At 44.4% G+C, this 144,179-nt stretch overlaps 1 protein-coding gene and 1 long non-coding RNA gene across 5 annotated transcripts in view; both read left to right on the top strand.

The window, feature by feature from the left end:
- LOC115460482 overlaps positions 1-8,717 on the top strand; it is a 9,578-nt gene extending 861 nt beyond the window's left edge. The window contains exons 2-3 of the long non-coding RNA XR_003940507.1: positions 1,837-1,950; positions 8,490-8,717. This is a non-coding gene — a long non-coding RNA (uncharacterized LOC115460482). The remainder of the gene's footprint in view (positions 1-1,836; positions 1,951-8,489) is intronic.
- A 38,166-nt stretch (positions 8,718-46,883) lies between these two features.
- Positions 46,884-142,993, top strand: MFSD3 (major facilitator superfamily domain containing 3). Of its 4 annotated transcripts, XM_030220260.1 has the most exons (8): positions 46,884-47,371; positions 56,289-56,348; positions 68,774-69,516; positions 83,317-83,464; positions 83,790-83,896; positions 103,142-103,251; positions 122,201-122,400; positions 142,744-142,993. In XM_030220260.1, exons 3-7 carry the CDS (start codon positions 68,835-68,837, stop codon positions 122,360-122,362), a joined length of 1,209 nt encoding a protein of 402 aa, XP_030076120.1. In that variant the 5' UTR covers positions 46,884-47,371; positions 56,289-56,348; positions 68,774-68,834; the 3' UTR covers positions 122,363-122,400; positions 142,744-142,993. The 4 variants fall into 4 exon arrangements, with proteins under 4 accessions (XP_030076120.1, XP_030076091.1, XP_030076101.1 ...); XM_030220231.1 differs by lacking the exon at positions 142,744-142,993 and having other exon boundaries at positions 122,201-122,663; XM_030220250.1 differs by lacking the exons at positions 46,884-47,371; positions 142,744-142,993 and adding an exon at positions 47,590-47,626 and having other exon boundaries at positions 122,201-122,663.
- The last annotated feature ends 1,186 nt before the right edge of the window (positions 142,994-144,179 follow it).

The raw sequence follows: 144,179 nt of genomic DNA, 5'->3' as shown, positions 1-144,179 counted from the left end.
TGGTCAGGTTAAACTTCTTGTATTTTCTATTCAGCACTCCTTGCTGGCTCTAGGCCTCTCTTAATCCTGGATTAACCTACAACCAGGATTTACAAAGAGGGTGAACTTTCTAACCTGAACTTTAGCCGAAGTCTCTGAAATGTGCTTTCTCTGCCTGGATACTGCATGCGTGGGGTCACTGGAGGGCAGGTTTCGCAGCTCAGGTGAAGGGAAAAGTGGGGGGGAGAGGCTGACTTCTTGCCATTTCATTCTCACATGATGAAGTGTTAACTTAGGTGGGATAAACTACCAAGTCATTACACCACAGCACTGAAATCAAACGAGCTCCTTGGGGAAGGACAAAATTTCCCAGAATCCAATAGGCAGTGCAAAAACCTCAAGTCTTTCCCATGCAACCCCACCCAACTGAAAAGAAACCACAAGCTAGTATTGCCTGGATATCAGTCCTCCCACCCCCTTCCTTCCTGTGCAATCTGAAATCATATGAGGGATAAAAAAATACTACAGATCCCACAATGCACTGTCAAAGAAACCCAAAACCCTAACTGGATAAGAGTCAGATAACTTTATTAGCATGACAATTTTTTCCAATGTGTTGTCAAAGTAATGCACAAAGTAGTTAAAAAGAAAATAATCCATTGTGAAGAAAGAACATTAACAAGGGCAGTTTCAAAGTTCTGCTGCTGGCCCATATCTCACTGGTGAGGTTTAATTTCTTGCCTGGTGGTAGGATACAATAGGCTGTGCTGCTCGAGATGCTGTTTGTGCTGTTTCCTCCAGCATTATAAACAGGTTTTCCTGCTCATTCTTTTGTTAGTTCTGTGAAATTTCCATAATCCAATTGTTTCTATTTCTCTAGTATTGCTTTGTATGCAGAATCTGGCCCAACATCTGGTTAAAGATAACTGAAGAAATAAGTGGCAGCATAGCCATCAGGCAAGACTATGTGGTTGCCTAGGGTGGCAGCTTCTTGGGAGGAGGGCACAAAGAGCAGCAGAGTTTAATATTTATGAGGGACATTATCCATGTGAGCTACTGTTAAGGCAGGTTATTTTACCACAACTTGTGCTATTTTAAGACAAGTCTCATTGTATGAGATGACACTGAAACCTGGGTTACCAGCAAAATAGCCCATCTTAACAGTAGGCCATGTTGATAACTTCCCCTCTTTTTCTATTAGGTCTAACTAGATATTTAAAGGGTATATCTTGGATAAGGAGGTAATTTAGAAACCTTGTGGGGGGGGGGGGGGGCATTTGCACTTTTAAATAATGAATATAGATATACAACAGGTAATTTCAGAAAAGGTGCTACTTATTGGTTTACATGGAATAGTCAAGGTTTTAAGGGGCCCAATTACTAAGGGACTCCCATGCGGTAACCCAGAACTACCACCAGCCCGACAGTAGTTCCACCCCCAGCAAGCGCCAATTCCGGCGCTAGCAGAAATATTTTTTTTCTGCAGGGGGTTACCGCTGGGTTAGTGCAAGAACCCTTACAGCCATCTCAATGGGTGGTGGTAAATGCTCCCCCCCTGAAATGGCTGTACGGCAAGTGTGAACTTACTGCAAGGCCATTTAATTTTTGGTTATTTTCACCCGCGGCGATAAAAGGGGCCCTGGCATGCAGCAAAAACGACCGCTGTCATTAGCGCAGGGCCCCTTTTAGCATAGCTTAGTAAAAGGGCCACTAAATGTTTATGTCTATTTAAAACTTAATGAATCACCACTCCTGGCCCAGGCCACTTAGGGGTGAAAGACATGGTTAAAATTCAAAAGTCATGAAAAGAACGCCAATTTGTCTGAATGTTTTTATTTCTAATCTGTGGTCCCTTAGGCTGTATATCCTGAATGTGTAACAGAGAGGAGGCATTCCAGATGTCATTTCTGTATAAGGATCAGCAGTCCAGCATGTTCTTTCCAATCTGATGTCCTGCGTTGCTGTTCTTTCGTAAGCTGGGCTGTTGGGAATTTATAAGATTTTAAAGTTTTTGAATGCTTTACTTGCTGTCTCCCCCTCACTCCTTATTCTTTTCAAATTGGGAAGCACTGAAGTTGCCAGTCATCCTGATTTCAGTAAGTAGGGCAGCTGGTAGGCAGGATTCTTAAACCAGCAGATCACCAGCCTGCTCAACTCTGCTCCTTTCTTCCGCACCTGGCTCTACTGGCTCCTGAAGTGCAGGTCTGGTAGCTGACCTGGTCACACACTCTCCACTGCACCTCATCTCCCTCTTCACTTCCTGTGAGTGAGAGAAACTTGGAAGGAGGCAAGAGGGAACTGGGACATCTTGGGGACAGTGAGCACATAGTTCATTAAACATTTACTATACTGCTAAACTTTAAGCAATTCAGGTCATATTCCACACATCTGGTGACTATGTGGTAAATTGAACCTAAGGTTATCAAAGGCAGGCCCAGCTGAAGTTGGGTCTCCCCTAAGAGAAGATAACAGCACCCTGAGACATCCAGAAGATGAATACAGCACAAAAAGCTGGAGTGCAGTCTCAGGGTGGTGATGGTATTGGGGGGTGGTAGAAAGAGCAGCACCTTCAGACACCCAAAGAGGGGATACAGCCTGAGCAACTGAAGAGACACAGCACTGACAGACAACTGGAGAGAAACCTCAGGGGAGAAAACCCAGAGCACTGCAATCCTTTCTTCACCCTCACAGATCCTTTGTTGGATTTAGTTACTGTCCTTGACACCATTCTAATACTGAGTTTCACACAGCAATATTTAACAGTTGGTTAAACAAGTCCAACATCCAGACCAGTCTTCGTAGAGGAGACAATGAGGTTCATTTTCAAAGCACATAGACTTGCAAAGTTACATAGGTTACTATGAGGGGCATTTTTGATAAGACGTCTAAATCCAACTTTGGACGTTTTGTTGAAAATGTCCAAAAATCAAGTGTTGAACATGGCCATTTTTGAACCTGAAAAACTTCTTTTTGTTTCGAAAGCCATTTTCTAGATGTTTTCTGTATAGTGTGTCTATCATTTTCGACCATTTAAAATTAAAAAAAAAAGTCCAAGTGAAAAACGCACAAAACCAAGCCATTGGAATGTATTGGGAGCCAGCATCCTTTGTAGAGCAGTGGGGCACCCTAGGGGGCACTGCAGTGGACTTCACATAAAAGGTCCCAGGTACAAATCTCACCATTATCCCCTTATATTGTACGGTGAGCCCTCCAAAACTCACCAAAAACTTACTGTACCCAAGTGTACACCACTACAATAGCCCTTATGGCTGCAGGTGTCACCTATATGTGGGTACAGTAGGTTTCTGTGGGGGTTGGGAGGGCTTACACTTTCCACCACAAGTAAAACAGAGCAGATAATGGGCCTGGGTCCCCTTCTTTATAGTGCACTGCACTGATCACTAGGCTACTCCAGGGACATGTCTGCTGCTTTAATAGGGCTGTCCATAACATCTGGAGCAGTCATCGAGGCTGGTATATACTTTTTCATTCACATCTATAGGGGGTGGGAGGGGGTCAGTGACCACTGGGGAAGTAAGGGGGTGTTCACTGACCCCTCCCACTAAGGGAGTTACGGCACTTGTTGTGGCTTACTCATTATTAAAACAGGTCTAGACCAAAACGTCCACCTTTTAGCCCTGGATATTTCTGTTTTGTTCCATTATGGCACAAAAATGTTGAAGTAATAGGAATGCCCAAATGCTGCTGTTCTGTTTACTTAGGAGATTAGCGTGCAGTTAACCAGAGTATAGAACACCACTGGAAAGACTCAGAACACTTGAACCAAAATCTTCTTTAATACCAATTAAAACAAAAGGAAATAATTTACAGTTAGATATGCTGGACAAGAGTCTCTGCCTTGCAGAACTGGGAGTCTGTTCTCTACCAGCTCACCCTATATATAAGTGGAGCTGGGAGGTCTCAGCACCCAGTTGAGAGTAGATGTTGTCAATACTTTTAAACAGGTAAAACCTTGATTATTTTACAGTAGCTTGAAGGGGGAGTATGCAACAAGGTACAGCAAGTCAGTTTACAGTTCTTAGAAAAGCATGCTGCAGACACTCTTAACCCCACTGGAGACTGAAAGGGGCAGGCTAGAGGCTACTAGCCCACTATACACAGGGACAAGGACCAACCCATAGGAAAAGTCCCATGAGACATAGGGAACAGCAACATGTGCTCAGGAAGAACAAATCACAGAGAACTACCATGACATACATCTGTAGTCCTACCCTGCTTAAAGACACAGGGACTAAATCTGTCTATAAGAAAATACATATAAACAACATGTACCCTGCCTCCATGCAAATGGGGGCAGAATACTCACCCTCAATATGCCACTGACCATAGGAGCCAACTTTTCAAAATTATTGGGGGTGCTAAGCCCAATGGAAATAACCCCTCCCTGGACACATACAAGTAATTTTCTCAATATTGGGGTGCTCAAACACCCACAGAGTCGGCTCCAATGCCACTGACATTCCCCCATGTGATTTGGACACACTGCAGACGAACAGCAGGGAAAAACGTCTACAAAATTAGTTTCAAAAATGGGAATTTGAACATTTTTGTGAGAAAAACATCTGTCTGCTGGTTTATGCCACATTTTGGATGTTTTTCTATTTTGAAAATGAGCCCTTATATAATTTAAATCTATGTGCTTTGAAAATTAGCACCTCAATCTCTTAGTTTCTAACTTGAAACAATAGAATAGTAGGTAGACTCTGAATTGTTTCTTCTGATAATTACACAAGTTCCATGGGAGTGAATGCAGGTAGATGCTGAAGTGATGAGTATCAGATGGTTGAATATACTGTATATAACCCAGGTCTCACCCATGCGCCAGCTCCAGCTCCAGCCCCAGGCCACAAAAAAATATCTCAGATCAGTCTTGCACTTAGGGCCAATCTCCCCTCACTCATCAGTTCCAGCACACGTGGAGGGGCATTTTCGAAAGAAACGTCCAAGTTGCAATTTGGATGTCTTTGCAAAATTCAAAATCCAGGGGTGGGGAAACCCATATTTTCGAAAAAAGATGAACATCTATCTTTCATTTCGAAAATACCATCAAAGACGTCCAAATCCTTAAATTTGGACGTACCTAGATTTGGACGTCCTTGGATCTGGATGTTTCTGACTTTCGGCGATTTTCGAAATCAAAGACGTCCATGTCAAAAACGTCAAAATGCAAGCCATTTGGACGTGGGAGGAGCCAGCATTTGTAGTGCACTGGTCCCCCTCACATGCCAGGACACCAACCGAGCACCCTAGGGGGCACTGCAGTGGACTTCAAAAATTGCTCCCAGGAACATAGCTCCCTTACCTTGTGTGCTGAGCCCCCCTGAACCCACTACCCACAACTGTACACCACTACCATAGCCCTAAGGGGTGAAGGGGGCACCTACATGTGGGTACAGTGGGTTTCTGATGGGTTTTGGAGAGCTCGCTGTTTCCTCCACAAATGTAACAGGTAGGGGGGGTATGGGCCTGGGTCCGCCTGTCTGAAGTGTACTGCAGTACCCACTAAAACTGCTCCAGGGACCTGCATGCGCTGTCATGGACCTGAGTATGACATCTGAGGCTGGCACGAAATATTTTTAAAGATGTTTTTTGAGGTTGGGAGGGGGTTAGTGACCACTAGGGGAGTAACAGGAGGTCATCCCCGATTCCCTCCGCTGGTCATCTGGTCATTTTGGGCACCTTTTTGTGCCTTATTCATAATAAAAACACGTCCAGGTGAAAACGTCCAAGTGTTCATCAGGGACATCCTTGGTTTTTTTTGATTATGGGTCAAAGACATCCAAGTGTTAGGCACACCCAAGTCCCGCCTTCACTACACCTCCAACACGCCCCCTTGAGATTTGGACGTCCTTGCGACGGACTGCAGTTGGAGATGTCCAAAATCAGGTTTCAATTATACCGATTTGGACGTCTCTGTGAGGACGTCCATCTTCCGTTTTTTGTCGAAAGATGGACGTCCTTCTCCTTCGAAAATGAGCTCGATAGTCACTTCTGTCTGCTACTTATTTGTTAAATTAGAGAGATACACATCGAAGAGTAAATGATTGAATATATGGAGACTCAAGGTTGAGGGCTTGAAATGGGGTGGCCCATAAGGGGGTCTGTTTTGACATGAATGTTCTGATACTCTTCAAGTGTGAATACTCACATTGTTAGATGTAAGGGTTAGGAGTAAGTGTATATTTAGGCTATCTACCCAATAGATTTGTGTATGTTGGATATATTGGGTACAGGTGGTATTTTTACCTCTTGTTTTGTGTTATTTTGAAAGACAACAATATTGGAGACAGGAACATTTGGGCACTACCCTGCCTTTATAGGTCAGGGGTAGGGGTTATAAGAGTCCAACAGGCTTATTTTCAAAAGAGAAGGACACCCATCTTTCGACACAAATCAGAAGATGGGCGTCCTTCTCACAGGGTCGCCCAAATCGGCATAATCGAAAGCTGATCTTGGGCGACCCCAACTGCTTTCCGTCGCGGGGACGACCAAAGTTCACGGGGGCGTGTTGGAGGCATCCTCGACCCATAATGGAAAAAAAGGGCGTCCCTGACGAGCACTTGGATGACTTTACCTGGTCCTGTTTTTCTTATGACCAAGGCATAAAAATGTGCCAGAACTGACTAGATGACCACCGAAAAGAATTGGAGATGACCTCCCCTTACTCCCCCAGTGGTCACTAACCCCCTCCCACCCTCAAAAAACAACTTTAAAAATATTTTCTACTAGCCTCAAATGTCATACTCAGGGCCATTGCAGCAGTATGAAGGTCCCTGGAGCAGTTGTAGAGGGTGCAGTGCACTTCAGGCAGGTGGACCCACGCCCATCCCCCCTAACTGTTACACTTGTGGTGGTAAATGTGAGCCCTCCAAAACCCACCAGAAACCCACTGTACCCACATCTAGGTGCCACCCTTCACCCGTAAGGGCTATGGTAGTGGTGTACAGTTGTAGGGAGTGGGTTTTTTTTTTTGGGGGGGGGGGGGGCTCAGCACACAAGGTAAGGGAGCTATGTACCTGGGAGCAATTTCTGAAGTCCACTGCAGTGCCACCTAGGGTGTCCGGTTGGTGTCTTGGCATGTGAGGGGGACCAGTGCACTACAAATGCTGGCTCCTCCCACAAACAAATGGCTTGGATTTGCTAGTTTCTGAGATGGGCATCCTCGGTTTCCATTAGCGCCAAAAATCAAAAACGACCAAGTCTAGGGACGAACTAAATGTCATGATTTGGGCGTCCCCGACCGTATTATCAAAACAAAAGATGGACGCCCATCTTGTTTCCATATCACAGGTTTCCCCGCCCCTTCACTGGGACGTTTTGCAAGGATGTCCTCAGCAAAACTTGGGCGTCCCTTTCGATTATGCCCCTCCAAGGGGATCAGCAGTATCTGAGGGAATCAACAGGGGCTGCTCTAGAGTTCCTTGGGGGTGGCCAGTGGCTTGTGAATCAAATAATTAATAACATTCTGTTTGCTTTTTTGGCTGCTGCCAGACACTGCACAGAATACATCAACATATTGTCAACAAAGACACCTAACTACTTTTCCTCAATGGTGACTTCTCATGTGCAACTGAGTGCATGTAGCCATAATTTGGGTTATTCCCAATGTGCATCACTTTGCACCAGTAGAATACCAGACCTCAATTTTTGGGTGGGCCTGGGGGTGGACTGGGTGGGCACAACCCATGCCTTTCCTCTCTGCTGATGAGTCCTCTCTAGAGTACCACCGAGCACTCTTATCCCTGAAGCAGTCAGCCATGCATTTCCAGCTGCCAATGCCAGCACCCCCCCTCACATGCTCAGTTCAGTTGGCACCACCATGCATTTGTGCATATGTGTGTGTGTGGGGGGGGGGGGGGGCAGTGCTGGTACCTGGAAATGAGCTGCTGATTGCTGCAGGGATGAGACTGCTCATGGGGGCTACAGAAAGAACTATTCAGCTGGTGAGGCCTTGGGATCCCCACCAGCCAAGATATTAATTTTTACTGCTTTGTGGCAAAAGGGAAGGGGGGAGTAGTAGGCAGAGAGGAAAGGCATGGGTTGTGCCCACCCAGTCCACCACCAGGCCCACCCAAAAATTGAGGTCTGGTATGCTGGTTAAACGTGCACTGCCATTGGATAGGCCTGAAGCAAAACTTGGCTCTGCCACTGCTTTACACTTGTCCACATTAAATTTCATCTGCCATTTCGATGCCCAGACTTCCACCTCACAAGCTCCTTCTGCAATTGCATGTGATTTAACAACTTTGAATAATTTTGTGTCATCTGCAAATGTGATCAATTCACCCATCATTCCTATTTCTGGGTCATTTATAAAATATGTTAAAAATCACTGGTCCCAGTACTGATCCCTGTGTCACTCCATTATTCACCTTTCTCCCTTCAGAGAACTGGCCATTTAACCCTACTCTCTGTTTTCTATCTTTAACCAGTCCCAATATACATCAGAACATTATCTCCTATCCCATGGCTTTTTAATTTTCTCAAAGGGTTCTACAGAGCTCCGCTTCAGAAGCCACTCCTTCGTCAGGAACCCCTGAATTGGACACTCAAAGCATCTGCACATGGCACATGCTGCTCCTCAAAATGGCGTTTTTGGACTTATTCAGTGGTCAAGATAAGTGTTATATAATGTTTGATTGACAAATTGATAACTATCATGTACTGGCATGATCACAGAGTGACTTGTTAAATTTGGTTTATCACAGTTTATTTCACTTTTGGTGCACATTACACAATAAAATGCACACAGTTGTGTTCAACGATGGTGTGATATTTCAACTGCGGTAATGAGAATTATCTCACCCGGCTGTTTATCTGAGAAGAGCATTGTCTCTTTATCTCTGTTTGAATCTTACACTGAGGACTCAACAATAGAAATATTGATTTTCATTAGTTTTGTATCTCTCTGACATCGCTCTTCAATAAGAACAAACAGAGTATTTTTCTGTTTTGCACATTGATTTTTTTTTTGACATATAGTTCCCTGGAGTGTATTCAGTGTGCATAATAGCATCAGTAACAGAAAAGGGGGGGAGGGGGGAGAACAGATAGAAGGCAGCTGATATAGCTGCACCAGAGTGACACAGTGAAGGGATTCTTCTTTGCTGTGTTCCAAAGTGTCCCCACTGTCCCCTTTTATTTTATTTATTTAGATTTTGCTCATACCTTTTTCAGTAGTAGCTCAAGGTGAGTTACATTCAGGTACTCTGGATCTTTCTCTGTCCCAGGAGGGCTCACAATCTAAGTTTATACCTGAGGCAATGGAGGGTTAAGTGACTTGCCCAAGATCACAAGGAGCAGCAGTGGGATTTGAACCAGCCACCTCTGGATTGCAAGGCCAGTGCTCTAACCACTAGGCCACTCCTCCACTTGTTATTCTTTAGGGTTCTACATGGAATGTTGCTACTCTTTGAGATTCTGCATGGAATCTTGTCACTCTTTAGGATTCCAGAATCGTTGCTGATCTGCAAGCGCAGGCTTCTGTTTCTGTGAGTCTGACGTCCTGCACACACCTTTTTCAGTAGTAGCTCAAGGTGAGTTACATTCAGGTACTCTGGATATTTCTCTGTCCCAGGAGGGCTCACAATCTAAGTTTGTACCTGAGGCAATGGAGGGTTAAGTGACTTGCCCAAGATCACAAGGAGCAGCAGTGGGATTTGAACTGGCCACTTGAACTTGGATTCCAAGACTACTACTACTACTATAAATCATTGCTCTAACCACTAGGCCACTCCTCCACACCCTAACTGCTGACATAAATATAACCCTCCTCGCCATGCCCCATCCTGCTCCACTGAGCGCTTATGTAAAACAAATCAGAGAAAATATTTGTTTTCACTCTTCAAATATCCCCCTGTTTACTATGCCGCTGTGTCAACATTGCCGCGCAGCTCAGTAAATAGGGGGATAGTTAAGCATTATTTATTAGGATTTATTTACCATCTTTTTGAAGGAATTCACGCAAGGTGGTGTACAGCAAGAACAAGTCAAACATAAGCAGTAGACAATTATTGCAGTAAAAATATTCAAAGAACAATACAAAGTATGGTATAGTATGCTATATTACAACGCCAACACAATACACAATGAAACATTTTAATAGACAGCATAGGGTGTAAGCAAATATGGAACATAAGATAGAGTAACAGGCGTAAGAAAATAAGGATTAATGTAAAGAAAGTTGCACATGAGGTCAGAAAGGTGCTTGAACATGATCTTAGCTAGGGTAGGAGTGGATAAGCATGTCCTGCTACACTGTGCAGTTTTGGAATGTATTAACAGCATATTTATAAAATGTTCACTACTGCATCTCCTTTTTGATCCATTCAAACTTTCCACTAGCACAGAAAAAAGAAGCATTCAATAATTAACTTTTTTTTTATGGGCAATGCAACATACTGCATAATAAGGGATCAAGAGTGAGCCAAGGCCCGCTTGACTGTAATGGAACAGAAGCTGTTTGATTCTTTCTCCAACCATTACCCCAGCTGAACTGTGATTCTGGCTAGTTTGGGGGTGGAGGTCTGTGAGGATGCTTGGCGGAGTGCCCAAAAACACAAACACAGCAACATTTCCTTTAGAGATGCTGGCATGCCAAATCCTCCCCCTGCTGGGGCAGAGAAAGAATCCTAGTGCTGCAGGGGAAGTTTATCTACCCTCTCAAATAAATACTGCTCTGAGACTCCACCCTGCCCCCCTCCCCCCCCAGCACACTGAACAATGTCAACACAACAGACATTTTGAAAACTCACAAGCTTACCAAGGCCAACTGCGCTGATGTCATGAATTGTCATCTGGCACATGAATCTTGGAAATATGTACAGTGACGACAGTGCATGATGTGTTGGGTGAGTGTGGCATAAGGACATAAGTGTAGCCATACTGGGTCAGACCAATGGTCCATCTAGCACAGTATCCTGTTTTCCAAACAATGGCCAAGCCAGGTCACAAGTACCTGGCAGGAACCCAAATCATGGCAACACTCCATACTACAAATCCCAAGGCAAACAGTTGCTTCCCATGTCTCAATAGCAGACTATGGACTTTTACTCCAGGAATCTTTCCAAACCATTTTCAAACCCAGATATGCTAACCGCTGTTACCACATTCTCTGATAAAGAGGGGCATAATCGAACAGGGCACCCAAGTTTTCCTGGGGCCGTCCTCACAGGATGGCTCTGTGAAGTTGCGGGGAAACCCGTATTATCCAAACAAGATGGGCGGCCATCTTTCATTTCGATAATACGGTCGGGGATGCCCAAATCTCAACATTTAGGTCAACCTTAGAGATGGTCGTCCCCGATTTTCGGCGATAATGGAAACCGAGGACGCCCATCTCAGAAACAACCAAATCCAAGCCATTTGTTTATGGGAGGAGCCAGCATTTGTAGTGCACTGGTCCCCCTCACATGCCAGGACACCAACCGGGCACCCTAGGGGGCACTGCAGTGGACTTCAGAAAAAGCTCCCAAGTGCATAGCTCCCTTACCTTGTGTGCTGAGCCCCCAACCCCCCCCCCCCCCACAACTGTACACCACTACCGTAGCCCTTAGGGATGAAGGGGGCACCTAGATGTGGGTACAGTGGGTTTGTGGTGAGTTTTGGAGGGCTCACATTTACCACCACAAGTATAACAGGTAGGGGGGATGGGCCTGGGTCCGCCTGCCTGAAATGCACTGCAGTACTCACTAAAACTGCTCCAGGGACATGCATACTGCTGTCATGGAGCTGGGTATGATATTTGAGGCTGGCATAGAGGCTGGAAAAAATATTTAAAAATTTTTTTTTAGGATGGGAGGGGGTTAGTGACCACTGGGGGAGTAAGGGGAGGTCATCCCCGATTCCCTCCGGTGGTCATCTGGTCACTTAGGGCACATTTTTGTGGCTTGGTCGTAAAAAGAAAAAGGACCAAGTAAAGTCAGCCAAGTGTTTGTCAGGGACGCCCTTCTTTTTTCCATTATCGGCCGAGGATGCCCATGTGTTAAGCACGCCCCAGTCCCGCCTTCGCTATGCTTCTGACACGCCCCCGTAAACTTTGGTCGTCCCCGCGATGGAAAGCAGTTGAGGACACCCAAAATTGGCTTTCGATTATGCCGATTTGGGCGACCCTGGGAGAAGGACGCCCATCTCCCGATTTGTGTTGAAAGATGGGCGCCCTTCTCTTTCGAAAATAAGCCTGATAGTGGAAATAGAAAAGGTACAGAGAAGGGCAATGGAAATGATAAAATGGATAGGACGACTACCCTATGAGGAAAGGCTAAGGCAGCTAGGGCTCTTCAGCCTGGAGAAGAGACATCTGAGGGGAAATATGATAGAGGTCTATAGAATACTTAAAATACTGAGTGGAGTGGAACAGGTAGAAGTGAATAGCTTGTTTACTCTTTCCAAAAATACTAGGACTAGTGGGCATGCAAAGAAGCTACTAAGTAGTAAATTTAAAAGAAGTTGGAGAAAATATTTCTTCAGTCATCGAGTAATTAAACTCTGGAATTTGTTGCCAGAGAATGTGGTCAAAGCAGTTAGCTTAGCAGGGTTTAAAAAAGGTCTGGCTAATTTCCTAAAAGTCCATAAGCCATTATTAAGATGGACTTGAGAAAATCCACTGCATATTCTAGGATAAGCAGCATAAAATCTGTTTTACTGCTCTGGAATCTTGCCAGGTACTTGTGACCTGCATTGGCCACTGTTGGATACAGGATTCTGGGCTTAATGGACCTTTGGTCTGCCCCAGTATTGCAGTGCTTATGTTCGTATGGTATGCTAAAGGAAATTGTACTTTGGAAAATGTAATTCAAAGACAAAATTTTTGTTTGATTAACTTTCCTAAGATTCCTGGACTTTCAGCAAGAAATATTTAAGAAATATATGTAGAAGAAATTAAAGGTTCCCTTCTCAATCACTGCCTCCTCTTTAGAGTTTATCGTCTCCCTGCTTATAAGAAAAAAACATAGATATGGGATAGGCCTGTCACTTTCTCCCCTATTCAACAGAACAGTTTTGAGCTCATGGCTTTTTTTGAGTCTTCTAAGGAAGATGTTCCTATATCTTCTAAGCTCCTGGTGACTTTTACCTTGGATTATGATAGGCATTGGATATTAAAATTGTATTTCAGGTATCATAATTCTATATTCTGTTCCTTGAAAGTACAAATGTTTCCAGATAGAGCAAAAGCCACATAGAAGCGTTGTAAGCAATTCCTGGTAACGAGACCCAGGGATCTAGCCTTAGGAGATCTCTTTTTCCCTTAAATTCCCATGTAAATGCATGAGTAAATATCATTCACAAACACATGCTTTCTTTCATCCCCTCAATTAACCTTATCTATTAGTGATATCTAGATTGTAAGCTCTTTGAGCAGGGCTTGTCTTTTTCTGTATGGTGTACAGTGCTGCGTATGCCTTGTAGTGCTATAGAAATGATAAGTAGTAGTAGTAGTAGATATGATTGTGGAAACTGGCCAGGGCTCTGCTCCCCCTGTGGTAGAATCCCAGTCAAAGGATAGTGCTCATTATAAGTAAAATAGCTCAATGCTATTTTTGTAATCCTGAATAGGAATATTTTTCTTTATTTGACATTTGTTCTTTTGCCTCTCTCATTTAGGGGTCCTTTTACTAAGCTGCGGTAAAAGGGGACCTGCGCTAGTGTCAGAACGTGTTTTTGATGCACACTGAGGCCCCCTTTTACCACAGTGGGTAAAAGGCTGTCTTTTTTCTCGAAAAGAAATAGCCGTGCAGAAAGTGAAACACTTGCTGCGCGGCCATTTTGGGGGGAAGCACTTACCGCCACCCACTGAGGGTTCCCATGCTAACCGGGCAGCGCACGGTGGTTCTCGATTGCTGCTGGGTAAGCACTGGCACTACAAAATTAGAAAATATTTTTGTAGCACCAGAAATGGTGCCAGGTGGGGGATGGTACTATCACCGGGATCCTGTGGTAGCCCGGTGATAGTTCTGGATTGCCGTGCGCCAACCCTTTAGTAAAAGGGCCCATCATTCAGGACTTGAACAGATACCAATTGTGATTTTCCTAGGGTGCTATAATATTCATGGTGCATTATATCCTTTGGAATTCTGTTTTTCTACACGTGCAATTGCTTGGCTTTGTTAATTTGAAATTTCAATTAAGATAAAATATGCATTAAAAAGGAAATAACAAAGAAAATGATATATAGCTGAATAATTTAAAAAGCAATACATGACAGACAGAAATTATTTGTAATCCCAGTGTGTGTGTGTGGGGGGGAATAGCTGGGGCTGGTCAGGTACTTGTGGGGAGGGGGCAGCTTGTGAGGAACTGGACCAGTTATGGAATGTGATTTTTTGGGCTGGGAGTTGGGGCAGTGGGAAACTAAGAACAGGGAAAGGCAATCTGAAATGAAATTGCTGTTTCACTGTATGTAACTTTCTGTGCTACAGAAACTGGAACTCCTCCCACAGAAATGCAGGGGGACATTTTTTGGGTTTGGCTCATTTTCAAACTCAAGGTTTCTTTTTACTGATTTTTCCCAAATGCTAAGTTCCATGCCATTATATTTTCCGAGTTATTTTAACCCCACACAATCAGATATTCTCAAAATCTTTTGATTAATTCTTTCTAGCTTCTATTTGGTTGGAAATAATAAAAGTGTTTGGACAAATTCTAGGGGGAAAAGTCCATAAATGGTTTAGCCCTGAGGAAAGACACTGATTACTCCTGGGAATAAGTAGCATAGAAACTATTGGGTCTAATATTCAGACACAGAAATGCGGTATATGAAGCCCCATTCCCTTTCGTATGCTCCTAAGCTAGACTCACAAATTGGTGCCCTATTTTCAGCCAAACTTAGACACAGAATATGTCAGCTGAATATTCATCTTAATGTAGGAGCTTAAAAGTTATGCTCATAAATGTAGGCCTACCATTCGTTTTCCTAGGTTAATAGGGCTAATTTATGAGCCTTGCGCTGAAAATCAGTGCTAAGCTCCTAATTTATTTTACTTATTATTTTTTTATTTTATTTATTGCATTTGTATCCCACATTTTCCCACCTATTTGCAGGCTCAATGTGGCTTACATAGTACCGTAACGGCATTCGCCAATTCCAGTATAAGCAGTTACACAGTGATGATGTGGTAGAATAAGGTTCATGTGGGACAAACATATTAGGGAATCGTATAGAGGAAGAGTTTCGTTATGTCCATTACGTGCTTCGGTTTCGTAGTGTTGCAGGGTTCAGGTATTTAGGTAGGGTCGGTAGGGTATGCCTTTTTGAACATTCTTTTCCCTATCCCAAATCTGCCCCTGTTATCACCCAAATTTAGGAGTTTGGTGAAATTTTGAGTAAAACTAAGCACACTCCTAGTAAATGTTCAAAGAGGCCAATTTATGAGCATAACTCTCAAAATGAGGAGCATAGATCTTTTGAAGATAGGGCTCTTTTCATTTAACAATAGTATCCATAACAAAACGACAACACCACGGTAAACACTGTGACACCAAAGTACTCATTACAAATTACATAATTATCCAACAATTTCCACCTATCTTTGGCCAGTTTAACGTAACCGGTTAAGTGCCATCCATCCGAACATACCTCAGTATTCAATGCTGGTGCCTGAACACAGCCCACTACAAGGTACTGTTGCAACAAAGAGATACATTTATGGCAGATGTTGGGTGGGTTTCAGGGCTTCAGTTCTGAGGAACAGGGGTGTTCTGCTTCTGCCCCCCACCCCCTTCCAGGAAGCTTGCAGGAAAGAGGAGGGGAGGGAGGCGTGAGCCTGGAGCAGGGCAGAGTAGTAGATGACAGCAGAAAAAGACCTGCATGGTCCATCCAGTCTGCCCAACAAGATAAACTCATATGTGTATACCTTACCTTGATTTGTACCTGCCTTTTTCAGGGCACAGACCGTACAAGTCTGCCCAGCAGTATTTCCCGCCTCCCATCACTGGCTCTGGCACAGACCGTATAAGTCTGCCCTCCACTATCCTCGCCTCCCAACCACCAACCTCTCTTCCCCCACCTGCTCCGCCACCCAATTTTGGCTAAGCTTCTGAGGATCCATTCCTACTGCATGGATAATAGTACAAGTAGTACCTTCTTAACATAAATATCTGTAGCAATAAATATAGTTCCTTCTATTACACCATTCCTCTACTTCAGGATCTTTCTGTTTCATTGTGGTACTGCCCCCACTTTAGAAAGTTGATAACTCGAAGTATAGGAATCCATTATCTCCCAAGTCACATACCCACCTATAAAGAACCACCTGAAATGTTACAGCTGCCATCTCATATCTGTGCCTTAATAATACATCCAGCTTCCTATTCTGTATTCTGGGAGTCACTCAAAGTCAACTTTCCTTCAACTGGGATGATTATACAACTGGTGATACCTGCCACAAAAACATTTACCTTATGCACCTTCAGAAGCTTATCCTGCTCATCTTTAGGCAATGGGGATAGTTTCCCCATCGCCCAGGATTCACCCATTCTTTCTCCTCCACTTCTGTAATGGCTGAGTGGAAGGAAAAGCTCTGGCCATTTTCCCAATCCCCTTGAGAATAAATCAACAGATTACTATGGCTCCTTTTGAACGTCAGTAATTTTTAGGACTTTGAGGGTAACTTCTCTTTCCTCCTGGTCCTCACTACTGAGTAGGCCAGTCTGGTCCTTTACAGATTCCAGGCTAGATTCCCTAGAAGTTCTAGACATAAAGTCCCTAATCCTCTTTGATGCTGGTCCATAAACTCAAAGAAAAAAAAAAAGAACAATGCTCACTTCCGCCTGAGCCACCTCACTTCTGCCACTGCCAGGACTCCTGACTCCACAATGGACCTGGTTTACTTATGTCCATAGAAACTAGCATCTAGGACATGGGGCCTTCTCCCCATTACCCTCATGCTAGTTTCTCCTACCTGCTGCCCATCCTGAGCCAGATCTGAGTCCTACTCAGGCAAAAAGGGGGGGGGGGGGGGGAATCATACAAAAGGCAAAAACATCCCACTACTGAACTCTCTTTCCAGTCCAACCATGCTTAATGCTGTCCACCATCACTGCATATTGCTGAAATACTCTCATACCTACAACACACGATTTTGGGTATTTGTCCATATCTGGTTGGCCATGTCTGCAGAATGTAGGCATGGCAACTACTAGGACGGTTACTCTTCTCCCTAATCCAGCCTCTCTTCTCCTGTTATTCCTGCCCACCCGTCCTCCTCCTCCACAGTTCCACTTTGGGTCGATATTCAGCTGGCAACTAACAGTGTTTTGCAGACTGCTGCTGTCATTTAACCCAGAAATTCAGTGTCGGGCTGTGTCTGGGCACCAGCATTGAATATCTGGGTTTCTGGAGTCGGCTAACACATAGCCAGTAAAGTGTGATATTCAGCACTTAACCGGCTATGGGTTACTGCATGTATCCCAGGTCTCACCTGGCTCTAGCTCTGAACCCGGGCCACAAAAAAATGCTCACTACCTTTCTCACTTCAGATCTCACAGTCTTCGCTTTCACGAGGGCCACTCTTACCACACACCTCCTTTCCAGTCCACTTACAGTCGAGCTGGGATGGATCCACTCAGCACTTCAGTCCAGGAATCATGCTGCACTCCGGTGCTTAACAATTCAACTTTTATTGAACTTCTGCAACAAGCAGCTGGTAAATTAATATACTGGCAACACCATTGATTAAAGTACTCTTGAATACCTTTTGTTGTTCCATGGGGAACACCTATACTACTTACTTCACAGGTATATTTACAAGTATATGTCATGACTATTTATGTTTAAATTTGTTTATTGAGGTTTATATAACATTATACACAAAAGGAAATAGTCATTACATATTAAGACCTATAACACCATAACCAATTTAGTCAAAAGAGTACATCATAAACGGCAAAAGGGCCTTGTGTCAGATAGCCCCCTGCCTATACACTCTTCCTCCGTGCAATCCCTCATTAGCTGTACACAGTGCACCCATACCCATCCACCCCACCCAGATACATTGGACTACTGATCTCTCCTTAGGCACTTAAACTATCCCATAGTAAAATAATTGCCTCCCATCTTCTTTATACACCAATCTATGGTTCCCCCACTATGTAACCATGGCATAAAACAAACATAACTTGTAGTCCCCTCAAACTGATATATCAGCACTGTGCCCAGCGAGCTACTAATTACCCAACCTGATGTTCCCTATCCTCCCCTCCCTCCCCCTCCCTCAACTCAACCCCCCACCCTCCCTCCCGTATTCCAAAACTGGGCAGGTGTGTCAAACGAACCTCTAGGGCCTTTAACTGGAGTTAACAAGCAAGCTTCTCCCTCTCGGACTCAGCATTTGTAGATAAGGGGCCCAAACTTGAAGGAATTGCTTTCTGCGCTTGGGTGATGTTCTAGCATCACAGGACTCCCACGAGGCTAGAAGATGCACCTGGTTTCTCCAATGCCAATAAGTTGGAGCTTCCTCAGAAGTCCAGTATTGCATAATACACTTGCGAGCCACCAAGCACATCTTCCTGCACAGAAGAGCCGCCGGCGCCCTCAGAGGGGCAAAGGCTCTCGACTGATCCAGCAGAAATTGTCTGTCGGTTCCCTGGATTTTATTGCCCAGCTTTATCAGAAAGCTACGGACTCGTTGCCAAAATGTCCGCACTTTTGGACATTGCCAGAGAGCATGGTAGAATGTACCCGGGCCGCCACCACATTTACAGCAATTTGTACTCTCTGACCTCTGAATATGAGCCAGCTGTGTCTTGGTCATGTAACCCCGCAGGATCACTCGATAGCCACACTCTCTCAATCGTTCATCCTTAACTAACTGTCGGATTCCCTTCAACGAAGCCGCTATATCCCATGACGCCAAGGACGTCCCAAGATCCTGTTCCCATTTTAATTTAATAGCTTCATATTGTATTTTTATTCCCCCCCGGACCAGGGCTCCATATAAATCTGAAATCGTATGTCTCTCAACCGCCAGGTCTTCAAAAAACCCTCGAATCTTTTCTCCCAATTGTCCCCTTAAGGCAGCCTGATTCAATGTCTGCATATAATGTTTAAGTTGCATGTAGGCAAATCTGGCCCCCCAGCCCAATCCTATCTTGACTTGCAAAGCTTCATATGGCAATAGGTCCCCATTATCTTGCAGCAAGTGTTCCAATTTCGTAAGGCCTCTCTGTCCCCAGCCTCCAAATAGCGAGCCACCCATTCCAGCTACAAATGCTGCATTCCCTACAATCGGGATTTGATCAGAGACATTTGAATGACCCCCTAATTGCCCGACCCACCACTGCCATGTTGCTCGAAGAGGGTGAAGCAAGATGCTGCGTCTGAAGTGGGGAGGTATTTTATCCCACGAAAGATGAAATAGGGCTATCATATCATGCGGTGCGAAATAGGCTCTCTCAAACAATGTAGGTGTATAACAGTGCGTCTCAAGAAGCCAATCTCTGACGTGTCGTAGAAGACATGCTTGGTTATATAAGAATAGATCTGGGAAGCCAATGCCCCCTTGTTTCCAACCGCCTATTAACAGAGCCTGTCGTACTCTTGCCCTCTTCCCAGCCCAGCAAAATCGGCACCATAAGCTATTTATATCTTTCAAATCTTTTTTTGATAAGCGAACGGGCAGTGTCTGCAAAGCATATAGCCAGCGCGGGAAGATCACCATCTGAATCAAATGTATGCGTCCCATCAAAGACAACGGTAGTCCCTTCCAAGAGTCAAGTTTGTGTCTGGTGTAGTCTAAAAGGGCCTTGACATTTAGTTGCTGCAATTCTGCTGTATTCATTGTTAGTTTAATACCAAGATATTTAAAGGAGTGGTTAGCCCACCGTAAAGGGAAGTCATTCCCCCAAGTCTCTCTGCACTCATCCGAGGATGCTAAAGCTTCGGATTTATCTAAATTAATTTTAAAGCCCGCGTAATCTCCATACTCTTGAAAAGACTCTAACAACGTTTCGAGCGACTCTTTTGGGGATGTGAGGTGTACCAAAAGGTCATCTGCAAAGGCTGCAATTTTAAATGTCTGAGTGCCCAATCTTACTCCTTTGATCAAGGGATTCTCCAAAATGTCCCTAATAAGGGGGTCCAACACCAAAACAAAGAGGAGTGGGGATAAGGGGCAGCCCTGTCTGGTCCCTCTCTTAATGGGGAAACTCCTTGACTCTGCCCCATTAACCCATAGCGTGGCGCTAGGGTTATCATATAAAGTTTGAATCGCCTCTACGAATCTGCCCGAGAAACCATAGGTTGCCAATACATCAAAGAGAAAGGCCCAATGCACCTTGTCAAAGGCTTTTTCGGCGTCAAAACTAATTAGCAATGACGCCATACCCTTGCACATGCTATGTTCTACGGATGTCAGGATTGCCCTCAAATTTTTACTTACTGTCCGGCCTCTTACGAAGCCCACTTGACTGTCATGTATAAGGCGAGGCAACAGCCTCGCCAACCTATTGGCCAAGATTTTTGCCATCAACTTGGTATCGTAATTGAGCAGCGATATGGGGCGGTATGATGCCGGTTCTACCGGGTCCCTCCCTGGTTTAAGCAGCACTATTATTTGGGCCTTATTTAGATCAGGGGGCATTGCCTTTACGCTTATCATGTGGTTGAGAAATCTGGTTAGGTCTGATATGATATCCGCTCCCATCAATTTGTAGAATTCTGCGCGCAGACCATCCGGTCCGGGGGCCTTTAACAATGGGCTCTGTGCCACTACCAGAGACACCTCCTCCTCCGTGATTAATTGATTAAGGCCCTCTCGTTCTAATTGTGTAAGCTTAGGGAGATGGAGATTATTCAAGTACATCTGATTGTCAAGGCCCATATCCTCCGGGGGTGCGTATAGATCTTTATAGAATGACTGAAAAATATTGCTAATATCTTTATCGGAGGTTGTGAGGCCCCCTCTGTCATGACTATTTATATATAGACAAGTACTCCTGTCCATGCCTATCCCACAGAATATTGTCCCAAAGGCTGTGCTCCTCACTTTTACAGGTCCAGACCCTCCTTGCCTGACCTCCCTCTGAGGTGACCTTTGTGTTGACTCACCCTGATTCTGGGATGGGCACTCCCCCTAGCTCCAATTCCACATTCCTGGGCTGGCTTTCTCCAGTGCCCACCTGTAGCTCTCCTCTGTCACAGCTGTGGTTTTTCTGAGCCACAACCTATCTTTACGGCCAAAGGTTTACTTCTCCTAACTGCAACTCTCCTTAACTTCTCCAGGTCAGTGGTAAGGGACCATCAGGCAACTAAGGACACCTGCAGGCAACCAAAGATCCCTCTAAAGGGCAAAAACTTTATCCTCTCCCCCCCCCCCCCCCCCCCCCATCACTCAGCCCAGGGACCCTTTTCTCCCTGCACTTTCTTTCTATATTTTAGTCCAAAGCTACTCCCATGGGCTGAGTTTCCTCCCACCCAGGGGCCTCCCAGTCACTCCCCTCAGTGGCTCTTCACAGGGATTTACTATCTTCAGTAATCCCAATCTAACAGGGGATTACATGCATAAACATAGGACTGACTTTTGTGCGGTCCTATTTATACAGTTAATCTGTCCTGTTAAGTGCTGAATATCAACATTTAACCGGCTAAGTGCCGACTCGGCCCCAAAACGGTCCCTATAATGGCCGATTTTCAGCAGCATTAACTGGTTAAGTGTTGAAAAATTGCAGTTAGCCCCGAACCGGCGCAACCATTTCTGGCCACTTAAATCGCTCTGAATATCGACCCCTACCTTTTTGTGTATAAATTAAGCCCAGTATGAACTTGATCTGACCCTGGGAATATCTTGCACTGTAACAAATAGATCACACCATCCATTTATTTTAAATGACTGCCTACTCCTGTTCCAGACTACCTGCTTCAAACCCTGAGTTGACATAGCAAACTACTTAGCACATAAACTGGGCAGATTTGAGAACTGGTCTGCTCTAAATCAGTTCTGACTGAAAACACAGAGTAGAACCAGCCTGAGGAACATCCTGTTCCCAGTACAATAAGTTGAAGGGATCTCAAGTTAGGGGGACCATGTGAGATATGCTTTCTGCACGCATTTACCCTGATTGTCCAGTGTGATTGAAAAGGTCACAGATACAAGCTGGGACAACTCCCGTCTACATCAGTGCTAGCTTTAAATCACTAGCACAGATCACATTAGATAAGAACACTTTATCAGTAACTGAAGGCTGTTTTTATTAAACCATTTCAAGGTTACACAAACGTGTCTTATACAAGGGTAACTGAAAATTATTGGTCACAGTGGGTCGCTGAAGACTGCAAATCATCATCTGGTTTTTGTTATGAGCACTTCTGTACTATCCAAGCCCCTTCTTAAAAGAGCTTATTATCTACACAATAGTACCTGAGGTGACATGAGATAATGTGACTTCACCAAGGTCAGTGGATGAAGTGGGAGTTGAAACCTAACCTGGTCCACAGTCCAATATCCATTCTAACCCAGTGGTTCTTAACCTAGTCCTTGGGAGACATCTAGCCAGTCAGGATTTCAGGATATCCTCTTTGAATGTGCATGAGATAGATTTGCATGTCATGCACTGCTTTCATGATATGCAACTCTTAACTCATGCATATTTATTGTGGGTGTCCTGAAAACCTGACAGGCTAGGTGTGTCCAGAGGATTGGGTTGAGAACCCTGATCTAACCCTTAGGAAGTAGATATATGAGTAATAACTAAACAAAACAGATGGATATTTATGGACCTGCTTCCATAAAGTCTTTTATATCTTTCTAACCCAACAGAATGTTGGAAAGAAATTATGCATAAGAGGTTGACAATGTCTGTCTGTCTGTCTATAGGCAAAATAACTGTTTAAAAATTGAATAGAGAGGACCAAATTTGGCATGGTGGAAAAACTAGAGAAGAGACACCAAATTTGAAAAAGGGTCAGATTGCACTAGGGAATCTGCTTTTAAATTGCATTTTTATGTTGTTGTTATGTTATCAGGGATTTATCTCTCAACAACTCTGTAAATTTAGATTCAAGGCGAGTTACAACCAGTATAAATAAGAGGCTGACAACAGAACATCAGGAATTACACAAACACTGAGAAAAAAAACATAATCATTATATGCAGTAAGAAAATTAAGGCTCCCCGTGTCTAGTAAATAGGTTTTCAAAACTGTATGAAACAAAAAAAAATTCCTCAGTATGCGTAGTTCACACGGGAGATTATTCCAATAACGAGTAGCTAGGAAAAAACTGATTGAGCAAAAGTGGCCTTAAACCGTATGTTTTTAGTTGAAGGAAAAGCTAACAGTAAGTAATTACATCTTCTAGAAACTGTCCTGGATTTCAGCCCATTCACCAACTGAGATCCACTTTCAGGGCACAAACCATCCAAGTACTTAAACACTAAGGGACAACTTCTATAAATGGTGCCTTAAAAATCGGTGCCGATAAATCACACAGTTAGCATGATTCTATAAACTATGCCTAAAGTTAAGCGTAGTTTATAGAATACGCTCACGCACCTTTCTTGTGACTAAAATGTAGGCACAACCATTTAGGCCACCTGAAACCAGGCCTAAATATCTGCGCCTAAGTTAGGCACAGATCAGGTATATTCTATGCCCATGGCCACACCCCCTTTCCAACTGCACGCATTAGAATTTACGTGTACCGTGTTGTAGAACATGCCTAGAAATCTGTGTGCGTAAATTTGAATTGAACCCAATTAGTGTCACTAATCTGTTAAGTACCAATTATCTGTGCTGATTGGCTTGTTAATCAATTAAGTTGTGCATGCAATATGGCCATGTGGTCAACTTAGCGCACACAAGTTAAGGTGCCATATATAGAATTTGGGGGTAAACAAAGTACTTAAAAATGACCTGAGACTTCATGGGTAACCAATGCAGTACTCCTAATCAGGGCCACTGAGAGGAGGCTGAGAGGGAAAGATTCCTTGGGCCCGGCACCAGAAGGTTCTGCTCCTTCAATCTGTCTCTGTCCCACTCCTGTGTGTCAGGACCCGGGTCCTGGAATACAGGAGCAGGAGAGTGACAGACCGAAGAAGGAGCATACACAGGAAGGTAAGGAGATGAGGGGCAGCTGTGGTGGTCCTGCCCTGGGCCCGGCTCTGTCTCTTGGTGGCCCTGCTCCTAATAAAGGACTTATAAAGTCCAGCTGAGTTTTCTGGAATATTAACCTGGTGGCTGAGTTCTGAATCATCTGAATTCTAGAAAGTTGCTTAGACGAAAGACTCAACTATAATGAATTACCATAATCCAGCAGAGATAGAATTGATAACTGCACAATAATCTTAAAATGATCTTCTAAAACATAAGATCTTAGCAGCAGTAAATGTTTTAGTTTAAAGTAAGTTTTTCTAATCAAACTATTAATTTGTGGTTCCATCGTCATAATCAGTCCAGTACCATTCCCAGAACTTTAGAAGTCTTATCTACATTAGACTGAGATCCATCATCTCCCACAATTATCTGGGAGATTTTAGTTAAATCCATTGAAAACCATAATATCTTGGTTTTGTCGGCATTACGTTTCAATTTAGCCCTGACAGACCATTCTTTTATCCTTTTTATACAACCATTAATTTTAGAAGAAACAGAATCTACAGCCTGAGGTACGGGAAGCAGAAAAAAATTTTGTCTACATAGGACAGCAAAATCTCACCAGGTGTTAATAAAAGTTGACCAAGGGAGCTCATGTATATGTTAGACAGGAGTGGAGACATGGGAGAACCTTGGGGAATGCCACAAGGAGATTCCCAAGGGGATGAATAGCAGCCATCCTTTAGAACTAGACACTGCCTATTTTTCAAAAAAGACTCAAACCAGTTGAATCCTGAACTGCTGAAACCAAATTGAGATAACATGTTAATAATATATCATGACTGACGTATCAAAAGCAGCAGAGATGTTAAATTGTAATAAAACCATCTCTCCACTACTGTACAAAATATGTCTAACCTTAGATGTTAAAGACAACAACAGCGTCTCTGTACTGTGAACCAGAGGCGTAGCCAGACCTCACGGTGGGAGGGGCCAGAGCCCGAGGTTGGGGGCACATGAGTGCCACCCTGCTGCCCCCCCCCCACAATACGCCGAGCCAAGCCTCCTCGCCTCCCCACTGCCTCGCCTGAGCGTCAGCGTGCACAAGAGGAGCAAGAAGAAAGAAGAGCAGGGAGCAGGCCATGAACACGGCTGCGCTGGAGACCATGCTGAAGAAGGCTTCGGCTGGTGGGGGTTGTGGACCCCCGCCAGCCAAACCAGGGGCCTGGATGAAATTTGCAGGGTCACAGGCCCCCGTGGCCCCCCGTAGCTACGCCCGTGCTTTGAGCCGCTCAAAAACCATGCTGAGAACTATGCAAAAGGTTGTATTTTATCAATGTAATTTGATAATTGAGAGCCCACTACAAACTCGATCAACTTTGCAAGAAATTGAATATTTGCTATAGGCAGGGCCATTGCTAGACATGATGAGGCCTAGGGTACACATTATAGAGGAGGCCCCAAAGCTTGCTTGCAGATTGTTCCTCTTTCAGGCAAATTTGGGACCCAGGGCAATTGCCCAGTTTGCCCACCCCTAACACCAGCCCTGGCTATAGATCTAAAGTTAAGTCCCCATCAAGCTGTTTAGCTATGAGAGTAAGAACAATATTCCTAATATCTCGAGGGAACCAGCTCAATCTTAATGCAGTATTAACAAGCAAGCCATGTTAACAACTCAACAGGAGGATCTCTTAATAGATTAGAAGGAATAAGATCTAATGGACAACCCGATCTAGACAGCCTATTTACTAAAGGGCATATTCCGCCTACAGCAATTCTAGTTCAAAGCAGATTACATGATAAGAAAAAGCCAAACACAATTATCTGTGAAGTATAGAGCAAATAAAACACAATTTTAACCAATTCCAACGTGCAAAAATACCCAAGATACTAAATTAATATAATTAACTATTTATTTATTAGAATTTATTTACCGCCTTTTTGAAGGAATTCACTCAAGGCGGGGTACAGTAAGAATAAATCAAACATAAGCAATAGACAATTACAGAAGTAAAAATATTCAAATAATAATACAAAGTATGGCATAGTATACTACTTACAATGTCAACACAATACATAATAGAACATTTTAATAGGGTATAAGCAAGGATGAAACATATACATAGGTAAGAGAAGTTAGAAAGTAAGGTGACTGATTTTAAGAAAGTTACACATGAGGTCAGAGAGATGGTTAACATGTGGTAAGAGGAGTCAGAAAATAAGGTGACTAATTTAAAGAAAAGGTGCACATGAGGTAAAAGAGATGGTTAAATATTATCTCAGCTAGGGTAGGAGTTGGTAAACATGTCCTGCTGCAGTATGTGCAGCCCATGTCACTCCTTGTATGTGTGAGTGAGACTAACAAGTTAGTTACTTCTTCCATTAAAGGCCTGGTTGAAGACCCACGTTTCTAACCTGCTTACAGGGAGTGCATTCCAGAGTGTGGGAACTGCTCTGGAGAAGGCTTGCTTGTGGGTATCACATTGTGTAATGTCTTTTGGAGAAGGTGTGGTTAGTGATAGTCCTTAAGAGGACCTTAGTGTTCTTGGAAGTGTGAAGAGGATCATCCTATTCAGGTACTCGGGGTCATTTCCTTTAATGTCCTTGAAGATTAGACAGAGTTTTAAATTTAGCCCTGTATTGTACTGGTAGCCAGTGAAGTTTTTGCAACCTTCTATTATTCTTCCTGCAGCATTCTGAATCAATTGGAGCTGATGTAGGGTCTTTATAGTCAGACCGTTGTAGAGGGCATTACAGTAATCCAGTCGTGATGCTATCATGGCATGCACAACTGGGATAATATTTACCTTCTCGATGTAAAGAGAGAGGCAGCGTAACTGTCAAAAATAGTAAAAGCAGCTCTTGAAGGTTGCTTGGATTTGGAGAATCAGAGTAAGTGTTGAATCTAACTGTATTCCAAGGTTCCTGACTTGTGATTTGAGGGGGAGTTCGTGCTTCCCAAAAGAGATTTTGATGTCAGATATCACCTGTGTTAGAGACCCAGAGAAGCTCGATTTTACTTGGGTTCAGGCAACGTTTGTCGTGTTTAGCCCATTCTTGAATTGATGTTAGACAGGTAATCAGTTTATTCAAGGATGTAGGTAAGTCAGGTTCAATGGGTAGGAGTAGCTGCACATCATCCGTGTAGATGTAGAACTGAGTGTCCATTGACCAATTCAGCTCAGCTAGTGGTTTGAGGTAGATACTGAACAGAATCGGTGACAGTATTGATCCTTGTGGTACCCCACAGGTCAATGCCCATGGTGGCGATGAGTTGCTGCCAAACATTATGGATTGTTGCCTGTCTGATAGACAGGATCTGAACCAAGCAAGTACTGTTCCATTGATATCTGTTTCTGTCAGCGTGCTAGTATGATATCATAATCCACAGTGTCAAAAGTTGCTGAAAAATCTAGCAGTACTAACACTGAGGTGAATCCCCTGTCTCAGTTTCTGTGAAGATCATCTAGTAGGGATACAAGGACCATTTCTGTTCCATAACCGGGTCTGAATCCAGATTGAAATGGATCTAGCCAGTTTCTCTCTTCTAGCCAATCATCAAGTTGAACACAGACTGTTTGGTTCTATAAGTTTCAAGTTTGTCCTGGTCAAGGTTGTTCTTCTTAAGCAAAGGGTAAACCACTACCCTTTTTAATGTTGTTGGTAGTTGCCCATTAGAAAGAGAGGCATTCACAGTTTTTGTGGCACCTTCTATGAGGCCCATACTTGCCTGCTGCACTATCTTTGATGGGCAGGGCTTGAGGGAGCAGGTAGTTGGTCAAAGGTCTCTTAGGATTTTGTCAAGGCTCTGCTCTGTTAAAGGGTTAAAAGTGTCCCATCTGTCTCTGTCAGGAGGGGGTGAGTTTGTGCACTCCTAGTTAACTGATTGGAGACTGGGTGCAATTGCCTGTAAATCCTGGTGAAGACTCTTAATTTTGTTGGCAAAGTATGCAGCAAAATCATTGCAGTTCAGTTTAGACTGTGCAGGCTGGTTCTGCTGTGGGGGTTGCAGTAGGCTGTTTACTATACTGAAAAACTGCTTGTTTGAATTGGCAGCCTGTGCAATGCATTGAGAGAAATATTGTTTTTTGGTTGCTGTTAAGGCTTGGTGGTACTTTGTCGTGTGCTTCCTACGGTTTAGCCTGTCTTGCATCCAGGCGAGATTTACACCATCTCCTTTCCAGTTTCCATCCTTTATGTTTAAGGATACGAAGTTCTGGAGAAAACCAAGGTGAGGGTTTGTTAGTGGGGCATAACACATTTTTTAGTGGTGCAGTTTTCTCCAAGCTCTTGGCTAAGTGTGTATTCCAAATGTCAACCTGTTCTGACACTGTAGTTAGATTGTCCTAAAAGCATAACTTTGATACAGTCACAGTGAAACATAGCAGTTAGGGAACTGCTCCTTTCAAACTGCCTTGCCCAGTCACTAACATACACAAAACCAACACGCACACACCCATACCCACAGAGACACATAAACAAACAGAACACACACATATATACACAGAAGGATTACAAATCATTAAATGAGGAATGCTCCTCTACCCCCATCTGCTGCCACACCCCTCTCCCTGCTTTGGCTGAGTCTTAGTGATTCACGTGTATTATACATTTTTTTATTTATTTTATTTATTTATTGCACTTGTATCCCACATTTTCTCACCTATTTGCAGGCTCAATGTGGCTTACAAATACCTGTAATGGCAACACCATTTCAGGGTACAAAAATACAACTGGTGTTACAAAGATGACAAGAATAGTAAGCTTAACAAATCGATCTAATCAAACAGTTGTAGAAAAAAAGACATTCGTAATCAGGGAAGCGTGGTGGTGTGTTGTAGTTAGTTATGGGTTTTCGAGTTTTTCCAACCCAATGGATGTTGGAAAGAAATTATACATAATTAGTAAATGAGGCCCGTTTCGTAGAGGAATGAAACGGGCGCTAGCAAGGTTTCACGACCCCTCCCTACCTCCCTCTTTCCCTGTCTGTCGTCTGAGTTCCAGCCCCCCTCCCTCCATCTCCTCCGAGTTCCAGACCCTCCTCCCCTTCGAGTTGCAGGACCCCCTCCCCTGCCCATTGAGTTCCACGGCCCCCTCCCCTTCAAGCTGCAGGACGGTCCTCCCCTCCCCTTCAAGTTGCAGGATGCCCCCCTCCCTCCCTCCCTCCACTCCCCTCCGAGTTCCACACCCACCCTCTCCTCCGAGTTCAAGGCCCCCGTGCCTCCCTCCCTCCCTCGAAGTGCAAGCAGGACCTGTCCTCCGGCAGCCCCTTGCCTTCCTGTGTGCTGGCTGTAATTTAAAAATTGTTACCTCGGGGTCCGGTGTCAGCATTGAAGGCGAGTGGCGCTACAGATTGCCTTCCCATCTGTCTGAGCTCTGGCTCTGGTCCCGCCCTCATTTCCTGTTTCCGGAAGGGCGGGAGATGGAGATGGTGGTGTGAACTCATAGCGCCCGTGCTTGAGACACGTCGTGGATTCCCAGGCAACACGATGAAGTCACCGGAAGGCTTCAGACATTACGAACCGGGCTTCAACTTCCTGGCAGTCAGCTTCAGAACGTTGGAGATGCAAATTATTATAGTAGATGGGTTGAGAAGTTTGTCCATCTGGGCACCAAAAAAAGAATCAAATCTGGCATGGAGAAGAAACAATGTGGAGACAGTAAGGGCCAGATTCTATATCTGGAGCCAAAATAAATTAGTGTGAATGGAAAATGCACCTTTTTAGGAGCGGTTTATAGAATACACGAGGATGGCACTATGCATATTCTATAAATCACGCCTTTGGTGCAGTTTATAGAATATGCGTAGTACCATCCACATGACTATAATTTAGGTGCAGCTATTTACTTATTTATTGCATTTGCATCCCACATTTTCCCATCTATTTGCAGGCTCAATGAAAAGTCTAACTTTAGGCACAAACCCTTGGATTCTATATAGTATGCCTAGGGATCTGCGCCGAAATCAGTGTGGATTCAATAACAATGCACGTAACTTAACAAGCTTAACAAACTAATGAGCGCTGATAACAACACTTAACAAGCAATGAGCACTAATTGGCACTGATTAGAATTTAGGTGCACTAAGCGTATTCTGTAATGATGTGTGCTGAACTTCTAATGCATGCAGGCAAAAAGGGGCGTGGTTATGGGTGGGGAAATGGGTATTTCGTGGGTGTTCTCAAATGTAGGTGCCTAGTTATAGAATATGGCCTACTGCGCCTAAATCTATGCGTAGCGTAGGGAATTACACCAAGTTTTCGCTGGTGTAACTGGATGCTCATAGATTTAGATGCTGAAATATGAACTAAGTGTATTCTATAATTGCCGCCTAAATCTGGGCACAGATTATAGAATACGCTTAGTCCAGCGCCAATTTTTTAGGCACCATATACGGAATCTCCTTCATAATGGATTATTCTATAACACTGCGCATACATTTTAGGAACGCCCACGACCCACCCATGCAGTCCATGGCCACACCCCCTTTTGAAATCCATACGGTAGAATTTACATGGACTACTTTATAGAATGTTTAGTGAGTAGTGTGCATAAATTCTAATTAGTGCCAATTAGTGCAGATAATTGCTTATTAACATTCAATTATCAACGTTGTTTGCCCCCCCCCATCTCCCAACCAGAGTCTGCCCTTTCCTTCTAATGCCTATACCTTCTCTCTGACCCCTTCATTCAGAGCCTATTCCCTCTCCCCCTTCCATCCAGTGTCTGCCCCCTTCTCTCCCCTCTTCCTTTCAATGTTTGTCCCTTCCTGCACCTGTTCCCTCTCCCCACTCCCCTGCACTATCTGTCCCATCCCTCTCCCTCCCTTCCTTCTAGCACCTATCCTATCTCACCTCCTTCCCTCCCTCCCTCCAGCATCTGTCCCTTCTCTCTGACATTTTCTTCCAGTGTCTGAGCTCATCCCCCCCCCCCCCCCCCCACCGCCACTGCTACTGCTCCAGACCAGCAGCAGCAAAACAAAGAACAGTCACTGAAGGGCATCTGCGGATGCTGGCTCTGCTCTGGAGCAGGAAGTGACCTTGGACAGCAGGGACCAGCAGCCGTATGCACAGTGCGGCCCTGTAGTGACTGTCCTTTCTTTTGCCACTGGTTTGTAGCAGCAGCTGGAGGGAGATGGGGCAGGTTCTGGTACAACTGTTGTGCAGCAGGCCAGGACTAGTACATGGCTTCTACAGAGAAGGTATGCGGCTACGCAGCTTAGAGGGAACATTGACATCCACTTACACATGGCTTTTATTTTTAAAAAAAATGTGTGAATGTTTATGCATTTCCACATGTAGAATATGACTCACAAAAGAAAATTCTTTAAGAAATTATATTCAAAGTGGCTAAAAGGAAAAATCCTTTTTCAAAATGACAACAACAGTAAAATACAGCCACAGGTCAGAGAAAGATCCTGCATTTACATATTCTAACCCTTTGTGCGCATATGCCAGGCACCATCCTCCCCTTGTTTTTGGTTTGTTAGTGCCAATTAATGGCACATACAGTGAAACCTCGGTTTTCGTTGACTTCAGATTTCGTCGGTTTCGGTTATCGTCGATTTATTTTGCGAAATTTTCGTCTCGGTTTTCGTCGATCACCTCAGATTTCGTCGGCATGCCCACGCAGCTAATCTTGTGTTCTCACGTGTTGCTCTTCTGGGGCGTTGTTTCCGGTTGTGGGAATCACACTGCTGCTGTTTTATGACCAAAATTTCGTCGTTTTGCCACAATACTGCTGCTGCTGGTTGACTGCCTGTATAAAAGTCCCTGCTGGTTTTTGACCAAATGTTCGTTGTTTTGCCACACTACTACTACAGCTGGTTGAGTGCCTCTCATCATGGGACCCAAAAAAGTTTCTATAGGAAGTAGTCCTTCAAAGAAGAAGGACAGGAACACGACTGAGTTGAAGAAGGAAATCATTGAAAAATACGAGAGCGGCATTAAGATTGCTGAAATCGCCCGCATGTACGGGAAGTCACCATCCACAATAAGTCCAATTGTTGCAAAAAAGGAAGCAATAAAGGAGGCAAAAGTAGCAAAAGGTGTGAATGTGAGAACAAAACAGAGATCACAAACAATTGAAGATGTGGAACAGTTATTATTAATTTGGATCAATCAAAAACAGTTAGATGGCGATTCTGTTTCTGAGGCCATCATATGTAAAAAGGCCAGACTGCTATATGCCGATCTCATTAAGAAAATGCCCGGGACGAGTGCTACTCCACTAAGTGATTTTAAAGCCAGCAGAGGCTGGTTCGAAAAATTCAAGAGGCGCACTGGCATACACAGTGTTACTAGGCACGGAGAAGCTGCGAGTTCGGACAGGTCTGGTGCTGAAAACATTTTGTCTGAATTCAAAGATTACGTAGAGGCTGAAGGATTCATCCCCCAACAAGTCTTCAACTGTGATGAAACTGGCCTGTTCTGGAAGAAAATGCCAAAGAGAACGTTCATTACACAGGAGGAAACGGCACTGCCAGGATATAAGCCTATGAAAGATAGGCTTTTGTTGTGTGGTAATGCTAGTGGTGATTGTAAAGTGAAGCCCTTACTGGTGTACCATTCAGAAACTCCTAGAGTATTTAGCAGAAACAATGTGATCAAAAGTAAACTGTGTGTGATGTGGAGGGCAAACAAGAAAGCATGGCTCACGAGGGCAATTTTCATTGAGTGGATGAATGAAGTGTTTGGCCCGAGTGTGAAAAAATACCTCCAGGAAAATCATTTGCCCCTTAAGTGCCTCCTGTTAATGGACAATGCTCCTGCACATCCTCCAGGTTTGGAAGATGCACTGTTGGAGCAGTTCAGTTTTATCACTGTGAAGTTCTTGCCCCCTAATACCACACCACTCATTCAGCCCATGGACCAGAATGTCATTTCCAATTTCAAGAAGCTGTACACAAAAGCATTGTTTCAAAGGTGCTTTGAGGTGACATCAGATACAGAATTGTCCTTAAGAGAGTTCTGGAAAAACCATTTCAACATTCTCAACTGCATCAGCCTCATAGATAAGGCTTGGCAGGGAGTGACATCCAGGACGATAAACTGTGGCTGGAAGAAATTATGGCCAGGATGTCTGCATGAGAGAGATTTAGAAGGGTTAGATCCTTCACCTGATTACCCTACACATGTTGTGCAGTCAACTGTTTATTTAGGTAATTCCATGGGTTTGGAGGTGAGTGGTGAGGATGTGGAAGAGTTGGTGGATGACCACAGTGAAGAACTCACCACTGAAGAGCTGCAAGACCTTCAACTAGAAGTGCAACAGACGGCAGATGAAGAAGTTGCTTCGGATAAGGAGGAAGAAACAGTAGAGAATGTGCCTTCTTCAGAGATTAAGGACATCCTCTCCATGTGGAAGTAAAGTACAGGTGTTTGTGGAGAAAAATCACCCAGACAAAGCTGTTGCAAGCCGTGTCTGCAACTTGTTTAATGATAATGTCTTGCCCCATTTTAGGCAAATCTTAAAGAGGCGACAGAAACAAACCTCTTTGGACAGGTTTCTTGTGCGGCATGGGTCCACAGACTCTGAAGCTGGTCCTAGTGCCAAAAGAACAAGAAGGGAAGTGACTCCCCCAGATAGTGTCCTTATGGAGGGGAGTCCCCCTTCCAAACAATAATCTCTGCTCCTCTCTCTCCATCTTCCGGCGATCTATTTGGCTGGCAACGTTCGATTATGTCCCTCTATGTCACTTAGCCTTCCAAAGTTCCATAGAAACCTATGGAACTTTGGAAGGCTAAGTGCTTTGAAAATATGCCTCTGTATTTTTCACTACATCAAAATATAGAACTTTTTGCAAGGCAGATAATATTACTACTACTACTACTACTATTTATCATTTCTATAGCGCTACAAGGCATACGCAGCGCTGTACACCATACACAAAAAGACAGTCCCTGCTCAAAGAGCTTACAATCTAGATAAGACAGGTAAACAGACAGAACAATTAAGGGTAGGGGAATAAATAGGCGAGGTAAAGGACAGAGCAAGTGATCCATTTATGAATTATGTGGAGGTGTGGAGGAGTGGCCTAGTTGTTAGGGTGGTGGACTTTGGTCCTGGGGAACTGAGGAACTGAGTTCGATTCCCAGCACAGGCAGCTCCTTGTGACTCTGGGCAAGTCACTTAACCCTCCATTGCCTGCCACATTGAGCCTGCCATGAGTGGGAAAGTGTGGGGTACAAATGTAACAAAAAAAAAAAAAGTAGTGGCTAGCAGTCAAAAGCAGTGGTAAAGAGGTGGGCTTTAACTTTGGACTTGAAAACGGCCAAAGACGGGGCTAGACGCAAAGGCTCGGGAAGTCTATTCCAGGGGTGAGGTGCAGCAAGACAAAAGGGGCGGAGTCTAGAATTAGCAGTAGAGAAGAAGGGGACAGATAAGAGAGATTCATCTACAGAACGGAGTACCCGAGGGGGGGGCATAGGGAGAGATGAGAGTAGAGAGGTAATGGGGAGCGGCAGAGTGAATACACTTATAGGTCAATAAGAGAAGCTTGAACTGAATACGGAAACGGATAGGGAGCCAGTGAAGTGACTTAAGGAGGGAGCTAATGTGAGCATAGCGACTTTGGCGGAAAATGAGTCACGCAGCAGAGTTTTGGATTGATTGAAGAGGAGAGAGATGGCTAAGAGGGAGGCCGGTGAGAAGCAGGTTACAATAATCAAGACGAGAGGTGATAAGAGTGTGGATAAGGGTTCTGGTAGAGTGCTCAGAGATGAAGGGACGGATTTTGCTAATGTTATAGAGAAAGAAATGACAGGTTGGCAATCTGTTGAATATGAGCAGAGAAGGAGAGAGAGGAGTCAAAGATGACCCCAAGGTTCCGAGCTGATAATAATAATATATAAAATAATATATAATATATAAAAAGAAACAAAAATTAAAGAGAGAAAAGTGGGAGACAAATTCATTGCATAGTACAACTGCTTAAGGAGAACAAACCTGTATCAGAATGAACCACTGGAAAGCTAAAATCCTATAGGAACTGGAAGAACAGTAAGTAGCTATGCCAGTAATATATGTTGGATCCTGCCACCAGGCCAGAACTATAATCTGAGCAGGAACAATAACTACCACCAAAATAACCTGCAATGTCTGGGCACCCCAGGGGCACTGCAGTGGACTTCATAAATTGCTCCCAGGTACATAGCTCCCTTACCTTGTGTGCTGAGCCCCCCCAAATCCCCACAAAACCCACTACCCACAACTGTACACCATTACCATAGCCCTTATGGGTGAAGGGGAGCACTTAGATGTGGGTACAGTGGGTTTCTGGTGGGTTTTGGAGGGCTCGCTGTTTCCTCCACAAATGTAACAGGTGGGGAGGGGATGGGCCTGGTTCTGCCTGCCTGAAGTGCACTGGGGGGCATGCAATGAAGCTACAAAGTAGTAAATTTAAAACAAACCAGGTGCCCTCTTATAGAACTACCCTGATAGAGGCTAATTTCATAAAGGTTTTTCCATATGTAAAGTCTTTTTTAAGTACAAAAAAGGCTTTTTATAAAACCACTAGTAAAAAAGGCCCGTTTCTGACACAAATGAAACGGGCACTAGCAAGGTTTTCCTCGGAGTGTGTATGTTTGAGAGAGAGAGAGAGAGAGAGAGTGTGTGAGAGATGGAGTGTGTGTGTGAGTGACAGAATGAGTGAGAGAGAGAGAGACAGACAGACAGAGTGTATGTGTGTTTGTGTCTGAGAGTGACAGAGAGAATGAGTGAGAGAGAGAGTGTGTGACAGACAGTGTGTGTGAGAGAGAGAGACTGTGTGTGTGTGAGAGTGTGTGTGAGTGTATGTGAGAGACAGAGAGTTAGTGTGTGTGTGTGTGTGTGTGGGGGGGGGGGTTCCGAGTTCCATGACCCCCTCCTTCCTTCCCTCCCTCCCTCTCCTCCGAGGTCCAGGCCCCCCTCCCTCCCTCTCTCCCTTTCCTCTCCCTCTCTCTTTTGTCCCCTCCCCCCAGAAATGGGCCTTTTTTTACTAGTAATTTTATAAATTATTTCTTTCTGTTCCCTCTAGCTTTTATCTTTATGCTCATATTAAGTGGTTCCAGTCTATTAAATTGCCACACTCAATATACATGGATAAAGTGGCGCGATTGCCTGTTAGTCTATTTTAAAGCATAGAAACAGACGTTAATAAATAAAAACAAATAAACCAAAAGAATAAAGTGATAGTTCAATTTCAAAAAGTAACATAATTCATGTAAGCAGTAACTTTGTTCCCATTTATGCATATAAGGTAGACCTTTTATTTAGTTGGCTTAAGTTATATTCAGAGCAGCTTATTTATCTATTGGGGGTCAAATTTAATCGAGCTTAATTTCATGCTTTACCTATGCTGGCCCCCAGTCTGCCTTTACCTATACCTCCAAGTCTGTGAATACATTTTATGCATAAAAAAAAAAAAAACTACTGGTGCATTATTTAACACTTACCGCCTTGGTAGCGAACAAAACACTGTACACCAGTGGTTCCCAAACCTGGTCCTGGAGGCACCCCAACCAGTTAGGTTTTCAGGATATCCACAATGAATATTCATGAGAGAGATCTGCATGCAATTGAGGCAGTCAATGCAAATCTCTCTCATGAATATTCATGGTGGATATCCTGAACACCTGACTAGCTGGGGTGCTTCCAGGACCAGGTTTGGGAACCACTGCTGTACACCAAGGAGGTTTAATAAACAGGAGTGGAAGTGAGCCTACCTAGTCCACTGTAAGCAATTAGGCCAATCTAAGTTTCCCCTTCCAAGTACAGTCATCATCCCCGTTCACTCAAAACAAAGCAAGCAAACCTGTGAGCTGCTGCATCCACATTGTCGTTTTTTTAAATTGTTGATCCATCTGTAACAACTCTAAAGCTGTTTCAATTGGATAGGCAGTGCCTTAAGTGGTGGAGGACAAAAGCTTTTTATTTTTTTACTTATTGGACAGCTTTTTAATTTATTTGAGAGCTTCCCATACGTAGATATACATATCATGAAATAACAATTGAATATCACTAAAACAGCTTAAAAATTATTATAGTTGGTAGAAACAGCAATTTTAAACTCTGTATTTTGTGCTCATTTTTCTATACTAAAAACTAAATAAATACACTGTATACAATACAGATGGCCTAATTTTAGTGAGAATATCCTGTTTCCTGATGGGTTCATCTTAAATGCTGTTATAATCTGCCTTGGGAAGCGTGGGGTTATAAAGATGATGGAATATATTGAAATTAAATGGAAGTAGAATTAAACTCTCCTTTCACTAGGGCACTTGGAATCACATCTTCATCTGTTTTGTAGAAGTTTACCTTTTAGATAAACATATGGATTATTCTGTTGTTTGAGCATGTTTCAGGGACAAGTGGTTTATAAGTCAAAATAATAAAAATATTTTCTGTCAAACAGATCTCTCATTTTTTGAAATATAACTAAATGGGCAATAAGCCCCTAATGCAGTCCATTGGTTTTCTTATATTTTGTTCTTATGATGGCTTATACTGTGCCAAAACTGGAAATACAGTGAGACAGAATAATAGAAATCAGTAACATCCAAAACTTATTTTTTTATGTTTTAATCATCCTTATTAAAAACAAAACATGTTGGTTGATAAGCTTCATACAGAACAAGAAAAAACAGTAAACCATCCAATATGGCACAATAAAAACTTTTACAGAGAACATACCCCAGGAACCCTTCCCCTCCAGTACTCCCCTCCCTCCCTATTAGCCCACTTGACTGTTTCCAACCGCCAAAATAACACAACAGATGTACAGATCAGTAGGATTCAAAGCATTTCATAACAAGCACTGCCTCCACTGTATGCAAATCTCTTTCATGAATATTCATTGTCAATATTCTGACAAACCTGACTGCCTTGGGTAACTCCAGGACCAGCTTATCCTAACTACCATAAGAGGCAGACACGATCGTATAATTAACATTATCATTTTATTTGTATTTGGGTAATAACTGAGAAAATGCTATTAAAAATTATATTACAAATCATGAAGTTGACTTGGTTATCTTCTGCTGTCTATCAACCAGTAGTAAATAATAGTAATAAACAATTTTAACTGCATTTTTATAATATACCACTGCATTCTTCAAAACAGAAGGAGCAAGTTCCCACAAACCATCTTTATCTTTTGATCTAGGCACAGGAAAAAAAAAGCTTTCAAATGCTACCTGGTTTCAACCTAATACATGTTAAATGTGGGATATGAATGTCTGCTGCATTTCTTTGAAGGGGTAAACAAACATGTGGACAAAGGTGAGCCAGTTGATATTGTGTATCTAGATTTTAAGAAGGCGTTTTTTAAGGTCCCTCATGAAAACTTACAGAGGAAATTAGAGGGACATGGGATCGGAGGTAGTGTCTTACTGTGGATTAAAAACTGGTTGAAAGATAGGAAACAGAGAGTAGGACTAAGGTCAGTATTCGCAATGGAGAAGGGTAGTTAGTGGAGTCCCTCAGGGATCTGTGCTGAGACCTCTGCTTTTTAACATATTCATAAATGACCTAGAGATGGGGGTAACTAGTGAGGTAATCAAATTTGCAGATGACACAAAGTTATTCAAAGTAGTCAAATCGCGGGAAGATTGTGAAAAACTACAAGAGGACCTTACGAGACTGGGAGACTGGGCATCTAAATGGCAGATAACGTTTAATGTGAACAAGTGCAAAGTGATGCATGTGGGAAAGAGGAACCCAAACTATAACTACATCATGCAAGGTTCAGTGTTGGGAGTCACGGACTGAGAAAAGTTCTGCTCAATGTGCTGCTGCGGCTAGGAAAGCAAATAGAATGTTGGGTATCATTAGGAAAGGGATGGAAAACAAAAATAAGGATATTATTCTGCTGTTGTATCGCTCCATGGTGCGACCGCACCTTGAGTATTGTGTTCAATTCTGGTTGCCGCACCTCAAAAAAGACACAGTGGAATTGGAAAAGGTGCAGAGAAGGGCGACAAAGATGATACAGGGGATTGGACTGCTTCCCTATCAGGATAGGCTAAAGAGGCTGGGGCTCTTCAGCTTGGAGAAAAGGCGGCTGAGGGGAGACAGAGGTCTATAAGATAATGAGTGGAATGGAACAGGTCGATGTGGAGTGTCTGTTTACGCTTTCCAAAAATACTAGGACAAGGGGGCATGCGATGAAGCTGCAGTGTGGCAAATTTAAAATGAATCAGAGGAAATGTTTCTTCACTCAATGAGTAGTTAAACTCTGGAATTTGCTGCCCAAAGTACAAATTTCTACAAGTCCTTGTATTCTTTCTGGATTTATTTGCCTCTATCCTTCACTGATTAAATGTCCCAGATATTTCACCTCTTTTTCCCCATATACTGTAATTTTGTTTTGGTCACTCGCAGACCCCGGCTTTCCCAGAAAATTCAGCAAATTATCAGTGACTTCTTTCACCATATGTTTCTTTCTTTCCTGTAATCAATTAGTCCTCTACATACTACAGAACAGAGGATTCATGTTGCAACTGGAACCTTTCCAGAATCTGCTCCAAAACCTACCCTAACCTATATATTCCACCCGGTTTTAAAAACCAGGACTTATCCTTTATTAATTGTTCTAACACTGGTTGCAAACCCTGTCTTCCCTTAAAAGGAATAGGGTATTTCCTTTGGCATATCAATTGACTCTCCTGCTTCAGTTTAACTTCTAATGGAGGAATTTTTAATCCCTCTCCCTGATTCCCTTCTCTTTTTATGTTCTGCAGTAAGATGTTTCATTTCACTAGCTATTGGCCTATCTCTGACTCCCACTCCAAGACCTAATTGTGCTATTAAATCTCTGCTCTAACCCCTTTCACTTCCCTCACAGATGTCTGTGATTGCAATTTAACCCTTTAGGCAGTCATCACAGGCTACAGCTGGCTGGCTTTACTAGTTCAGCACATTCAGGTCCATCGGGAGGCCATCCACTGGGGATTTGCATCCCTAAGAATCCCCCTCACCCCTCCCTCTCTCTACTTCTCTGTTTCATTTATTCCTGCTATTATCAAGTTTCTAAGCTCTGTCAATTTAGCTTGTTCATTTTCTCCACTCACCCTAAATAGGGTATTCCTGCTCTGCCGGTATATATATTTCCTTGCGTCCACTCCCTTCTGGGGAACTGTCTAATTTTAAAGTGGCAGTTCTCATCACAGCTCCCTCCTCTCCCATAAAGAGGCCTTCTACTAGCTGTGCCCATATATAATCTTCTGTTTTGACCATTCAAAACAGCATTAGTGACTCATTTTCTTCTGTACAAGATTCATTCCCCCCCCCCCCCTCCTTACAGACTATTTTTTTTTGGGGGGGGTGGATATCTGAAGGCAAAAATTCCACCTTCCCTCCTTTATTCCTGGCTAGCCTATTTCCCTTGTAAGTAACCAAAAGTACTCCCAATACTTCAGCCACCTAGGTAAGCATTTTATTTATTTGTTACATTTGTATCCCACATTTTCCAACCTATTTGTAGGCTCAATGTGGCTTACATAGTACCAGAGAGGCGTTTGCAGACTCCGGTGTAAACAAATACAAAGTGATGTTGTGGTAAGATAAAGTTCATATGATACAGCCACATTAGGGAATTGTACAACTGAAGAGTTGTGTTATGTCCATTACGTACTTTAGTTTTGTTGTGTTGCAGAGATCAGGCATTTATGTAGGATTGGTAGGGTATGCCTTTTTAAACAGGTTAGTTTTTAGTTTTTTTCTGGAAGTTTAGGTGGTCGTACGTAGTTTTCAAGGCTTTTGGTAATGCGTTCCACAGTTATGTGCTTATGTAGGAGAAACTGGATGTGTAAATTGATTTGTATTTGAGTCCTTTGCAGCTTGGGTAGTGCAGATTTAGGTACGTTTGTGTTGATTCGGATGTGTTTCTATTTGGTAGGTCGATCAAGTCTGTCATGTATCCCGGGGCTTCACCGTAGATAATTTTGTGAACCAGAGTGCAGATTTTGAAAGCAATGCGTTCTTTGATTGGGAGCCAGTGTAGTTTTTTGTGGAGGGGTTTTGAGCTTTCGAATTGCGTTTTTCCAAAGATAAGCCTGGCTGCCGTGTTTTGAGCGGTCTGAAGTTTCTTTAATGTTTGTTCTTTGCATCCCGCATAAATTCCATTGCAGTAGTCTACATGGCTTAGTACCATTGATTGTATCAGGTTGCAAAATGTTTCCCTCGGGAAGAATTGTTTCATGCGTTTGAGTTTCCAAATTGAGTGGAACATTTTCTTTGTTGTGGATGTCACTTGGCTCTCTAGTGTTAGGTTGCGGTCCAATGTAATGCCGAGGATTTTCAGGCTGTCTGAGATAGGGAGGGTGTAATCTGGGGTGTTGATAATTGTGGGGTTGTCCGTGCTGTGTTGGGATGAGAGGATAAGACAGTGTGTTTTTTCTTTGTTGAATTTTAGTTGAAATGCATTTGCCCAAGAGTCAATGATGTTCAAGCTGATCTTGATTTCGTTGGTGATTTCTGTCAGTTTAGATTTGTAAGGAATGTATATTGTGACATTGTCTGCATAGATGAAGGGATTAAGGCCTTGGTTGGATAAGGACTTGGCTAGTGGGGTCATCATTAGGTTGAAGAGGATCGGTGATAGCGGTGATCCTTGTGGTACTCCGCAGTCTGCTTTTCATGGTGATGATATGTTTGAGTTTGATTTTACTTGATATGTTCTTGTGGTTAGGAAACCCTTGATCCAGCTAAGTATGTTTCCACTAATCCCAAACTTATCTAGTAATCTTATTAATATATTGTGGTTTAACAGGTCGAATGCACTAGACATGTTGAATTGGAGTAGGAGGATGTTTTTGCCTATTGCTATTTCCTGCTTGAATTTGGCTAGGAGAGTGAGTAGTACTGTTTCTGTGCCAAAACCTCACTGTGATTCATGTAATATTGAGAATTTGTTTATATAATCTGTAAGTTGTTTGGTAAGTTGTTTGGCTACCATGCTTTCCATCAATTTGGCTGACAACGGGATGGATGCTACTGGACGGTAGTTGGTGATTTCATTTTTTTTTTCTTGGTGTCTTTTGGTATCAAGGTGAGTAGGATATTGCCATTTTCCTTAGGGAAGAGACCTTGCTGTAGCATGTAATTTAGATGGGATGTGAGGTCTACTATGAATCGGTCAGGGGCGGATTTCATTAGGTAGTTGGGGCAGGTATCTAGTTTACAGTGAGTGTTGGAGAACCTGCTGATCGCTCGTACAACTGTATCAACGATGAGGAGGGCAAAAGTTAACCAGGTTCGGTCAGGCGGGTATTCTCCAGTGGTTGGGTCCAACTCATTAAGGAAGTTTTCGATGTCAGTGTTATCCTGAGGTAGCATGTTGTGTAGGTTTATACTTTTTTCATTGAAATACATAGCAAGTTTATCTGCAGATGGGATGTCTGTATTTGATCTAGGAGTTTGTTCACGAGTTGATATAATTTCTTCGTGTCTTTGTAATCTGTCCCTATTTTAGTTTTATAGTATGATCTTTTGGTCTGTCTTATAGCGTATTTGTACTTTCTTTGTGATTGTTTCCATGTGTTGAGTGTGTGTTCATCTTTTGTTTTTTTTCCATGCTTGTTCGAGTTCTCTGGATTGTGTTTTTAGCTTTTTCAGTTCATTGTTTGAACCATGGTATCGAGTTATGCTTACGTGAAGATCTTGTTCTTAAGGGTGCTATTTCATCTAGTATGCATTTGCACCTTTTATCCCATTCCATGAGGTAGTGTATGGAGTAGTGTATAGTCAAATTTCCTTACCTTAGTGTATGCATAGATTTTCATGGCTGATCGATCGATATGCTCCCAGATCCTTCTCTTGATTCATCAATGGGTTGTTATCAATCAGGATATGACGGCATTGGCTACTAACTCAGGGACTATTGAAAACTCAATAGGACGCGTCTTCCCTTAGTCAAACGCCAACACCGGCGTCTCTGATGATTTTATCCTGGAGCGAGCCACCATCTGTTATAAATAGCCCACAGATAACCTGAGAACCTATACAAAAATAGGACTCATAAAATCAGATTGATGAATCAGAAGCTTAATTAAGCAATTTATTATTCAAATCATCCTTGCAAGAATGGGTGTGTATTCCGTCAGCTCCAACTTGGAGCTTGCCTCTATACACACACAGATAAATGTAACTATAAAATCAGTGGAATCTTAAGTGTCTGCCCCTAAGTTTTTCTCATTGGCCGATGGTCCCCTGCCTGTCTGCTAGTGTTCTGTGTAACAGCAGCTGGAACTTCTCCCCCCTAACTGCTCCCTCCATTTTGCTTTCTTTGTTTCATTGTTATCTCAGGCCTAGTGTGGCCTTGAGCTGGTAAGCTTGTCTGCCTGCGTATGTGTGAACTTCTCACCCCCCTTTCCTCCACCTTCTCCTGCTTAGTACAGATTCCTTTGTGCAATGATTCAAACAGCTAAGATACAGTGAAATGTTTTCTTTTAGAGACCACTTAGCTAGGGCCTATTATATATATACTAGTAAGAAAGGCCTGTTTCTCAATCAAATGAAACAGGCGCTAGCAAGGGTTTTATCTATTTGTGTTTGTTTTGACCTGAACTGTTTTTATATATGTTTGTTTTTTTTTAATTGATAGTTTGTGTTTGAGTGGAGTTCCTAAGTGTTGTACATCATTGCTCTATTGACAGAGGAGGGGTAGTTGTTTGTATAGTTTTTGGCTTTTTCAGTGTGTGTGTATATGATTCAGACAGTAACTGTGTATGTGATAGTTAGATTGTGTGTGTGTGTTTCTGACAGTGACAGTGGTGGGGGTGGGTTTGATGAACTGCGATGGTGCATGAGTGTGTGTGAGTCAGTAATTGTGTGTGTGTGTGTGTGTGCGTGTGTGTGACAGTTACCTTGTGGGGGGGTGGTGGGGGGGTTGGGGAACTGTGTGTGTTGTATGTCAGAGAGAGATCGTGTGTTTATGTGTAAGTGAGACAGGGGAGGGGTTTTGAGAGGGTGGTACATTTTTTTTCTCTGTCAGAATGAGAGAGGGGGTGGGGTGATGGGTGTGGTGAAGTGGTCTGTGTCGGTGTTGGGCTTGTATTGGGGTTCTGAAGTGTTCATCATCTGTGTTGTATTCTCCAAGGAGGGGTCAGTGTGTGTTTCTATGAGACAGACAGTGATTGTGTATGTGACAGAGTTAGTGTGTGTGTGTGTGTCTGACAGTGCCAGAGGTGAGGGTTACATTTTTTTTCTCTGTCAGAATGACAGGGGGTGGGAGGTTTTAGATGTTGCATGAGTGTGGGTGTGTGTGTGGGGGGGGGGGGGGGTGAACTGTGTGTGTTGTGTGTCACAGAGAGAGATCGTGTGCATATGTGTGAGACAGGGGAGGTTTACTGACAGGGTGTTGCATTTTTTTTTCTCTGTCAGAATGACGGGGGGGAGGTTTTAGATGTTGCATGAGTGTGTGTGTGTGAGTCAGTAATTGTGTGTGTGTGTGTGGGGGGGTGAACTGTGTGTGTTGTGTGTCACAGAGAGTAGTACGTGTGAGACAGGGGAGGTTTTCTGTCAGGGTGTTACTTTTTTTTTCTCTGTCAGAATGCTGCTGTTGCTTGGGCTCTCTGGATGACGTCATCCGAGGCTTCAGTCCCAGGCACAGCCAATCAGAATGAAGGCACGGACCCAGGCAGCTTCATGGAATGTTCATGGTGCAAATTATTATATAGGATATATATATACTAGTAAAAAAGGCCCGTTTCTGGCACAAATGAAACGGGCATTAGCAAGGTTTTTCGCGGAGTGTGTATGTTTGATAAAGTGTCTGTGAGAGTGACTGTGTGAGAGAGAGAGAGTGAATGAGCAAGTGTGTGTGACAGAGTGAGATTGGTTGCGAGTGTGTCTGTGAGAGAGTGTGTGTATGTGAGAATGAGTGTGTGCGAAATAAAACGGGCACTAGCAAGGTTTTCCTTGGCATGTATGTTTCAGAAAGAGTGTGTGTGAGAGATGGTGTGTGTGTGTCAGAGAGAGAGAGACAGAGTGTGTGTGTGTTTGTGTGAGAGAGAGAGTGTGTGAGAGACAGAGTGTCTGTGTGAGACTGTGTGTGAGAGAGAGGGACAAAGAGATAGAGACTGTGTGTGTGTGTGTGACAGAGAGAGTGTGATAGACAGAGAGTGTGTCAGAAAGAGTGTATGTGAGAGACAGAGAGTGAGTGACAGGTCTGAGGACCCCCCTCACCCCCTCCCCTGCCCCCCTGCACCCACCCATGTGCAGCAACCCTCCTCTCCCCCTGTCCCCCCTGCAGCCACCCATGTCCAGCAACCCTCCTCTCCCCCTGCAGCCACGAATGTGCAGCATCCCTCCTCGCTCCCCTGCCCCCCTGTAGCCACCCATGTCCAGTGACCCTCCTCTTGCCTGCCCCTCCCTGCAGCCACCCATGTCCATCAACCCTCCTCTCCCCCTGCAGCATCCCTCCTGTCTCCCCTGCAGGCACCCATCTGGTCTCAGGACCCCCTACCCACTAACCCTCCTCTCCCCCTGCAGCCACGCATGTGCAGCGGCCCTCCTCTCTCCCCTGCCCACCCTGCAGCTACCCCTATCCAGCGACCCTCCTCTCCCCCTGCCCCCCCTGCAGCCACCCATGTCCTGCAACCCTCCTCTCCCCCTCGCCACCCGCAGCCGCCAATACTAACGCTGTCCAGCTGCTGCTGCTTCTCCTGTTGAGCAGCAGCGGCCGGTACAAAAAAGAAAAAAAAAAAGAAGATTTTAAACCTGAAATGCAGCTCCGTAGACAGCCATCTGGCATTGGCTGTCGTCTCTGCAGCCAATGCCAGATGGCTGTCTACGGAGCCGCGTTTCAGGTTTAAAATATTTTTTTAAATTTTTGTACCGGCCGCTGCTGCTCAACAGGAGAAGCAGCAGCAGCTGGACAGCGTTAGTATTGGTGGCTGTGGGAGGCGAGGGGGTTGATGTGGCGGGGGGGGGGGGGGGGTAGGAGCTTGGGTGATGCACTGGGGGGGAGGGGCTTGGATGATACACCGAGGGGTGGTAGGGGCTTGTGTGATGCGATTCGCTGAGTGTCAGTGCTCCGCCCTCGACGTCATCACGTTGTGACGCGAGGGTGGGGCAGACACTCATGGAGAAAAAGCGATCTACACAACTACAAATTTAGAACGTTGGGAGACTTGAGGCTTCATTAGAACGTTGGAGGTGCATTTTATATATATAACATGAAAATGCCATATCTTTATACATTTCTTACAATAAGTTAAACGATTAACTAGCTATCTTGAAAGGATTACATTACCTTTGGGTGCATGACTAGGGATACAAATTGATATAACAATTCCTTATGTGGAATTATTTATTTATTTAAATTTTGCTCACACCTTTTCAGTAGTAGCTCAAGGTGAGTTACATTCAGGTACACTGGATATTTCTCTGTCCCAGGAGGGCTCACAATCTAAGTTTGTACCTCAGGCAATGGAGGGTTAAATGACTATAATAACCTTTGGATGCATGACTAGGGGCACAAACATACACTTATTTATTCAGTATCACAATTCCTCATGTACAGCCAAAACAACTTTTTAGGGTGGGTAATATTCACAATGAGCTCCTTTTCTTACCAACCAAATAGATGAGATAAGGAACAAAGAAACCTCAATTGACAGAATTAGGGGCTTATAGCCCATTTAGTTATGTTTAAACTTATAAAACCACTTGTCCCTGAATCATGCCTAAAATCAGAATAATCCATTTGTGTATCTAAAATGTAAATTTATTGTCTTTTTAGTGTATGGTGTACAGCGCTTCATATGCCTTGTAGCGCTATAGAAATGATAAATAGTAGTAGTACAAAACAGGTGAATATGTACTAGATGACGGCTGCGCAGGGAAGGGGAAACATAGACTAACCTAAGTGGCCTCAACGTTTTGACATCATGCCATCTTCTGTTCTCAAAACCTCCACTTCGTCGCCTGTGTTCCTCCAACCTCCGTCTCGTGCCATCTCTCGTCCTCCTGTTCTGAATCTAATCTCCTTGGCTGTACACAAGTCAAGTCCTCGTTTCACTAATTCAGCGCATTCGCACTTTACACAGTTTGCTCGCGCAGATACAACGAAGCTCACATCACACTGACACATGCGCAAGCCGGCGACAGCCAAACTCATCACCACCACCTGATGATCTTACTGGCACATGGATGCGGCGGCGACCTCCACGTGTAGTGTCTGGTGTCTCTGAGGCTCAGGCTGCTAAGCCGTGCATTTATTAGTGTCAAAAGTCATTAAACCGCCTTGGTTAGCGTGAGCCTCGCTGTATAGGCCTGAGAGAGAGAGAGTAAAGTGCGACTGCGCTGAATTACTGAAGCGAGGAAGAGGCGGTACTTAGACTTCTTGGAGAATCTTAGCTAGGTAGGTCTGGTCACTGAGAGGTTCGAATTACTAGCCGCAAAAATGACTTCAAATCCCCGCAAATCCGGGCCGTTCCGTGCAGTTCTGTTTTTTTTTTTTTTTAATCACCCGCGACAGCTTCAATCATTTCCTTTTTCGTCTTCCCGCAATCCCGCCTCCTCTGACGTAACTTTTTGTTTCTTAGGCGAGAGAGACAGACGTGAGAAGTTGTGTTATAGGGGAACGGAGAAGGGAAAGTTGTGGGTGGTTCTTCTGGTATGAGTTTGAGGGAGAGATGGCAGTCCATGGGGAGGGTGGTTCCCGCATTCGTGTGACTTGGTAGCTTTGCAACAGGGTGATGTTGGAAAGAGTTCCAGGAAAGGAACTGGGTACCTTTGAAAGATCTGGTGATGGACGCCTTGCTGTGAGATCCCCTACCCTCCTGAATCATTAAATGTTTACACTTATTTATTCTCTGCTGTACTGAACCTCTCTGACTAAATTTGAGCAAGCCCTCGAAACACATCTCCACATAGCCTTTCTTCTTAATACCTTATTTGTCCCCTTTTTATTTTTGATATTCTGTAAACCACTTATGTCTTATGGAAACAAATTAATAATAGCTAATTGAAAAGGTTTCTGAAAACCTGTTGGTACATTACTACTACATATTTCTATACTGCTATTACACGTATGCAGCCATTGGACATGAAGAGACAGTCCCTACTCCACAGAGCTTACAGTCTAATTAGGACAGACAAACAGGACAAATAAGGGAATTACTAAGGTGGGAATGTAAGTAAGGGTTAGGAGTTAAAAGCAGCAACAATAAGGTGAGCTTTTAGCCTAGATTAGAAGATGGCCAGAGATGGAGCTTGACTCACTGGCTCAGAAAGGCTAGTCCAGTCATATGGTACAGCAAGATAAAAGGAACGAGTCTGGCTTTAGCAGTGGAGGAGAAGGGTGCAGATAAGAGAGATTTACCCAGTGAACAGAGTTCCTGGAGAGGAGTGTAGGGAGAGATACATAGTAGATGACAGCAGAGAAAGACCTGCACGGCCCATCCAGTCTGCCCAACAAGATAACTCATATGTGCTACTTTATGTGCATACCTGACCTTGATTTGTATCTGCTATTTTCAGGGCACAGACTGTGGAAGTCTGCCCAGCACTAGCCCCGCCTCCCAACCACCAGCCCTGCCTCCCCCCACGGCTCTGCCACCCAATCTCGTCTAAGCTTCTGAGGATCCATTCCTTCTGAACAGGATTCCTTTATGTTTATCCCACGCATGTTTGAATTCCGTTACCGTTTTCATCACCACCACCACCTCCCGCGGGAGGGCATTCCAAGTATCCACCACTCACTCCGTGAAAAAATACTTCCTGACATTTTTCTTGAGTCTGCCTCCCTTCAATCTCATTTCATGTCCTCTCGTTCTACCGCCTTCCCATTTATGGAAAAGGTTCGTTTGCGGATTAATACCTTTCAAATATTTGAACGTCTGTATCATATCACCCCTGTTTCTCCTTTCCTCCAGGGTATACATGTTCAGGTCAGCAAGTCTCTCATACAGCTTGTAACACAAATCCCATACCATTCTCGTAGCTTTTCTTTGCACCGCTTCAATTCTTTTTACATCCTTAGCAAGATACAGCCTCCAAAACTGAACACAATACTCCAGGTGGGGCCTCACCAACGACTTATACAGGGGCATCAACACCTCTTTTCTTCTGTTTGTCACTCCTCTCTCTATACAGCCTAGCAACCTTCTCGCTACGGCCACAGCCTTGTCACACTGTTTTGTCGCCTTCAGATTCTCAGATACTATCACCCCAAGATCCCTCTCCCCGTTCGTACCTATCAGAACCTTAGACCATTCTTCTAGCTTCCTCAGATCCTTTTTCATGTTTTCCACTCCCTCCCTGGTGTCCACTCTGTTGCAAATCTTAGTATCGTCTGCAAAAAGGCAAACTTTACCTTCTAACCCTTCGGCAATGTCACTCACAAATATATTGAACAGAATCGGCCCCAGCACCGATCCCTGAGGCACTCCACTACTCACCTTTCCCTCATCCGAGCGAATTCCATTAACCACCACCCTCTGGCATCTGTCCGTCAACCAGTTCCTAATCCAGTTCACCACATCAGGTCCTTTCTTCAGCCTGTCCAGTTTATTCAAGAGCCTCCTGTGGGGAACCGTGTCAAAAGCTTTGCTGAAATCTAAGTAGATTACGTCTATAGCACGTCCCTGATTCAATTCTCCGGTCACCCAGTCAAAGAATTCAATGAGATTCGTTTGACACGATTTCCCTTTGGTAAAACCATGTTGTCTCGGATCTTGCAACTTATTGGCCTCCAGAAAATTCACTATCCTTTCCTTCAGCATCGCTTCCATTACTTTTCCAATAACCGAAGTGAGGCTTACCGGCCTGTAGTTTCCAGCTTCTTCCCTATCACCACTTTTGTGAAGAGGCACCACCTCCGCCGTTCTCCAATCCCACGGAACCTCTCTCATCTCCAAGGATTTATTAAACAAATCTTTAAAAGGACCCGCCAGAACTTCTCTGAGCTCCCTCAATATCCTGGGGTGGATCCCGTCCGGTCCCATGGCTTTGTCCACCTTTAGGTTTCCTAGTTGTTCATACACACTCTCTTCTGTGAACGGTGCTATATCCACTCCATTCTCATATGTACTTTTGCAAGTCAATTGTGGTCCTTCTCCAGGATTTTCTTCTGTGAAAACAGAACAAAAGTATCTATTTAGCAAATTTGCTTTTTCTTCATCATTATCTACATAGCGGTTCGTAGCATCTTTCAGTCTCACAATTCCCTTTTTTGTCATTTTCCTTTCACTAATATACCTGAAGAAATTTTTGTCACCCTTCCTTACCTTTCTAGCCATTTGTTCTTCCGCTTGCACTTTTGCCAGACATCTCTCTCTCTTGGCTTCCTTTAGTTTCATCCGGTATTCCTCTGCGTGTTCTTCTTCTTGAGTTTTTCTGGAATGCCAACTCTTTAGCCTTTATTTTTTCAGCCACTTGCTTGGAGAACCATATTGGTTTCCTTTTTCTCTTGCTTTTATTTACTCTCCTTACATAAAGGTTTGTGGCCCTACTTATAGTTTCTTTCAGCCTGGACCACTGCTCTTCCACTTCTTGTACATCCTCCCAGCCCATCAGCTCCTTCCTCAGGTATTTCCCCATTTTACTAAAGTCAGCACGCTTGAAATCCAGGACTTTGAGTTTTGAGTGGCCGCCCTCCACTTCAGCCATCATATCAAACCAAACCGTTTGATGGCCACTGCTGCCCAGGTGGGCACCCACTTGGACATTTGACACACTATCCCCATTTGTGAGCACCAGATCCAGCGTCGCTCCCTCCCTTGTGGGTTCCGTCACCATTTGTCTGAGCAGAGCACTTTGAAATCATCCACGATCACTCTACTTCTTTCCAATTGCGCAGACGGAACCTTCCAATCTACATCCGGCAGATTGAAATCTCCCAGCAACAGCACCTCTCTCTTCTTTCCCAACTTTTGAATATCCGCGATCAGATCTTTATCTAGTTCCTCCAATTGTGTCGGGGGTCTGTAGACAACACCCACGTGGACAGAGGTTCTATCCTCTCTTTTTAAGGTGATCCATATCGCTTCTTCTCCCAGTTCCTTGTCATTTCAGTCACTGTGATATCATTTCTCACATACAGAGCTACTCCTCCACCTTTATGACCATCTCTATCCTTCTTAAACAGATTATAGCCCGGAATGTTTGTATCCCATTCATGTGACTGCAACAACGTCTAAGTCTGCCTCCAACATCAGGGCTTGAAGGTCATGAACTTTATTGCTTAGTCTGCGAGCATTTGTAGTCATAGCTTTCCATCTACATTTCCTAGTATGTGTTTCAACTTTATAGTGATTTGGGGGTGTCTTTTTTTCTTTGGGTACCTTCATATCTTTTTGATAAGAGTGGAGAGGTACTGAAGAGCTGCAGAGTGAATGCACTTGTAATAAGAGCAGTTTGAAATGTATGCGGAAATGGATAGGGAGCCAATAAAATTAATATGAGCATAGCACACTGGCAGAATATAAGTCGTGCAGCAGAATTTTGAACAGATTGAAGGGGAGAGAGATGGCTTAGTGGGAGACCTGTGAGAAGCAGTAGTTTAAGCGACAGGTGATAAGAGTGTGGATAAGGGTTCTGGTAGTGTGCTCGGAAAGGAAAGGACACAGTTTGGTGATATAGAGAAAGAAATGACAGGTTTCCTGTTTGTTGAATATGTGCAGAGAAGGAGAGCGGAGTCGAAGATGAACCCAAGGTTATGAGCTGATGAGACAGGGAGAATGAGAGTGTTATCCACAGAGATAAGAGAATGGGGGAAGAGGAGAGTTTGGTTTAGGGTAAAAGATAAGAAGCTCAGTCTTGGTTATGTTTAGTTTCAGATGGCGGTGAGACATCCAGGCAGCAGTGTTAGACAGGCAGGCTGATACTTTGGCCTGGATTCCTGCTGAAATTTCTGGTGTGGAGAGGTAGATCTGGGAGTCAGCGTAAAGGTGAAAACCATGGGATGAGATCAGAGCTCCAAGGGAAGAAGTATAGATGGAGAAGAGAAGCGGTCCCAGGACAGATCCCTGAGATGCACCAACTGATAGTGAGATAGGAGGAGGATTCACCAGAGTATACACTAAAAGTACGATGGGAGAGATAAGAAGAAAACCAGAAAAGAGCAGAGCCCTGAAATCCATGTGAGGACAGCATATCAAGGAGTAGGCGGTGATAACAGTGTCAAAAGTAGCAGATAGGTAAAGAAGGATGAGGATAGAATAGAGACCTTTGGATCTGGCCAGAAACAGGTCATTGGAGACTTTAGCAAACCCTGTTTCAGTTGAATGTAGAGGGTGAAAGCCAGATTGAAGTGGATCAAGAACAGCTTCAGATGAAAGAAAGTCAAGACAAGGCAGTGAACAGCATGTTCAAGTATCTTTGATAGGAAAGGGAGGAGGGAGATGGGGTGATAGTTGGAAGGACAGGTAGGATCCAATGAAGGCTTTTTGAGGAGTGGTATTAATCTTGCATGTTTGAAGCCATCAGGAACAGTCATAGTGGAAAGTGAAAGATTGAGAATATGACAGATAAAAGGGATGACAGTAGGAGAGAGCGTGGTAAGTATATGGGTGGGAATAGGATCAGAGGAACAGTTTCAAGGAGAAAAGATAATAGAAATAAAACATAAACAAGAAAATAAGATGATACCTTTTTTATTGGACTAACAATACACTTTTAGATTAGGTTTTGAAGATAGCCCTTTTTCATTAGATCAGAAATAAGCAAATGTTGATAAACAGCATATGTAAGTGAAACATCAAAGCATTTCAGTGACAGTCTCACAGGGTGAGGGTGGGTTAAGTGAGAGACAGGGAGAGCTGGGTGGATGAGGGACAAAGATATACATGGTGATAAGAGGGTGACAAAGCAGTAGAATTTTATGTTTCATAATGGGCTAGAAAACCCAGATCTTTGTTAAGGGAAATGGGACTTGATATACTGCCTTTCTGAGGTTTTTTGCAACTACATTCAAAGTGGTTTACATATATTCAGGTACTTATTTTGTACCAGGGGCAATGGAGGGTTAAGTGACTTGCCCAGAGTCACAAGGAGCTGCAGTGGGAATCAAACTCACTTCCCCAGGATCAAAGTCCACTGCACTAACCACTAGGCTACTCCTCCATTGTCTGGTGGGTGTCAAAATATTTAATCATTTTGACTTCAAAGGTCTTACGTTCCTGAATTGTCTTAAAGTTTCCTTTTAGTATTCTCACCATAAAATCATTGATACAATGTTCTGGTTTTGTAAAGTGCTGCCCCACAGAGGTGACATCCTGGTTGGATTTGGCATTTTTCATATGGTGTCTATGTAAATTAAATCTCTTCTTTAGCATGTGGATTGTTTCTCCAATATAGCACCCTTTGTCACACTTTTTACATTGAATGATATATACCACATTGGAAGATGATCATGTGAAGGATTCCTTTATGATTGATACTTTTATTTATAAATTGCTTTCCCCTTGGCCCCCCCCTCCTATACCTTTCTACCTTCCCATCCTCTGTTACATGTATATTGATATTCTTTGATTTGATTATTCCTTGTACTTTGCATCTTTTATCTCTGTATCATTATAAATTAATAACATTTCAAGGAAAAAATATTTTGACTCCCACCAGACAACAAAGATCTGGTTTTTTTTAGCCCATTATAAAACATAACATTGTACTGCTTTGTCACCCTCTTATCACCATGCATATCTACCTGGCCCTCATCCAAACCTGCTCACCCTGTCTCCCACCTAATCCACCCCACCCTCATCCTGTGAGACTGTCACTGAAATGCTTTGATGTTGATAAACAGCAGTTTATATAAGTGAAACATTTGCTTATTTCTGATCTGATGGAGAAGGGCTATCTTCGAAAGCTAATCTAAAAATGTATTTAGTCCAGTAAAAACGGTATCTTATTTTCTTTTCTATGTTTTATTTTCTTTTATTTCTATTGATTACCTTTAAAAGTGGACTAACACGGCTACCACATCTCTCTACTCGAGGAGGAAAGAAAAAATCACTCTTCAGTGATTTCAGAAAAGGAGGCAGGGGTTGAAGGAATGGACTAAGGGAAGGAGAGGTGGATGTGACTTGGTTGAGAGGGGTATGGGACTTGACATACTGCCTTTCTGTTTGTTTGTTTTTTTTGCAGCTACATTCAAAGTGGTTTACATGGTATATACAGGTACTTATTTGTACCTGTGGCAATGGAGGGTTGTGACTTGCCCAGAGTCACAAGGAGCTGCAGTGGGAATCAAACCCAGTTCCCCAGGACTAAAGTCCGCTGCACTAGCCACTAGGTTACTTCTCCACTCCTGCCAACTTGGCTTGATAATGTGCTCCATCAGAGCAACACTGAGAGGAGACAAGCCTCTGTCCTGCCTCTCCAGTACCAGATTTTAGACAGGGCTGACATTAAGGTAGTGCAAAAGGACAACTGGCTTGGGCCCTCATACTGCAAGAGTTCCCAAGACTGTCTCAGGCTGATTGAGATACAATTTCTTGGTGGGCTTTGGGGCCCTCCTAAATTTCTCTCCAGGACCCTAGCATGCTTGTTACTAACACTGGTTTTAATGGACCTTTTGAAGGTGTAGAATGGGGAGAGTTGATGGCGACCTCCTTTTTTTGGATGGGGAAGTTGGATGATCTTAGTGGGGGCGAAAGTGTCATTTGCTTAGATCAACCTTTAGGTGCAATGAGAGTGCTGTTGGGTCCACTTTCAACTCCCCCCACTTGACTTTGAACTGTTGTAAGAAAAAACTGAATGCAGGCATTATTGGCTCATTGCTTAACTTTAAATTGCTTTGAGAGGGAAAGCACTGCAGCTTCTTGGGGTGAAGGGTCCTATTTTCAACTAGGTCTTAATGACCTAAATTGTAAGGGGGAAAAACTTGGCTGCTTAGATTAGAGCATTCAGTTGGCCTTAGGCATTTAACTTGGTACTTTTTGAAAATTGCAGAGAGCTGAATACCTAGTTTTAAGCATGTCAAAAAAATGGAATGAGGGAACTAAGGTGCCTAGTGCTGTTTTGCACTGATAGGTGTGTAAATGTACATGTGAATTTTCAGGTCAAAATGTAGTTCTTAAATTCAACTGAGGCACCTAGATCAGGAGTTGTCCTTGAAAATCTGTCTCCACAGTTATGGGTCTGGTGTAATAAGGTGTAGTATCCTTTAGTGCACTGATGCAGTAAAGGTTTTAGCATGACAAAAATCCCCCAGGGTTTGCACTAAAGAATAGCTTTGTTGACATGGAAATTGGTGCAAATCCTGTTAATTGGGAATTGTTCCTGATGTGTAAAACCAAAAAAAGTTCTGAATTTTGGCCTGCCTGGTTTTGTACTTTCCCTTTAGCACAGAATCTTCCTACCTGGAAGGAGCAGGGTCATTGGAGGTGAAGTGCAGCACTTCACCTCGGAGAACTCATGGGTCTAATAGCCACCCCTGCCCTATCTGATTCAGGGCAACCAGAGGCATACCCTTAAGCTCAGAATCTCTGTACTGCCGGACCAATAATACCTGGTCTGGGGAGGCATCCAGTGGTGTCCTTTCACTGCCTCCATGTTCTATAATGGCAGTGCCTAATCCTCTAATAGTGTATTAGACAAACTCCTACGAGCCAGTCTGCTGCATCAGGCAATGCTTTCCAAAAAGAGTTTGACAGTCGAAATACAATCCCAAAAAGTCCACCAGTAAACAAAATACAATTTATATAAGAACTGGGAAACCGGTCTCATCATAAATATAATTAAAACAGTGGGTATATAAGTTGATGAAAGAGAAGCCCTCAGAGTAGCAACTCACCCATGCAGTGATCCAAATGATACAAATCGCTAAAGAGGGTGGATACGTTTTTCATTCATTTGGCTCTCTTAGCACCATGTGACAAAACGTGTGTGTGTTCATATAATAATGATGCCCTTCAGAGGCTTGCACTCCAACAGCCACTGTATTAGGCTACCTGTTCACTATTTCACTTCAAACAATATATAACACTGTATCATATAAATCACAATATTCACATATACTGCCTAAGAGGTCCTCTCAATAACCTTGAAATATAAGAACTCAAAAGTGTATTTATTTTATTTATTGGGATGTATTAATCACCTATATAAAGAGATTCACCCAAGTTGCACTTATCTTACTGCCAAGGTAGACTTCAGTTCCCTGCAGCGTTTGTGGCCAGCGTCTAGTAGTAAAAGCTATGAACTGCTCCCCTGTATGCCTGATGCCGTGGGTTTCATCTGCAACCTCTTAGGGACTTGGGTGAGACTGCTGCATCCAGCTGACTTAAAGCTGTAATGATATCAGACTTATTCTTATTTTTTTTTATTTTCAGCACTTGATACACAGCAAGTGATCCCTCAGGAGACTATGCAGTTTACAATTTCTGTTACAGGTACTTTGCACTGTCCCTAATTGGCTGACAATCTACTACTAAACACTGTAAAACCGGACCCCTATACTACTAGACTCTTATAAAGCTCCAAACAGGAAATGGCATAAACAAAGATGGCATCAATATTAAACGTAACTTTTATGTGATAGAGAATAGATGACAACATAGATGCCAAAGTGCAATGAATGAAAGAAAAGAAGCTAATCTAACTGTAAGAATACTAATAAAAGTATTTGAAACATGAAAAATAAAGAATCAGTTAAACCAGCTTATCTGAATGAGAAATACATAACAAATACTTAAAAATGTAAAAACCTTTTCAAAATGGCCTGTACAGCATAATGTTCTCAGAAAATTTTTAAAATATATTTTGTATGTATTTCTCATATGCTGTATCTTCGCAAATATAACCCGTGAGTTATACAAGTTGTTTTACTTTCTGTGACTAAGTGCAGTGTAACCAAGGGTGCGGGTTATATACGTCATTACATTTAAAGGTCATGGCGGAAGAGGCATTCTTTATATAGAAAAAAACCACAACTTCTGAAATGATTACAAGAAGCATTTACTAAAGTCCCCATAGGTACTTTTGGTAATATACCTTATAAGGAGGCATTGAACAGATCTAAAACAGATTTCCAAATGGTCAGCATAAAACAGTTCTTATCAAGATAGAATTTTATGGCATCAGTACTTCATAGTGTTGCCAACGTTATCTTGTTCATCGCTAGAAGAAAAACCTTCAATGTCTGTATCATCATCAGTGGTGGTGTTGAAATGTTCTGTAGCGAATGCCTCTGCTTCGTCCTCATTAAATTCTTGTTCTTCCTTGTCAGTAAAATCATACAAAATCTGTTCTCCAAGTAAACCTCAACCACATACGCCCACACCCCTGCGCATGCTCATGTCAACCCAATGTACTGAGTGTGTGCGGGGGAATAAGGGGTGCAGGCTATGTAAAACATTTTTTACTTGGTTCCTTGTTTTCCATGGATTATACATGGGTGCGGGTTATACACATGAAAATACGGTATGTATTTCTTTTCACGCTATTTTTCATGTATTTCCTTTGGGTCTTTTCATTCAGATAAATTGGTTTAATCTAGTGGTTCCCAACTCTGATCCTGGAGGCACCCCACACAGTCAGGTTTTCAGGATCCCCACAATGAATATTCATGAGAATCCTGAAAACCTGACTGGCTGGGGTGCTTTCAGGACATAAGAACATAAAAGTAGTCATACTGAGTCAGACCAATTGTCCATCTAGCCCAGTATCCTGTTTTCACCAGTGGCCAAGCCAGATCACAAGTACCTGTCAGAAATCCAAATCTTGGCAACATTCCATGCTACAAATCCCAGGGCAAGCAGTTGCTTCCCCATGTCTGTCTCAATTGCAGACTATGGACCTTTCCTCCAGGAACTAGTCCAAACCTTTTTTAAACCCAGATACGCTAACCACTGTTACCACATTCTCCGGCAAAGAGTTCCAGAGCTTAACTATTTGTTGAGTGAAAAAAAATATTTCCCCCTATTTGTTTTAAAAGTATTTCCATATAATTTCCTTGAGTGTCCCCTAGTCTTTGTACTTTTGGAACAAGTAAAAAAAATGATTTACTTCTATTTGTTCTACACCACTCAGGATTCTGTAGACCTCAATCATATCTCCCCTCATCTGTCTCTTTTCCAAGCGGAAGAGCCCTAACCTCTTTAGCTTTTCCTCATACGAGAGGGGTTCCATCCCCTTTATCATCTTGGTTGCGCTTCTTTGAACCTTTTCTAATTCCGCTTTATCTTTTTTGAGATAAGGCGACCAGAACTGAACGCAATACTCAAGGTGCGGTTGCACCATGGAGCGATACAGAGGCATTATAGTATTTTTAGTCTTATTCACCATCCCTTTCTTAATGATTCCTAGCATCCTGTTTGCTTTTTTGGTCGCCGCCACACACTGAGCAGAAGATTTCAGCGTATTATCTATAACGACACATAGATCTTTTTCTTGAGAGCTGACCCCCAAGGTGGACCCTAGCATCAGGTAACTATGATTTGGATTATTCTTTCCAACATGCATCACCTTGCATTTGTCCACATTAAGTTTCATCTGCCATTTGGATGCCCAGTCTTCCAGTTTTCTAAGGTCTTCCTGCAATATTTCACAATTTGCACGTGTTTTAACAACCTTGAATAGTTTTGTTTCATCTGCAAATTTAATCACCTCACTCGTTCTGATTTCTTATTGAATTCTTTGACTGGGTGACTGGAGAATTGAATCAAGGACGTGCTATGGACGTAATCTACTTAGATTTCAGCAAAGCTTTTGACACAGTTCCCCACAGGAGGCTCTTGAATAAACTGGACAGGCTGAAGATAGGACCTGAAGTGGTTAACTGGATTAGGAACTGGTTGACGCACAGAAACCAGAGGGTGGTGGTAAATGGAATTCACTCGGAGGAGGGGAAGGTGAGTAGTGGAATGCCTCAGGGATTGGTGCTGGGGCCAATTCTGTTCAATATATTTGTGAGTGACATTGCCGAAGGGTTAGAAGGTAAAGTTTGCCTTTTTGCGGACGATACTAAGATTTGCAACAGAGTGGACACCAGGGAGGGAGTGGAAAACATGAAAAAGGATCTGTGGAAGCTAGAAGAATGGTCAAAGGTTTGGCAATTAAAATTCAATGCGAAGAAATGCAAAGTGATGCACTTAGGGAATAGAAATCCACGGGAGTCATACGTATTAGGCGGGGAGAGTCTGATAGGTACGGACGGGAAGAGGGATCTTGGGGTGATAGTATCTGAGGATCTGAAGGCGACGAAACAGTGTTACAAGGCGGTGGCTGTAGCAAGAAGGTTGCTAGGCTGTATAGAGAGAGGTGTGACCAGCAGAAGAAAATAGGTTTTAATGCCCCTGTATAAGTCGTTGGTGAGGCCCCACCTGGAGTATTGTGTTCAGTTTTGGAGGCCGTACCTTGCTAAGGATGTAAAAAGAATTGAAGCGGTGCAAAGAAAAGCTACAAGAATGGTATGGGATTTGCGTTGCAAGACATATGAGGAGAGACTTGCTGACCTGAACATGTATACCCTGGAGGAAAGGAAAAACGGGTGATATGATACAGACGTTCAAATATTTGAACGGTATTAATCCGCAAACGAACCTTCTCCATAGATGGGAAGGCGGTAGTACTAGAGGACATGATATGAGATTGAAGGGGGGCAGACTCAAGAAAAATGTCAGGAAGTATTTTTTCACGGAGAGAGTGGTAGATACTTGGAATGCCCTCCCGCGGGAGGTGGTGGAGATGAAAACGGTAGCAGAATTCAAGCATGCATGGGATAAACATAAAGGAATCCTGTTCAGAAGGAATGGATCCTCAGAAGCTTAGCTGAGATTGGGAGGCGGGGCTGGTGTTTCGGAGGCGGGGCTAGTGCTGGGCAAGACTTCTATGGTCTGTGCCCTGAAAATGGCAGATACAAATCAAGGTAAGGTATACACAAGAAGTAGCATATATGAGTTATCTTGTTGGGCAGACTGGCTGGACCTTGCAGGTCTTTTTTCTGCCGTCATCTACTATGTTATTTATAAATATGTTAAATAGCACTGGTCCCAGTACTGATCCCTGCAGCACCCCACTGTTCACCCTCCTCCATTGAGAAAAATGGCCATTTAACCCTACCCTTTGTTTTCTGTCCAATAACCAATTCGTAATCCATACCAGAACTTATCCTATGACTCTTTAATTTTCTCAAGTCTCTCATGAGGAACTTTATCAAAAGCTTTCTGAAAATCTAGATACACTTCATCAACTGGCTCACCATTATCCACATGTTTATTCACACCTTCGAAGAAATGAAGCAAATTGTTAAGTCAAGACTTCCCTTGGTTGAACCCATGCTGACTCTGTCCCATTAAACCATGTTTGTATATTGCCTGAAGTCCACTGCACCCCCTAAAACTGCTCCAGGGACTGTATACTGCTGCGATGGACCTCAGTATGACATTTGAGGCTGGCATAGAGGCTGTCAAAACAAGTTTTTAAAGTTGTTTTTTTGAGGGTGGGAGGGGGTTAGTGACCACTGGGGGGGAGTCAGGGGAGGTGATCCCCAATTCCCTCGGGTGGTCATCTGGTCAGTTCGGCACTTTTTTGGGACAGGGACCTGAAAAAAAAAGGGACCAAATAAAGTGGACCAAATTCTTGCCAAGGCCGCCCTTCTTTTTTCCATTATCGGCCAAGGGCGCCCGTCTCTTAAGCACACCCCGGCACGCCCCTGTCCCGCCTTCGCTACCCTTCCAACACGCCCCCTTGAAGTTTGGCCGGCTCCGCGACAGAAAGCAGTTGAAGCCAGCCAAAATCGGCTTTCGATTATACCGATTTGGCCGACTTCAGGAGATCGCTGGCCATCTCCTGATTTGTGTCGGAAGATGGCCGGCGATCTCTTTCGAAAATGAGCTGGTTAGTGTCCTAACCTTAGCTAATCCTTTTAGCTTCTTTTTAACTATTTTCCTCATTTTGTTATATTCACCCTTTTACAAATTAAATGCAGCTACAGTAGATTTCTTTTGCGGGTTCATCCCAGATAGTAACTCAAACTTCATAATGTTATGATTACTGTTTCCCAGGGGATCCAACACCACCTCTCGCACTGTGCTCTACACGCCACCTAGGACCAGATCCAAAATGGCTCCCCCTCTTGTCAGTTCCTGGACCAGCTGCTCCAAGAAGCAGTTGTTTTACATCTAGAAATTTTATCCCCCTGAACTCTCTGATGTAACATGTATCCAATCAATGTTGGGGTAATTGAAATCATCCATTATTATAGTGTTGCCTAGTTTGCCAGCTTTCCTAATCTCTGTAAACATTTTTTCATCTGTCTGTTCGTTCTGTCTCTGCGGACGGTAGTACAGGCCTACAAGAATACTCCTTCCCTTCACACATGGAATTTCTATCCATAATGATTCCATGCTGCTATCTGTTTCACGTGGAATGTTTATTTTATTAGACTCAATTCCCTCTTTAACATATAGGGCAACCCCCCTCCAATTTGATCCTCTCTATCATTGCAATACAATTTGTACCCTGTTAACACAGTGTCCCATTGATTGTTCTCTTTCCATCAAGTCTCTGAGATACCTATTATATCTACCTCATCATTTAGTGCTATATAAACCATCTTATTATTTAGTCTTCTAGCATTTGTATACAGGCATTTCAGATTGTGTTTTTCCTTGGATCTACAAGCTGTTTAGAAGTTAAAAGAGCTAATGTACATCCTTTATCCTGCTCTCTCATTAAGCACACCTAGCTTTCAGTATTGTTGAAACCTCTCTACTGGGATTCCCTAAATGTCCTATTTCAATGGTATCCTAAACTAGGTCCTGCTGTGCCTTCTAGAGGCTATCTGTTAATGTTGTAGTCTGTGGCTGAAAATTGAAGCTAACTCAGTAATCAGATTGCTTTTAGTATCCTTTGCAAATGAGGAAAGGTTGAAGCGTCTAGGGCTCTTCAGCTTGGAGAAAAGACAGCTGGGAGATATGATAGAGGTCTATAAAATAATAAGTGGAGTGGAATGTGCAGATGTGAATTGTTTGTTTGCTCTTTCCAAAGATACTAGGACTAGGGGGCATGTGATGAAGCTGCGAAGTAAATTTAATACAAATCGGAGAAAATGTTTCTTCACTCAATGTGTAATTAAACTCTGGAATTCGTTGCCAGAGAATGTTATAAAGGCGGTTAGCTTAGTGGGGTTTAAAAAGGGTCTGGATGGCTTCCTAAAGGAAAAGTCCATAGACCATTATTAAATTGACTTGGAAAATCCACTGCTTATTTCTTGGGTAAGTAGTATAAAATGTATTGTACTTTTTGGGGATCTTGCCAGGTATTTGTGACCTGGATTGGCCACTGTTTGAAACAGGATGCTGGGCTTGATGGACCTTTGATCTGTCCCAGTGTGGCAATACTTATGTACTTATGTTCTACTTCCTCACACCTTAACACCTAATTCAGGTCAGTAGCAGTGCTACCTCTCCAGCAGCCAAAGAACAGAAAATAATCTGTCTTTTAGAACAAAAATTGAGCCTTGCTACTATCCTTTTTAATGTTCTTTGGCTGTTAAGTTTCTACATCTAGAGAAAGTTTCAGTTTAAAACTATGGGAAAAGGGTTGTACACTATCAGCCTTATTTTCGAAAGAGAAAGACGCCCATATTTCGACCCAAATCGCGAGATGGGTGCCTTTCTCCCATGGGCGCCCAAATCGGTATAATCGAAAGCCGATTTTGGGCGTCTTGAACTGCAATCTGTCGCAGAAACGGGCAAAGTTGATGGGGGCGTGTCAGAGGCGTGGTGAAGGCGGGACTGGGGCGTGTTTATTAGTCGAGGAGAGATGGGCGCCTTCGGCCGATAATCGAAAAAAGAAAGGCGTTTTTAGCGCAATTTTGGGTCATTTTTTGGACCCTTTTTTTTTTTCACGAAGAAGTCCCAAAAAAGTGCCCTAAATGACCACATGACCATCGGAGGGAATTGGGGATAATCACCCCTGACTCCCCCAGTGGTCACTAACCCCCTCCCACCATAAAAAAACAAACTTTAAGAACTTTTTTTTCCAGCCTGTATGCCAGCCTCAAATGCCAAACCCAGCTCCATCACAGCAGTATGCAGGTCCCTGGAGCAGTTGTTAGTGGGTGCAGTGGACTTCAGCCAGGTGGACCCAGGCCCACCCCCTCCCTATCTGTTATACTTGAGGTGGTAAATGGGAGCCCTCCAAACCGCCCCCAAAACCCACTGTACCCACATGTAGGTGCCCCCCTTCAGCCATAAGGGCTATGGTAATGGTGTAGAGTTGTGGGCAGTGGATTTTGGGGGGGATTTGAGGGGTTCAGCACCATTCCAGCCCGACTGTTCCAACTTGTTCCAGTCCATCCGTTCCTGCATGACCCAGCTTGTGCCAGTTCGTCTGTTCCAGCGTGTTCCAATCCATCCATCTCAGCGTATCCTGTTGTTCTGTCGTCTTCTGGTCCAGCTCGTCACAGTCCATCTGTTCCTGCCTGCCCCGGCTTGCTCCAGCCTGTCCGTCTGCTCATCCTGACACAGTCCATCTGTTCCGGCTTGTTCCAGCTTGTTCCTGTCCACCTATCCCAGCTTGTTCCTGACCGCTGTTCCAGCTGCTACCTGCCTACCTGTTAACACATAGAGTAACCTGCCTGCCTGCTTGCGAGCCTCTCAGCCATTGACTTACCTACCTGCCTGCTAGCTTGTCAGCCATTGACTTACCTACTCGCCAGTCCAAAACCCAGCTTTCCAGCTCTATCTATCTGCTTAACACCTCAGTCACCACATAGTCACCTGTTAACTGCTTAACACCTCAGTCACTACATAGTCACCTGTTACACCTCAGCCACTACTTATGGCCCCTGTCCACGTTCTCTTCCTCGCCCTGTCTCTTCCTAATCTTCTTTCCCCCCCACTCCCACTGTCTTCCACTAGAACTCGCTGCCCTCCCGCCCTGCCCGCCACGGCAATACCCTGTTCACCCTCATCCCCCACCACCTCACCATCCCTCTTGTCCCCCTCCTCCTTCCTAGCTCTTAACCTTCAACACTTCCTTCCTGCCATTAACCCATCCCCATTCCTCCTAAGTTCACCCCGTCTTCGTCGCCTTCGCCGCCCGACCTCCCCCACCCTCCTCCGCATTCTCTTGCTCCTCCTCCTGCTATCCGCGGGAGACATTAACCCTAATCCAGGTCCCCCTCACCTGTCCCCGTCCTATCCATGCGAATGATTCCGGGATGTCTCCAATCTTGTCTCTATTCCCCCCCTCCCCCCCTCTTCCCTCCCCTTCTCATGCGCCTTGTGGAATGCCCACTCAGTCTGCAACAAACTGCCCTTCACCCACGATCTCTTCATCTCTCGCTCCCTTCAACTGCTCGCCCTAACCGAAACCTGGATCTCCCCGGAAGACTCGGCCTCAGTCGCAGCCCTCTGCCATGGAGGTTATCTCTTCTCCCACACTCCCCGCCCAGTTGGCTGCGGTGGAGGCGTTGGGCTACTACTCTCGCCCTCCTGTAGTTTCCAACCCCTCCCCCTACCGCAGTCTCACTGCTTCTCATCCTTTGAAGCCCACTCCATCCGGCTATTCTACCCGCTGCCACTCAGAGTCGCAGTCATCTACCGCCCCCCTGATAAATCCTTCTCTTCCTTCCTAACCGACTTTGATGCTTGGCTTTCCGTCTTTCTTGAACCCTCATCTCCGTCCCTCATTCTCGGAGACTTTAACATACACGCTGATGACCCATCCGACCCTAACGCTTCTAAGTTCCTCACCCTAACATCCTCCTTCAACCTCCAGCTGTGCTCCACCACCCCTACTCACTGTGACGGCCATTGTCTTGACCTCGTCCTCTCCTCCTCCGGCTCACCCTCCAATTTCCACGCTTCTGCTCTACCTCTCTCCGATCATCACCTGATCACATTTACACTTCTTCACCCCCCCGCCCCCGCCCCGTACAACTTTAACCACCACCTCCAGGAATCTCCAGGCTATTGACCCCCCCACTTTATCCTCTAGTATCTCTAATCTTCTCCCCTCCATCACGTCCTCCGAGACTGTAGACAAAGCGATCTCCGCTTACAACGCCGCTCTCTCCTCTGCTTTGGACACCCTCGCCCCATCCACCTCCCGTCCCACAAAGCGTACTAATCCCCAGCCTTGGCTGACCCCTTGCATCTGTTACCTTCGCTCCTGCACCCGATCCACTGAACGCCTCTGGAGGAAATCTCTTACCCATTCAGACTTCCTTCACTACAAATTCATGCTATCCTCTTTCCATTCCTCCCTATTCCTTGCAAAACAGGACTATTACACCCAATTGACCAATTCTCTCAGCTCCAACCCTCCTCGTCTCTTCACCACCCTTAACTCCCTCCTCAAAGTGCCCCCCGCTCCCACTCCCCCTTCACTCTCTCCTCAATCACTGGCTGACTACTTCCGCGACAAGGTGCAAAAGATCAACCTTGAGTTCACTACCAAGCCACCACCTCCTCTTCAGCCTGTAGCCCCATCCAGCAACCAACCAACCATGGCCTCTTTCTCCTCCTTTCCTGAGATCACCGAGGATGAAACGTCTCGCCTTCTTTCCTCCTCGAAATGCACCACCTGTTCCTCCGATCCCATCCCCACCAACCTACTTAACACCATCTACCATACTGTCACTCCCTCCATCTGTCGCATCCTTAACCTTTCTCTCTCCACTGCAACTGTCCCTGACACCTTCAAGCACGCCGTAGTCACACCTCTCCTAAAAAAACCATCACTTGACCCTACCTGCCCCTCCAACTACCGCCCCATCTCTCTCCTACCCTTCCTCTCCAAAATACTTGAGCGCGCCGTTCACAGTCGCTGCCTTGATTTTCTCTCCTCTCATGCCATCCTCGATCCACTTCAATCCGGTTTTCGCCCTCTTCACTCAACAGAAACAGCACTCTCTAAAGTCTGCAACGACCTGCTCCTCGCCAAATCCAGAGGCCACTATTCCATCCTCATCCTCGATCTATCCGCTGCGTTTGACACTGTCAATCATGATTTACTTCTTGCCACACTGTCCTCTTTTGGGTTCCAAGGCTCTGTCCTCTCCTGGTTCTCCTCTTATCTCTCCCACTGCACTTTCAGGGTACACTCTCATGGATCTTCCTCCACTCCCATCCCACTATGTCTTGGAGTTCCCCAGGGATCTGTCCTTGGACCCCTTCTCTTCTCAATCTACACCTCTTCCCTAGGCTCACTGATCTCATCTCATGGTTTTCAGTATCATCTTTATGCTGATGACACCCAGCTATATCTCTCCACACCAGACATCACCGCCGAGACCCAGGCCAAGGTATCGGCCTGCTTATCTGACATTGCTACCTGGATGTCCAACCGCCACCTGAAGCTGAACATGTCCAAAACCGAGCTCCTCGTATTTTCACCTAAACCCACTTCTCCTCTTCCTCCACTCTCTATCTCTGTTGATAACACCCTCATCCTCCCTGTCCCATCTGCCCGCAACCTCGGAGTCATCTTCGACTCCTCCCTCTCCTTCTCTGCGCATATCCAACAGACTGCCAAGACCTGTCGCTTCTTCCTCTTCAACATCAGCAAAATTCGCCCTTTCCTCTCTGAGCACACCACACAAACTCTCGTCCACGCTCTCATTACCTCTCGCCTTGACTACTGCAACTTACTCCTCACTGGCCTCCCACTTAGCCATCTATCCCCCCTTCAATCCGTTCAGAACGCTGCCGCACGTCTTATATTCCGCCAGAGCCGATATACTCATATCACCCCTCTCCTCAAGTCACTTCACTGGCTTCCGATCAGATACCGCATACAATTCAAGCTTCTACTCCTTACCTACAAATGCACCCGGTCTGCGGCTCCTCACTACCTCTCTACCCTCATCTCCCCCTATGTTCCCGCCCGTAACCTCCGCTCACAGGACAAATCCCTCCTTTCAGTACCCTTCTCCACCACTGCCAACTCCAGGCTCCGCTCATTCTGCCTTGCTTCACCCTATGCCTGGAACAATCTTCCTCAACCTCTACGCCAAGCCCCCTCCCTACCCATCTTCAAATCCCTGCTTAAAACTCACCTCTTCAATGCTGCCTTCGGCACCTAACCTTTCGAGAAATATAGTATGCTTTATCAGATTGACTCTACACTTGTCTTTTAGATTGTACACTTGTCTCTAGATTGTACACCTGTCTTTTAGATTGTAAGCTCCTTGAGCAGGGACTGTCCTTCCATGTTAAATTGTACAGTGCTGCGTAACCCTAGTAGCGCTTTAGAAATGTTTAGTAGTAGTAGTAGTAGCTATAGACTTGGGAGGTATTTAATTTTTTTTTTTTTTACTTGTTACAAGTGAGCCCTAGGGTGCCCGGTTGGTGTCCTGGCATGTGAGGGGGACCAGTGCACTACAAATCCTGGCCCCTCCCACGACCTAATGCCTTGGATTTGTTCGTTTTTTGAGCTGGGCGCCTTCGGTTTCCATTATCGCTGGAAAACGAAACCGCCCAGCTCAAATCCGCACAAATCTGATGCATTTGCCAGGCACAAACCGTATTATTGAAAAAAAGATGGACGCCCATTTTTTTCGAAAATACGGTCTGTCCCGCCCCTTCACGTACCCGTTCTCGGACATAGACGCCCATGGAGATGGGCGTTCGCGTTCGATTATGCCCCTCCACGGAAGCTAGTTAGTAGTGCTTGCTTCTCTCTTTTTCCCTAAGACTGAACTAGGCCCTGCTGTGCCTGCTAGCTGTTACTGCTGTGGTACGAAGCTCAAGTTTTAAAAACTAAGGAAAAAGAGTATGGAGACTAGTTAATAAAGTTTGCTTTTTTTTTTATTCTGCCTATTAATAACCTACAGTTTCTCCTTTAGATGCCCTCCCCTTTTCTGGTTTAAATCTTGTATTTAAATTTATCTCCGTCGCAGCAGCTGCGCAGTGTCAGTGAAAGCGGTGCCCGACGTCTCTAGCCTTCCCTTTGCTCGTTTGTTCCCTCTCAGTGTCCCGCCCTCGCAAGGAAATGATGTCAGAAGAAGGCGGGAGGTAAATATAAATACAAGATTTAAATCCCCCAGGGCGGTGCGGGTACCGGCGGAGGAAACTGAGGGCTGGGCTGCTGTCGGGGTCCAGGAGCTGAGGTAAGCGGCGGCGGTAAGCATGGCGCGGCGGCACCCTCCAGAGGTCGGCGCCCTCCTGCCATGCTTACCTCGCTTACCGGGTTGGGCCGGCCCTGGGAGGCAGCCAGCCATAGGCCTGAAATTTACCCATATCCTTGTAATAGTTACATCGTAAAGAGCTGGGAAATTCATGAATTTATAGCAATTCCTCTTCCTTTCTGGAGTTCTCCTCTTGTTTACATTTCTCCTGTATGTGTTTTCCATATATTCTTTGCTTTCTGTATGTTTTTGCTTTTTTTTTCGTTATCCTCTTTAAAAATGCACATGCTGCTTTTAAAGGGTGATGCCTCTTAAAGAGCCACAACCTATATATTATCTTTACATGGCACCTTAGCCCTTCTAGCCAGTACACCACTGCTTTCAAAATGCTAGCACTGGAAACACTTTCAAAACACATAGGAGGCTATTTCATTAGACACTAGATCAAAATAACATCAGTTTTGAAATGTTATTTGGGAGGGATAGGGGTGGGAGGGAGCTGCAGGTTCTCATTGGGATGGATCTGTCACCATAGCATGGTTGTCTAGTCCTCTGAGAGCAATCACACCTTGCAAAGACACCAGTTTTTTCCAGGACTTTCAGGACTATTAGAGCTCTCTCTGGGCTTGAAGATGATTGAATACTCATTTCCAACCTTTTGCTCTTCGTAATTGAAGTTTCATGTTATGGGTCATTGAATTTTTCTTCTAATTTTTCTGTATTGTTGATTTTCAGTGCCAGAGGTTAAGCTTTCAGTGGTTCTTCCTGGACCCAGTGTTGTGGGTGGCACAGTGAAATGATGAAGTACACGCTGCTTGGTGTCCTGTACTTTGTGCAGGGGATGCCTTATGGCTTGCAGTCCAGTTTGTTACCTATATATCTACGTGGTGTGGGACTCTCCTTTACACACATCAGTCTGACCAAAGTCCTCTATTTCCCCTGGATCCTGAAGGTCCTTTGGGCCCCTTTTGTGGATCAGTGTTGGACTAAGAAAACCTGGCTTCTGTTAAGTTTGTGTGGTCTAGCAGTTACCTGCTTGGTATGTTCACTTCTGTCGCCAGAACTGGATCTCTTTCTGCTGGCTGTCATACTGCTCCTGATGAACTTCTTTGCATCTGTCCAGGATGTTGCTGTGGATGGTCTGGCAGTGAAAATCCTAAACAGGAAGGAGCTGGGATTTGGGAACACCATCCAGGTGGTTGGATACAAGTTGGGCTCGGTCCTTGCAGGTGGTGGATTCCTTACAGTGATGCATATGTTAGGATGGAACATCCTCTTCCTGCTGTTGGCTTCTGTGTACTTCATAGCCATCCTGTACACTTGGATGTCACCTGAGTTTGTTGTGATCCCCAAGAACCCTACTCTCATGAAACTGAGAGCTAAGAGTAAAGCCCTGAATGCTTCTGAAATACCGAAGGAGCTGCTCCGTGTGCCAGGAACACTCTGGACCCTTGGTTTTGTCTTAATCTATAAGCTGGGTGAGTATTCCCCCTCTAGGCTGGTAGAAGTGAAAGCTTTATTTGGTAGCAGTGTAAAACTTGGTAACCTACATATGATCATACATTTCCCTCAAATCTCTCATGAATATTCATTGTTATCAAAAAATGGGCTCTTTAAATACTTCTAAATCAACAATTTTAATAACTATAAATTCTAATAACATGTTGATTATATCAATGATACTACTTTTAATATTGCTCTCAAAATACTATAAAAACAAATTGTTCTTTCTAAAATGTGTATAATTAGTGCTCAGTGCATCCTCATCATTCCAATCCTGGAACGCGATGGTAAATAGATGAAAATAGTTGCACCAACAGCTACAGCTGCTATATATTATTAGATGGAATAAAGTGAAAAATCACTGATCTTAAAGAATGGTGATTAATTCAATTGATGTATATGCTGTATATGCTGTATGTGCTGACTCAATACTTGTTCCAGGGTCTCCGCATGGGCTGGCTCCTATCCTAAAAATACTTCAAAAAATTTAAATAATAAATTTGGCTTTCAGGCTCCCCCCAAAAATATAAAAAACAATCCTCCTTATGAACTGTATATCCTTTGTTCCACTGAGATCCAGCGCATTCCCCAGAAAGAAATACCCTTTCCAACACATGCAGAGAATCTTCTTATAAAATAATCCAAACACTGTCTTGCGCTACTCAACTTGCTTCTCAATCCATTACTGCATCACTGACTCTCTCGGTCTGTTCATTGGCCATATATCACAAAGTGCTTCATCAGGAGACCAAACTATGAAAAGCACGATAGTATTAGTTCACTAGAAACTGCATTATCTACAATATAAACATCCACTTACAAAAAGATACCGACTGCTATGTTCGGACGAGACTCCAAGCTTTTCGGATCATGGTGCCTTCTCACAAAAGACACCTAGACATGCGCAATGTGCTTAAACCACTCTGCTGTAAAGAATGTCCTTAAACTACATGAACAGCTCTCATTGGTTAGCCCTAGGTGACAACACTCCAGGCAACCTATTTGTTGAGGCCATTAGGTATTACTGTATTCCGTGAGAATATAAAGTTTTTGCTCTTTAAAAAATAACTTTTTCCACCAACCCATTAGTTTCAGGGTGATATGGTGTGGTACGTACAGATTTCACTCCACAGTGTGCCCACAGATTTTGGATCAGCTCAGACATAAACTGTATCCCTTGGTCTGAGAGTATTTCTCATGGATATCCTACCCGGGAAAATATTTCTAGCAGGGCAGTATCCTACCCGGGAAAATATTTCTAGCAGGGCAGTGGCAATTTTCTCTGATTCTATGTAGGATAAGGCTACCGTTTCAGGATATCTGGTAGCAAAGTCCACCACATACCTTTTCCCAGTCTAGCTAGGGACAGCTAGAGGCTGCACTATATCCATAACTATTCTCTCAAAGGGCTTACTGATAATGGGTAAAGGTTTCAGGGGAGCTTGGGAGTGGTCTTGGGTCTTAGCACTCTTTGGCACACATCACAGGTTTGACAATAGTCAGCTACGACTTGAGATACTCTCGGCTAATAGAAGTTCTGGATCAATCTGGTGTGTGTGCGTGTCACCCCCTGATGTCCTGCTAGTGGAATGCCGTGTGCAATCTGTAAAAGGGCTGGAGTAGGGGAGGAGGTGGAGACTGAGCCTTGCATGGGGCTTTGGAGAGACCTGTGGACCCTGTAAGTGTCCTGGGGGGGGGGGGGGGGGGGGGGGGGGATTGTTGAAAGGAGTAGCAATTTAATCAGAATGGGGAAAGAGTGAAGGATTTGCTGTAGGCTGAGGAAAAGAATGTCAGAAAATGCAATAACTTTACAGACCTGGTGGGGGCACTGCTTGAATGAGCAGCAGGACAGCAGTGGGAGAGAGCTAGAGAATTCATCTGCTTGAGCATATGTGTGTGTTTGTGTCTCTCTGTTGGGGGCAGTAAATAGAGCTTCACTTTGAAATTCTGGGCTGGAATGGAGAAGTTCACTGGTACAAATATACCTGTGCACATATAAGTTAAGGGAAGTTTTTTGAACACTGTCCTAATACTGCCTCCATTTCAGAAGCACCAAAGAAAGACTGCTAAATATTTTGCTGCTTCCATTTGTGAAACTTTTTTTCATATGTAAAACTTTGTAAACTTATACCTCAGATAACTGCCCGTAAACTTTACTCTTTCAGACCTAGTCCAGCCTTGGCATCCCTGGTTTACACTGTTTTTGTTTTTATTTTTTAATGATTTTGCTCACACCTTTTTCAGTAGTAGCTCAAGGTAAGTTACGTTTAGGTACACTGGGTATTTCTCTGTCCCTGGAGAGCTCACAATCAATTTTTTGTACCTGAGGCAATGGAGGGTTAAGTGACTTGCCCAAGATCACAAGCATCAGTGGGATTTGAAACAGCCACCTCTGGATGTCAAGACTGGTGCTTTAACCACTAGGCGACTCATCCACTGTAGGCAATAGAAAGTGAAAATGACTTGCTCAGTTTCCCAGGTTCTCGTCCAACTGCTGCTGAACTTCCAAGTTACTTAGTGCCAGGAGGGAAATATTTTTGCTAGTCCTGTTTTGAATATACATCCCAGTTCACTGTACTATTTGTAGTCCTTGATACTACTAACTTAAATCAGCTCTTTTAGATCCCATACTTTACCAGGACTGGCCCAGAATTTCCCTCCTGGGACTGGGTAACTTGGTAACGCTCTAGCTGTAACCATTAAGCCTCTCCATTCGAAGCATATGCTTGCTTAATCCCCATGCTCACTCACAAAATATTAGTGCTGCTATTTCCACAACTAGACTGCATTTTCACCTGCTACTTCCGGAGAGGTGAAATGTGGCGGTGGTGTTGAAAATAGAAGCAAATCTAGGGGAGGGTCTGTGGTAAGGGGCCTACAAATATATGTTTGCCTAGGACCTAATATAATGATAATTTGTACCCCCCCTTCCATGTGTGGCAAGGTTAACAAAGCTATCCCCAAGTCAAGCACTCCTCCTAGCACCCTTAGTGACTGGCTCTAACTGAGGCTATAAATGTTGAAAACTTAGCCAGCTCCCTTTAAGCCATGCCAGCTTTCTTTGAGCCAGTGGCCTTGTCCCCAGGTTCCTCCATTGCAGCTGTGTCAAGTCAAGGACAGAATGATCCTCTCCTTCAAGTCTATCCTGCCCTGGTGGTACAATTTTTCATATTGATGCTAGTTTGAAGAATGGTGGTGGCAGGGCAGGAGCAAGTGAGGTTGGCTTCTGTCCTGCACTAGCCCTCAGGGAGCTTAAGATAAGGTCAGCTTGGAGCTATTCGATCCAGTCTCTGTGCTGAATGCTTCAGAAGTATAGCCCAGGCTGTTCTGCTGTATCTTGACTGTTGTAATTCTTTATATGGGGGACTTGCCGTGAAGCTATTGCGGAGACTGCAGCTTCTTCAAAATACAGCTGCTAGATTGATTTTAGGTTAATAAAGTTGAGAGAATATCTTCTCTTTTTTTAAAAAATTACATTGGCTTCTGGTTTCCTTACACATAAAGTTTAAAATAGCCTGTATGGTTTTTAATGGGACAGAATTCAGTTTGTCTAAGTATTTGATTTTATTGTTTACTACAGGAAGGGCTTTTCAATCTGCTCATTTAAATACTTTAGTGTTTCTAAATCCCCGAGGTGCTAAGCTTAAGAGCTATTTGAGCAACTCTGTTCAATATTTAGTAGTAAAATTTTGGAATGGTATTCCTCACCAGATTAGATCCATTTTATCTTACTTTTTATTTAGAAAACAGTTGAAGGCTTTTCTATTTTCAGATATAGATTCAGTTCAATTTTTAGATTATATTACTTTTAAGGGTCCTGTTCTGTAATTCCATCTGATTGAGATGATTCTTTCCTTGTAATCCGCAATGAATCCTTTGGAGATGTTGCAGAATATAAATTACAAATGGAATGGGGGGAGGGGAAAGGATCCAGGAAAAGTGGATAAGGGGTTGGGGCTAGGGAAAGGAGGTGGGCTTAATGGAACCAGCCATGTTCCTAACAACTACTGCTTCAGGAGAGTGCCAGTGGGGAGGTGTCTGACATAGGAACTGGTGCGAAGAACAGATCACATTAAAATCTATAAAAATATTTATTCACCACAACATTCAGTTAAAACCTAATAGCCCAGCACCACCATGTTTTAAGTAAGGGCTGCTTTAAAGGCGTAAAAAGACTGTTATGTTTAATCTCTTTTATTCATTTTTTACATTTATATCATAACATAAATGTTAGAAATTGTAATGAGAAGGATCAACTTAGGCTGACAGACAGCCCGGATGGTATAGAACTACCCTACCCACAAGGCCTTAGGAGAAAAGGGAAGGACAGTCTACTTAAAACCCAGACATGGAGTTTACCTAGGAGAAGGGAGGGAAGGGTTTGGGTGGGGAAGAAGAAATATCTGAGAATGGCCAGTAGAGGGAGTGACTTCATTTCCATGGGTACAGAATCAGTATAGGATTCCACCCACCTGGGGGTAGGGGGAGGATAAGGGTAACCCAGCTGTGAGGAATGAGGAATTTAGGGAGCAGGGTGGAGAGGGAGCTGATTGGATGGAAGTCCTAGAAGAAGGGCTTGGTAACCCAGGGGACGAGGAGGTGGAGAGAGACCACATCTGGTCTCATCAAACCTTCGTGGTCGTGGTTGCAGATCCCTGAACGGGAGTAGAGGAAAGCTGAACCTTCTGCATTTCCTTTGCTGATATTCTCCTCGGGAATGAAAGGCAAGCAGGACCTCCTCTCTCTACAAACGAGAGCTGACCCATTCCGGGCGTCCCCATTTGTTGTGAGCCAGCCGCCCCAGTACTGCTTCCAGGTCGCGGAGGAGCTGTCATTGAGGGAGGGCTCAAAGACACTCCCTCTACGCTGTGGTCCACATCAAAAGACGTGGAACCCATCGAGGCAAGCGTCTGCTCTCCCAGCGTTTTCAGCCCGAAATTCTCCATTGTTGTTTGGTGCGAAGGGGGGACCCCAGCCGGACTCGAGGAGGTAAGTGTCTTAGCTGTCCCCATTCTTTTCCCCACCCTCAGACAGGAAAAACTGTTAGCGACAGACTCCTCCGGATGAAAATTCAAGAGCCTCTAAATGCACTGGTACAAAAGTCCAGCGAGCAGCTGATACCTTTGTTGAATAGTCTTGGAAACATAAGACTCGCTGATTTTGGTATTGTAAATGATTTCCCTCTTGCAGAGCCTGCAGGATCTTCATTTTATGGGCATAGTTAAGCACTTTAAAGATGATTACTCTGGGGCGATCGCCTCCTGCTGCACGCTGGCCCAGCCGATGCGCCCTTTCCACCCTGAAGTCTCCTGCCATTTCTTGTAGTGCTGCTGCTTCCGGGAGCTAGGTTGTATAATTTTCTCCTTGAAGTATTTCGCAAGGTCGTTGACCCCTGGTGTATCTTTGCTGTTGTTTCCATGGCTTGTTCCACTGCCGCTCTCAGTTCTGTTATTATTTCCGCAGCCCATTGCGAGCTCGGTGTTGGAGATGGCGGCAAACCTTTCTCCGCCATCTTGGGTTCCGCAAGCCGCCCTTTTTCACGGCTCTCTCTTCGTGCTGATTTCGCTGCCATCCACACCCACACAGCTTTCCACACCGCCTCTGCACTGTTCAGGTCCGTCTAAGGCTATATTTTTATTGTTTTGCAGGCTTGGGTGCCAATATTTGCACTGATTAATCGGGCGCTCCGGAGCAGCAACTCTCCCCCTCCTTACTCCTCTTTAGCCCAACCGGAAGTCCTCACAATTCCTCCTTTAAACCCCAATCTTTAAGTTCCCAAAGCACAAAGCAAAATAGTGTTCACTTACCAGAGAAATGTCCTCTTCTCTCAGAACGTCTCAGACATCTATCTCATATATTGGTCTCTATTCTGGTAGATTATCAGTTTCTAAAATGTTGAGGTGGGGACCATTGGTTTAATTGACATGGAAGGACCCGGGTGCCAAGTACCCACTAGTAGGCCCCTCTCTTGCAGGGTCTGCTTATACTTCCAGAAGTCCGGCCTTCCTTTTCATTGTCTCTTTGTTGAAGTTGGGAAACCTCTGGGAACTGCAACAGTTTAACAATTAGTGTTCTAAACAGCATCCCCAGGCCTGGCTTCGGGCAGAGCTCTGTCTCACTCTCATGGTTGTGCAGACGAATTTGGAAAACATCACTCCAGTGATCTGTGCTCATACTAGACATTTCCATTTTCCATCCCTTCAGGTAGGCCAAATATTCAGTGGTTTTTCTTATCCTCTGTCAGTAGTTCCAGCTGTTTCTATACTGCAGGGTCACCACCATTGGTGATCTTCCAGTCCCACTATGATATCCACAAGTGCCTGGCTTTGCTGTCTTTCCAACATACATGCCCTGAATTGAGAGAGTTGCTTTGGATTTCATTGTGCCTCTGGTTCAGGGTTGCCAGATTAAAAAAAAAATTCCCACACAAAACCGTCAAAAACCCGCCCAAAAACCACACACACCCCACCCCCGCCGTCATCAGCTCCGCCCCCACCGTCATCGCCCTGCCCAATACGTCAGCAAACCCCGCCCAAAACGTCACAAACCCCGCCTCTGATGCCATTAGCCCCACCCCTGCCGGCCGAAAAAACGCCCCAAAACCCGCACAGAAAAAACAAAACGAGCCCAAAAAACCGCAACCCGCCGCGGGCAAAAGTTTCCCGAGGCAGGTTGTGGAAAACCACCCAATTGGGCGGGAAAACCGCCCATCTGGCAACCGTGCTCTGGTTGCTCATCTGGTGGCTCATAGTGCTTTCAGGTACTGCTGAAATGGCACAATCTACCTGGGGTAAGATCCTCTGAGAGGGGAACTGATAGAGGGAACATGATGTGAGTCTAAACACATCCCCCTCACATTTTTGCAAAACTAGAAGTGCTCATTAGCAGTAAATTTTGAGAGACAGATTATACTCCACATATTTTGGTTTAGGAGTGAGGTTCATTACTATCCTGGTATGTGCAAAATTAACTCATTTGGATATATTAGCCCCCTCCCCCCTTGAAGATCTAAATTAGCCATAAGGATTGATTTGAGGGTGGAGGAGGGGTGTGAGACAGCAGAAAATTTAAAGGGACAGGGCCTGACAATTGAAAAAGGAAGGTTTCATATTGAATGAGAGACTTAAAAAAAAACCCAAACAAACAGACTCCGAAACAGTTCTCTACATCCACCACCTTCTTGTTTGCAGTTGTGGTTCATGGTACGAGAGGAGAAATTTGGTGGGCATGCTTAGTTTCCCAAACTTTATATAACTACTACTACTATATATCCCATGTGACCTCATTTTGAACAAATTGATTTCTTTTCATTGGCTCCACAGTTCTGCATAAATGGGTGTTTATCCTTTCTTACCAGTGGGTGGAGGTAGGGAAAATTGTGAAGGTGAGTTACATTCAGGAACACTGGGTATTTCCTTGTTCCTGGAGGGCTCACAATTTAGTTTGTACTTGAGGCAATGGAGCAGCAGTGGGATTTGAACTGGGCACCTCTGGATGTTTAGTCTGGTGCTAGGCAACTCCTCCACTATTGAGTTTTAGAAAGTGCTTTTTTTTTTTTGTAGGAAAAAAGGTACCAGTACTCATTGTGGGCGGGGTCACCATCTATGGCTCCACCTCTATGGTATCCACACCCCTTGTACCAGCCATGGCACATATAAACAGGTATCGCTGAAAATACTATACCAGTATAGGAGAAAAAAATAACTTGTCATTTTTTTTTCATTATAAATAATTTCTGTAAGCTGTTACAGCTCCAGTATACCCAGTGCAAAATAAGACAGCAGATATAAATTCTCAAATTGGATATATTCCAAACACTAAAATGAAAATAAAATGATTTTTCTACTTTTGTTGTATGGTGACTTTGTTTTTCTGATCATGTTGGTCCCAGTCTCTGATTCTGCTGCTCTCTATCTGTTCCTTTTTATTTAAAATATCTTTTATTGGATTTCAATATAATACAATAGAAGCAAGAGCTCACCACAGTTCAACAAGCAACATTTACAAATCATGGCAAAACTGGAGCTCACATTTAAGAAACAACTATCCACAACTAGAATCACATTAAGAAAAAGGGGAAGAAAGAGGAGGTGGAGAAGTTAAAAAAAAAAAAAAAGAGGGGGGTGGGCTGGAGGATTCTGTTGTTTCTTTCTTTACAACATCCGTAAAATCCGCCCCTTTCTTTCCGAGCACTGTATCAAAACCCTCATCCACACCCTTGTCACCTCTCGTTTAGACTACTGCAATCTGCTTCTTGCTGGCCTCCCACTTAGTCACCTCTCCCCTCTCCAATCGGTTCAAAACTCTGCTGCCCGTGTCGTCTTCCGCCAGGGTCGCTTTACTCATACTACCCCTCTCTTCGTCGCTTCAGTGGCTCCCTATCCGTTTTTGCATCCTGTTCAAAGTTCTTCTACTAACCTATAAATGTACTCACTCTGCTGCTCCCCATTATCTCTCCACACTCGTCCTTCCCTACACCCCTTCCCGTGCACTCCGCTCCATGGATAAATCCTTCTTACCTGTTCCCTTCTCCACTACTGCCAACTCCAGACTTCGCGCCTTCTGTCTCGCTGCACCCTACGCCTGGAATAAACTTCATGATCCCCTACGTCTTGCCCCATCCTTGGCCACCTTTAAATCTAGACTGAAAACCCACCTCTTCAACATTGCTTTTGACTCGTAACCACTTGTAACCACTCGCCTCCACCTACCCTCCTCTCCTCCTTCCTGTACACATTAATTGATTTTATTTGCTTACTTTATTTTTTGTCTATTAGATTGTAAGCTCTTTGAGCAGGGACTGTCTTCTATGTTTGTGCAGCGCTGCATACGCCTTGTAGTGCTATAGAAATGCTAAATAGTAACAAATCCAGACATGGAGCATGCATAGGCCACAACATACATCAACCTCATTGTTTATCTCTGTACCGAAGCAAAATAGGATACCAGTGGCAGCCATTTTTCCCTATAGGAAGCGAAGTGAGAAGATTTCTTTGCCAGATGTAATTCGAATCTGTACATTTGGAGCAATGAGTTCCACCATTCCTGATAAGTGGCCTGATGTAAGAACTTCCAATGGGAGAAGATCACCTTCAATGCCAAAGAGACCATGGCACTAACAAGAGCCCCCTCACTAGGAGTTAACTGACCCCCAAAGAACTGTTACCGAAGAATCACAAATTGATAAGAGATGGAGCCAGGGAGGGGAAAAATGGCTACCAGCTGAGACCAGACTTCTGACCAGAACTTGCGAAGGCACACACATTCAAATATAAGATGCCTGAGAGTACCTGTTTGGGAGTGGCAAGACCAACAGACATCTGGACTAGAGGGATTGATAACATGCAACTTATACGGCGTCCAAAGGGATCTATGCATAAAGAAATGCATAGACTGCGTAGTGGTAGAAGAGTTAGAGCACCTGAAAAGGGACTTCCAAACCAATTCCCACAGCTTGCCAGAAATAGGTTGCTGCAAGTCTTCCTCCCAGCACCTTCGCAAACCAGCACATTTAGCGCTGAATTTACGAAGGAGATATTTGTAAATGTGGGAAGCCGCATGACCAGTGCGCTGAAGCTTCAGACCAAAATCCAGAAGCCCTGGGGCTTCCTTTCCATTTATTTCTTTACTTTCCTCCTTCATTTCTTGCCCTACATCCATAGGTAAAAGCTAGGTCCTAAACAGACTTGACAGGAGGAGGTATAGAGTGGATCCAGTTTTTGCCTATTTTCTCCATCCATGTGCTGTTTTTCTCCTCTTTTCCCTTTCCCTCATCACTGTCAGTATGCATCTCCTTCCTATTCTTCCCTCTCCTCCATCCATATGCATCTCCTTCCTCTCTCTTCCCTCTCATCCATCCATGTTCAGCATTTTTCCTCTCCTCCTCCATCTATGTCCAGCATTTCTCCTCTCTCTTTCCCTCCATCCATGTTCATCACTTCCTCTCTCTTCCCTCCCCTCCATCCATGTCCAGAATTTCGTATCTCCTCCTCTGTCTTCCCTCTCCTCCTTCCATGTCCATCATTTCTCCTGTCCCCCTCCCCTCCCCATCCATGTTCATCTCACGTCCTCTCTCTTTCCTCCTCTCCATCCATGTCCAGCATTTCAACTCTGTCCCCTCCCCTCCATCCATGTGCATCTTCTTCCTCTGTCTTCCCTCTCCTCCATCCATTTCCAGTATTTATCCTCTCCCTTCCCCTCCATCCGTGTGCATCTCCTTCCTCTGTCTCTCCTTCCCTCCAACATTTCTCTTCCCTGCCCTGCACTCCATCCATCTCCAGCAATTCTCTCTCCCCTCCCCTCCATCCATGTGCATCTCCTTCCTGTCTTCCCTCTCCTCCATCCATGTCCAGCGTTTCTCCTGCCCTCCCCTCCATCCATCCATGTCCAGCAACTCTCTTCTCTCCCCTTCCCTCTCCTCCCATCCATGTCCAGTGATTCTCCCCTGGCCTCCCCTCCCATCCATGTCCAGCGATTCTCCTTTGCCCCTATTCTTCCCTCCTATCCATGTCCAGCGATTCTCCTCTCTCCCCTGCCCTCACCTCCCATCCAAGTCCAGTGTCTCGCCCCAGCCTCCACCTGCCCACCCTCCCCGACTTTCCGTTCGTGCCCTCTGCGTTGAAATCTGTTACCCGAAGTCGGAGCGGCGAACCGGCAGTGAAAGCAGCAGGTAAGCTCGCCTCCTCACTTCCATTCCCTCAGCGTCCTGCCCTCACGGAAAGGAAATTACATCAAAGGAAGGCGGGATGCTGAGGTGGAAGAGAAGGCTGGAGGAGACGTGCCTACTGCTTTCACTGCTGCGACTTCGGGTAAAATAAAAGATTTCAATGTAGGGTGGCACGAACGGAAAGTCGGGGAGCTGAAGGCGGGCAGGTGAGCCTGCCCTGAGAAGAAAGGTGCTGGTATGTGGTACTGGCACTAAAAAGGCACTGGTTTTAGATACTGCGGGGTACCTCAAGGATCACCACTATCACCGCTCCTATTCAACCTAATGATGACCCCACTAGCCAAGTCCCTATCCAATCAAGGCCTTAACTCTTTCATATATGCGGACGACGTCACACTGTACATCCCTTACAAAAATCATCTAACGGAAATCACCGAAGAAATCAAACTCAGCTTGAACATCATGAACTCTTGGGCGAATACATTTCAACTAAAACTCAACACAGAAAAAACGCACTGTCTCATCCTCACATCCCATTATAACATGATCAAACCCACCAACATAACCACCCCAGACCACACCCTCCCTGTCTCAGACAGCCTGAAAAGTCTCGGAGTTACAATCGACCGAAATCTTACACTGGAGAGCCAAGTGAAAGCCACAAAAAAGAAAATGTTTAACTCAGTGTGGAAGCTCAAATGAGTGAAACCTTTCTTCCGAGGGAAATATTTTGCAACTTAGTGCAATCCATGGTACTAAGCCATCTAGATTACTGCAACGGAATCTACGTGGGATGTAAAGAATATCATAAAGAAACTCCAAACTGCTCAAAACACAGCAGCCAGGCTGATATTCGGAAAAACAAGATTCGAAAGCACCAAACCTTTACGAGAAAAACTGCACTGGCTCCCAATCAAAGAACATGTTGTGTTCAAAATATGCACGCTGGTTCACAAGATCATCTACGGCAATGCCCCGGGATACATGATAGACCTTATAGACCTACCAACCAGAAACACAACAAAATCAACTCGAGCATACCTAATTCTCCACTACCCAAGCTGCAGAGGACTTAAATATAAGTCAACCTATGCATCCAGCTTCTCTTATATAAGCACACAACTATGGAATGCACTTCCGACCGCTGTGAAAACAACATACGACCACCTAATCTTCCGGAAACTCCTTAAGATTTACTTGTTCAAAAAGGCATACTCCAACGACTCAACCTAATTGCCTAACCCTGCAATATATTAATACATCAATATAAATGTTCATGTTGGACATAACCTAACCTATTCTTCCCCTGACCCCCAATATGTCTATCAAATCTGATCATTAGCTTGTCTTAACCTCACTTTGTATCTGTTTCTTGCCTGTATTGGCGACTGCCACTACTGCACTATGTAAGTCACATTGGGTCTGCAAATAGGTGGGAAAATGTGGGATACAAATGCAACAAATACTATTTGTTCAGTGTAACTAGAAGCGGTTATCAAATGATTCTGTTCAGTGTGAGCCACACAGAACCCAAACTTCTTTGGGATATGCAGGATATAAATGTCATAAACAAAAAATAAATATACAAAAAAATAAATGCAACTGGACTGTCTAGCTTTATGCCATTTTTGTCAGGGGCTAATGCTATAGTAAAGAACTAAGTAGGGAATTTCCTTCTAGTTGCACCCAGAGAGAGCCGGGGACAGCGGAGATGCTGGAACACCAAGCTGAGGCAGTCAGGCAAGCCTGTGCGCATCTGCCACTTGGTAGGGCGAGCTGGCGGCACATGCACCTGAGCAGGGATAATGGATTATTTTTATAGTGTGTAAATGTGGCTCATTCAGTCTCTGTCTTTTCTCTCAGCATTTTGCATGTTCTGTTCCCCTCCCTCCTTTAGCTTAAATGAACCAAATGAATCTGAAAACTGCAAGCTAGAAAGAAAATGCCTGCAAAGCATCACGAGCCATCAGATTCATTTGGTTCACGTTTATCCACATAGCTGTGAACTTGATTATGAAACTCTTCTATTCTCTCTATGCAAGTTCTCTTTCTTCTTATGATCTATTTTATGCTTTTTTTATACTTTTGTTCTTTTTTTCTTATTATTATTTATTTAACTGGAGGAAAAGGCTTCAGATACTCAGTTAATTCCTTTGCTTTTGCTTGTAATCCACTGGGCAGGCTTCTTCATGAGCCTAAAAAACCTCCATTTGTATTTATTGGTTGTATTATTCATCTAAAATCTTATAGTGATTATCTTTCTGCCTTATTTCAAAGTTGCGTTAATCTTATATGTCAGAGCTTAACAAGTACTTATCTTTTTATGTCGTGCATGTTGCAATGATCTGTTCAACAAAGCACCTTCATTTCGTTTACTTCATCAGGAGACAAACCATGCTGCACTTGTTCTTCAAAGTACTGCTGAAAGTAAATCAAAATAAAGAATATGCATATATCAGGATCTCCAGTGTAACTCATGCATATTCACTGCGTATATCTTGAAAACTCAACCGAGACAGTGGTCACAAGGAAGGATTTGGGAAGCCCTGCATTGGTTCTTTGCTGATACTGATAAGTAGTGGAATGTTAAGGGATTCATTTTTACAACTAGCTTTGGAGTTGGGTGACTAAATCATCCCCTGGAAAATTTCCTGGGGCTGAGCTACATTTCAGAGGCTCAAAAAGTGGTTGATTGGACATGGGGAAGGAATTCAGGTTCCTGGCACTAGTTTTCTGTATTGGGTGCCAAATAGTACTCTGTCTACATTTAGGTGATTTTTTTTCCTGAAAACTTAAGAATCCAATTTTAATTGAAATGTCTAAAATTTGGAACCCAAACTTTGGTTGCTTAAGTTGAAGCGTTTAGTGATTTTTAAAATTGGCCCCTTAATATCAGCACATGGCATGGGCTTGGCTTCTTGGCTTAGGGTAGGTCAAACTGTTCAGCTCAAGGCAGTTTTCTCATGGGAGTGCGCTTTCAGTTCTAGGAGGACTCTGAAATTGTGTGCAGCATCAGAGAACCTCCTGGGTGCAAGGATTCTAGTGGAAGCTAAGCAACAGATGCGCCAACATATCCTATTTGATTGATTATTGACTCTTTCCTTTGAAGGAGAGAATGGAGCTACAAATATGTTCCCACTCTTCTTACTGGACCATGGACTGTCACCAGCAGAGCTCGGATTCTGGAATGGGATGGTGGGAATGATCTTCTCCGTTGGAGGCTCTACCCTGGGAGGCATTGTTCAAAATAAACAAAGGTGAAAAAAAATATGTTCTGATGTTGAACGTGTGGGAATTGGGGGGAGGGGGAGAGAGAGATTGATATCTAAAGCAAGACAAGGCACAGTCACAAAGAATATTGCTGGTATTCTAACTGGTGGGATTGGGCAGGGAGAGGGAAGGCAGACAGGATTGATGACCATTTAAATCTGTATCCAAAGGGGCAGGGGGAAGTCTGAGAGCTCTAGTAGCTAAGATAACAGAGAATTGGAGGTCGCAGGTAGTGCTGGTAAGAGGCAGATGGATGAGCTGCTCTATTAGGATTTGACCTTTCCATCTTCTTTTCTTTGTTTTTTCTTACAGTAAGCTGAATGATTTGTTGAGGACATCGCTAATGCTGCGTCTCCTAGGTCTCTGTTTCCAGACAATTCTGCTCCTTGTTTTCACCAGTGACCTTTGGTATATGATAGGTGAGCAGCAGCCAGAGAGATGACTGTGCCTTCTGTACAGGCAGAGATGAATACAGGGAAGGGTTCCCATATAGAAACTGTTGTACACTGTAAGAATATTTCTTAGCTTGCTACACCTGTTTAGATGAATGAATTATGCTCTCCAACCAACAGATACAGGTGTCGAACACAGAGCTTTCAGTGACATCATCAATAGTATAAGAAGTGTTGCAGCCCTGGAACTTGCATTATGGCATCGGAATGGGAGAGCACCCTAGAGTCGCAAAATGCCAGGTCTATCTTGGAGGGAGGGGGGCTCCCGTGGGGGAAGGGCCCTCAGATTATGATATTTTTTCTACCTTTCAGTGAGGGATGAAATAAGCTTCTCCAAGGTGGGCAATCTAGGGGGCTTGAAGTCCAGAGTGCAGTTGAGAGAAAAATTTCAGGGAAAAAGAAATACAAGAGAGTCTGACTGGGAAGAATTTAAGAGGAGTAGGGCAAGATCTCTGTTATGTAAGTAATGGTACTCTAAGGATAGGTTTTCTTGGGGGGAACCAGTCGGTATATTTGTTTTAGTTTTGGAATTTGGATCTTGGCTGGTGTCAGCTTTGCTGTCTGGGCACCAAGCTTGAGTTAAGGTAGGAGACTGTGCATGGCCTTTGGGTCAGGCCTCCTATCTGCAGTTATGACACACTAAGTTTCTACCCCAAAGATCTTACTAGGAAGAACCACTCTGCAGTACAGTTAGAAGTGAAGTAAGGGGTGTCCCTTAATTCTAAGACTTGATCTCTAAGTGGCACTTGGATGGACCAGAGGAGTTAGTAGTTTGTAGGGAGATCATATTTCTTTCCCTCCCTTGCTATAGCACACAACTGGGTTTGAGATGCCTCTTTGTAGCTTAAGGTGGCTCAGAACAAGCAGCTCTTTTCTGAGAAGAGAAACCTAGTATTAAGTCTTTTCTGAACTCATTCTGCACTTTTTCCAGTGCAGTATTAATCAGATAGCTAAACCAGTCTAACATTCATAGAAGAGACTCAAACTCTTAGTTTCCTTCAGTTTAAAATTTATTACAGACAAGTAATTACAAGAGACTTACTCCATAGAGATTGTTCAAAACAGTATGGTGTTTGTTCATCTGAATTAATTGTCCCAGTTCAGCAGCCGCTGGCAGGACTTGTTTTCACTTCATGGGAAGTGAATGGAGATGAATGCCCCAGTTAATGAATGTTAAAAACTAGTAAAAATAAAGTAATTAATTTATAAGAGTGAAAGAGGAGGGACTTGTGATTTTTTGCCTTGCCATACTGGAGCCAAGATGGAGATGCTCTTATAAGGGGGAAGGACGCAGAGTACATGGCAAGGTGCTAAGAGCTCTGGAATAGACCAGTAGGGTCAAAGGTTACAGCTGGCTGAGACATGATCAAAGCAGGTCTCTAGATGACTGGAAAGAGTCACATGCAATATAAGAACATACAAATTGTCATATTGGAACAGACTGAAGGTCCATTAAGCCTAGTATCCTTAGACATACGAAGTCGCACACATTTTGCATGTGACACACTCCTTGGGCCCCCAACTCCAGCTCACATGCCAATGCCTGCCTGCCTGTCACACATTGAGAGGACGCGACTTTGGCGTTCGGTCAGGCAGCAGCAATGCCCTAATTGCTGCTTCCTGTGCCGGCTCCCCAGTTTAAAATGGTGGCTGCGAACTCTTACGAGACTACTGCGAGAGGTTGCAGCCGTCGTTTTAAACTGTGGAGCTGGTACCATCAGCAGCGGCCAAGGATCGCTGCTACTCAACATGTTGCAGCTCAGCAGCGCAAGGAATGCGGGAAGGGGAGGGGCATGCTGGGCATGAGGAGAGTAGAAGGGGAGATCAGGGTCATGTTGGACAATTGGAGGAATGTGGAAAAGGAGATTAGAGGGCATACTGGGCAAGAAGGAAAGTGGGAAAGGGAGATCAGGGTGATATTCTGGACACGGAGGAAGGTGGGAGGGCAGATTGGGGAGTATGCTGGATATGATGAAAGGGGAGATGGGGGCATGCTGGGAATAGAGGAATGAGGAGAGGTTGGAGAACATTCTGGGTATGGAGGATGGAAAAGGAGATTGGGAGGATGTGCTGGACGTGGTGGAAGGGGAGATTGTGGGACATGCTGGGCATGGAGGAATGTGGGGTAAATGGGGGGAGTCATGCTGGGCATGGAGGAGGGTGGAAAAGGAGATTGGGGTGACATACTTGGCACAGAGGAGTGAAAGTGGAAGGACAGATTAGGGGAGGTGCTGGAGAGGAGGCAAGGTAGAACTGGAGACCAGGGGGAGATGCTGGTCAGGAAGGAAGGTAGAAGACAAGACCAGGGAAAGCTGCTTTTTCAAGAAGGAACGGAAGACAGGAGAGATGCCTGGCTTAGATGGAAAGGAAAGGGAAGAGAGGGGAGATGTTAGGAATGGGTGGTGGACAGAGGTGGAGAGCTAGATAGAAGCAGTAAAAAGAGGGAGCTGGAAGACTGGCAGGTGAGAAAGGTATAAAATTTGAGAGGCAAAAAAAATGTATTGGAGGAAGCTGAGCATGAAAACAAATCAATGTCTGAGTGGAAGAAATTAAGAATGTAGGAGAGAAAAACATGGCAAATGGGGAGGAGGCCCTGGACAGTGATTTAAAAGATGAGGAGGTGGAGAGACTGGGACTACTATGCTTAGAAAATTAAAATCACCAGGCATAAAGGTAGAAAAATGTTATTTTCCATTTACTGATTGCAATGTGTCAGTTTTGGGAATTGACATCTGCAATCTTTTTTCTTTCTCTGGTGTTGTGCTGCATGTAGAGTCTGGCTTCTTGAGGTTTCAAGCTAATTGTTGTTTACATATTTCTACTCTTAGGCGCCCTTTTACTAAAACTTAGTATGCGCTAATGGGAATTAGTGTGCATTAAGTGCCTTGTGGCTCATAGGTATAAAATAGGACGTGCAGCATTTAGTGTATGCTAATTCCATTAGTACTCGTAAGCTTTAGTGAAAGTGCCCCTTAGTTTGTGGTCACTTATCCTGTATTTGGTGAGGGTTTATTTATATTTGCATGTGTGACCAAGGCCAGATATTCTATTAGTATTGATTGATTGTTGGGATCTGCAGTAGTAGTAATCCAGCTTGTTCAATTTTCCTAATAAGTGTATCGATGCTCTGGGCTCACTGTGATATTTACGATGCTGCCTTTTCTTAGAAGGTCCTTGTTGGTGCTGTTACGGAATGGTAGATTTGTGCCATACAGGTCCTGAGTGACTTTTGTAGGGTTTTGTATAAACTCATAATATGCTTGCTACTGGAGAGAGGTTATGTTGTTACTGAAAAGAAAACAGAAACAGACTAATGTGAACTATGTTTGTTTTCTTTGACCTGGCACAATTAGAAAGATTTCTTATTGATAAAAAGCTAAATGATGTCTTATTGTGAGTTTAGTCATGATGTTCCAGGTTTGATGAGAATATTAGTAGTAGTCTTGATTTCTTTAGATTAATATGTTTTTTTTCTGTTCTTCTTATTGATGTAGACTTCGTGATGTTTGTCAGTTAATTTTCAAATAAAAAAAAGAAAATTACCAAAGGGGTCTTTTACTAATGTTCGCTAGCGTTTTTAGTTTATGCTAAAAATCAGCTGTTGCTAAATGCTGTGAAGCCCGTAGGATTATAATGAGTGTCTCAGTGTTTAGCATCAACTGATTTTTACCACGAGCTAAAAACGCTAGCACACCTTAGTAAAAGATCTCTAAAGATAGGAAAAAATTATTTTCTATCTATTGATTAGAATATGCCAGTTTTTTGGAATGATTCACCAACAAGAGGATAAGAGTGTATGATTCACAAAACTCAAAGGCAAAACCTGTCTTGTATAAACTGCAAGGTATATAATACTGGATTCCTGTGGAGTGCAAAACATGAGAAAGGGATAAAGCCTCTGTGCCCCAACCTCCACCCAGTATATGTTAATAGAGTAAAGAGGAAATAAAACGGGTCAAACTTTCTTCATCGGCATAAAACCCTTTCTCTTTAAATGTTGCTAAAAACTGCACAGGAAGTTTTAATTTTTCATGGATCCATCCCAAAAACGTGAAAAAAGGCACTTAGCTTTTAAGTTAGTGGTAGACACAAACATGCAAAGAGAGTCAGTTACACCGACTGTGGGCTGTTTCAAGGCGTTGTGATAAGTATGAGGCTGTCCTATCCGGGATAGGCCACTAGAGGGCACTAGGAGAATAGGTGGAGGTCGCTAGGACCGGGGAGAGCCCTGGGATGTCCACAGGTGTAGGAGGTTATGGGCTGGGTCCTGTGTAGCTAATTAACCACTTAATACCCCACCTGAGAGGGAAAAGGAAGAGAAGTGAGCTGGCAGCAGAGGAAGAGAGATCCCCCTGGAAGATACTGGCTAACCTTATGGACTTGTGGTGGACTGGGTGTCCAAAGGAAGCAGGCTGAAAATCCTGGGGTAAGAAGGCCCTAAAGCATTAGTGTTGGACTGTGTGTCCTCAGTACTTATAGAACTGTGTGTTCAAAGGAAGGACTGTGTGTCCCAAGTACTGGTAAAGAACTGTGTGTTCAAAGGGAGGACTGTGTGTCCAAAGTACTGAGAGAAGCAGGCTGCAAAACCTGGGGTTGGGAGTCCCCAAAGTATTGAAGCTAGTACTGAGCCCATGTATCTGTATGGGGAGGCTCAGTGTGAAGACCTATGAAAGCATAAAGTATTAAGCTAGAAGAAGTGTGCCCAGGGGCTGGAATAAAGAGTTGCCTGAGAAATATGCAGTTGGTGAGACTTGTTTAATTTGCTTAGTGAGAACCAGGTCACCCTGAGCGAGAAGGGGTAGCACACTAATCTGCATATGATCTGCATATTGAGAACTTTGCTCACCCTGAGTGAGAAGGGGGATATCACAGCATACATGACGAATCAGTAACCCTGAGCACGACTCGTCTTCAATCCATCAGAGATCCTGGCACCTTCTTACATCTAAGAAAAAGCCCACTTCCATGGCCTTTGTTAGTCTGGAGCATTTCTGAGAGTAGGTTTTAGGACCACCACCAGGTGGTGCCATTGATGGCACTGGTTCCAGATGTCTTGGAGTTTTTTCAGGAGGGCCTGGAGAAGTGGTTGTACCTAGCTTCTCTGAAGATGCATTTGGTGGTTATTATATGCTATTGAGGGCTAGTTTGTGGTCACTCCCTGGTAACATATCAGCATACAGTAAGACTTTTTGAAGAGCTAATTTAGTTAGGCCCCTGAAAAGACAGGTCATTCCTCCATAGCACTTGAATATCATGCATTTGAGTCTGGTGTAAAAACCTTTTGAACCACTTGGGAGAGCTACCTTAAAAGATCTTACATTGAAGACGGCTTTTCAGTGAGCATATCCAGGAAGAGAGATTATTATTGGTACCTTCCTTCTTGCCTAAAGCGGTGTTGATGCTCCATGTGAATCAGTCCATCTCCTTGCTGGTCTTTTGGAGTTCAAGGGCAGAAGGTCAGGAGAATCATATTCATTTTCTTGATGTTGGTAGAACTTTGAGAGTCTTTGATGAAGACAGGCGTTTGGGCAATTGGACCAATTTTTGATGGAGGGAGGAGGGGAGAGACAGCATCTATGGCATTGATCTCCCATTGGATCAAGGAAATAATAGCTGCAGCTTACTTGCTGTAAATTCAACTGATGCCTGAAATCATTGAGGCTCATTTGACTAGAAGTCAAGCGGCATCTTGGGCTGAGCATGCATTGATCCCTCTGGTGGACATTTGCAGGGCAGCCAGCTGGCAAGTCTAAGTTCATTTGTAAAGCACTACAGATTGGATGTGCAGGCAGAGCATGATGATGATTTTGGTGCCATAGTTTTGCATTGTGGATTGGCTTATTCCCATCTGTAGCATTTTCACTGCTTTGGTACTTCCCGAGCCTCTGGACTAGTCTGGATGCGACAATAATGAAGGTGAAATTAGGTTCCTGCTAATTTTTTTCCTCTCTAATTCAGAACTCACTCTTTACCTGATATACAGTGGTGGAAATAAGTATTTGATCCCTTGCTGATTTTGTAAGTTTGCCCACTGACAAAGACATGAGCAGCCCATAATTGAAGGGTAGGTTATTGGTAACAGTGAGAGATAGCACATCACAAATTAAATCCGGAAAATCACATTGTGGAAAGTATATGAATTTATTTGCATTCTGCAGAGGGAAATAAGTATTTGATCCCCCACCAACCAGTAAGAGATCTGGCCCCTACAGACCAGGTAGATGCTCCAAATCAACTCGTTACCTGCATGACAGACAGCTGTCGGCAATGGTCACCTGCATGAAAGACACCTGTCCACAGACTCAGTGAATCAGTCAGACTCTAACCTCTACAAAATGGCCAAGAGCAAGGAGCTGTCTAAGGATGTCAGGGACAAGATCATACACCTGCACAAGGCTGGAATGGGCTACAAAACCATCAGTAAGACGCTGGGCGAGAAGGAGACAACTGTTGGTGCCATAGTAAGAAAATGGAAGAAGTACAAAATGACTGTCAATCGACAAAGATCTGGGGCTCCACGCAAAATCTCACCTCGTGGGGTATCCTTGATCATGAGGAAGGTTAGAAATCAGCCTACAACTACAAGGGGGGAACTTGTCAATGATCTCAAGGCAGCTGGGACCACTGTCACCACGAAAACCATTGGTAACACATTACGACATAACGGATTGCAATCCTGCAGTGCCCGCAAGGTCCCCCTGCTCCGGAAGGCACATGTGACGGCCCGTCTGAAGTTTGCCAGTGAACACCTGGATGATGCCGAGAGTGATTGGGAGAAGGTGCTGTGGTCAGATGAGACAAAAATTGAGCTCTTTGGCATGAACTCAACTCGCCGTGTTTGGAGGAAAAGAAATGCTGCCTATGACCCAAAGAACACCGTCCCCACTGTCAAGCATGGAGGTGGAAATGTTATGTTTTGGGGGTGTTTCTCTGCTAAGGGCACAGGACTACTTCACCGCATCAATGGGAGAATGGATGGGGCCATGTACCGTACAATTCTGAGTGACAACCTCCTTCCCTCCGCCAGGGCCTTAAAAATGGGTCGTGGCTGGGTCTTCCAGCACGACAATGACCCAAAACATACAGCCAAGGCAACAAAGGAGTGGCTCAGGAAGAAGCACATTAGGGTCATGGAGTGGCCTAGCCAGTCACCAGACCTTAATCCCATTGAAAACTTATGGAGGGAGCTGAAGCTGCGAGTTGCCAAGCGACAGCCCAGAACTCTTAATGATTTAGAGATGATCTGCAAAGAGGAGTGGACCAAAATTCCTCCTGACATGTGTGCAAACCTCATCATCAACTACAGAAGACGTCTGACCGCTGTGCTTGCCAACAAGGGTTTTGCCACCAAGTATTAGGTCTTGTTTGCCAGAGGGATTAAATACTTATTTCCCTCTGCAGAATGCAAATAAATTCATATACTTTCCACAATGTGATTTTCCGGATTTAATTTGTGATGTGCTATCTCTCACTGTTACCAATAACCTACCCTTCAATTATGGGCTGCTCATGTCTTTGTCAGTGGGCAAACTTACAAAATCAGCAAGGGATCAAATACTTATTTCCACCACTGTATGACTAATGATGAGTAATTTGGTGTGCTCTGGTTGTTAGGGTGGGGGTCTTGAATGTAAGCTGTACAGTGCTAATAATAAAAAATTGCTTTCTCACTTCCATCTGCTTGTAGAAGAAAGTAAACCCAAGCATCAGGACTGGTTTGCAAGGATTCAAGGAAAGAAGATTAGCTGAAAAGATCTAATTTCACAATCATCAACAAAGCAGAAGGGAATACTAGTAAAAAAAAACTATAACAAAAGATGAGAGAGCCAATAAAATGTAGCTGGAAAGCAATTAACACAGCAGTCTAAGCAGATAAGTTAAAGATCTGCAAGCCCTGATGTTAGAGGCAAACTTAGATAATGTTGCTATTACAGAGACATGGTTCAATGATTCCCATGATGGGACGCAACCATACTGGACTATATTCTTGTTAGGAAGGATAGAGATGGTCAATAAAGTGGAGGAGCAGTGATATATATAGAAAAACATTATTAATGCAGCTAAAATGCAGGGGACATAGGAAAGGAGGAAGCAAAATGAAATTTCTATCCACACAGTTGTCAATTAACAGCCCTCTAACACAAACAGAGAAGGTGGACAAACATCTGATCATTGATATCCAAAAGTTGGGAATGAAAATGGGAGTGCTGTTACTGGGAGATTTCAACTTGTCAAATGCAGGTTGGAATGTCTCATCTGCAGAATCCGAAGTAGATTATTGGTGCCTATCAAAGTGCTTTGCTGAGACAAAAGGTGGTGGAACTCACAATGGAAGGGGTGATGCAGGTTCTTGTGCTCACAAATGGAGAAAGTGTTTCTAACGTCTGAGTGGGTGCCCACCTGGCCAGTAGTGGTCATCACATAGTATGGTTTGATAGAAGTGCTAAAGCAGAGTGCAGACATACAAAACTCATAGTCCTGTATTTCAAACATGCCTTTTGTAAAATGGGGGAATACCTGAAGAAAGAGTAATCCAAACTTAAAGGAGCTATAAAAATGGCAACAGATCTTTATGTAAGAAATATACATAAAAGCTAGAAAAAAAGAAAACCAATATGGTTTCCAAACGTGTCTGAAAAGATACAAAGAAGCAGCATTCATGAAATGCAGAGAAATGTAGAAAAATGCAAAAAGAGGAACTTAGAACAGAATAATGCTAAAACTCCAAAGAAGCAAAGAGAAATATGGCTGGCAATACACAGGTGGAAGAAACAAATGGCTAGATGTGTAAAGATAAGTGACCATTCACAGAAGAAAGTATTCATGAACAATCTCACAAACTGACAGTGGATAAATCCATGGGGCTGCATGAGATACATCCTGGGATATTGAGAGACCTTGGAGAAGTTCTGTCAGGTCCTCTTTAAAAATTTATATAATAAATCCTGTGAGAAGGGAGAGGCTGTCCTACCCTGGTTAGGCCCCTAGAGGGCGCTGTTCCCCTAAAATGTCCAGGGAGAAGGGCTGGGTGAGTCGCTGAAGGGAGCCAGTAAGAGGAGGTATAGCTGGAGGTCGCTAGGACCGGGGAGAGTCTTGGAGGTGGAAACAGGTGCAGCAGGTTATGGGCTGGGTCCTGTTTGGCCATTAAACATTTAATACCCCACCTGAGTGGTGAGGGCGGGAGGAGAGCTAGCAGCGGAAGAAGAGAGCTGGTAGCTGAAGCAGGAGGGCCCCATGTGAAGTACTGGCTGAGCCCTTTGGACTGGTGATGAACTGTGTGCAAAGCAAGGAAGCTGGCTGGGGTAAGAAGGCCCTAGAGTGCCAGGTATAAGCACTGTGTGTTACAAGGACGGACTGGGTGTCCGGGTTACAAGGAAGGACTGGGGTGTTCATGTTACAAGGAAGGACTGTGTGTCCAGGTGTTTAAGCTGGAAGATTGAACTGAGTAGGAAGAACTGTTTAAGCTGGAAGAACTGTTTAAGCTGGTAAAAGTGTGCCCCAGGAAGCGGGAATAAAAGATTTGTATGAGAAATATCCTGTGGTGAGACTTGACTATGTTTGCCTTTCGGGAAGCAGGTCACCCTGAGCAGAAAGGGGTAGTAGACTAATTTGCATAAAATCTGCATACTGAGAACCAGCTCACCCTGAGTGAAAGAGGGACCTGGGATCCTGAGGTGGGAGCTTCATCTTCACAGTAGCCTCATCTTCACAATTGGTGGCAGTGGTGGGATCTGCACTGAACATCCACGTGGGAGCAGTCAGATTCCAGATCAGACCAGATGAGGGGTTGGCGTGAGATGGAGGTGCCCTTGGAGGTTCCAGAGGCCGTGGTTCCTGAAGCCCATCGAGGGGGCCAACACTAGCAAAAGCGCTTTGCTCATATACCCCAGGTAAAGGGTACCTAGGGGGGAGGTGAGAGTGGATACGTAAGTGAGAACTGGAGGCTTGGGAGTGGCTGTAGGGGATGGAGGAGGCCACAAGCCCCTTCCCAGGAGGGGGAGGCGGACACACAGGGAGGTGCAGCACAAGTGAGGGGGCCAGGAGAGTAAACAAGCCACACTTGGATCTTGTTTTATGTGATTGCAGGCTGCACCCCATCGGACGGCCAGGAAGGATGGAGGCCTGAGAAGCCAGAGAAAAGTTCAAGCCGGAGAGGAGAAGGCAAGAGCACTCACCTGAGTCAATTACCGCTGGAGAGGATCTATTAAAGCTGGACATTAAGAACCAGGTTTTGGGGACTTGCAGGGGATAAGGGTCAGATAGAACTAGCTGTAAAAAAAGCCCAAAACCGTTGCCAGGTGACCCCTTTCTCGGAGGGATCATGGTATAGGTGGGCGCCCAGGGAAAGGGCAGGGCCCGAGCCATGTGAGGTGCTAAGAGAAAGATAAGGAACCTGGGGCGGGCTAGGTGACCCCTCCCTCGGAGGGCTCATGGTAGCGTCGGGTGCCCAAGAGGTAAGGGGGGGCTGCAGGAGAAGAGGGTCAGGTAGGGCCTGCTGCAGTGGGAGCCCCTCAAGGCCTGGTGAATGGGAAGGGCCCGAGGCCATGGGATGTGCTAAGAGGGGGGTGAGGAGCCTAGATTGGGGGGGGGGGGTTGGTGAGACCCAGGGATAGAACAGGGATGAGCCTAGAAAGGAGTAAGCCCTCTGTGAAGAATTGCTGCTCCTCAGTGGAAAAGGCTACAAGGGTTGCTGAGGTGGAGCAGCAATTATCTTAAGTGTGGGGGTATGTGAGAAGGGAGAGGCTGTCCTACCCTGGTTAGGCCCCTAGAGGGCGCTGTTCCCCTAAAATGTCCAGGGAGAAGGGCTGGGTGAGTCGCTGAAGGGAGCCAGTAAGGGGAGGTATAGCTGGAGGTCACTAGGACCGGGGAGAGTCCTGGAGGTGGAAACAGGTGCAGCAGGTTATGGGCTGGGTCCTGTTTGGCCATTAAACATTTAATACCCCACCTGAGTGGTGAGGGCGGGAGGAGAGCTAGCAGCGGAAGAAGAGAGCTGGTAGCTGAAGCAGGAGGGCCCCATGTGAAGTACTGGCTGAGCCCTTTGGACTGGTGATGAACTGTGTGCAAAGTAAGGAAGCTGGCTGGGGTAAGAAGGCCCTAGAGTGCCAGGTATAAGCACTGTGTGTTACAAGGACGGACTGAGTGTCCGGGTTACAAGGAAGGACTGGGGTGTTCATGTTACAAGGAAGGACTGTGTGTCCAGGTGTTTAAGCTGGAAGATTGAACTGAGTAGGAAGAACTGTTTAAGCTGGTAAAAGTGTGCCCCAGGAAGCGGGAATAAAAGATTTGTATGAGAAATATCCTGTGGTGAAACTTGACTATGTTTGCCTTTCGAGAAGCAGGTCACCCTGAGCAGAAAGGGGTAGTAGACTAATTTGCATAAAATCTGCATACTGAGCCAGCTCACCCTGAGTGAAAGAGGGACCTGGGATCCTGAGGTGGGAGCTTCATCTTCGCAATCCTTAGAGATGGAAGAGGTTTTCCAGGATTTCAGACAAGCAGATATGGTCGCTCTTCACAAAAAAAGTTGACAGAGAAAAGTGGGAAACTACAGACTGGTATGCCTGCAAGATCTAAGGCAAAATGGTTTTATCAAAGGATAATTGTGCTAAACGAATCTGATTGATTTTTAACTGGGTGAGCAGAGAACTGGATTGAGGATAAGCACTAGATATACAGTAGTCTACTTTCTTTGATAATGGTTCCTCAAAGGAGGTTCATGAATAAACTGAGCAGGCAAAAGTTACCATCCAAAATGATGAACTGGATTATAAATTGGTTGATGGATGAGACAAAGAGAGGTAGTTAGTGGAATTCACTCAGAGGAAAAGGTGAGTAATGCCACAGGGGTCAGTACTGGGCCAAATATTTGAGAGACATTGCCAAAGGATTAGAAGGATCTACAAAAATTAGAATAGTCTAATGTTAAAATGTAATGTGAAGAAGTGCAGAATGACACACATGGGGTTTAGAAATCCAAAGGAGCTGTATGCGCTAGGGGGCAAGTGGTTGATATGCATGGACTGGGAGAGGGGTGATATCTGAGGGTCCCCTTCTTATCATAAAGAAAATTCCTTCTCTGAAACAAGATAGCTGATTGGTCTGGTCTGCAGGGTTTTTGTCCTCCTTTGAATATGGATATTTTTAATAAGCTTTATATTATTTGATCTTTACGCTGTACCTGCCATGAATCTGCTCATGAGAAAGGAGTATGTATAAAAAAAATAGAATATGAAAAGTTTGTTTTACTTTCTTCTGTCAGAAGAGTTTTGCTCCTGCTCCATTGGGCTTTGAGCTGAGTCTGAACATTCATTTGCAGCTCATCCTTTCAGAACCCCGCAGTGGTTATTTTACTATTGTTATGCTGTTAAACAACTTAGGTTGTATTATGTCAGGCTATATTTTGTACACAGTCATGGACGAACTCTTCATAAAGATGGTTAATGAATTCTAATAAATGAGGGAAATGCATTAATACAAAGCAGTCACTAGGGGTCACTGTTGTATAGTGATGAGACTGTCTCCAACCCAAACCCCCCTCCCCGGGGGATATGAATATTGTTTCCAGAGCATTTCCAACTCCAACCAACCTGGGAATCAAAGCTAAGACAAATAGGCTTAGCAGAACATGAAACTGTCAGTACCAGACAGCTGTTAATTATTTCTACCTGGTCTCCCTAATTAGCAAACACCTCTATAAAGACTGAAAATCTCTTCCTCATAGACCAGTGAAGTGTCAGGGCCAGATGCACTAACTCCACGGAAAAAGCCCTTCCCTTACCGATCCCTTAGCGATTCGGAAAAAAACGGGCATGCATGAAGGAAATCGCATGCAAATGAGCTGATTTCCTTCCTAAGGAGGGGAAGCCAGTCGGCCAGCTGAGCATGCGCAGAGCAGCCATGCGTTATGCGTGGCTGCTCTGCGCATGCCAAAGACGGCTTCATACACGCAGACAAGCTGCGTGTATAATTGCTGTCTACAACCTCCAATAAATTGCCGGTCTTTGGCATTGTGCAACAGAGGGAGAGAGCGGGACCCTGGAAAGAGAGAATAAACGAACGATCCGATGGAGATCCAGGTTTCTCAGCCAATCACAGCGCGTTTAGCTGACACCAGTGACAGCTAAACGCGTTGTGATTGGCGAGAGAGAGACCTGGGAGGGCATAATCACAAGGGACATCCAAATAGTTTTGATTTGGACGTCCTCGCACGTCCTGATCTCTAATTCTGATGGTCATTTCGGGCACCTTAGTCGTAATTAAAAAACGTCCAAGAGAAGGACGCGTATCACAAAATCGGAAGAAAAAAAACATCAACAAGTGCTCGTCAGGAACGTCCTTTTTTTTTTTCGATCGAGTGAAGGACGTCCAAGTGTTAGGCATTGGAAAGAGGACATCCCTGATGAGCAATTGGACGTTTTTTTTTCTTCCGATTTTATGATGAGCGTCCTTCTCTTCCCACTGGTCTCCCTTGATCTTTGCATGGGTCCTGCTCACAGCAGCCCCAGCCAGGAATTAACAAAGGGTGCAGACCTCCCGTTAGGTTTTCCACAGTAAAGGTAGGGACTGCTTTTGTGCATGGGGTCGGAAAACGGCTGTGCATCTGCCTTGCATTCACATTATAATACTAATTAGCTCATTATAATAACTTTTAGATCATTTGCATTCCGTTTTCGTTAGTTGCTACCGTGACAGGAAAATGGCTCGGAGAACCCTTTTGTGCATGTCTTGTTGTACTACTTGCTCGCTAGACTGGCTAGAACTAATTTAAAAACCACGTTGCTGGCTCGTTAAGTTTAGTGCATCTGGCTCTCAGTGTGGGAGCACTAGCTTCCTTCTCTCAGCTGTTTTGAGGGTTTTCTTTGGGAAGTCTGCCTGCAGTTCTGCCACCATCTTTGTGCAGAAAGCATTTGTCTTTAAGTAACTGCTGGATTTTTAACCTTTGGCATTCAGAGTGCTATGTTTTCTCCGAGGACAAGCAGGCTGGTTCATTCTCACAAGTGGGTTGACGTTCCGCATCGGCCCGGGAACTGACATAATAAATAGCAAAAAATTTGCTAGAGCCTTCTGACGCGCGCTCTGCGCTTGACTGGGCATGCACAGAGTGCCTTCTCACCCGCCATGCTCTTCAGTTCTCTTTTTTCCGCACAAGGAGCAGCAGATTTTTCTGTAGCTCCTTCTTTGCCTGGGAATGGGCCTTCAGTGCCTTTTTGTGACGGTTTTTCACCCTTTTTTTCTCTTGTTTCCGTTTATTTCTTTTAAAAAAAAATACAGTTTCCTTTTATTTTTCCATAGATTCATTTTGGCCCGTGTCAAGTTTTCTTTCTTTTTTCATTGCGGCCGTAGTTAGGCCTGCTCGGTCAAGTTTCTTCTCCCTTTGTGCCTTTTTTTCTGGCACAGTCGCGTTTTTTAATTTCGCCGGAGCTGTCTTCCCTTTCATGTCATCGAAGACTCCCAGTGGCTTCAGTCGTTGTACTTGTTCGGCAACCTGAGTCCACACCGGCCCCACAGCCTGTACTGATGGCGGCTCTCGACGAGCGACTCTGGGCCTTTCTTCCAGAGCTGTTAGAGGCCTTTATGCAGCGATGTGCATCAGCATTGGGGGTACCTGCACCTACCATGCCTTCCGCTGCGGCCCCGCCTGGCCCCCAGCTCACAGTGCGGCCTCCGACACTGGCACCGCCTGTGGTTCCGGTGTTGACTGCCACCCAGGCTGGTTCTCCTTCAACGTCAGTGGAGGAAGCTTTACCGGAGTCCAGGCACGAACTGACCTCTCGACGCAGTTCTCGAGGCCATGGGTCTTCGAAGTTGAGGCAGGCCTGGTCTCAGGCTTCCCTGAGGAAGTGCTATCCGACACCGAGGAGGAGCGTTCGTGGGAGTGTGAGGAGGATCCCAGGTACTTTTCCTTCAATGAGTCCTTTGGGATTTCTTCAGAACCTCCCCTCTACCTGAGAGACGGCTATCACCACCTGAGAGCCTCTCTTTCACCTCGTTTGTGCGGGAAATGGCTGAGGCCATACCCTTCCCAGTAGGAGGATGAGCCCAGGGCTAAGATGCTTAAGGTCCTGGACTACACCTCTCCACCTAAGCAGGCAGTGATGGCCCCTCTGCATGAAGTAATGAAGGTACTCCTCATTCAGAACTGGGCATCCCCTCTGTCTATCCCTGTGGTCCCCAAGAAACTTGACACCCAGTATCAGATCCACGGGGAACCTGGCAAGGTCTCAGTTACCCCACTCCATGGTGGTGGATGCTGCTCTCAAGAGAGCCAAGAGTACTAGGGACTATGCTTCGGCTCCCCCAGGCAGAAAAGCTAGAACCTTGGACTGTTTTGGGAGAAAAATGTATCAGGCCGTAATGCTTGTTGCCCGTATTCAATCATACCAGCTCTTTACGAGCATCTACTTGCGGAACTTGGTGAGGCAGCTGTCTGGCTTGGTTGATTTACTCCTTCCAGAGCATGCCGAGCCTTTTTGCCAGTTGGTCAAGCAGCAGAAGGAATGTCACAAGTTCTTGGCCAGGGGCACTTAGAACACTTTTGACGTGGCATCCAAAATCCCTGCCCAGGGTATAGCGATGTGCAGACTCTCATGGCTGTGCGTCTCTGACCTGGACCATTCGGTTCAGCAGAGGATGGCAGATGCCCCATGCCAGGGAGGGGGGGGGGGGGATAATCGTTTCAGAGAGAAGGTAGAAGAACTAGTTGACCAGATCAAGAAGCATACCGATGCTATGTCTTCTCTCTTCCGCCAGGTGCCTTCTGCTACCACCTCCTCATCCAGGAGGTATTTTTGGTGGGTCCCAGGGTACTTCTTACGCCTATTCTAGGCGTAGGTATGCCCTGGCGGCTCGCTTGCCTACTCAGGCTACACCCCAGTGCACTAGTTTCTTGTCAACAGTGGTCCCCTAAGGCCCCTGCTGCTCCCCAGCAAAAGCAAGGGATGAGCTTTTAATTGGCTCCAGCAGAGCATGGCCACCATAAAAGTGTCCGTGCTGGACGACTTACTGGTCAGGGGGAGGTTAAAATTTTTTCACCAAAGGTGGCCTCTCATATTCTCCGACCGGTGGGTTCTTCAAATAGTTCGTCTAGGATACACCTTCAATTTGAAATCCAAACCTCCAAATTGCCCACTGAGAGCTCATTCATTCAGCTCTCAGCACAAGCAGGTGCTTGCAGAGGAACTCTCCGCCCCTCCAAAGGCCCATGCGTTCAAACCCGTTCCACCAGGAAAAGAAGGGTAGGGATTCTATTCCAGGTACTTCCTTGTGCAGAAAAAACCAGGGGGGGGGGGGGGGGGGGGATGTGACCCTTCCTAGACCTAAAGGCCCTGAACAAATTCCCAGTTCGAGAAAAGGTCAGGATGGTTTTTCTGGGCACCCTTCTTCCCATGATTCAGAAAAACGATTGGCTATGTTCTCTGGACTTGAAGGATGCATATACACATATCCCGATACTTCCACAGCTCACAGGAAGTATCTTCGGTTTCGATTGGGAACACATCATTTTCAATACTGCGTGTTGCCTTTTGGCCTTGCGGTAGCTCCCAGGGCCTTTAGCTGTAATTGTAGCATTGTTAGGCCGACTGGGAGTCCATGTGTTCCCTTATCTCGACGATTGGCTGGTAAAGAGCACCTTGGAGGACGGTGCTCGGGAGTCCATGCGGAAGACTATTCAGGTGCTCAAGCTACTAGAGTTCGTAATAAATTACCCCAAGTCCCCTGTCCAGCAATTGGAATTCATAGGAGCCCTGCTGGATACACGGACTGTTCGAGCCTATCTCCCGGAGGCGCGTATGGACAACCTTCTATCCCTCGGATCCAAGGTTCGGTCATTGCAGCAAGTCACAGCTCAGCAGATGTTTTTCTCCTACATTGGGGAACAAGCCTTCTGTATGTGTATCCTCCCATACCTCTGGTGCACCCTACTGGCCGCATCAGATATGGTTCCCTCTTCTTCTGGAATTATCCTCCAAAGAACCGTGGAGATTGGAGTGTTTTCCAACCCTCATCACTCAAAACGAGGGGTTGCTTCTGCATCCCAACCTCCAGTCTCTGGCTCTCACAGCCTGGATGTTGAGAGCCTAGAATTTGCTTCCTTGGGTCTTTCGGAGGGTGTCTCCCGGGTCTTGCTGGCTTCCAGGGAAGATTCCAATAAGAATCTTTTACATGGAGTAGGTTTGCTGTCTGGTGTGACAGCAAGGCCTTAGATCCCCTTTCTTGTCCTACACAGACCCTACTTGAGTACCTTCTACACTTATCAGAGTCTAGTCTCAAGACCAACCCCATAAGGGTTCACCTTAGTGCAATTAGTGCTTATCATCAGCGTGTAGAAGGTAAGCCTATTTCTGGACAGCCTCTAGTTGTTTGCTTTTGTCAGAGCCCCCTGTCAAACCTCCGCTAGTGTCATGGGATCACAACGTCGTTCGCACCCAGCTGATGAAAGCTCCTTTTGCACCACTGAATTCCTGCCATCTGAAGTACTTGACCTGGAAGGTCGTTTTCTTGGTGGCTGCTACTTCAGCTCGTAGGGTCAGTGAGCTTCAGGCCTTAGTAGTGCATGCACCTTATACTAAGTTTCATCACAACAGAGTAGTCCTCCACATGCACCCTAAGTTCCTGCCGAAGGTGTGTCGGAGTTCCATCCGAACCAGTCGATTGTCTTGCCAACATTTTTTCCCCATCATGCCCACCCTGGTGAAAGCATCTTGCACACCTTGGACTGCAAGAGAGCGTTGACCTTTTACGTGGAGTGGATGATGCCCTTTAGACTGTCTGCCCAGTTGTTTGTCTCCTTTGATCCCAACAGGAGGGGAGTCGCCATCGGTAAACGCACCATTTCCAGTTGGCTAGCAGATTGCATTTCCTTCGCTTATGCCCAATCTGGACTGACTTTGGAGGGCCATGTCACGGCTCATAATGTCAGAGCCATGGCCGCGTCAGTGGCTCACTTGAAGTCAGCCTCCATTGAAGAGATTTGCAAAGCTGCAATATGGTCTTCAGTCCACACATTCACATCTCACTGCTGCCTAGAGCAGGATACATGACGCGACAGTTGGTTTGGGCAATCAGTGTTACAGAATCTGTTTGGGGTCTAGAATCCAACTCCACCCTCCTAGGCCTGTTTTATTCTGTTCCAGGTGGCACTCGCAACTACTTTGTATATATTTCAGGTTGATCTCAGTTATGTCCTCGCCATTGCGAGGCCCAGTTGACCAAATTGACCAAATTTTATTGTTTTGGGTGAACCTGGATGCTAGGGATACCCCACTTGTGAGAATGAACCATCCTGCTTGTCCTCTGCGAAAGCGAAGTTACTTACCTGTAGCAGGTATTCTCCAAGGACAGCAGGCTGATCATTCTTACAATCCTTTCTACCTCCCCTTGGAGCTGTCTCCTTTTATTTTTCTTTATGCTTTTCTATTAAACTGAAAAGTGCGGTTGCGTGGCGGGCAGGAAGGCACTCCGTGCATGCGCAGTTGACCACTGAGCGCACGTCAGAAGGCTCTAGCAAATTTTTTGCTATTTATTATGCTGGTTCCCGGGCCGACGTAGAACATCGACCCACTTGTGAGAATGATCAGCTTGCTGTCCTCGGAGAATACGTGCTACAGGTAAGTAACTTCGCTTTATCAACAGCAGTAATTGGTGAGATCTGAACTAAGTGGATTGCAGAGATGCCAAGTTACCCAGTTCCATGCTGGAGATTTTGGGACTGTCGTGTATTTCTGACCACCCCATCCTGTTGCATTATCGGACTTGCAATACTGATTTCAATGGGCATGATCAGGCACTACAAATCCCACACTGCTTTGGGTTGTAAGGTCAAAATCAGGACTGGCCAAAAAGTCTCCAGCCTAGAACTGGATAATTTAGCATTTCTGGGATTGTTGTCATTTCTCAGCTGAATTAATGGTCTGACATTGGTTTTCCTTATTTTTTTCCCCATTTTTCTCTTATGATTCTTACACCATGGCTGGATCTTCTCATTGTGGCTGTTATCTGATTATGACTTCAACCTCTTCAACCGGATTTATCATCCATTCCTGTTTGAACATGGTTCTGTTACATGGATGTGGCTGTAATCATCTTTGGATTTGGATTTTGTTACTGGGATGTGATCCCATCTTTGGAGATGGTGTTAATTCTTTTTACACTGTTGTGACTCTGTTACCTGATGGTGATCTTGCTTCCCTCTTGGCATGACATCAATGACAGTTGCTGCAGTCCTCAGCATTATTGTTCAGCATTTCATAGCAGGATTGCTCACCACGCTGACATTTAGCCTGATGATGAACTGTACACAGAGAGCAGAAGAGAGAATCCAGGTATTCAATAGATTAAGCACTGGGTGTTATGTTATTCGGATGGTAATGCTATAAATGGTTGGTGTGCAATAAGACCAGAAACTGATTGTCTGTACGTAAGGATACATTCAAATGTTCCAATTTTGTGCTCACGTAAGCAGTAATGTAACTCTTCAAGGCTGAGAGTCAGATTTTTAGCAGTAGCAGGGGCTTGAACATGTAAGCACTGCACTAATTTGTCATTTGTCATTTCTTTTCTGAATGTGGTGGGCTAACTGGATTGTGAGCAGGATGTGATCAGACTAATGAACTCCTCCCATACTGAAATTACCCATTGTGGGCCAGGCTTATGTATCTGATCAATATACCCTGCCCATGGTGACATACTCAAATACATTCGTTGAGCATGTGCAGTGATAGGTGTGCCTATCTGATGGCTCTGTAAGTGACACAGTAGGATATAAAGTAGGGATGATCAAATAATGCAAGGATCCAAGGAGGTCCTGGTCCAGACTAGATTGCTATAGAGCTTTTTGGATTATATTGTTGGACATATTGCAAAGCAATCTCTACCATAGAGAGCTACAAAGTATAAGGAAGCCTTACTTACCCCTCTGTCCCTGCTACATAGCAATCTAGTCTGGACTAGGACTTCTTGGATCTGTGTTATATTTGGTTGTCCTTACTATTTTTCCTATACTGACTACTTCATGAGGAATATTCTCTTTTCTCTTTGTGGGTGGTTTTTGTTTTTTGTGTGTGTGTAGCAACACACATGCACACAGAATGAAAGATGCATCTATTCAGTGAATCTTTAGAGCAATGGTTTTTACCTCTTTGAAAAGGTGAACAAACATAAGGATAAAGGTGAGCCAGTTGATATTGTGTATCTGGATTTTCAAAAGGTATTTGACAAAGTACCTCATGAAAGACTGCAGAGGAGATGGAGAGTCATGGGATAGGAGGTAGTGTTCTATTGTGGATTAAAAACTGGTTAAAAGATAGAAAACAGAGAGTAGGGTTAAATGGTCAGTATTCTCAATGGAGAAGAGTAGATGCATGTGGGAAAAAGGAACCTGAACTATAGTTACGTGATGCAGTGTTCCACAGTAGGAGTCACCGACCAGGAAAGAGATCTAGGTGTCATCGTTGATGATATGTTGAAACCCTCTGCTCAATGTGCAGCGGTGGCTAAGAAAGCAAATAGGTATTATTAGGAAAGGAATGGAAAAAAATAATGAGGATGTTATAATGCCTTTCTATCGCACCTTGGTGCGACCGCACCTCGAATGCTGTGTGCAATTCTGGTCACCACATCGCAAAAAAGATACAGTGGAATTAGAAAAGGTACAGAGAAGGGCAACGAAAATGATAAAGGGGATGGGATGATTTCCCTATGAGGAAAGTCTAAAGCGGCTGCCGGCTGGGGCTCTTCAGCTTGGAGAAAAGGCGGCTGAGGGGAGATATGATAGAGATCTATAAAATAATGAATGACGTGGAACGGGTAGATGTGAATCGCTTTTACTCTTTCCACAAATACTAGGGCTAGGGGGTACGCAATGAAGCTACAAAGTAGTAAATTTAAAACAAATCGGAGAAAATATTTCTTTACAACATATAATTAAATTCTGGAATTTGTTGCGAGAGAATGTAGTAAAAGCAGTTAGCTTAGTGGGGTTTAGAAAAGGTTTGGATAGCTTCCTAAAAGAAAAGTCCATAATCCATTATTAAGATGAGCTTGGGGAAAATCCACTGCTTATTTCTAGGATAAGCAGCATAGAATGTATTGTACTGTTTTGGGATTTTGCTAGGTACTTGTAACCTGGATTGGCCACTGTTGGAAACAGGATGCTGGGCTTGATGGACCTTCGTTCTGTCCCAGTATGGCAACTATTATATTCTTATGTTTTTCAGTAAGGGCGCGTCTGAAAGATGGTGCTCACATACGTGACACACTGCATACATGAACTTCACAGACCTTTGGTCTGATACAATTTTAATTCTTAGGAACTAAATGTAAACATACTGTGCATCCACAGGACCACAAAAAACCTTATCTCCCCCCCCCCCCCCCCCCCACACACACACACACACATTTTTTCATGGAAGTTATCATACAAAAATTATATGTTTATTCTGATTCTAGTAGCAACATAAATTGCTCCATTGCCAGGCACATTGGGAAATAATTCAAAATCTGAAAAATCCTAACTCGGTATACATGTAGTAAACCTAAGGGTCAAAGAGGGATCACATCAAAAACAATTCAGCAGGTAAACTGGTGAATTGCTGTGTGTGTCTGAGGGGAGAGGGAGTATGTTTTCTCCCCACGTCTTACTGAGTACCTTTATGTGGTGATCCTGTTGTATGAGAACTATACCCAAACTCAGTAAGACAATACTGCTGTAGAAATATGGTATGAAGGAAAAAAGAATACATACTGGCTGCACGTTGCCCAGGACAAAAAGGTAAAATAGTGAAAAACCTTCAGAAAAGGAAAACATCCTGATATAGCCATAGCCCAGGTGGAATTTGTTTGTGGACCCACTGCAACAGGAGATTAACCACAGAAACTAATGAAAAAGTTGAGGATTAAACACTGTTAGGTGGACTCTTGTAGAAAAAAAAGAAAGTACTGCTATTATTATGCTGTAAACACCATATTTGATTACAGAGGGTACACGTAGAGAGCTCATTAGAAAATAGAAGAAAGAGGAAATATATTGAAGGACAAGCTTGAAAGGCAACCAATGCCAAGATTCTTCATTGGACAAATTAAAGAATGGTACCTGAATGCAGATGCCTTGAAACAGCTGAGTGATGCTGTAGAAAGATAAAATAGAGAGGGAGAAAGGGGATTCAAATAGGAGTGCAGGAAGAGAGGTTCAACAGTCATAGCATTTGCAGGCAGGAATGGTGAAGGTTTTTGTGATAGATGAGGTGGAGATGGAGAGAGGAGCTCCATAAATGCAAGACAGAAACACAGAAAAATGAAGGAAGATAAAGACCATATGATCTATGCAGTCTACCCATCCATACCAGCTACCATCCATTCCTCTTCCCTAGAGATTCTATATGTACTTGTCCCAAACTTTCTTGAATTCAGATACACTTTTCATCTCCACTACCTCCACTGGGAGGCTGATCCATGATTTCCTACCCTTTCCGTTGAGAAGTATTTTCTCAGGTTACTTCTGAGTCTGTTTTATTTCACCTTCATACTGTGCCCCACTCTTTCAAGAGCTTCTTTTCAAGTGAAAGAGACTCGCTTCCTGTTCATTTATGCCATGGAAGTATTTAAACATCTGTATCATATCTCCTCTCTTACCTTTCTTCTAAGGTATACATATTGAGATCTTTATGAACCCCAGCTAGTTAATCTGAACTATCCCTAAATACCACATAAAAAAAAAAAAGATAAAAACCACGCTATTAGAATATATGACTTCAAAAAAATTGATTGAATGGCAATCACACCATGGGCCTAAAAAAGGACTAGTGACTTTGAACTAACACAATCCATCATTTATATCCAGTACGAATGCACTGTGCATCGAGAAATTCGCAATGGCACATGTGTATACACAAAAGGCAGTACAAGGCATTATTATAATCTGAGTTTCGTTCTCCATTCCTTTTCTAATAATTCCTAACTTTCTATTTACTTTCTTAGCCACTGCTGCATTGAGCAAAGGGTTTCAACGTATCATAAACAGTGACACCTAGATTCTTTTCCTGGGCACTGACTCCTAATGTGGAGTCATGTGGCTATAGTTTGGGTTCTTCTTTTTCACATGCATCACTTTGCACTTTTCACATATAAATGTCATCTGCCATTTGAATGCTCAGTCTCCTAGTCTTGTCCTCTCGCATTTTTTTCACAATCCTCTTGTGATTTTATCAAGTTTGAATAATTTTGTATCATCAGCAACTGTGTCATCAGCAAATGTAATTACCTCACTAGTTATTCCCATCTCTAGATCATTTATAAACATGTTAAAAAGCAGTGGTCCCAGCACAGACCCCCAGGGAACCCCCCACTATCCTTCTCCTTTGAGAATATTGACCACTTAACTCTACTCTCTGTTTTCTCTCTTTTAACCAGTTTTTACTTTTCAACAATTTTTATTGATGGTTCAACTCACAGTACATAGCCAAAAACCATACTGTACATCATAGTAGAAACTCTAGTATTCATAAATACACAAAAAGATTCAAAAAGAGAACGTGTGCCATCAACTATTTTTCATAAGTCTCCCCTCTCCCCCTTTTTCTTAACCCTCTCCAACCCTTACTATTCCCCCCAATTTGTGCGAAATTGAAAAATGCCGTGTCAGAGGTTCTTTATATCATATTTGTGTGCAGATCCTTTTTTGAAAGTTTAAACCCCTGGACTCCCCGCACCTTGACCATTCCAACTGCACCTGGTAATTTAGTATAAATTAATACAGCGGAGAAGGAACCCTTGTTCTTGTGGTCCCTCCCCCAACCTGCAGCCTTAATATAAACTAGATTTGTGTTAACAACTATATAAAAAAGGGGTTAAACTGTTCAACATCAACCACTGTTATCTATCAACAATGTTTTATAGCTGGCATGTCAGAAAATACCTATGCCCTGATTAAGTACCCCTGTCTCAACTATACAACTAACCCCCAAAGTTTAAGGAGATAACACTGCTTCATCAAACTTTACCCCTTTAGAGTCCCCAATATACCCCGCTGTTATTAATCTAAACCCTATAGCAAGAACCTCAATTATCTAACCCACCCCTTCCCTAACCTTCCGCCCCCTATCCCCCCTCCCCACCATAAGAGACACTCCTCCTCATAAAAGGGAAAATCAACGGTTGCCTACATTTGGTATCTGCCTCTCTCCTATATGTAGACGGGGATCACCCAATTGATTAAGAATAGTACTACGGGCACGTGCTGCAAGAGCATGTATGTAGTATTTCCAAGTTAGGTAGAACTCTCTTTGTCTCTTAAATTTGAGACGAACATCTCTTAATTCTAGTAATAATAACGTGTGCAGCCTGTTACGCCATTGCCAGTGTGTAGGACAGTGATGGGCAACCTTTTGAGCTTGGTGTGTCAAAATTCGCGAAAAAACCGAGCATAACTCGGGTGGTGTGTCACTTCGAGAAAAATCTACTAGGACCGCTACCGGGCCCAGAACTAACCTTAAAGCCTCCTTTCACGTCGCAGCAAGCAGCAGTAGGGCAGACCTCTCCTCCTTCCTTCTGTGCTCTGCCCTCGCGGACGTTACGTCAGGCGAGGGCGGGACACGGAAGGAAGGAGTGGCCTGCCCTGCTGCTGCTTGCTGCGACGTGAAAGGAGGCTTTAAGGTTAGTTTCCGGGAGCGAGGAGGGAGGGCGGACCACACTGCGGCGGCGCCGCATGTCATCAAAAATGGCTATGCGTGTCAGTGCTGACACGCGTGTCATAGGTTCGCCATCAGGGGTGTAGGAGCTACTTGTGCAACCTAGTTAACTAAAATGCATTTTTTACCTACTAGAAACGCTTTATATAATAGGGAGTTCTGATGGACAGCACCAGCACCCCCCCCAAAGTTCTTACTCCTAAAAGAATGTTCTCAGGCCCTAGTGATATGTGGATATTCATTATACGTTTCATAAAGTTACATATCTTTATCCAAAAAGCCTGTATCTCAGGGCATTCCCACATAGCGTGATAGTAAGTACCCTCAAGATCCCCACACTTACTACAATTAGGCGAGTCCACCCCTCCCATTTTATAAAGTCTTGACTTGGAAGTATACGCTTTAAATATCACTCTACCCTGACATTCCCTAAGTTCAGCATTAGCTGTGCCTTTTGGGATTTGTCTGATGCTTCTCAGCAGAGTTTGTGATGATATCTCCTTGTGCAAATCAGCAGACCACTTTACCGTGAGGTGTGTCAAATCTCTACAGGTAATACTCTGCAGTATCCGTTTATGAAGCAGCAATATCGATATGGTCTCTTCATTAGGCATATCAAAAATTTTTTCTATGATGCTCGGCACATCAACAGCAAGAGATTGATGAGGGATAGTTGCAATATAGTGGGAGATCTGTTGATATGCAAAGTTATCCATCCAAGTCAGTTCCCCAAGTCCCAAAGATTCCAATTTCTTAAGGGTGCCCGTAGAATCCACCAAATCTTGTATAAGAGTAACCCCCCTTTGCTGCCAGAGCTTAAATCTTAGGCTATCTATGCCGGGAAGAAAATCTCCATTTCCTGTGATAGGTAACAGCCCACTGTGGTGTGCATCAAACTTCCAATTGCGACTTAAATCTTGCCACACCAGTCGAAGGGGCCGAAACACTACGCTTCTTCGAAAATGCACCGGTACTGCAGTTTTGCCTGTAGCACATATTGTAATCTCAGCGGGCGAACCCATGCCTCTTCTACCTCTCTCGGGGTATAATGTGTGGTATCCATAAACCAATCTCCTATATGTCTCAACAAACACGCCTTGTTATATCTTTGAAGGTCCAGAACCCTAAATCCTCCCTTATCCCAAGTATCTAGCAAACTTTGCCAGCGTATCTGAGGGCGTTTCTTATTCCAAAAAAATTTTGAGAGCAAGCCCATCAATCGTCTCCAATCTTTTTTAGTGAAATAGAGTGGCAGGATCTGAAAACAGTATAACCACTTGGGAAAAAGTACCATGTTAAACAAAGAAATCCTTCCCGACAGTGATATGGGTAAATTAGACCATCTCTCCAAAAGCTGTTTAGTAAAGTCGAACAACTTGTTCACATTCATCTGGTACAATTGTGTTGGGTCTCCCGGCAACTGTATACCAAGATACGTAAACGAGTTGTCAGTTCTCCTAAAAGGACATGTTAACCGGTCCCATTCCGCTTCCGTCATATTCAGTGGCTGAACCTCGGACTTATCTACATTGAGGCTAAACCCCGAGAAATTGCCGAATACTCTAAAGGTCTCCATCAATGTTGTCAAGGATGTCTTTGGCTCTCGGAGAAGGACCAATAAGTCATCCACAAAAGTAGATATTTTAAACTGTTCCGGTCCTAGAAGGCTTCCCTGTATATCCGGTGTGTTCATGATATCCCTAATGAGTGGGTCCAACACCAACACAAACAGAAGTGGTGACAGCGGGCAGCCCTGCCTCGTGCCTCTGGCAATTTCAAATTGTCGGGAAATCACCCCATTTACTGACACCTCCGCTACCAGACAGTGGTATAGTGTTTTGACAGCCTCTTTAAAAAATTCACTTATGCCATAGGCATCCAGCACCCAAACATAAAATCCCACCTCACTGTATCAAAAGCTTTATGTGCATCAAAGCTGACTAGTATAGAGGGGGTATGCTCTTTATGTATCTGTTCTAATGCTAGCAATAATTTTCGCAAGTTCTTTGACACTGGTCTTGCCCGAACAAACCCCACCTGAGGAGCCAACACTAAATGAGGCAGAAATCTCGCCAATCTATTGGCCAAAATCTTGGCAAATAATTTTGCTTCAAAAGATAACAGAGATATAGGTCTGTAGGATTCTGCTCGAGTCGGATCTTTCCCTGGCTTTAGTAATACAATTATCTGCGCTGTTCGTAATGAACTCGGCAGCTCCCCTCTAAATTAAATACCTTAGTCAAGCACGGTGCAACCTCCTCAACTAGCAGCTTATACAACTCCGATGAAAACCCGTCCACTCCTGGCGTTTTATATAGGGGGCTAGCCCTTATATTCCAAATAGCCTCATCCTCAGAAATTTCCCCATTAAGTATATCCTGTTGATTTCTGGAAAGCTGGGGAAGATCCTGCCCCTCTAAATATGATGCCGCCTCTAAACCCTCATCAACCGGTGAAGAATATAATTGAGTATAAAAAGTTTCGAAGACGTTATTAATGTCTACGTTCGTTTGATGACTTACTCCCTGGGCATCTCGAATCTATGACACCCATCTTCTCCCCCCTACTTGTTGTACCAGCCTCGCCAAAAGCCTCCCCTGTTTGTTAGCATGTTTATACATCTGATATCTATAATATATCAAAGATTTTTGTGTACGAGCATATATCAGTTGGTTCAGTTCTACTTGTGCCGCCATATATGACTTCTTATGCGCGAGTGTGTCCTACCATAAATCTGCCTAAGTCTCCTTACTCTTGCTTCCAAACGCAGCATTTCAGCCTCTCGTGTTTTCTTTTTATGAACGAAGTATGAAATAACGTGACCCCTCAGCACAGCTTTAGCCGCCTCCCAAAAAAGTATGGGGTCTGACTGAAAGCTGTCCCTGGATAGTCTCTCCATTTATCACGTACAAAGGAATGGAACTGTAAGTCGTAGTATAACATTCTTGGGAATTGCCAATAAAATGGACGTTTCGGATCTAAATCCCACTCCAGTGTGATCCATAGCCATAGCATGGTCTGACACCTGTGTCGGGCCTATTTCCGCCTGGCTCAAAAAAGTCGTAATACTCTGAGATAGTAATAAATAGTCTATGCAGGACTGTGAATCATGGGCCCTAGATAAATGTGTGTAATCTCGCTCTCCCGGGTGCAGCAAACGCCAGGAGTCTACCAGGTCCAAAGCAGAACATACCCATGGCACTCCCCTGGCGTAGTTCACCGGTCTGACTCTAGATGGGCCAGTGCTGTCCAACAGAGGATCAAAGACCAGATTAAAGTCCCCGGCCACTATCACGGGGATTTGTTCAAAGCTGTGTATTTGTTGGATGATAGTCTGAAAAATTTTTTTGTCGTATTGATTTGGGGCGTAAATATTAACCAACAGCAACGGTTTGTTGTTCAGTGTGACCTGTTGCATTATATAGCGGCCGTGCGAGTCAGTTACCCTGCGGTGCAATACACATTGCAGCCCTTTACGAAGTAGTATGATGACACTTGCTTTTTTGTTAGATGTAGGGCTATCCACCATCTCACCCACCCACCCACCATCGGCATAACTTTCTATGTTCCGCCGCTTCTAAGTGCGTTTCCTGTAACATGGCTATTTGTGCCTTGTGTCTATTCAGTGCCTGTAAGATCTTGGATCTTTTAACTGGAGAAGTTCCCCCCCCCCCACACACACACACACACATTCGATATTATTTTAACCATAATTCTCCCTTAAGAAACCACATATGTTATTGTTTCATTCCTGATATGTACTCTTGTAGGAGAGAGGCATCCCAGCCTACCCCTCCCCCAGATGTTCAACAGCAACCGCTCACTCCCTCCCCCATAACTTTAATTACCCTGCTTGTGAATCTTATGGTATACCCACCCCCTATCCCTTCCCTTCTCACCCCTGTCCCTCGGACCCTCCCCCCAACTCCTCCCCCCCTCTACCCTTCCCCCTCCAATCCCCCCAACCTCTATCCCCTTGGAGTTCAAAATAGAACTCATCATGTAAAGGTACCCCCCTCCCTCACATTGCTCAATTAACACAAACACATTTAGCTATCAGATTCTCCCATTAAATTGTCTCCCACTTACAATTAGGCTTGGTAAGCGAGAAGTAATACAGGAACTGATTAGGAAACAAAACCGCAAGTGCCTCAACAGTTCAAATATAGTCCAAATCCATTGTTCTCCAGTGCTTCGAGAGTTTTGTGGCTTGGAATTATCTGCAAGTTACCTCTCTTCAGCAGTCTTCAGTGTATCTTTCTGTGTGGTTTGATGTTAACTTACTTCGTAGTACTACCGTACCATAGTCCTCTCCTCTCCATCGGACTGCTCACAAGCAGTTGTGTCATATGTGTGTCTCCCCAGCTAGGTAAATCAGCTGTTTTTACTATATTCTAGATAGACATGGCATGGTTATTCACCAAATTCATATCAGCTCTTATTCTCTGACCCATAGTCTAAGGCCCAGATGCATCAACCAAACGTAAAAAAATCAAAATCGTAAAAGTACTTAGTGAATTTTTAAAAACGAAGAATGCAGTAAAAAAACAGCTCAGAAATGTTCGGTGCGGTATTGAAAAGTACAAGGTATCAATAGTCCGTAATCCCCGTCGGTAAAAGGCCCCTCAAGCATGCGCAGAGCAGCCAAGCGTTATGCTGGCTGTTCTGTGCATGCCACTGTCAAAAAACAAACAAACACGTGGCTCCCAAAATAAAAACAAAAGTCAAAAAAGGACTGGGAGGGGGCAAAGGCGCTCATCAGGAGCGTCCTGTTTGAACGGCCTTGCCCCCCCTCACCCCGTCCGAGGTCGCCGTTGCTCCCCGCATTATAAATTTAAAAAGCAAAACGAAGAAATCCTTACTTTAGAAGCCCCGGCCGGCCCCCTCCATTCCTCTCTACTCTTCTGTCAACCCCACAGCTCCGCCTCCTGACACCCTCCACCCTATGCCCCGCCTCCTCCGCGGGTCGTCGCCGCCATTCCCCCCCTCCATCGGGCCCCCCTCCCTCTTACCGGGCTCATGCAGCGCCTCTCACCTCTATGTGAAGGCGCTGCATGGGCAAGAAGATCAGCTGACGCCTCTGTCTTCGCCCATTCTTCCTTCACGTCTCTCTCCTTTCGACTCCACTCAATATTTTATATACCTCTTTCATATCTCCCCTCAGCCGTCTTTTCTCCAAACTGAAGAGCCCAAGCTGTTTCAGCCTTTGCTCATAGGGAAGTCGTCCCATTCCCTTTATCATTTTCCTTGCCTTTCTCTGTATCTTTTCTAATTCCACTATATCATTTTCCTTGCCTTTCTCTGTATCTTTTCTAATTCCACTATATCTTTTTTGAGATGCAGTGACCAGAATTGCACACAGTATTCAAGGTGCGGTTGCACCATGGAGTGATGCAAAGGCGTTATAACATCCTCATTTTTATTTTCATTCCTTTCCTAATAATACCATACATTCTATTTGCTTTCTTAGCCGCCGCTGCACACTGAGCAGAGGGTTTCAACATATCATCAATAATGACACCTAGATCCCTTTCCTGGTCGGTGACTCCTAATGTGGAACCTTGCATCAGGTAGCTATAATTCAGGTTCCTCTTTCCCACATGCATCACTTTGCATCTTCGTTTGGATGCCCAGTCTCCCAGTGTCGTAAGGTTGTTTTGCAATTTTTCACAATCCTCTTGCAATGTAACAACATTGAATAACTTTGTGTCGTCAGCAGTCAGCAAATTTAATGATCTCACTAGTTACTCCCATATCTAGATCATTAATAAATATATTAAAAAGCAGCGGTCCCAACACAGACCCCTGGGGAACCCCACTATCTACCCTTCTTCATTAAGTATACTGACCATTTAACTGTACTCTCTTTCTATCCTTTAACTAGTTTTTAATCCACAGTAGAACACTACCTCCTATCCCATGACTTTCCAATTTCCTCTGGAGTCTTTCATGAGGTACTTTGTCAAATGCCTTTTGAAAATCCAGATACACAATATCAACCAGCTTTATCCACATATTTGTTCACCCCTTCACAGAAATGTAGTAGATTGGTGAGGCAAGGTTTCCCTTCACTAAATCCATGTTGGCTTTGTCTCATTAATCCATACTTTTGAATGTGCTCTGTAATTTTGTTCTTTATAATAGTCTCTACCATTTTGCCCCTGCACCGACGTCAGGCTCACCGATCTGAAATTTCCCGGAACCCTTATTAAAAATCGGTGTTACATTGGCCACCCTCCAATCTTCCTGTACCATGCTTGATTTTAAAGATAAATGACATATTACTAACAGTAATTCTGCAAGTTCATTTTTCATTTCTATCAATACTCTGGGATGTTTACCATCTGGTCCTTGTGATTTGCTACTCTTCAATTTGTCAAATTGTCCCACCACATCAGGTTTACAGAGGTTTGATTCAGTTTCTCTGACTCATCAGCAGTGAATACCATTTATGGCACTGGTTTCTCTCCCACATCTTCCTCAGTGAAGACCGAAGGAAAGAATTCATTTAATCTCTCCGCTATGGCCTTTTCTTCCGAGTACCCCTTTTACTCCTTGGTCATATAGTGGTCCAACCGATTCTTTTGCCGGCTTCTTGCTTTTAATATACTTAAAAACGTTTTTACTGTGCATTTTTGCCTCCAATTTTTTCAGTCTCTCGTTGCCTTCCTTATCAGCACTTTGCATTTGATTTGCCATTCTTTATGTTGTTTCCTATTATTTTCAGTTGGATCCTTCTTCTGTGTTCTGAAGGATTTTCTTTTATCTCTAATAGCTTCCTTCACCTCACTTTTTAACCATGCCAGCTGTCGTTTGGTCTTCCTTCCTCCTTTTTTAACACACGGAATATATTTGGCCTGGGCTTCCAGGATGGTATTTTTGAAAAGCATACATACCTGATATAAATTTTTGACCTTTGCAGCTGCTCCTCTAAGTTTTTTTTCACCATTCTTCTAATTTTATCATAGCCTCCTTTTTGGAAGTTAAATGCTAATGTATTAGATTTCCTGTGTGTACTTACTCCAGAGCTTATACCAAATCTGATCATGTTATGATCACTGTTATCAAGAGGCCCCAGCACCATTACCTCCTGCACCAGTTCATTTGCTGTACTAAGGAATAGGTCTAGAATTGTTCCTCCTCTTGTTGGCTCCTGTGCCAGTTGCTCCATAAAGCAATTCTTGATTCCATCAAGGAATTTCATTTCAATAGCATGCACTGATGTTATATTTATCCAGTCAATATCAGGGTAATTGAAGTCACCCATTATTATCGTGTTCCCCAGTTTGTTAGCCTCCCTAATTTCTCATAACATTTCTACATCTGTCTCTTCATCCTGGCCAGGGATGATAGTACACGCCTATCACTATCCTTTTCCCAAACATTAGCCGGTGTGGCTAAACAGTAAGGTAAAGGAAGCCATTAGAGCCAAAAAACAATCCTTCAGAAAATGGAGAAGAGAACCAACTGAAAATAATAAGATAAACCAAATGCAAAGTGGAGATAAGGAGTGCAAAAAAGGACTTTGAATAAAAGTTAGCGTTAGAAGCGAAAATACATAGTAAAACTTTTTTTTAGATACATTAAAAGCAGGAAGCCGGCTAAAGAATCAGTTGGGCCGCTGGACGAATGTGGTGTTAAAGGGGCAATTAGGGAAGACAAAGCCATAGCGGAGAAATTAAATGAATTCTTTGCTTCGGTCTTCACTGAGGAGGATTTGGGAGGGACACCGGTGCCGGAAAGGGTATTTGAAGCAGGCGAGTCAGAGAAACTAGACGAATTCTCTGTAAACCTGGAGGATGTAATGGGTCAGTTCTGCAAACTGAAGAGTAGTAAATCACCAGGACCAGATGGTATTCATCCCAGAGTATTAATAGAACTGAAAAATGAACTTGTAGAGCTACTGTTAGTAATATGCAATTTATCCCTAAAATCAGGTGTGGTACCGTAAGACTGGAGGGTAGCCAATGTTACGCCGATTTTTTAAAAAGGTTCCAGAGGAGATCCAGGAAATTATAGACCGGTGAGTCTGACGTTGATACCAATCAAAATGGTAGAGGTTATTATTAAGAATAAAATTACAGAGCACATACAAAAACATGGGCTGATGAGACAAAGTCAGCACGGATTTAGTGAAGGGAAGTCTTGCCTCACCAATCTACTGCATTTTTTTGAGGGGGTGAACAAACATGTGGACAGTGGGGAGTGGTGGATAATGTGTATCTGGATTTTCAGAAGGCATTTGACAAAGTGCCTCATGAAAGACTCCAGAGGAAACTGGAGAGTCATGGGATCGGAGGTATGGATTAAGAGCTGGTTGAAAGATAGGAAGTGTAACGGTATCAGTTTATTACTGAAATATGTAGCATATTTGCTGGATATATATACAGCAATATATTTGTGTATCTTTTAAAAACACTGCAGCAGAGAAAATAGTCTCATTCCAAAAGCCCCCTTCCCTCTCCCTTTGGGGCCTCACCTTGCCTTTTCTCATTCCTCAAAACAAAAGACTTAAGACTGCTTTATCAACACAACAAAGATTGGACCTAACCAGAGGATGCAAGGAGGCAGAGAGTCTGGAGAATCCATTGAAGACAAAAGACTTCAAAGGGTGGACCATAAACAGGACATTTGCTTGTCAAAGGTATACCTGCCCCTCCCATCAGCTTCCAGACATGTGCAGAAAGGAAGGACTTGTAATGTGTATCTGCCACAGAGACTGAACAGGACATCAAAAGACATTTGCCAGCAAAATCCAGACTAAGTCTCGTGATGTCATAAGACATGAGACCAACTCAGGGGTCGTGTGCAGACATGAGACTACATTAACCATAATGCCTTGCAAAATATCCAAGACATGCACACACCATGCTTCTCTGCTAACATTATAAAAGGCCTGGAAACAGCCCAGCTCGCTCTCTTGGGACCTGCCGCTCTTGGGACCTGCCTTCTCTTGGAACCTGCTCCTCTTGGAAACTGCTGCTCTCTTTGGGGTCTGCTGATGCCTCCTGTCCTCAACATGTGCTCATCAATCAGCCGGACCACAGCATGCTTGTAACAAGGACTTGTAAGTTGATCTAGCTGCTACTTTGTTCTATTTTATGCACAGATTACCTGTAAAAGATTCCTCTTAAAACCTACCTCTCGTGTGCAATTGTATATTAAATCAATCTTTTTGAAGCTAAAAATATGGTCTCTTTGTGTTCTGAATATATATATACTTAATATATTTAATTTATTGCAATTATCACCTTTGGTGATTGGTGGAGAAATTAATATCCTAAAACTTATAAATACAGCGCTTGCTCTTAAATTATAAACAGTAGCGAGTTGCTCTCGAGCTATTTTCCCCAAAATAACTCATTTCTTCCAACATATTAATTGCTGGAGAAGTGGGTAGAATTTCTTGTAACATATTAATTCGTGGAGAATGTGGGCAGCAAGTCTAACAGAAGCAGAGAGTAGGATTGAATGGCCAGTATTCTCAATGGAGAAGGGTAGTTAGTGGGGTCCTTCAGGGGTCTGTGCTGGGACCGCTGCTTTTTAACATATTTATAAAAGACCAAGAGATGGGAGTAACTAGTGAGGTAATTAAATTCGCAGATGACACAAAGTTATTCAGAGTCGTCAAGTCACAGGATGAGTGTGAAAGATTACAGGAGGACCTCGCGAGACTGGGGGACTGGGCGTGCAAGTGGCAGATGAAGTTCAATGTTGACAAGTGCAATGTGATGCATGTGGGTAAGAGGAACCCGAATTACAGCTATGTCATGCAAGGTTCCGCGTTAGGAGTCACAGACCTTGAAATGGATCTGGGAGTCATCGTTGATAAGACATTGAAAACTTCTGCTCATTGCGCTGCTGCGGCTAAGAATCGCACAGAATGTTGAGTATTATTAGGAAAGGGATGGAAAACAAACACGAGGATGCTATAATGCCGTTGTATCGCTCCATGGTGCAATCGCACCTCGAATAGTGTGTTCAATTCTGGTCGCCGCATCTTAAAAAAGATATAAAGGAATTGGAGAAGGGGTAGAGAAGGGTGACAAAAATGATAAAATGGATGGAACAACTTCCCTATTGAGGAAAGGCTAAGACGGTTAGGGCTCTTTAGTTTGGAGAAAAGACGGCTGAGGGGTGATACAAATTGTATTTCTATCACTCACAACTTATTGTAAGCCACACTGAGCCCGCAAAAAGGTGGGAAAATGTGGGATACAAATGCAATAAAATAAATAAATAAATAAATAGAACTGTACAAGATAATGAGCGGAGTAGAGCGGACACATGTGAAGCATTTGTTTACACTTTCAAACAATAATAGAACCAGGGGACACAAGATGAAGCTAGAATATGGTAGATTTAAAACTAATAGGAGAAAGTTTTTCTTTATTCAGCATGTAGTTGGACTCTGGAAATTGTTGCCGGAGAATGTAGTGACAACAGCTGGCCTTACAGAGTTTAAGAGGGGTTTGGACAGATTCCTGAAGGAAAAGTCCATTGAACATTATTTTTAAAAATATGTATATATTTTTTGGGGTTTTGCCGGGTTCTTGAAGCCTGGATTGACCGCTGTCGGAGACAGGATGCTGGGCTTGATGGACCCTTGGTCTTTTCCCAGTATGGCTGTGCTTATGTGCCTTATACATTGAATTTCAATCCATAGGGATTCCAAGTTGTGTTTTGTGTCCTGTAGAATTTTTAATCTATTTGATTCAAGGCCCTCCTTAGCATACAATGCTACCCCTCCACTATTTCAATCAACTCTGTCACTGCAATATATTTGGTGTCCTGGTATGGCAGTGTCCCACTGGTTATCCGCCTTCCACCATGTCTCAGAAATGCCTATTTTTTTTTCATTTTGTACAATATATTCTCACATTTTATTTCTTAGGCTGCAGGCATTTGCATATAGACATTTCAGTCTTTTTTTTTGTTGTTCCTATTTACATCTTGCTCAGCAGTTGACAGTGATAATGTTCAATCTTGAAAATATGTCTGCTTTTTATTTAAAGACTCCTAGTCTACTATGCTCTCTATTGTAACCTTGCTATCGGGATGCCCTATTTTCCCTGTTTTGGTGATATCTTTGAAAGATAACCTTATTCTGAACCATGTGCTTTTCAGTGACTGTCAGCCTTCCCCCAGTTTGTAGTTTAAAAGTTGCTTTATCTCCTCTTTAAATGCTGATGCCAGCAGCCTGGTCCTACCCTGGTGAAGGTGGAGGCTCCCTCTTCCCCAGAATATTGCCCAGTTCCTAACAAATATAAAACCCTCTTATAATCTCATTCAACATTGCTGTTGACAGTGTTGCAATTCGCTCATACGGTATCTTATAAAATTCACTCCTTATACAGCCCAGTCCTAGGGCCTTATGTAGGGAGCTTTGTCGTGTAGCCCAACCAAATTTATCCATGAAAATGGACAGTTAAGATGACACCTGGCAGCAGCATCTAGATCTGGAGTTTCCATACTTGGTAAATAAGTATCTTTATTCATAGTTGGTTCATCATCTGCATTGGAATATAATTCAGAAAAAAACCCCTCAAAAATGTTGATGATATCTCGATCATTTTGAACTAGCCTATCCTGCTTATTTTTCAACATAACAGTTTTGGTTCCCCCCCCTCTACTCTCGACACTGCCTTTTTTGTTTCCCGAACTAAAATAGGCTCAGTTCTGTGTTGATTATTATAGGCTACATAATTTTTGCATTTCTGGAATGTGCATTTTCCAAATTTCATTTTGGTATATAAATCTTGGGGAAGTTTTCACTGATACGGGCCTGGTGGTTTCGTTCTCAGTGTGAAATCAATCCACACCATAGCATGATTTGAAATCTCAAAAGGGCCTATCCCCATCACCTGCACAGAGGAGAAAAGTTCCCTCAAGACCAGCAGATTAGTCTGTGCAGGATTGAGTCTGATGGGCCCTCAATAAATGTATAAAATCCCACTCTAACTTATCTAATAAGTAACATAAAAGAGATATTCCCTTTGTGTAGTCAGTTCTCAAGAGGATTATGGGTTTTATCCATGGTTGGATCAACCATTTTGGTTGCGATCTCCTCCCACCGCCAAGAGCACATCTTCAATACCATGTAAACATTGTATAATTTGTTCATAAAACTGTTTATCATATATTTTTGGAGCATAGATATTGCATAGCAGCAACTGTTTTCTTTCAAAAGTGACATGCACAATAAGGAAGCATAGCATCCCTTCTTGTCTTGTATAACTTTATGGTTTGGTTTCTGTGGGGGCTTCAAAATATTCTTCCACTCGCTGATGTTTTAACTTTTTATGATCTGTTCCATTCAAATGTATCTCTTAGAGGAATGCTATGAAGGCTCCCTGTGCCTGTTAGGAGCCTACAGAAATTTTACTGAAGGAAGATATGCCCCCACATTTCATGAGATGCAGCAATATCTGGAGCAAGTGGATACCAACGGTCCAATATTTTACATAAAGTGCAAAGGGATCACCCCAGTCTACAACCCCTCTGTCTACCAAAAATCCCATCTTGCAACCTACCCTTGACTTTCCAAAATCCTTGAGAGACAGCCCCTCTGCATGGCTCCTCAGTACCCAGCCCTCCTCCTTTAGAGTCTAACTCACCCTGCCCTTCCCCTTTTCCCTCCCCTTCCTAGCCTCATTTATGCACCCAATGGGCACTGTGACTTCCTAGTACCCCGGACCTGTTGTTACACACCCCAGTGTTCTATTACCAAATCTTTCCAAACTTACTAAGATGACACAAACGAAAGGAGGGGGGGGAAGCCCTGTTATAGTGTAAACATGGCCGAACACGTCTCCCTCATAAAATTAACATAATAAGCACCTTTTCTAAACAAGGTTACCCAGACATGCCCCCCCCCAGCTTGTAAATGACACTTTACCCTCCTTCTGAAGCTCACTTATTAATAGCACCTTTAGTACAGTATATCAAGTTTCATCAGGCAGTAAGAGCACCATCAACACTGCTTCCAGCAAGAAATTGACTATACAAAAACACTGGTGCATGCGTATGGAAGCGGCTGGGTCTCCAGCGGATAAATATGCATGCGTCGGCGTTTTTGTATAGCTGACTTCATACTATGAGTGGTGTTGATGGTGCTCTTACTGCCTGGTGTCTGATGGTAGAGGGTTGTAATAACTAGGTAAGACATTGGTTTAATAGATTTTTAGATGTGGCTGTGTTTGGATTCCTCTTGTTTAGAGCAGTATTTGTTGTTTTCCAGTCTCAATCCCTGAGGACGCAGAAATGTATTTTTCCAGTGACTATGCAGGGATATACACGGACAGGTGTACCTGCTGGCTGTGTAGTGATAACATAGCGACAGGTGTATCTCTCTGCTGCTTATATAGTAACATACAATGTCAGGTATATCTTTCCTCTAGCATTGCAGATACATATGCATGCACACAGACATAGGAGTTGATCAATCAGTAGTACAGTGACTCATATACAGGGGCAGGTGTACCCCTCTGTGTAGTGACACACATTGACAGGTGTATATTTTCTGCCAAATATACAGACACACACTTGCTGGCTATGTAGTGATATTTTCTTTGTGTTTTTCTTCCAGGCCACGCATTATAGTTTATTGGCCACGATGGAAGTGCTGGGGAAACTTTGTTTCAGCACACTGGTTGGTGGACTCGTTGACTGGACAAGCTTCATTTTCTGCTATCTTGTATTTATATTTCTCTCGTTTATACCAATAATTTATACACTGTATGAGCCTTAGTTTCGGTAATGACTGAACAGCTTTATTGGAGCTTAAAGGTTAGATGACTTAATAGTCAGATTTCTTTCTCATATGTATATAATTGATGTCATTTTGTGGGAGGTTTTTATACTATCCCTGTGTTCCCTAGGGGGTATGGGAAGTAAATAACATTACCTGTGCAGTGTTGAACATGTCACAATATTATGGGAGTTTTCTTATGGTATCTTGGTGCTCCAGCTGTTTAAAGGATTACCATTTATGCACAGAGAGGAGCACACTTTAAAATAAAAGTCATCTTTATGTTTTTGTTAACCTTTAATTGATTGAGGCATCACTGTTTGTGTTCCTGAGTGTGAAGAAGTGCTGGCACTGCCTATTGAAAGACCTGTGCAGCACAGTGGCAGGGGGAAGGCTGTGGTACCTTTATGGTCCCCATCCCCCCCCCCCCCCCCCCCCCCCCCCCCGGCACAGACGAAGATCCATGCAACAGAGTGAGATATGCTTAAGTGCCAGTGGGGTTCCCATTCTTTACCAGCTGAAGCAGGACTTATGAAGTAAGAAGAGAGGGAATGAAAGAGGAAGGGAGTGAAAGGAGATTGTAGGGAAGCGGGGCAAGAGAGTGGAGGAAATAAAAAGAAGGAAAGGGGAAGGGAGTGGTGGAAGGAAGGTAATTTTATAACAGGAATGTATTGCACTTGTTTTATAAGCATTATTAAATGGCTTACTCAAAGCTTCCGCACAAAGTCTCACAATTCTCTAAGGCAGGGAAACCTTTATGTGTGTAGAAATTGGTACATAACTATTTTTATCCCTGATTTGAGTGGAAATGGAATTCCATAGTTTAACTGCAAATAACTAAAAGAACTGTCAAAAAAAGTTGATATTTAATCTTATTCACTGAAGGAAAAGCTAAATCTAAAGAATAGCGTCTGCAGGTAGATCAGCTTAGTGATATATAATATACCAGATCAATATGGTCCAGTGGACTCTTACTATAAAAGATCTTATAAACTAGGCAAACATAAAACTAGGTGCTGTGTTTCTAAGTACCTGCTTTTATTGTGTATATACCCCAGGGTATTTTTTTTCCTTAGCATCAGCAGCAGATGAATCCAGAAACTTTGGGTTGTGTCCGTCTACCAGCAGGTGAAGATAGGGAGCGCTGAACTGAGCTGTCTTATAGGACTGAATGCTCCATGGTCAGTCAGTATTCTCTCTCTCTAGCAGTTTCAGGAGTTCTCATCTGATTGCAGCTCCTGTTCTAAGTCTCCCAGTTCAATAGAGCTATGGGATGTGCGACTGAGCAGTGCCGCTTTAGGGAGGGTATACCTGGAGGCGTATTTTCTAAGCACTTAGACTTACAAAGTTCCATAGTAATCTTTTGGTGGTGGCCTTTCCGAATCGGCACCCTTTTTCCCCCTGATGTCTGCTGCTGAGACGGCTTCTATAGTGTGGCTGGGGGGAGGTGTTGTATCCAATCTCAACTGAGTGCTTTCTCATCTGGCACAGGACTGCGTTTGTTAAAGCAAAACAAAAAACCTGCAGCCGAGGGACTTTTCGGTGTTCCTCTCTCCTTTCCAGGCTCTTCTCTCAGGCGTGGCCTTGGGGGATACTGGGTTCGTTTTAGCTCCATTGGGGTTTTTGTGGCTTCTCTTTCTCCTCCTTTGGCAGGCTGCTGTCAGAATGATCTGTGTTCTTCGCGGAGGCTTTGGGGGCGGGGGCCTCGAGGAGCCCACTGCTTCCGCCGTGAATTGGAGATTCCCTTTTTGGGTAATCTGGGATTCTTCCCCTGTGGTCTTCATTCCCTTTGGGGCTGTTCTGCTTGCCTCCTCCTGCCCTGGCCGGCTCAGCCTGCTCCCGAGTGGGGACTTAGATGGTGGGTACCGGTCTTCGGTGCCCCCACTGACGTTCTCGTCAGTTTCTAGGCTGGTGGACTACTTGCTCCTTTTCAGTGTGCATGGTGGGGCAGAGCATTTTCGGGGTGTGGGAGTTTGCTCAGTTGCTTCCTGGCATGTCCCTTGGCAAGATAGCTGTTTTTCCTTTTGCTGTGCAGTGTTTAGCCTTTGTGCTTGTCTCAGCCTGGTTTCCCTGCTCTGCCTCATCTGGGAGGCAGCAAGCAGCTTCGGGACAGTGTACCAGGGTTGGGGGGCTATACAAAATCTTTTTGGTGTTCTCATCTTCTGCTCTTCCTGTCCTTCGGAGGCCTGGTAACCCCTCAGTGTTTTGTCTGCGGACATTTCTTTACATATATGTATATTTTAAAAAATACATTCTGGAAGTTTCCTTCTATTTTTATGTCTATTTCTTGGTTGCCGGGTATTGGTGGCTTTGGCTGCTTTTTTCCCAGGGAGCTTAGTATCTGCTCCTGCTTAGTGCGGTGAGCTCTCCTGTTCTGGGGGACTAGTTTCTATCGTCACTTGTTCTGCAGCTGATGCACTATTCCTATAGCTCTCCAGGTCTACATGGTAGACTTTTTCTCCAGGTGCAGTGTTTTCAGAGCTTTGAGCAGCAGCATAGTTTATTCTGGAAGGTGGCTGACTTTAACCAGACCGTCACAGGTTCAAGTCTGGTCTGTGCATAACGTTAGCAGCTGTTGGACTAGGCTCTTTTTCAAATGGGACATATTTTACTTCATTCTCCCATATTGCTCACGTTGGTAGGCGGTTCATTGCAGGGCTGGGGCAGCTATTGGGCTGGTTGGTTGCCAAAACAGCTCTGTTCACTGGTATTGCACACTGGCGCTGGTCAGAACTCTTGCATACTGGCACCATCCTTCACTGTATTAATGGTATGTCATTGTGTCTCTACATACTTCTTTTGCTCTTTTACACCTTTTCATTGTATCAGCTAGCTAACGATAATACAGAACTACTTATATGTAGAGGCCTGGCTTAATGGTTACAGCAACCCACTGAGAAGGGCCGCAGGGATCCAGAGGTTGCTGGTTCAGGTCCCTCTGCAGCTTGCCTTCAATAGTGCACAGTGGTACAAACAGCCATGTTCTACTATTCCATTTCGCTCTGGCTCTCAGCCGCACTAGTTAGCTCCAATGCACAGCCATGCCAGCCAATTCTAGTGCACAGCCACACCAGCCAGCTGTTGACATTCTCGACAAGAAGATAGCTTTGGCTTAGGCATTGGACAGCTGCTTTGGCTTCTTGTCACGTTAGCAAGCTACCTGTTAGAGGATACCTTTGTTTGGATAAGATCTAGAGGAGTTGGTTAAAGACTTGGGAACTCGAAGTCTCAGAGATTGCCGGAGGGCTAGCCTCAAGTTTCTCCCAGTTTCGTCGTAGCTTTGGTGGCGCCCAGTGCTTCAGACCAGGCAAATCTAACTTCAGGGTGCCCTCTTCAGCTGAGACAAGTCGCCTTTCATGCTGCCACAAGAGAACTCGGCTTCAGCTCCAGGTCTCCCACTGCCTTCTGCACCTCCCAGTGGGGAAGGCCTTGGTTCAGTCTTCAGGTTGCGTTATAGCAGGACACCTCTCTAGTACCTCTGACCAATCTGTCTTTGTATTTCTACTGTGAGGTTGCAAACTGGAGTTCTTCCATTTCATTGCATATTTTGTCCTGGATTCTCCCTGCAAGCTCCAGCCCAAATGTCCAGCAGTTCAAGCAACCTTCCAAATGCTTCTTCCTTTAGACACAGTAGGAGCTGTTCACCATATCGATTGGGGAACGGGAAGTTATTCCATTTCCTTGACTGTTCATAAGAAGGGAGAGTCCTCCTAACTGGCTTTGGACTTCAGTTGTTTTCCGGGTGTTATAGGTTCAACATTTACCAATGGGACCATTGCTGTCTGTAATAGTTTTTAGCCTCCCTGGATATTAAGGAGTCATATTTTCATATTCTTGTTTTTCCTAACCACAGCGGTTTCTTTGTTTTTCAATCCTTGGAGGACATTGTCCATTTATGGCCATACTGCTCATCCTTTCCGCATCTCCATTGCCATTTTCCCAAGGTCATGGTGGCAGTGGCAGCCTTCCTTCGTAGAGATGGGCTTATGATGGGCTGCTTGGCACCTCTTCCTAGCGAGGGAGTGCAAGTTTTATCCAAGCTAGCTACTCTTCTTCAGTCCTTCGGATTGGTATTCGATTTCACCAAGAGTCAGTTTTTTCCTACACAATTCTTGGAGTATCTGGTAGTGATATTTGACATAGGCTTAGAGGAAACACTTTTTCCTGTTGCTTATCAGCAACATCCTCACACCCAAGTCAGGTTCTTCTGTTCCTTTCAGGACATGGGGTCTGGGATTATGTTTCAGTTCTGGGCACTCTGGACTCTATCTTGAGCTTTATTCCAGGGGCCACATACCACATCTCCCACTCCAGTGGTTCCTTCTCAGCTGTTCATCTCCATTTGTCTTGGACACTTCACGCCCAGCTGAGCCTCAACTGGTGGATTCAGTGCTGCCATCTTCTATTGCTTCAGGCAGGCAGCTATCTGAGGCTTGAACGTGTCTAGGGTATGATGGGTGCAACAGATTTTGGATTCTTTCCATGAATCTGATGGTCAGCCTCCTGTTAATTTGCCAGATGTGGAATTGGGCTGGCATACTTGGCAGATGCCTTGGATGTCTTCGGGCATTGGCCAAATACATGTCTTTGATGGTTGCAGCCCACCATTTGCTGTGGCTGTGCCATTGAGCAAATGCAACTTTAAACAATGGTTGGTTAAGCTCCCTTTTAAGAGCAAGGACTTGGCGAAGCTGGTGAAAGTTCTGGGTGCCTCAAGACTCAGGTTCTTCCTGAGGATGAGGCTAAACATTCTTTCTGGTCAGGTCAAGTTCGCCCTTGTTTTTATAATACCTGGTACTGTTGTCCAGGAGCAGCCGCATTTTAATCAGAGCTCTTGGTATCAGCCCACGCAGGGCTTCGGCTTTCCAGACTTTGTCCTGTCAGGATCCTCTGGATTTCTCCTAAAGGGGGTACAGGATGCATAGTCCCGTCCTTTCTTCCTAAGGTGGTTTATGCCTGCCTTCTCTTTTCATCTTTTGTTTTTCCCTGATTCCTTGATGTTCGCTGTGTACTCCTGCACTATTTGGAGGTGACCAATAAGTTCCGTTGGGTCAGTTCATTTCTTTGAGACCTCCAGAAGATAATACAACTTCCAAGTCACGCTTGCTGTGTGGGTCAAGCATACTATCACATCCGCGTAATTACTTGTGAGTAAGCCCTTTCTGGCTGGATGCTTTCTCCCGAGTGGTCTTAGCTTCCTAGGAGAATGCCCTTTGGTTCCTGGAAGGATATGTAGTGCGGTGGCATGGTCTTCCTTTCATACTTTCTCAAGCCACTTCAGTTTAGTTCTGTCCGCTCTGATGGACGCATTTTTCTGAGTATCGGTTCTATCCGCAGGGTGCTTCAGGTTCCCATCCTTCTTAAGGACTGCTTTGCTACATCCCACAAGTTTCTGGATTCATCTGCTGATGACACTAAAGGAACAAAAAATTATGTCTTACCTGAGCATTTTCTTTCCTTTAGTCTCAGCAGATGAATCTAGAAGCCCACCCTGTGTTTTTCTGGCGGTTTCTCTTGGTTAATTCTCTTCTGTTTGACCGTATTGCGGCATTTTTCCATTTCAGATGGACTGTTGTTGTCGGTTTCCTTGTTAGCAGTTCTTGGTTTATCTCTTTTCTCTGTGGGGAAGGAGTGGCCTAGTGGTTAGGGTGGTGGACTTTGGTCCTGAGGAACTGAGTTCAATTCCCACTTCAGGCACAGGCAGCTCCTTGTGACTCTGGGCAAGTCACTTAACCCTCCATTGCCCCATGTAAGCCGCATTGAGCCTGCCATGAGTGGGAAAGCGCAGGGTACAAATGTAACAAAAATAAAATAAATAAAAATAAATAATATCATTCTCTTTCCTTCTGCTTTGTTATGAGAAATACTGACTAAGGAGAATTTTGGCCTGTAAGATAGTTCAGTTCAGCGCTGTCTATGTCCACTTCCTGGTAGATGGTGTGACAAGGTAGTAGCCATGGCTTGTTACAAGAGTGGGGGAAAAGCCTACTACACATCCCAGAAAGCATTGAGAGCACCAACTCAAAACCCAGAGTGGTGCTGACTTAATGGAATAGGAGTCTGCACTTCCAAAGATTTCTTCTACAGGGCTGGGATCTGGTGGAACATTTCTTAGGAATAAAATGCCCCATCAAGGAGAAGGTAGATGGGGAAATCTACCCATTTTGACAGCCAGGGGGAGTCCTAGGGACATATGCTAGTTCCCATAGGGGGAAAACCATACTGATGGGCTTCCTCACTGAAGAAGGTAGGGCGTGGCCATTCTTAGCCAGCTGAAAGCATGCTGAGCAACAGAGAGGAGAGAGCCCCAGAAAGAGAACCCTCACACAGAGAGAAAGGCCATCCAGGAGTAGATGGGCTACCCAAACTGGGGCAAGGATACTGCAGAACTAACTTAGTGGTTCGTGAGAAGACTGTGTTTCATTAAGGGACACTGCAATAAAATTTATGTTGAGCACCAAGAAAAGTGACTTCTTCATACTTGTGCCAGGGGAGATTAGGTGGAGCGGGCCATCAGGCCGTTGGCCACAAGGGGCTCATCACAACGGATACAACCCATACATTTCTGCATTCATCTGCTGTGACTAAAGAAAAGAAAATTATCAGGTAAGATAATTTTTTGATGTATGCAAAACTATCAAGATATAATCCACCAAGCAATATAGCTTGTACAGAAAAGATACATGACAATGAAATATCTCAAATATAAGAAAACCAAGACAAAATAAGAAAAAGCAAGTCATGCACACGTCCCCAATATCAGGGGGAGACAGACTCACAAGCATCTTCTTGAATATGTAGAATGATGTTCCCTTGAGACACTTACAAAAGTAGCTCCACAGAGCTAATTTGGTATCAAAGCACCTTTGTGAAAAGTCTATAAAGAGTTGCTTATTTTATAGAGGCAACCAATGTGCCTTTGTAAAATACGCCCATAAATTGACCTCCAGTAGTGCTCAAATTTATACCTACTCCCAAGAAGGTACTTCTTCATGATGCCCAGTAAATTGTCACAGACTGCTTCAGTACCTGACGCATTGATGCCTACACCTATAGAGGCTCTCTTTACATGTGCCTACCATCTTGATGTCAGGTCATTGTAGTTGATCTTTATCATTGAGGCAGATGTTGATGTCCACAATGTTGAGGTCAATGCTGTCAGTGCCACTGTGGTTCTTGGAGTGAAACATTACATTTAACCTGCTTTTATGGTTCAAGGTTCAGTTTATTTGATATGCTGCTGTTGCAGGAATTGAGATAGGAATTTGTGATACTTCAGGAGTCAGACAGCACACACCAGAATGAGGGAGAAATCTTCTTTATTTGCCAGCAAACAAAGCAGGACATCAGTTCTAGCTCTCTTCTCTCTCTCTCAGCTCTCTGGATGTTATGGCTTTTGTCTGTCCTCTTCAGCTCTCTTCTCTTCTGCCTGTTCCTTCTGCTCTCTTTCTCTCCTGTTGTCTTCCAGCTTTCTTTCAGCTCTCCTTCCTTTCTTCTGACGTAAACTGCTTCTGCTCCTACTTAAATACAGTTTCTATCCCCCTCCTAGCCTAGCCCCCCCTTACTCTCCAATTGGTTAAGGAATAGATTGGTCACTTTGCCTCAACCAATCATTACTTTAAAAATATCAGTTACATAGGTTCCAGACATCCTAAACTGACCTGTGACCTGGGGCCCCTTACACCAGACATTTGGTCTCCAGAACTCTTGCATGTTCATTATGATTGATTTCTCATCTATAGCTTAAACTGGGTTCCCTTAGAGACCAAGAGGCCCAATCTAACATTGGTTATTCTCATATTCCTAATCAGCTTCATACTACCTGCTAGCTGAACTCTGGCATTCATTAAAGAGGTCAAAAGCCAATCTTACTTAATGGCATTCAGGACCATTTCTACATTTACCTACAATTAATCAAGGAGAAGAGAGCTGACTAGTCCTGACCTCGTTCACCTATCAGCTTATACATTGAACCAGCCAGAACTGCAGATAAGTCAAAACACATGTTTGACCTCTTCACTGCAGTCCTTGCTTGACCTCTTAAACAGCAGACAAAGAGTAATACAGAATTTAACAGACATTCTACACAGACACAAAACTTATTAATTACACAGAATACAGCATATTCTAAAATAAGCATCCTTATAAGACATATTCTAAATATCAAAAACTTGTAAATACTAATCTATTGCCTCTCTCTCTAAATAGTATTTTCTTCTAAGCATTTTAAACTAATCCTAAACAAACTGCCTGCAATATGCCGGCTCATAATAGAATACATATGTGTTTGCTTAGCAATCCATCAATCACAAGGGTCTTTCTGACCTTTCTAACCCAGCCCGGCAAACGCTAGACTTCTAGTAATTAATTCCAGCCTGCATTCCTTTATCTTGCTTGCAAGGTAAAAAGCTAGAATTCAAACACCACTTTTAAACCCCAGATTTTAACAGAATTAACCCTTAATATGATTTCTCAGAATTATTCTTTGCCCATGGCTGCCTCATTCCCCCCTTTGAGACTAAAATCAGCTTATGCAGAGATAAGTCTCACAACTCAAACTCTGGAGATTATAGTGATCCTAATTAGGAATAGACTTGTGAATCACCATTACCCTACTTGTTAAGGTCCGACGGCATACTGCCGAAGCACATGAGGCCAGGAAACAAAACAAAAACCCTGCTAAAACTAAGACTATTAGGGAAATGAACAAAGGACGTATCCAGGAGGTCAATGACCACCACCAGGAGGTAAGGTCTAATCCTCCTCGGTAATCCTCCACATTAAGGCTAGCCAACTGTAGGACTTTATCCATGGCATGCCTAACTACATGCGTCCTATTTATGACAATAGTACAGCACTCTGAAGAATTTAACACTGTGCAGAGACCACCCTGGGCTGCAAAGAGGTAGTCAAGACCCATACGGTTATACCGAGAAACTATACTTAATTCATTAATTTGATCCTGCAATGCATTGACTACCACGTTCAGCTCATGAACTAAAACATGAAGTAGGGACTGAAGTCTCCGGGTAGCCATACCTAGTTCAGTAATACCCGCTACCGGGCCTCCAATTGGAATCCAGGCCGTGGCAGAAAGGGCTACAAGTCTCTTTTTAGTCAGAGGATAAGTAGAATTGATATACTGGAGGGCTAATTCAATCGCCTCATCCTCTGTGGCAACGGAGGAGGGTAAGGACAAAGCCTCTCGCTTAGAACGGTGCGGGGATAGTGGCTTAAGAGGAATAACTTTAGGAAAATAATTCAAGGTTACCAATACACAAAAATCATATGTGGAGGGAAGAATCATGTGGAGGACATTATCACAGAGCCAGTAATGACCAAGGAGAGGGTGAGGAAAGTTCCCAATAAATGTTGGCTCAGGCTGGACAGGGTACTTAGGGTGCCCATAATGCGAGCCCCTATCCCAGGGGGAACGAAGACGAAATGGAGACTTTGCACACCATAGGCGCCAATCCCCAATTGTGACAGGCTGCTCATTTGTTAGTAACTCTTCATACCCCGGGGACTTATGAAAGTAGAAAATAAGCTTGGACACTATAGTCTTCTCAGTGGTACGCTTAGGAGCCAGATAATCACCTGGGTCATAATCTGCAGGTACGGTAGCAGGGCACATAGGAGTACCTGGAGAAACTACCCACACAGATTCTCCTTTTTCTGGGAGAACATTAGTATAGTTACAGGGAATGGGAAGAACAGTTGAGATGCTTCTTGTTAAACAAAACACTCCAGAGGCTGGATAGGGAGACGTAAAAACTGGCCTTAGAGAAGAGTCAGAGGGGGAAGTAGCATTATAAAAGGACCACCAAGTATAATCCTGGCTCCAAGGACCTGAACTCGAAAAATAGGGAGGTATAAGAGCTGGGAGTTGCACAGGGACAGGAACAGCTGGGACATCTGTGGTATAAGGAGAAAATCGGGAACACACAATACAAGGGGAAGTAATCTTTGCCTGGCTAATTAGTTCCTGGACTGAGTGTAACCAAAGGTTGGAGCGAGTTGGGGTATTAGGAACAAGGAGGCAAGGAGTAGAAAACAACAAAAGCATCCAAACTACTAACATTTTCTTTCTTCCTAATCTAAAACAAATACAGCAAACTAATTAAGCAATAATATTTCAACAGTCTGTGCTAATCACAGATTACTCTCATATAGTGTTCTCAGTCTTTGAGTTCTTATACCAGTTGGGATAGACCCTCAACTGACAAGGATCAAGCTTTCAAATTCCAAGAAAGCCAGAATCAGGCAAGAAAGAGTCTCAGTGTGAAGCCGAAGTTCAGCCGCTCCTGCAGTATACAGTTGACCCTTCTTTTCAGCTAGTAGATTCTTTGGTTCGGGTCAAGCGCAACTTCAATGGCTCCGCTGGATCTCTTTCTGCTCTCCACTGTCTAGGCTCCGTCTGATCCGTGCTGGGCTCAGTCTGGTCAGCAGACTTAATTCGAGACCAATGGACCCATGGAGTAATCCCTGCGACCTTCACAGCTGCAGGGGTAGAAAGCAAAACAGTAAAAGGTCCTTTCCATCGGGGCCCCAGAGGCTGAAGCCTCCAATCTTTCACCCAAACTCTATCCCCTGGCAGGAAGGAATGTACCTGAGCCTGGAAGGGGACAGGGTTTATTTCTCTCACATAAGACTGAAGCTCAGAAATTATCTTTCCCAAGAGGGCTACCTGCTCCTGCACCTGGGCAGACCCTAAAATCCCTATGTCTCCCTTAATTCCCTGTAAAATGGCTGGGGGCTTCCCATACACAATTTCAAAGGGAGAGAGGGCTGTTCCTTTAGTTGGGGTGCATCGGAGGCGGAAGAGGGCTAGTGGCAATGCCTGTGGCCATTTCAATTGGGTTTCCTGACAAATCTTTGCTAGGCTATTTTTCAAGGTTCTGTTTGCTCGCTCAACCTGCCCTGAACTCTGGGGACGATAGGCACAATGCAATTTCCAGGTAATGCGCAATGCGCGGGACAGGGCCTGAAGTGTAGCTTCAACAAAGGCGGGACCATTATCTGAACCTATGGCAAGGGGCAATCCATACCTGGGGATGACATCCCTAAGGAGAGCTCGAGCTACTTCTGTGGCTTTCTCAGTGACTGTAGGATATGCTTCCACCCACCCAGAGAAGGTACAGACCATGACCAAGAGATATCGGAGCCTACCGCTCCTGGGCATTTCTGTGAAGTCTATAACTAGGGACTCAAAGGGTGTTAGTCCTCTAGACTGAACTCCTGGTGGAATACGGGGTCCCTGACGAGCATTATTCTGGGCACAGAGAGTACATCGGGCAGAGGCAGTGGCAACCAGACTATCCAATCCTTCCAGCACCACTACTCGATTGAGTAGACGGGCTAGTGCTGTTTTCCCTAAGTGTGATAGGTCATGAGCTTGAGACACTACAGGCCAAGCTAGGTGGCGTGGCACCAGAACTCTGGTATCAGGGAGATGTAACCAGCCATCAGGTCTCCTTACTGCACCTTCCTCTTGAGCCCATCTCTCTTCCATTTGGGTATACATAGGTGTCCATTCTTGCAATCGAATTTGGAACAGGGGAGTCACAGTACTTGCTGGGGGTCCTCGAGCAGCTTCCTTGGCCACCCGATCAGCATGGCGATTCCCTCGGGCCACTGGAGTATCTATTCTTTGGTGTCCCCTACAGTGAATGACAGCTACCTTCTTGGGGGCCCAAACAGCCTCTAGCAGCTGAAGTATTTCAGGTCCATACTTAACAGGTTGGCCTGCAGCATTTATGAGTCCCTTTTCCTTATACAAAGCTCCATGAGCATGTAGGGTTGTGAAGGCATACTTAGAATCAGTATAAATGTTGGTTACCAGTCCTGCTGCTAGCTCCAGAGCTCGTATGAGGGCCACAAGTTCTGCTTTCTGGGCTGAAGTTCCTTGGGGCAGGGCTCTTGCTTCTATCACCTTGTCCTCTGTCACCACAGCATAGCCTGCCAGTCGCTTAGAGTTCTCCACATAACTGCTTCCATCTGTGAAATAAATTACATCTGGGTCCCTCCACGGAACATCTTTAAGATCTGGTCGACTGGAGTACACTTCATCCATAGTTTGGATACAATCATGATCCGGTGGTCCCTCAGATGCTGGCAAAAGAGTAGCAGGATTGAATGTAGCCACTGTTTCCAGGTGTATCCGTGGATTCTCACACAAACTGGCTTGGTACTTAACCATGCGGTTATTTGTAAACCAGTGGTTGCCCTTATACTCCATGAGGGTGAGAACTGCATGGGGGACTTTAACAACCAGTTCTTGCCCCAAAGTCAACTTATCAGCTTCCTGGACCAGTAAGGCTGTTGCTGCAATGGCCCTCATGCAGGCTGGCCATCCTTTAGCCACTCCATCCAGCTGTTTAGACAGGTATGCAACAGGCCTCTGCCAGGATCCCATCATCTGGGTCAACACACCCAGAGCAACCCCCTGTCGCTCGTGGACATACAATGAGAAAGGTTTCTCCACATCAGGAAGGCCTAACGCAGGGGCTTGGAGTAGGGCTTTCTTTATAGCAATGAAGGATTGTTGAGCTGTAGGTCCCCATTCAAATGGTTCCTTTTCACCCCCCTTTGTGGCTTGGTAAAGGGGTTTCGCCATCAATGCAAAATTTGGAATCCAAATTCTGCAAAATCCGGCTGCTCCCAGAAATTCCCTAACTTCTCTTCTGGACTTGGGTTGGGGAATTGCAGCAACTGCTTGCTTCCTACTAGCATCCAGTCTCCGACTTCCCTGGGAAATACAGAAGCCCAGATACTTCACTTCTGACTGACAAAGTTGGGCCTTTGAGCGTGAGACCTTATAGCCTGCATCCAAGAGTAGCTCCAGCAATTCTCTGGTAGCCTCAAAACACTCTTCCTGGGTCACTGCTGCAATCAGGAGGTCATCTACATACTGGAGTAAAACTCGCCTGGAAGGCTCAGATTTAAAAGTCTTAAGGTCTTGCCCTAGGGCTGTCCCAAAAATAGTGGGGGAATTCTTGAACCCCTGTGGCAGGCGGGTCCATGTATACTGAAGCTTCCTTCCTGTTACTGGGTTTTCCCATTGAAAGGCAAAAAGCAATTGACTGGCGGGGGCCACCCGAATACAAAAGAAGGCATCTTTTAGGTCTAGTGTCGTGAAATGGGTAGCTCCAGAAGGTATCAATCCTAGCAGGACATATGGATTAGGCACTACAGGGTGTAATGAGATAGTGGATTTGTTGACCACTCGTAAGTCTTGGACTGGCCGGTAGTCCTCAGTCCCTGGCTTCTGAACTGGCAATAGTGGCGTATTCCATGGAGACTGGCAAGGACGAATAATTCCATGGGATAACAAACGATTCAGATGTGCTTGAATCCCTTCCAGAGCCTTTCGGGGAATTGGGTATTGGCGAAGATGGATTGGCCGGGCACTTGGGAGTAAATCTACATGAACAGGAGGAATATTTCGGGCCAACCCTGGGAGATTATCTTCTGCCCATACCCCACTGACCTGAAAGCTGTCTGCCAGGGGTAGGTCAACTTGGCCATGCGACTGATGCAGCCGCCATTCTTCTTCAAGAGGGCAGCAGAAACTCATTATACCCTTAGGGCTGGATATCGGGGGCCGAAAGGAGACTGAAGTCTGGCCATCAGAATCAAAGGAAATTTGGGCCCTAAGCTTGGACAGCAGGTCTCGGCCTAACAAAGGGATTGGACAGTCTGGCATATACAGGAATTCATGAGTGACTGTGTGTGAGCCTAATTGGCATCTACGGGTCGTCAGGAAAGGCCTCCGGTTCTGCACCCCCGTGGCTCCCACCACTCGGACAGTTTTTCCAGACACAGGCGCTAATCGCTCCGTTACAACAGAATGTTCAGCTCCTGTATCAATCATGAATGGAATTGAGCGGCTCCCTATAGTTAACTTGACCATAGGTTCCTGGGAGCCCAGTTTGTAGGAACCCGGTCTGTCCTATTCATCCCATTCTGCCATCTCAGCTATCCCGATGATGTCAGATTCAGGAGGCTCATATCTTCCCTCTCGAACTCGGCCTCGGCTTCCTCGATCTCCTGGTCCCCTTCTCAGTCCCTGGCGCCTCTGGGGGCATTCATCTTTCCAGTGCCCTCTTTCCTTACAATAGGCACACTGATCCCTCTCCAATCTTGGTCTGGGATTCTCCCCCCTTGGCCGGGATTGATTGAAGGAATCTCGGGGCCTGGCTGGTGGTCCGGGGTCCCACTTTGGCTTCCCATTAGCTAGAGGTCGACCTCGATTAAGGGTGGAATTAGTAATGGCTGCCGCTAAAAGGTCGGCCTTCTTCTGCATCTTCCGGTCAGCCTCTCGGCGCACCTCCTGATCTCTATTAATGAAAACCTTGGTTGCGATCTCAATTAGCTGGGTGGTATTCATCCCTGCGAATCCCTCCTGACGCTGCAACTTCTTCCGGATATCTGGCATACTCTGGGCCACCAATGCGCTATTCACCATTCTCTGGTTTTCTAGGGCTTCAGGGTCAAATGGGGTGTATGTTCTGTAGGCTTCAATTAGTCGCTCTAGAAAGGCCCCAGGGGATTCAGTTGCCCCTTGGAGAATTTCAGAGACCTTTGCTAGATTAATGGGCCTCTTTATGCCTTTCCTCATACCTTCCAGCAAGTCCCGGCAATAGCCAGACAACAGTTCATAGTGCTGCCCATCATTTGGATCCCAATCTGGAGCTGCGCGAGGAAACCGAGCTCTAACCCATCCCTCTGGGTCCTGTGTCCCCCCCGGGGACACGCTCTCGCGTGATGGCCTCAGCATTTTGCAAAATCTTCCGCCTCTCCTCAGTTGTGAAGAGGGTCAGGAGAAGTTGTTGACAATCAGTCCAGGTTGGGTTATGGGTGGCCATAATGCTAGTCACTAGGTCCACCACTGCCTGAGGCTTTTCAGTATAAGAGGGGTAATGCGTCTTCCAATTCAGGAGATCGGTGGTTGTGAAGGGTACATACTGATAGGCCTGTGCCTGTATAACCTGACCCTCATTATTAGGATCCGGTCGAGTGATGGTTACCTGTCAGAGTGGCAGAACTCTTGAGGAGGTGGGAATGGAACCTGAGGTAGAGCTAGGAGCTACCCTCCTATCATGCTCAAAAGTAATTGCAGCGGGTCTAACCCATTCAGTGGAGGTAGGTTGAACCCCTGAGGGTTGGGAAGGGGTACTCATAGACTGAGAGGTGGTCACAGGTGATTCAGTCCATTGAAAGGGATGCCGGGCCCCTAATGAATGGGTAGGGGTATTAGAGGGAGAGGCTGGGCTGTCAGGAGTTGAGGAGTCAGGGAGTGGAACCCAAAGCGGGTCTTCAGAGGTTAACAGGAGAGGATGTGGCACAGAAGGGTAGAGACTGGGTGAAAAGTCCAACCTAGGGTGTGGCAGGTGTGGCACAGGAGGGGAAGAACTATCCGGAGAAGCCTGTGCTGGAGAGGCTTGGGCTGGGCGGCGTGGATCTCTGGGGGTGGCACGGAACCCCAACAATGGGCCATAAGGTGGTGGCTCAAGGTCTGAGGGGTCATCAGAGAGTATGGGTTTCTCGGACAGGGTAGGGGCGGAAGCCACCGATTGGGTGGTAGGCTTCCTGGGGCTCTTTCCCTCTTCTAGTTTAGATTTTCTAATCTTTCTTTGAACTTGGCCTAACATGAATTTTACTGGGGATCCCATATAAGTTTTCAACCACGAGGGAGGGTCAGTCACAAGGCTGTCCCAGGAATCTATATAAGGGAGTTGTTCAGAATATTCTGGTTCTCCTACAACTATGCTGTAGACCTTCCGGATTACTTCAATATCTAAGCTGCCACTAGGGGGCCACCCCACTCCCATAGATGGCCACTCAACTTCACACAAGGTTCTTAGAGTACTTGAGCTTAAAGTCTGTCCATAGTCATTAATTAAAAATCCTTTTTTAAAGTTCTTAAGCATACAATCTAGGGGGGTAGCAATTTGTCTAGATGATGTCCCACCCATAATGCTTACAGTTACAACACACAAAAGGGAGGGAGTTTTTGGATTTGCGGTAAGGGGTCCGCAGATCCGGAAACAAAAGGGTAGAACAAACAACAATCGCTTCCTTCCGTTGCTGGTCAATTGAACTCGCGTTAATTGAAAACGCAGCTATAAGAAGTCCGCACTCAGTTAATCATTCACGCATCACACATTCCATACAGAAAATCCCACCCAACAATTTCAGATTTCTCAAATACAGATAAGCTCAAGCGTTTTCGCTTCTAGTCCCCGCGACTAGAAGGTACTAGGGCCTTCGCTGAGAGTTGATCAGGCTCTCCTTCCTCAATTTTTGAGGGGCTGATTTACAATTTTCTAGCTAGAATTACAATACAAAATACAGAATACATACCCGGCGAATGTTCTCCAGTCAGTTGGGTGCTGGGATTAATGCAGGATTCAGGATCCCACCGCTGCCACCAAGAATTGTTGCAGGAATTGAGATAGGAATTTGTGATACTTCAGGAGTCAGACAGCACACACCAGAATGAGGGAGAAATCTTCTTTATTTGCCAGCAAACAAAGCAGGACATCAGTTCTAGCTCTCTTCTCTCTCTCTCAGCTCTCTGGATGTTATGGCTTTTGTCTGTCCTCTTCAGCTCTCTTCTCTTCTGTCTGTTCCTTCTGCTCTCTTTCTCTCCTGTTGTCTTCCAGCTTTCTTTCAGCTCTCCTTCCTTTCTTCTGACGTAAACTGCTTCTGCTCCTACTTAAATACAGTTTCTATCCCCCTCCTAGCCTAGCCCCCCCTTACTCTCCAATTGGTTAAGGAATAGATTGGTCACTTTGCCTCAACCAATCATTACTTTAAAAATATCAGTTACATAGGTTCCAGACATCCTAAACTGACCTGTGACCTGGGGTCCCTTACACCAGACATTTGGTCTCCAGAACTCTTGCATGTTCATTATGATTGATTTCTCATCTATAGCTTAAACTGGGTTCCCTTAGAGACCAAGAGGCCCAATCTAACATTGGTTATTCTCATATTCCTAATCAGCTTCATACTACCTGCTAGCTGAACTCTGGCATTCATTAAAGAGGTCAAAAGCCAATCTTACTTAATGGCATTCAGGACCATTTCTACATTTACCTACAATTAATCAAGGAGAAGAGAGCTGACTAGTCCTGACCTCGTTCACCTATCAGCTTATACATTGAACCAGCCAGAACTGCAGATAAGTCAAAACACATGTTTGACCTCTTCACTGCAGTCCTTGCTTGACCTCTTAAACAGCAGACAAAGAGTAATACAGAATTTAACAGACATTCTACACAGACACAAAACTTATTAATTTACACAGAATACAGCATATTCTAAAATAAGCATCCTTATAAGACATATTCTAAATATCAAAAACTTGTAAATACTAATCTATTGCCTCTCTCTCTAAATAGTATTTTCTTCTAAGCATTTTAAACTAATCCTAAACAAACTGCCTGCAATATGCCGGCTCATAATAGAATACATATGTGTTTGCTTAGCAATCCATCAATCACAAGGGTCTTTCTGACCTTTCTAACCCAGCCCGGCAAACGCTAGACTTCTAGTAATTAATTCCAGCCTGCATTCCTTTATCTTGCTTGCAAGGTAAAAAGCTAGAATTCAAACACCACTTTTAAACCCCAGATTTTAACAGAATTAACCCTTAATATGATTTCTCAGAATTATTCTTTGCCCATGGCTGCCTCACTGCCAATATAATAAAATTCTGATGATAGAATAATAAGGCAATTGGGTGGACAATGAAAACCCCCAAAAGTAAACAAAACAGTAATATAGTGGGAGAAATAAATTACATCATTTTCCAGAATGATAGGGAAAGGCTAGAAAAAGGGAGAGATAAGCGGGATACAAATGTAAATAAATCCTATATAATAAAAAGCACCTGCAACGTTCTGAAGCTGGCTGCGTGGACAAAAACTCTGAAGCATTCGTGCTCCTGTTCCCCGAAGCGTCATCAACGACTGTGCCCAATCACAACACAGCAGCGCGAGTCAACGTGAACGCCTATGTATTAAAAACAAAAAAACCCCAACAGCGCGAAAGTTTCTACACACAGAAAAAAAAAGAAGGGCATCGGCACTTTCGGGAAAACCAGGTTAACCCACACACACTCAACACAAGACCATGTTAATCGGAAACAGCCCCCCTCACACATCCTACTCACCAAAACGCTACCGGATAACTCCCTCACTAATACAAACTAGAAACACCGCTCTCCAACTCCTCCCTCATTCTCCTCTACGACGTCGGAACACCGCCCTCCACTGACCACCTCCTCCCCCAACGAATACCTCCCGACTCCCAGATTAGACAGCACAGCACAGCACATTATCTGCAGCCTCCCATCAACAAAAGCCTCTAACGACAGAGAACCAAACTTTAACCCATCAGATCAAAAGCCCCCTACCACCGAAGCCGTCAACAGCAAAAAAAAAAAAAAAAAGGTGCAGGCTCTGCCCTTCTCACACAATCACCAACCCCCACCCCCCCTCCCAACCACAACACCACATCAAAAGCCCTCCTACATGTAGAAGATAAAAGCACCCTCCCACCAATGACAAAAGAAAAAAACGCTTCAGGCTCTGCCCTGCTCTATTTATCTCTGTTCTCATCACAACCTTGCTAAAACAGAACAACAGAGAGAAAAGGGCAAAGTAAGCACATTGTTTAGCCAAAGCACCCTCCCACTGAAGAAAAAACATAAGAAAAAAAAACAGCTGCAGGCTCTGCCCTTCTCTATCTATCTCAGTTCTCAAACAGAACAACAGAGAGAAGTGAACAGGGCAAAGTAAGCACGTTTAGCCAAAGCACCTTCCCACCGAAGACAAGAAAAAAAAAAAAGCTGCAGGCTCTGCCCTTCTATATCTATCTCAGTTCATAACACACCCTTGCTAAAACAGAACAACAGAAAGAAAAGGACACAGTAAGCATGTTTTGCATCAGGAATGCTGCACACCATAACACACTTCCAACACACATGCTAACCCACAATCAACAAACACAGCCACAACATTGAGAAAAGGCAAGAATAAACACACTTACCACCAACAGTGCTACACACCATTAATCCACTGCACCACACACACTAACCCCCACTGACAAAACACACTGACAGCACAACACCACCCTCATAGCCATCAACCAATTCATCAAAGTTTGCAAGCAAGGGACATTCAGCAACCCCCCCCCTTAAAAAAAAACGGCAAAACCCAGCCCACCCACCCCTCAAAAAAAAAAAAAAAAAACCCTCCAAGCCCCCTTCAAAAAACATAACAAATGAAGACAAAAAAAAACATTTTAAGATCCAATCAAAACATGAAAAAAAAACCCTAAGACTTCATTACACTACAACCTACAAACACAATAACAAAACAAACAACACTGCAACAAAACAAACAATAACAAAAGAAATGGCACATAACACAGAAATAACAAATATTCATCACCAACACAACACAATTACAAAAAACACCCCTTTCAGCACAATCATTGCAAAAAACAAATACCTTGCTAGCGCCCGTTTCATCACTCACAGAAACGGGCTTTTTTTACTAGAAAATAAATAAATAAATCTCTCATTCATTTGGAAAAGGCAGGCCATTCTGGAAGGATAGAAAAACAGTGGAGGAAGCAATCAGTTCTGCAAGACAGTCTGGAACACTAAAAAAAACAGTAAGCTTTTAAGTAAAGCTTTAAATTTGGTGAAGTTGCTCTCTAAATATAGATAAGGAGTGAATTTCAGAGAGAAGATTCAGAGATACTGAAAAAAAAGTTTTGGAAACTTGTCAAGATGAACATGGTGAAACTATAGGTTGATAATACATTTTCTGGGAACAATGAAGAATTCTAGTGAGACTGTAGGGTATAAAATGGTTAGACAAAAATGCAGGAAAACCTGAGGACTGAATCTTATGACTTAACACTAGAATTTTAAAGGGTATTCTGTATTTATTTATTTATTTGTAGCATTTGTATCCCACATTTTCCCACCTATTTGCAGGCTCAATGCCGCTTATATTTTTCACAATGGTGGTCACCAATTCCGGAAGAGAAATACATATTTAAGGTGAAGGAGACCGAGAGGATTAGGTATACAGTTACAGAAAGTGCATTTTCATAATCAGAAATAAAGGTATGCAGTGAGGAGCCAATTTGCTGCTAAGAAAACAGGTTATAGTGATCAAACTTCTTGTGGCTGTGAAGTAGTTGGGCTGCTGGGCTGGGCTGTGTTCACATCAGGCTCCTGCAACTTATATTAAATATACTTTTTGTTTATTTACAACTCAAACCTTTACAGATGTCTGTTCACTCTGTGTTGAGGCACGGCATCTCAGTTTTACTTCAAAATTCTTGATTTTCTCTAGAGAAAGAAAACTTATCTTTCCTTCATATTATAAACAACTCTCCTCAGTCCTCTGATCTGAGCTGGATCTATATTTACATCTAACCCTCCTCCTGGACAACAAAAGAAAAAGTAAACCAAAGGGGAGTGGAAGTCCACAAGTCCAAAGACTACAAATTCCAAGGACATTCAATTAAAATGTTCCAGATGGTTTATTCATCAATGGTGCATACAGCACGGTATCCTTTGTCAGGGATCCTTATATAAAAATAGTAAATAACAAACATGAATGAACATAAATAAAAACAATGTACATCAAACTGAAAATAATTTTACATTATTAATTACTAGTAAAAAAAAGGCCCGTTTCTGTTAGAAATGAAACGGTGGCTAGCAAGGTTTTCCTCGAAGTGTATGTTTCAGAAAGAGTGTGTGTGAGAGATGGAGCGTGTGTGTCAGAGAGAGAATGTGTGAGAGAGGCAGAGTGTGTGTGTTTGTGAGAGAGAGAGAGTGTGTGAGACACAGTGTTTGTTTGTCTGTGTGAGAGAGAGGGACAAAGACAGTGAGTGTGTCAGAGAGAATGTATGTGAGAGACAGAGAGTGAGTGTGTGGTCTGAGGAACCCCCTCACTCCCTCACCCCCTCCCTCTCCCCTGCCCCCTTGCAGCCACCCATGTGCAGCGACCCTCCTGTCCCCCCTGCAGCATCCCATGTCCAGCATCCCCCTGCAGCCACCCATGTCTATGGACCCTCCTCTCGTCTGCCCCCCCTGCAGATACCCATGGCCATCAACCCTCCTCTCCCCCTGCTGTGTCCTTCCTGTCTCCCCTGCTCCCCCTGCAGCCACCCATGTGGTCTCAGGACCACCTCCTCACCATCCCTCCTCTCCCCCTGCAGGCACGCATGTGCAGCGTCCCTCCTTTCTCCCCTGTCCCCCCCTGCAGCCACCCATGTCCAGCGACCCTTCTCTCCCCCTGCCCCCCCTGCAGCTACCCATGTCCATTGACCCTCCTCTCCTGTGCAGCCACCCATGTCCGATGACCCTCCTCTCCTTTCCCCTGGCCCCCCCTGTAGCCACCCACGTCCATCGACCCACCTCTCTTCCCTGGCCCCCCTGCAGCCACCCATGACCAGCAACCCTTCTCTCCCCCTGCCCGCCCTGCAGTGTCCCTCCTGTATCCCCTGTCCCCCCTGCAGCCACCCATGTGGTCTGTGGACCCCCTCCCCATCTCCCTCTTCTCTGCAGCCACCCATGTCCTGCGACCCTCCCCTCCCCTGCTCCCTTCCAGACACCCCCCCCTCCCCCTGGTGCAGCACCCAAACCAATCTCCTTCCCTCCCTTTGCGCATCACCCAACCCCCCCACCCCTGCGCATCACCAAGCCCCTCCCCCCGCCTTCATTGACCCCCTCGCCACCCGCAACCGCCAATACTAATGGTGGCCGGCCGCTGCTGCTTCT

This window comes from Microcaecilia unicolor, chromosome 1, assembly GCF_901765095.1.
Source record: "Microcaecilia unicolor chromosome 1, aMicUni1.1, whole genome shotgun sequence".
NCBI classification, from domain to species: domain Eukaryota; kingdom Metazoa; phylum Chordata; class Amphibia; order Gymnophiona; family Siphonopidae; genus Microcaecilia; species Microcaecilia unicolor.
The sequence above is the reverse complement of the archived record's forward strand: the minus strand, read 5'-3'. Positions and strand labels throughout refer to the sequence as shown.

Excerpts from the sequence above, each read along its gene's own strand:
- MFSD3 (XM_030220260.1), top strand. The coding sequence starts at position 68,835 with ATGATGAAGTACACGCTGCTTGGTGTCCTGTACTTTGTGCAGGGGATG. Across the intron at positions 69,517-83,316 it reads TGTCTTAATCTATAAGCTGG|GAGAGAATGGAGCTACAAAT; the intron begins GTGAGTATTCCC and ends TTTCCTTTGAAG. Across the intron at positions 83,465-83,789 it reads ATTGTTCAAAATAAACAAAG|TAAGCTGAATGATTTGTTGA; the intron begins GTGAAAAAAAAT and ends TTTTTCTTACAG.